Source organism: Taurulus bubalis (genome assembly GCF_910589615.1).
Source record: "Taurulus bubalis genome assembly, chromosome: 16".
Classification (NCBI taxonomy): domain Eukaryota; kingdom Metazoa; phylum Chordata; class Actinopteri; order Perciformes; family Cottidae; genus Taurulus; species Taurulus bubalis.
The window spans coordinates 13,165,871-13,303,864 of record NC_136604.1 but is presented as its reverse complement, the minus strand read 5'-3'; the positions used below and the strand labels follow the sequence as shown (position 1 = coordinate 13,303,864).

The 137,994-nt window shown below is 40.9% G+C and overlaps 8 protein-coding genes across 8 annotated transcripts in view; 5 read left to right on the top strand and 3 right to left on the bottom strand.

The window, feature by feature from the left end:
• cspg5b (chondroitin sulfate proteoglycan 5b) overlaps positions 1-4,064 on the top strand; it is a gene marked incomplete at both ends in the record, with an annotated part of 10,260 nt that extends 6,196 nt beyond the window's left edge. The window contains 3 exons of the mRNA XM_079232238.1: positions 563-751; positions 1,300-1,462; positions 3,870-4,064. Of these exons, the coding sequence (XP_079088364.1) occupies positions 563-751; positions 1,300-1,462; positions 3,870-4,064 (547 nt within the window). The remainder of the gene's footprint in view (positions 1-562; positions 752-1,299; positions 1,463-3,869) is intronic.
• An 11,856-nt stretch (positions 4,065-15,920) lies between these two features.
• Positions 15,921-27,004, bottom strand: mrpl3 (mitochondrial ribosomal protein L3). The gene is made up of 10 exons (XM_079232384.1): positions 26,827-27,004; positions 25,525-25,706; positions 25,344-25,435; positions 24,317-24,415; positions 18,319-18,418; positions 18,167-18,227; positions 17,864-17,975; positions 17,662-17,739; positions 17,498-17,575; positions 15,921-16,136 (listed from the first exon to the last, which is right to left on the bottom strand). The coding sequence occupies exons 1-10, from the start codon at positions 26,898-26,900 to the stop codon at positions 15,987-15,989; spliced, it is 1,026 nt and encodes a 341-aa protein (XP_079088510.1). The 5' UTR covers positions 26,901-27,004; the 3' UTR covers positions 15,921-15,986.
• Positions 27,005-30,760: 3,756 nt separating this feature from the next.
• Positions 30,761-42,405, bottom strand: LOC306748335 (copine-4; the record flags this gene model as incomplete). Its single annotated transcript, XM_079231494.1, has 14 exons — positions 42,370-42,405; positions 39,987-40,058; positions 39,674-39,748; positions 39,051-39,134; positions 38,883-38,972; positions 36,995-37,093; positions 36,684-36,770; positions 36,275-36,334; positions 36,027-36,160; positions 35,814-35,868; positions 35,546-35,597; positions 34,761-34,894; positions 34,109-34,345; positions 30,761-30,892 (listed from the first exon to the last, which is right to left on the bottom strand). Exons 1-14 carry the CDS (start codon positions 42,388-42,390, stop codon positions 30,761-30,763), a joined length of 1,332 nt encoding a protein of 443 aa, XP_079087620.1. The 5' UTR covers positions 42,391-42,405.
• Positions 42,406-50,802: 8,397 nt separating this feature from the next.
• On the top strand, positions 50,803-58,951 carry dync1li1 (dynein, cytoplasmic 1, light intermediate chain 1; the record flags this gene model as incomplete). The annotated part of the gene is made up of 13 exons (XM_079232314.1): positions 50,803-50,906; positions 51,129-51,202; positions 52,519-52,635; positions 52,747-52,977; positions 53,248-53,402; positions 53,613-53,706; positions 54,479-54,614; positions 54,740-54,851; positions 55,100-55,159; positions 55,298-55,342; positions 55,444-55,531; positions 55,607-55,729; positions 57,702-58,951. The coding sequence occupies 13 exons, from the start codon at positions 50,803-50,805 to the stop codon at positions 57,818-57,820; spliced, it is 1,458 nt and encodes a 485-aa protein (XP_079088440.1). The 3' UTR covers positions 57,821-58,951.
• Positions 58,952-61,658: 2,707 nt separating this feature from the next.
• Positions 61,659-69,591, top strand: LOC306749105 (catenin beta-1-like). Its single transcript, XM_079232354.1, has 17 exons — positions 61,659-61,784; positions 62,756-62,805; positions 63,295-63,504; positions 63,616-63,866; positions 64,021-64,259; positions 65,380-65,581; positions 65,689-65,833; positions 65,974-66,077; positions 66,410-66,544; positions 66,674-66,877; positions 67,020-67,178; positions 67,278-67,397; positions 67,610-67,760; positions 67,857-67,978; positions 68,151-68,211; positions 68,595-68,790; positions 68,883-69,591. Exons 2-16 carry the CDS (start codon positions 62,793-62,795, stop codon positions 68,783-68,785), a joined length of 2,307 nt encoding a protein of 768 aa, XP_079088480.1. The 5' UTR covers positions 61,659-61,784; positions 62,756-62,792; the 3' UTR covers positions 68,786-68,790; positions 68,883-69,591.
• Positions 69,592-88,983: 19,392 nt separating this feature from the next.
• ndrg1a (N-myc downstream regulated 1a) lies at positions 88,984-102,740 on the top strand. Its single transcript, XM_079231596.1, has 16 exons — positions 88,984-89,105; positions 93,005-93,079; positions 94,067-94,102; positions 96,470-96,575; positions 96,892-97,012; positions 97,417-97,479; positions 97,579-97,639; positions 98,199-98,285; positions 98,428-98,484; positions 98,583-98,686; positions 98,825-98,881; positions 98,968-99,019; positions 99,477-99,524; positions 100,010-100,045; positions 100,389-100,440; positions 101,132-102,740. Exons 2-16 carry the CDS (start codon positions 93,023-93,025, stop codon positions 101,377-101,379), a joined length of 1,185 nt encoding a protein of 394 aa, XP_079087722.1. The 5' UTR covers positions 88,984-89,105; positions 93,005-93,022; the 3' UTR covers positions 101,380-102,740.
• A 137-nt stretch (positions 102,741-102,877) lies between these two features.
• On the bottom strand, positions 102,878-108,963 carry ccn4a (cellular communication network factor 4a). Its single transcript, XM_079231597.1, has 5 exons — positions 108,809-108,963; positions 106,020-106,308; positions 104,916-105,170; positions 103,683-103,876; positions 102,878-103,570 (listed from the first exon to the last, which is right to left on the bottom strand). Exons 1-5 carry the CDS (start codon positions 108,854-108,856, stop codon positions 103,271-103,273), a joined length of 1,086 nt encoding a protein of 361 aa, XP_079087723.1. The 5' UTR covers positions 108,857-108,963; the 3' UTR covers positions 102,878-103,270.
• A 15,581-nt stretch (positions 108,964-124,544) lies between these two features.
• Positions 124,545-129,061, top strand: sla1a (Src like adaptor 1a; the record flags this gene model as incomplete). The annotated part of the gene is made up of 7 exons (XM_079232338.1): positions 124,545-124,608; positions 124,895-124,994; positions 125,192-125,278; positions 125,540-125,643; positions 126,547-126,678; positions 127,145-127,274; positions 127,993-129,061. The coding sequence occupies 7 exons, from the start codon at positions 124,545-124,547 to the stop codon at positions 128,189-128,191; spliced, it is 816 nt and encodes a 271-aa protein (XP_079088464.1). The 3' UTR covers positions 128,192-129,061.
• Positions 129,062-137,994: the final 8,933 nt, after the last annotated feature.

Below are 137,994 nucleotides of genomic sequence, written 5' to 3'. Positions count from 1 at the left end.
CACACACACACTCCTTGTGCACATACACACACATTCACAGACACACTTGAGCACATACACCTCGCCTCGATAGCACCATCTGTTCTCTCCAGTAGACTCAGTGTAAGCTCAAAGGTAGACTGTTGCTCATCTCAAATACCTGCTGAGTAACAGCACACACACGTTTACCCACACACACTCATGTGGGCACGCTTCAAACACACGTTCAAACACTTGCATGTATTTGCACAGAGAAAGACGGGAATATGGGAAAAATACACACACACACACGCACACACACACAAACACATATGCTGATCCTTTGATCTCATTAAGGGTTAGGCTGCAGAATCCCTGCTTTACTGGACAGACCCCAGGACACTATGTCATCAGCTCTGAGTACCATTTTACACTCTTTACTCAGGCTTGCATGCTGCAGCTATACATATGGTAAATACGGTATGCAGTGGGTTTAAAACTCTTGGCTTTTGCCTTTTTTTAGACAGTAAGCAGCGAGTGATGTTTTTTCTGATCATTTCATTGATCAAAAAGGCCAATATCCTTTGTGTCACTTTACCTGCAGGTGCAATGTGCAGGACTACATCTGGAACAAAGGCATGCGCTGTGATTGGGCGGTCACACAGTTCCAGGTGATGTGTGCGGTGGTGGGCGTGGCCTCACTGGTGCTCATCCTCCTTTTCATGATCATCGTGTTCTTCGCCAAGAGGCTGCACCGTCTCAAGAATGAGAACAAACGCCTTCGCAAACGCAGGTGTGTGTGTGTGTGTGTGTGTGTGTGTGTGTGTGTGTGTGTGTGTGTGTGTGTGTGTGTGTGTATGTGTGTGTGTGTGTGTGTGTGTGTGACTGGGAGGTGAGAATGTAAAAATATGTAATGTGAATTCCACTGTGACTGAGGCTGAGAGAGAGGTGGCTGATTGTTTCAGTCTAATTCCTGTAAGGCCTTAGAACCTAAGAAAGAATGTTGAAATAAAAAGATAAAGAGGGCATAGGAACAGTAGATGGGGAGAGAGGTGTGAATGGAGAGGAAGTCAATTGTCGATGAGCAGTGACCAGTGAGAAAAATCCATCTAATCCATCAAATTAGATTGTATAGTCAACAGCCACAATGTAGTCTTTAGATTTGATCTCAACATCGAGTAGCCACTGAATTATTTAAGTTCTTAGAATGAGATGATATGTCTTTGTGAATGACGGTTGTCTTTCAGAGGACGACCCCAGTTTCACACTGTGCAGAGCAACGTAGGAAAATATGAACCACAAATATGTCTGACACACATCTCTATCTTTGCCTTCCTGCAGTAAGTACCGCCCACAGAACAGCGAGCCACAGACAGACGGCCTCTCCGTTTCCACAACAGCCGACGGCTCGCAGCCAAACGTAAGGAAACTGTGTGACACCCCACCGATCGCTCCCCAAGCTCACACTCACAACCTGGCGTACTATGACAACATTATCTGTCAGGTACGCCCCAACTCTCCTCATGTTTATTCTGCTTTTTTTCGCCTTCCAGTCAATGCCTTTGTTCATCATCTTTGTCTGTTCAGTCCCATCGTCTGCATCTACAATTTATGTTCTCTTTGTCTGTCTGTTGTATTCTTCATCTGTTTTCCTTTTTGCTCTTGACACCCACTCCTGTGTTTTCTCTCTGCCAGCTTACATAGTGATAAGATTGTTTTGTATTTGTCTGGGACTGCCTTTCTGTCTCTATGCATGGCCATCTATCTGTTCCTACCCACAGTAGTCACACCAACTGACTTAAGCTCGTAGTGTTATGCACACATCTGTGTAAAGTGCCCTGTTAAATGGGATTTCCACCTCCAATTTCAATTGTATAGTATGTGTTTGTTTAATGCTATCCCCATCAGAGGCCGTCCACAGCCAGCTATAACTGGGAATATAAACCCAGAAACTCTTATAATCACTTCCAGGTAAGCACAGCGGACACGTTCACATTGTGTTACAGCAATTTCCCCTTCCTGGCTTTGCTTTGAACCCACTGTCCAACTGCTAGATGCCAGATTCGGCTCTCAATTAACTACAAACCTCACTTCCACAAACTCTTTCTGCATCTGATCTCGTATCAGCTGCATTCCGGCTACACTGTAGGTAGAAATGATGAATCACTTCCTCGCAAGAAGTTCTACAAATAGTTGTGAAGTTGTGTGATTAAATAGCTAGTTCCCACATTTGCTGCCTCTCTTGTCTTTACAGTTTCCTGAGAAACTGAATGAGAAAGCTTGGCCTCCATTTTGTTTTAACTGCTGGCTTCCCTCTTGTACAATTAAGTTCAGACAGCCATTTTAGGGTCCCTGTGTTGCAGGTTTCCCCTTTTCCTCTGACAAAGGTTGTGCATGTAGTGCTTCTATAAAGTGATTTCCATAGCAGCATGTGTGTGTGTCTATGAATATGTACGCATTGATGCACTGATTTCTATCTGTGATTGTCTGTTTGTGGGGTTTTGTGCCCCTGCTGAGGTATTCAATCACAACAACCGCTTACTGGGTTACTAAGCCAACACAATATATGGAGTTACATGCTTACATTTTCAATCTCGATAAACAATGACAAATCTTGTTAACAGAGGCATGAACTGAGATTAACCACAAACAGCACATAATACAGAACAAAGCCATTTTGCTCCCAGAATTGTAAGCTTTTTGAACATGTTGTCTCTGGTGTGAAAGGGCGTTTAGTAGTGTGACCGATCAATGGTGCCCTACTTACTGCCTGCTGTGCCTATATGACCTTCAGATGTCTGTGACATGCCAATCAATCGATGGCTCGGTAATTTACAAGCTGACACATGCAGACGTACACAATAGTTTGGTAGTAATAGACAAACATCGCTCTTCAAATGATTATTGCATGCAAACACAAGCACAGACAGATGGATTTTAAAAAGCATATATTAATTTGCAGTCCATTACCCATATCTACCTGGCTGGGCTAAATGAAGTGAACAAATTGTGACTTGCTGTTTTAATAAATCACTGCTCTCTGAGCTCCACTGGCATTTCAGTGCAGTGGTTATATATGTTATATATATAGGTTATATATGTGTGTCTGTGACCTCTGGATGTGACCTCTGGATGCTCTAAATGTCAGGTCTAGAAGTTAAAAAGCGCCTGCAAACACTTGGTCTGCAATGCCAGTTTTTAAAATGTCAGAGGTCCGATTCGTATGTTTTTTATATGCTGATGAATGATTGGTTAATTAAATAAAGGTCTAAGCGTACAGATGCATAATCAGCCCATGCAGTAGCCCGTATCAGCTCAAGAATGATCATCTCTAGCATAAATAAGAGCGAGCTTTCTGGGAGATTTCTTGCTTTGGATATTGCTGAATTACACATTCTAATCTGTAGTTCATTCAATTGTTTTGAGTAGTCAAAAGTGCTCAGAATACCCAGCATGACAAATGCACTTAGGATATAGTTATACTATTATTATGTGCTTCCTTCAATACACATGATGTAGCCAGCTTCTTATCTTCACTTTTGGGCTAGATGGTGTAATGCACCACAAAAGTTCATGCAATTATTCTATTTTGTGCATGTCTTGTTAGAACTACAACTATGGTTTCCTGTTAAATTATGTCAAGAAATGTTACTCCATCCATTCAAATGATTTGTAATACACATTTTAAATACAAGAGATTATACAAAAATGAATCATGGTGGGAAAGCTGAGTCTTCAGGAGACACAAGCAGAAAAGCATTTCGGGCTCCGCACAGACTCCCACAGGTGCACACACACCAAAACATACAAACACAAGGAGCTGATGCAGAACATCTACTTCCCGATGTCCAAGATGTGTTTGTACATGTAAGTGCGAGGCATGCATAAAAAGTATTAAACTCTCCCCACAGGATGATCCTCAGAAGCAGGAAGACCCAGCAAAGTGCCCACAAGCCAAGGAAGAAGGGTCAATGAATATCCTCAACTCTCATTCCCCCAAACACGAGAACAACCGTCCAACCTCTGTCGTCCAAGACCAGGGCCACACCCCTAACCACACCGAGGAAAATGCCGAGGTAAACTCGCCCCAGAACAACCTGGTATAATATCCCCATATGTCAAAGTGTGCTGCTGGAGAATCCGACCAAAATATTTAACGAGCACACAAACTACAGCAAAGTGTTATGTATTGTTGCAAAGTGCATACTGTGTAATTTTAACAGTCCAATCAGGCCTAATTTCAAAAGTAAGCACAACATGAATTCAAGGATACAACTTGAGAAGCACAATAGTCCCGTTTACAAGGCTGCCATTCCGATGCTGATCAGATAGTGGAGCCTCCTTTCTTTCCTCTATCGCCTCTTAAACTGGACTAAAATCTCTGGCTTGGACCAACTAATGACTTACTTTCCTCTCTACTGATGCCCCTGCCTTGGTCTTTGGCCAATGAACTCTCGCTCCTTCATTGTCTCCTCTCCTGTTTACCCCCCTCCCCTCTGCCTGCCCCGCCTTACTGTCTCTCTCTGCCCGCATGCATTGTTGTTATTGACGAAAGTGTCTGAAAACGTAATATTTGCAAAAAAAGTAAGTGGAAATGAAGTGAATCTGTATTCGCGAAATATTCATGTTTGACATTGTTAATAAGTGGATTCGTCTAGATTACATGAGGTCAAAATAATTGCTTGGAGTTGATATTTTAACCTATATACATATAATACACACGCGGTGTCTTGGTTTTCAATGTGATTTATAATACTTTAATGTACTTGAGGTTCTTTTGTACTTTTTTGGGTATGGAGGATTATAGTTCACAGTTGTTGGAATAAATCTTTTTAATTTTATCCAGCTTGTCCCTGTGTGTTGCTATGAGCTCTACTTTCCTTCTCTCTCTCTCTTTCTCTGCATGCTCATGGTGAAGCTAACTACTGCCCAAACTGCTCCCCTGCTAATAATTACTGACTGCACCGCTGACCCCGCTTTTGTGCTACAGTAGGCTGCTCACAGATTACACCACAAAAACAATAGTTACCGTGTGCCCATTCAGCACCACGGACAGCTCTCCAAAATGACTGGAAGCTACAAGAGGAGCTTGAAATATAACCCTTTTTTTGTAATTCTCCCTCTCAGAGCATTAATATTTCAAGCTGGCATTTTACTTAGAACCCCAGTGTTGTTGCTAGGAAAACATTGAGGAAATTGTGACATTTAGTGAAGACCGAAAAACTGAGCTAATTGGCAAGTGAGTGTTGGACTTACATTCACTCAAAGGCCACAAACATGACTGAATGCTACTGTGGCTCCATTTACTGGATGTGTAAAAAGGCAAGTATTCTCTTTTTTAACTTAAAAGGCGAGTGTTGTGTTCACAGCTTGTTTTCCCTACCCGCAAGTGTCTAAGAAATCAGTTGTTGCAGATTTAAGATAATGTGCCTGTGTCATGGGGTTTATTTTCTCAGAATTAATCCATGCCTGTATTTTTTTGTATATTTTATATTTATTCATTTTGGCCTGTGTGACTGTTCCTACATTCTTCCATCCTTCTCTGCTTGCCATATTTCCACATCAGGATGAAGTCACTATTGGCCTGGAAGTGCTCCTCCCCAAAGAGGCCAAGCTCCACTCAGAGACCAGCTCACCTCTTCAGTATGACGTCTTTCTATACAAGGTTGCCAACAATGGAGACTCCGCCTCTCCCAGCCAAGCCCCTCACACTCGCAGTGCCGGCTCTTTATCCTCTCACCCAATACCTAAATCGCCCAAAACGCCCAAGACGCCCAAGTCCGCCAAGGTGCATAAGTCGCCCAAATCCCCCAAACACACCAAGGAACACTCACCCAGTAACGATGAACCCTTGTCCGGGAGGCAGTCCTCACCTTGCCGTCACCCGTCACCTAGTCATCACTCTGCTCCTGGTGGCTTTTCTTCCCCCACCTGCTATCCATCTTCCCATCACTTTCCCTCTCAGTACAAATGCATGCCCACCTCCTCCTCCACCCCACCTCAGTTACGTAGGCCCAAAGGTCGCTCACTACGTCCCGGCTCAGAGTGCTCTGAGACTGGGAGAGAGTACCAGAGTGGACAAATTCGTCCATCACCCTCCTCCCCTCACCTCACCCAACCTTCTCCATCCCCATCCAGGGTGAAGTACAGCCCAGTCAGCACCCGATCTCTGCCACCACTCTCTTGACCTGGCCTCCACCCAGCCTCATACATTCACACGCACAAACATCTGTCTTGATCTAATCAGCGATATGTCCATCACGGCTCTAACTTTTTTATTAGTGATATATAGATTATCCATCTATCTATCATCCATCTTTGTACCCTGCCTCCTTACGTTTATACCTAGAGGAGGAGCATGCTACCATGGTTTTGGTCCATGGAGCCAGAAAACTAGAACTGGGACAACTCTGCATACACCACACTCTCTCAAACTCAGACATGGATGCACTAAAATACACACGTACAATACTGCGTAGTTGCTGCAGCCAAACGTTCACACCTTCTTGTAAATAATAATAACCTCTCAAAGCTCAGGATTCTGCTCACACAAGCACAAAATGAACCACTACATGTGAATATGCTCTCCTAGCATGGTGCCAACGTCAGCGACCGCTGAGGATATTGTTCATTAAGGTTTCATAGGTTTACGTCACTAGCCTTAGTATTATCAATGGTTTATATAAATATTTTGCTATTCACTGTGTAACATTATTTCATGTTTTCACAGGCTTTTTGGTATGTTTTTCATGTTTCTAATCCTCAATAAATAGATAATACAACAAAGTGTGCACTATTGTGTTCTAAGGATGGGGAAAGATAAGAGGAATGAGGAAAACAAAGACTAAAAGAGACACCAAGGCAAAGAGAAGAGACAGAAGGTTTTCCATTTGTGTTACTGAGCTGTATATTAAAGAGATATGACGGCCTCTGCCGCCCCCTCCTGTCTACAGCAAGCACTGAAGCTCCAGGTACATTTCAGGCTTCAAGCCATCAGTGGAATAATATATGAAAGCAGTAAATCACAGAAATCCCATGGGTTAACGGCCTGAGTCTGTGTACAGTATGAAGTACAGTGTATTGATTATGTAGCCTGCCTGTGCATAAGACTGTCAGTAGAGAATTACTGAACGTCTCCTCCATATTCCTGCAGTTTGAGATGTTATTCTAAAATGTTACTAAAAGCAAGATGCAGCTAACGTTAACCTTCCTGAATAACGGTCACTGGGGCCACAAGTGACATTTACTGACAATGCCACATGCTGAAACAGAGTGGAACAGTAAAAAAAAGCAAATACAGAAAGGAGTTATGAAGTCAGTGAGCTGACTTTAGCACACAAGGTCACCTAAAAGTCACTAACTAACTAACTAGCCCACATGTGTTTGAACATGTGGTCAGACACATGTTCATGTTCAAAGCAGACGACTGGAGGCAAAATAGCGAGTTACCTTCAGCAGAGGCATTGGAGAGTAAGAACCACCCCGGTATCTAAACTAACCATGATAACATTAGCCAACTTTTCTTTAGTTGTTCAATGAAGGCAATTAACGCTCACTAGCGTTTTCCCCATTGAACTTTCTTTTGGTTGCTCGTGTATTATTGTATTTATTGCATTTTTGTACAACACAAGAACAATAGCAGGCCAGTGCATTTCTTTTCTGTAAATAAAGACAATTTAAAGTAACATAGAGACAAATATAACCATTAATAAAACATTTGTAAATTTGGTTTACCTTGGATTAGGAAAAACAGAGGCAACTGGGGAACTCCGGTTTTAATATTTTTATTAATTAAGCCACACATTTTTTTACAGGCAGCAGACTGTTAAAAGAGTATTTAAACATTAAGAGTAACATTCAAAATGGTAGTACGTTTTGTTTAATTACCACGTGGGGCGCTATCACAAAACCAATTCTCCCTTTGCCGTTAGGATTTTGTCTCAAAGGAAACCCGGTGATTTATAGAGCAGATATGGATGCTGTCGCAGAAAAAAAACATTGAAACACTGAAACTGGAAACATGTCAGATAAAACTCACCGACCGATATAACAAAACAAGACTGCATGTATTCAATCTGGATCCAGTTCAAACACACACAGTTAATTGTATTCCCTTTGAATCCTTTTATAGTTTCTCCTACACTTGTTCCTCATGTTGTTACTGTATTATTTATAACGTGACGGGGTAGTGCTTCTTTCGTCTTTGGTGTTCAGAACGTGAATGTGCTATACCTCTTGCAGAAGGCACTTCTGTTTCTTAAGGCAATTCCAATTAAATATCTAGAGCCTATTTCACAGTGTGACCTCCTCTGGGTGGTTAACAGCTGTAGGCTGCAGTGGCTCAGCCAGCTTTTGTTCTCTGACTATTTCTTGGATGAAAAGCACCTTCTCATTCCAGAGGGATTAGGTGAAGGTGAAACTATCCTTACTGCTGGACTTCTTCATCAGAAATAGGCTGTGTTGACATGAAAAGAGTAATTGACAGGTTTTAAAGTGGAGTGTCCGTTTCCTTCAGTGACACTCAGGGCCTCTGAAGAGTCCTCCTGTCCGGCTCCACCTGCAAGGAGCTTACAGTGTGTCCTTCATATGTCCTCAGTTGTCATTTTTTAAAGCTGTTGAAGCATTGAGAAATGCCTACGAGGACATAGAAGAGCCCTGTGGTCCTAAAAAAAGTTTCATTTTGGAGTTCCATTGAAACTAAAATACTTACTTATTTGGAAATATTAAGTTGTTTTTCTGGGAATCGTTTTTCCTTATTGGTGCATGAAAGAATACACATTGTATTCAACATTGCAATAAAGGAAATGTCAATAGAAGACCTGTCTATCCTTTAAATTCATGTACACAATGCATCATAGCAACATTAAAAAGCAGATGCTTGTGGAACAATAACCAAATAAAGTGTCTGTCTCCAAACTCTGGTCCTATCATCTTAGCAGGGTACTTGTTTGTGGTTGCAAGTGATGGTCAGAGACAATTTTTCACGATCCAAGTTTTCTCCTGTAAAGAGGTCTGTTGTCGCAGATCACAACCATCAGCCTGCTCAAACAAAGTTTAAAACAACCTTTCAGGTTTGGTCTGTGTGTCTCGCAGTCAAATTCAAGAGAATATTTGAGGAAGGGTGAAACCATCTACGAAGAAATAGTGAAAAAAAGTATACAAAAATATACAACTTCTTTGTCCACATTTGTTCATTTGTACATTTTGTACATTTCAGATCTTTGCTGTCCTAAAGACCTACAATTAGCTTTCTGTATTTAGAAACTCAAAACACCGCTTTTCAGCGTATTGTTCACATTATGATGTGAAAAGTGTATTGTTATTACAAGGTATTTCCAACTTATGGCACTACATTATACATTATAAGATTGTAATATGTTACTATTTATCTTGTTGTAGCGTGTCATATTTCCAGTAAACATGAAACTCATGTTTCAAAGAGGAAACGGTGTGTGGAGAATGGATAAATTGAAGAGTAAGGCTCAATTACACGATTCATGCTTGGGTTGAGCCATGCCCTAGGCTGCCTAACTCCTCTGAGATGTCACCTTGCGCAACCTCCTTTCCATCCTGCCCCACGTGTGTGTGTGTGTGTGTGTGTGTGTGTGTGTGTGTGTGTGTGTGTGTGTGTGTGTGTGTGTGTGTGTGTGTGTGTGTGTGTGCGCATGCGTGTGTGCGTGCAGCTCCTGTATACACCACCGAGTGGCAGCGTTGCCCCGCAGTCCAACATGCACTGATACTTTAGATACAGATAAGACCCCCTGGCACTTTGAAACCGCTGATCTGCATCTTCATTTGCATTCACTTTGGGTCGACTGAGGGAATGCATGCTGATTCAACACGATACTCGAATAATTGATATTGTTATCATGCAGGTATCAGGGGAATCTCTGATGATCTTGGGTGCTGAAGCTCTGCAGGGGAGGAGATGAGAGCTGGGATAGTGCGCAGGTGTGTGTGTGTGTGTGTGTGTGTGTGTGTGTGTGTGTGTGTGTGTGTGTGTGTGTGTGTGTGTGTGTGTGTGAGTGTGTGTGTGTGTGTGTGTGTGTGTGTGTGTGTGTGTGTGTGTGTGTGTGTGTGTGTGTATGTGAGCATCTGCAGATGAGTGATCTGCAGTTAATGCTGAGCTGGGTTGATGAGATGCTATTTTTGCATACTGTATGTGTTGATTGTGCGTGTGTGTGAAAACTATAGGGCTTTAAGTGCATTGCCTGCTGGCAGCTACATTACTGCCTCTTTAAGTAAGGCTACAAAGTTTTTTTTGCTGACCCAAAACAGATGTAATTTATCTTTCTCTCTCTGCTCTCCCTTCTGTCTTACCCCCCTCATCACCCACCCACCCAGCCACACACACACACACACACACACACACACACACACACACACACACACACACACACACACACAAATGCCTTCTGAGATGCCTATAGCAGATGAAGGATTTTATAATTAGTGCAATTGCCTACCCACACAATGCCGTGAATTGACTATATTTTCATACAAAGCCCAATTTGATTTTCGATCAAAGCTTTGATTCATCTGTTTGTTTACTTTAGGACGAAACAGGAACGTCAAACATATTTTCTCTCTCTGCCAAAGATAAAATAAGGACTAAATTAATCAACTACATCTTGATAATCTAATAGACTTTATTTATCTGTTGTTCATCCTCAACAGAAACATTAACTATATTTCTGTTTATGGTTTTCAAGTTTTTAAAATATTTGTAATGCTTTCTAGTCTATATTACTCTCCACAATATTAGGTGTCTCCCTCCCACTCAGTGTCTCTCTCCTTTTGTTATTGCTTTTGTGTCAGGCTAAATAGCTTTCTATTCAGGAGTGAGAAATGTCATCACTTTGTGTGTGTGCAAAGGAAAAGTGTGTACTTTTTTGAGACACAACATTGTAAAGTCACTTTGTCCAAATCACAGAAAATACATTTCCCCTCTTACACATCCTGACATCTTGCCATGCAAATAGTTTGGGTTTTATTCATCTGGATTTGTTCAAATATAGTTTTTTAAGATTAGATTTTTTTTTATCTCTGCTGTGTTCCTTTGTGTTTATCTGCATACCTTGATAACACTATGTGTTGTATATATATATATATATATATATACATATGCATGTGTGTGATAGGTTTTGTGATGTTCTATAACTTTTTATTGTCAACTAATCTGATGAAATCACCAAAACTAACTTAATTGTCAGCCAAAATCTATTAACAACAATGAGCCAAACAACATGTTCTTTTATCACGATGAACATGGGGGCTGTCGTATTTTTTGAGTCAATGCCACACGCACCATCCTGCTTCTCTAAATACCCACTAACACACACCAAATGTCTATTAATCCGCCGCTGAAAATAGTTCCCAACAAATGCACATACATTTCTGTTTGAGTGACGTTTACTGAATATCTCCGTCAAATGCCAGGCAGGAGGAGCAGTTACTCCTCACAACGTCTTCTCTCTTCTCCTCCTTTTGCTAATGTCATTTAGGTTTTCTCCCGCGGTCCCATCCCTGTCTCTTTACCCCCCTCCTTCAATCTTCCCCCTAGCTTCCATATTGATTTGCTTGGTATCCCGTGGTCACATTCTTGCGGTGAAGGTTTCCGGCTGAAAACCGATGACATTTACCTCCCAGTCACCACACGGCTCATTTAAACCCCACAACACAAGTGCACTGGCTTCTACAGTTCATGCTGGTGATGTAAAATGTAAAGGATGATTGCAAACATTCATGAACCACTTCGCTATATCGGTGTGAGTCAAAGGCCTGAATGTTTATGGTAAACAACTATGAACATGTAGGTCTTTGTTCCCAAACTTGGTCTTTTCCTTGTTTCCCATATTTACGCCAACTCCACCTCCCCATTCCTCCATTGGCCCTTGTTACCATGGAGATGTCTCAGCTACAAGATGGGCTTTAATTGAGAGTAAAGAGTGAGACAATGAAAGGCAATGAGAAATAAGAAGACACACACACACACACACACACACACACACACACACACACACACACACACACACACACACACACAGATAACATATCTGAGGGCAGGATAGGAACACCTATGGAGAGGAAAGTGGGAACCCAAAGGCTGCACCCTGCTTTCACCCAGTGGTGCTGGAAGGAAGGAACCCAAATGTACTAACGAGGGTGGGGGGCATCACACACACACACACACACACACACACACACACACACACACACACACACACACACACACATGCTCCTGAGACGCAGGTGTGCACAATTGGGAGGGGCTCGCCACAGCAGGACCACCGGCAGAGAGGCTTAGAGGGATGTGAGGTGATCGTTGTGAATGTGAAAATAGAAGCAGGTTCGTCTCTTTTTTTCCCACGTCTGAAAAAAGCCTCTTATTAGATTAGATTATAACAAAGAACATTCGTTCTAATATCTGTACTTAGGATTCACTTCATCTCCATCGAGCTGTGGAAGCCTGAAGAACTGTGTAGCCAAAACTTAAGGATTTGAATCGATGATGCAGCTTCTGTGCCGTGATAGAAAGAAAACGTTGTGCAATATGATGCAGTGCAAGAGCTTGAGTTGGAACAATAAATTCACAAGTGATGCTGTTAGAAACTTCAAATGTCTCTCAGACAGACACCTCTGCTTGCAGACTGTTATTGTATTCAGTCTAATAAAAATAACTTCATATTCTCTTTCTAGTGAGAGGATTAATACTCATATTAATTGACTTGAGAGCTTATATAAATACGTTATAATTCCATTGCCTACTGATGCTGAAGTTGGTGTGAAATTGCATGAACATTCACTCCCTCTTCTCTCCTGTTTAGTGACTCGCTACAGTCACCACTGACTTACGAGTGGCTCTCTGACTGAGGGAGTTAATGTGTTCAAGAGCCAGCTGTCCCTCAAATAACACACTCAATAATTCATATTGCACAAACACACACATGCTGATGTGTGTGTGTGTGCATGTGTCTGTGCGTGTGTGTGTGTGTGTGTGTGTGTGTGTGTGTGTGTGTGTGTGTGTGTGTGTGTGTGTGTTTGTGTGTGTGAGATGAGATGCAGGTCACTTCAACTTTTTGTGTAAACTCTGCAAAGGAAGTAGCAACATAAGTGCTGACCACTCTTGGGCACAGAAGTGTTGCTTGCTAAGGAGAAAATAAAACAATGTTTGTGTGTGTGTGTGTGTGTGTGTGAGAGAGAGAGAGAGAGAGAGAGAGAGAGAGAGAGAGAGAGAGAGAGAGAGTCACAGAAGGGTGTGTGCAGAGCAATAGGCAGGGAGGCTGTGGTTGTCTGTACGTCCTCTTTACTAATGGAAATCAGATCTCTCACGTGTTGAGCCAGCAGAAGTGGAGAAGTAGATCCATCATGCCAGACGGTGGTCACAATCACATGGCGACCTTCACTAATACGCTCCAAGTAATTTCCCCAAAATGTTTACATTGAGCCAAAACCTGCCCTTTTCTTTAATTAACAAATGCAAATGCATTCAGGGGTCAGATATCAGACAGTTTGACAGACAAGAAAGTATTTCAATATCTAGATTTAATTATCTCGATTTGCAAAGTTGTGTTTGGTGGGATCAATTCTGGAATCTTGTCCTACAAGACAAAAGTCTTCATACATTGTAAGTCGTTCATGTCTCTGAAGGCTGACTATTAAAATGGCATACTATTTGGCAATTTGTATTCTTTTTGATACATTTTGTTCACGCTAAAGGTACAATTTGTAGTATTTCAGGCGATCTACGGGCAGAAATGGAATATAATGTCATAGCTATGTTTACTGTGGGAGGAGACCAATCCCGGTCTGGGCAGTCCTTCTGTGGGGAGTTTGCATGTTCTCCCTGTGGGTTCTCTCCAGGTTCTCCAGCTTCCTCCCACAGTCCAAATACATGCAGCTTAGATTAATTGGACTCTAGATTGCCCGTAGGTGTGAATTTGAGGGTGAATGGTTGTCTGTCTATATATGTGCCCTGCAATAGTATGGCGACCTGTCTAGGGTGAACCCTGCCTTCGCCCAATGTCAGCTAGGATCAATTCCAGTGCCCCGCGCCCCAAATAGGATAAGCGATTCGGATAATGGAATGGGAGACCAAGCATTCAATGCACAGGGTGTAAAATATGCAACGTGGCTGTAAAGTTCTGCTCAATTCTGTATTTTTTATTTTATATTGTTCTGGGGTTTATTTAGGTCACAACCTGAGACTACAATGTGTTTGTTCTCTAGCTTCAAGTCAAATCATGTCTTAAGATGTCGAGTCTCAAAAAACCTAAATTCACAAAACTTCTAAATCCCTCGTCACCAAAAAAATTATGTGTTAATTTAGGGAATGATTAGTCATATTAAGAGGCTAATAGGAAAAATGGCTTTTCAAAGTGATCTCAAGTCTCTCTCTTCTCTGACAGCTTACAGTGAGATTCATGCAGATAAAAGTGAAGCCAGGTCAAATGTTTTGGCCTTATGACCTTGACATTAGTGTTTGACAGCATTGTTGTGGGCAAACCAGCAATGACAGTGTAGCAACTGATATTAAGGCACATGTATTGCTCCCTCTAAATACATTATACACTATACATACTGGACTTGAATCCATCCATATTCCCAGTTTTTTCTTCTTCTTTTAATCAGGTCATTAGTTGATGTGGTAGCGTAGCCCAATGAAAAACAGACTAACCTGCTGGTCTTCTACCACATCCAAGCACACATGCACACCAGGCTGGAGTTCTTCTTCTTATCTTTCTGCTCTGCTGCTTTAACAGGCAGCGAACCCCAACCCTCCCTCACCCTCCCTCCTCTCTCTCCTCTCGTCCACCCCCACAAGAGCCTGATGATGTGCAGGCTCCACAGAGCAGGACTTTCAAACGATATCATTACCATTTCAAAGAACCTGCTGCTGCCTTATGGACCTACAAGCTGTGGCATGTTATATGGAGCGGGACGTTGTTTGCCACAAACTAAATCACCACCCTAAATATTTCTATCAAAATGACAACCAACTACAGTATGTTACGCATTTCTGGCCAGTTGTGTGCCGTTTCAATTAGGGAAAAGACATCAATGCAGCGTGTTTGTATCCGCAGTCGTTGCAGGGTATCCTGTGAGGCTTCGCTACCACTTGTTTTAAACAAAAGCCTTGTTTTTGCTGCTGTCAATGAAATGACAGATATAAAGCAACCAACAGCTGACATGCAGTCCTCTGAGGATACATATACGTGAAACAAGACTTCAACAATTTGGAGGACATGGTTCTCATTTTATTATTTATTGCCCATAACGGCGAGGAGAGGTCTCACACAGTGCAGGAGGAAATCCGTCAGCCCCACCACCTTGCGGCATTCTTATTTTAATACTGCTGAACACAAACACACAGACTTAAGCGCCCAGCAGTTCCTGCTGCAACATTAATGTCCTCATTTATCCTCTTATGCACAAATGTCAACCTTTGTCATGCAGCCTCCATCCCTGCCTCTCCTTTGCTCCCCTTTTAGGTCGCCCTCCACACCTTCACCAACCGCCTCTCCCACCCTTCCCTGTTTCTACTCCTTTGTATTTGCCTCCATAACTTCTAGCACATTCATTCCTCCACCCCATCACAGCACAGACCCTTTCCTTCCTCTGTCTGTATTCCTCTCACTCTGCTTTGTGCAACTCATTGTAACCCCCCCCCCCCCCCCCCCCCCGCCCCCTCCCCCCTGTCCTGCACAAATATTTCACATTTCTCCACCACATATGCCTCTCTTGTATTGTTTTACTGTCTTTTTTTTCTTTCTTCTTCTACTCTCTGTTTGGGGATCCTCCAGTGACATCATCATCCGACAGTTACCATGGTTTCGGGGGGAAAGGGAACGTAATACATTTTAAAATCAAACAGACAGTCTCTGTGCTGTTGCATCTCACACTTACAAAACTAGAGGGCACAAGATGTTCAAAGCAATTACTCTTTATTACAAGATCCAGACATGGTTTAGATGAAAACAAGATGTGTGTGTGTGTGTGTGTGTGTGTGTGTGGGGGGGGGGGGGGGTTTAGGCCAGTGTTAATGATGGGTCTGTGTGAACGAACAAGTCATCATCGTACAGGTCTTCATCCAGGTCGCCTTCCTCTTCTGTGAAATAAGTAGGGAAAGGAGGGCTGAGCAGGGTGGAGCTCCTGGTCGGCAGGATAGTATCTCGTATCTGGAACACACACAACACACACACACACACACACACACACACACACACACACACACACACACACACACACACACACACACACACACACAATGTAATAGCTGTGAGCACACTATTCTTTATTAGTACTGAACCAATTAAATGACAAATTTGCTTCTAGTTGCCAACGGTTTCTCAAAGTGAGGATGCATTGCTTTTCTCTGTTTTATTTCCTTCGAAATAGAATATCTCTGCGTTTTGGACAGTTGGCACTGTGATATGTTACCTCGGGGTCCGGAAAATGTTTTACAGGCATTTACCACTATTTTCAAAAATAAATTTCAAATCTAACCAGCAGTTCTCAAATTTGTTCTGTTATGCTTCCTTCAGAAGCAGGAACACCTTCAAGAAATCAAACCCATGTATTTTTTATTTCTGGTTGGCACATTTTACTACACGACATAGTCTGTTTATTGCAGTAGAGTCTGTCGTTCATGCCCTGCATGCAGATAAACACGAGGAGTTCTCAAGGAAACAAGGCATGCATGTACAGATGTCACCAAATCATCAAGGAATTAAATCTTCATAATATAATTATTTCTTACTGATAATCTTGTTTCAACTTTACATTTTAATCAATTATTAACAATACTGGGGAAAGATACGTGTTCATTCATATTCAATTAATCATATTAATTCACTTTCCCTGTGGTCGTACTGCAGTGGGTCTAAAAGCTTTTCTTAAAATAAAAAATAATCAATAATGAAAGTTATTATTTGTTGCGGCCTTTAGTCTTAATTTTAGTCACTAAAATAGCTATTCCTCATTTACATAGGGACATTAGAGCCTATTTGCGGTGGGACATTAGAGCCACACAGAACAATAAAATTAAACAAACATTATTAACCTTGAGTGCAATATAATATAAGTGAATCTAGGTGTGTGTGTGTGTGTGTGTGTGTGTGTGTGTGTGTGTGTGTGTGTGTGTGTGTGTGTGTGTGTGTGTGTGTCAGCTGAGCTGGGTGAAATGCAATGCACATTTGTATTCATTATCGCTTGTCTGCAAAACAAATAATAGGCTGAGTGTGTGTCCACGCACACACAAAAGGAGAACACAACATGCTGAGTATGGAGATGGATGCTGTGGATATTATTAACATCATTAAGGTGCACGCTCCCATTCCTTCACAGAACACACAAACAGATGCACACACACACACACACTGCTGATCCAGCAGTGTCAGGAAGATGGATCACACGGTCTTGCAGGTGTGAAGGTGTTTTACAGGTGCAAGGTCACTTGTCTCTGTCAGAACACTAAGCATGCTGGGATTGACCTCTGATTTCATACTTCACAAATGTGTCTGAATATGATTATTTTTACCTTCAAGACGCAGTTCTTGTGGCCGGGGACAGAGCCGTTAACATAGAGCACATTATACTTGGTATTGACCCTCCATATCTGGAAGAGGGAGGAGGCAGATGAGAGTCTTGTACTGACATAAAAAGTTAAAAACCATGACCTTGGGTGTGTGTCCTTGTGTGTACCTTCAGTCCATAAGCTGTGACGAAGATGTTGCCCATCATGCCAGGCATCTTTTTCCCTTTGAAGACTTTGGCTGGATCCTAGACGCAGATGATAAAACACACACAGCTCACATGACTGGATTATGGAAAGCCAACTGTTTGTATCTGGCATGGAGGAGCGTCTTAAACTGTGTGTGTGTGTGTGCGTGTGCGTGTCTCTTACCCCTCCAGGTCCAGAAGCTCCTGGTCTGCGATGAGTTTTGGTTTGGCCGTGGGTGGCTGGCTGACCTTTGAACCCATATCGCTTCATCACGCCTTGAAAACCCTTTCCAATGCTACAGACAAACAAACGAAAATCCATACTTTTTACATTCAAGTATTTTGACTAGGGATCAAAAAAAGAGAGGTTTGGACTTTCTTGTAAAGTAAAAAAAATGATACGGGAGCTGAAAGAGGGTAAGACGTAGGAGAGGAAGCAAAGAGGAAGTGCCAGCAAGGAGAAAAAGATGGCAGAAAAATAACTTACGATTTGGCTGTGACGTCCACATATTGCCCTGGACGGAAATGTGCCGCGTAAAGAGGAGTGCCTGAACACACAACAAACAAGATTAAAAGATTCTATCGCGTGACAAAAAGTATAGTAAATGAGTATTTATAAGATAAATCACATGTGTATACCTGGCTTGATGACGGCGTTGTCTGAGACTTTGAAGGTGGTGACTTTATGTTTCGGAGGCACGCCCGCATTCCTGAACATCTCCATTTGCTCGTCCGACCGCTGTTAGTCAGAGTGATGGAAAGAGAGATAATTGTGAGGAAGGAATGGAAGTGGAAAAAGAAGAACGAACAGCAGTTGGACTTTGGCTTATTAAAATTAACAGTGGGCCTGTTATGACTGTACAGGAGCCAAACACACATGCAGGCATACGCACGCACACTTGGCAGTGAGCATCTCTGACATTTGCTTTCACTCGGCTCGCTCTCATCTCAGCCCCTCCAGTCACTCTAAACTCTCTCTCTCCCTTTCAACAGAAGGGTGAAAATCAGCCTGCCAAAGCTTCTCACTCTGACAAACTCTGCCGCTGACTGAAAAGCGACGTGGCTGTGTGAGAGGGATTCAAAACAACTCCACATCAATATATCAAGACCCAATGACTACATTACACATGGATGTATACATCCTTGTTCATTTGGGTTTATTTTATTTATTTTTACCTTAAAAGGACAGATGCACATTACATTTTTTTGTTTAAAAAGCCACCCAATACATACTAAAAGGCGGAAAAAAAGAAAACTTCTTTAAAACCGTCTCCCCTTTTAGAGATAGATGTATTGGTTCATGGAGTAAACAGAAGACCAGTGTTGCCGTCTGTCATTTAATCTGCAGTGTTTGTTATAGGGGTCATTATACGCAGTCTGCTGCAGTGATGGGACCTCAGAGTTTATTGCGAGCATGAAAGACAATTTACAAATGTGTGTTTGTCAATGTTAACAAGGAATAGCAGCAAATATATCGTATGGATCAAGTTTATTCAGACGGCAGAGATTAGATATAGTCACTGATGGTTAGTGGGCGAGTATAATTTCCTGACTATAGATTTGTATTCATAAACAGTTTTAGAACAGGGAGGCCTGATATGAGCTCAATGCTACAGGGAAATAACAAAACTCAGTTATGCTGCCATAAAGCTGCCAAACTGATTAGATTTTATTTTTCATGATCATGAAATGTAGCCAAAACTAGGATGAGCAAACATGGACATTGTGAGGTGAGTATTTGGCACTGGATGCTCTGCTGGTGTGTGTGTATATATATATATATATATATATATATATATATATATATATATATATATAACCACCTGCGCCCGGACTGCATGGACATCCTAAAACAACATGGAATACTTGGCCGTATATCTACAACTTCACGTCCCAAAACATCCCTCTGGTCCTGTCGTAACCGTACTTCCTCGTTACGTCACCACAACAAACAACACGTGAATCTGTCTGATGGAGAAAAACTGATTCTCCTCTTAATATATAATGTTTCATGACCTGTGACGTATGAGTGAACTATACCCTAATTATGACTCCGGTGTGAACTTTGCCTTACACAAAGTTCAGTTTGGGAGTCGAGCGATCTGCTATATCTGTATGTTCTGAAGATAAAACACATCATTGTTGTTCTTATGGTTTAAAACATATTTGTACATCATGTTGTAATTCTGACTCTGCTCCTTCTTTAAAGAATAAATGTACTGATTGAATGATTTCACGACCGGTGTCAGGTAAGATTTTTCTGACACTGTCCACACTGTTCAATCTCCGTCCCCTTCCTCACAGCCTATCACAACGCAACGTCACCTGAAACTGGCCTTGCTCAACACCAGTCACTCAACAATAAAAGCCTCATTCTGAATGAATTCATAACAGACAAAAAGCTTGATTTCCTCTGCCTAACTGAAACATACATGGCATAAACCTCTGGACTATTTCTCACTGAACCAGACCACTCGCACAGGATTCACATACATAGATAAACCCCGTCCTGAGGGGCGGGGAGGTGGTGTTGCTGCTGTCTACAGGGAGGACATTAAAACAACCACCATTCCCATTCCTGCCATTCATTCTTTTGAACATCTTGCCTTCAAACTCTCTGGTCCCACTCCTCTGGTTATTGCTCTTATCTACCGCCCGCCAAAGCCAAACCCCTCCTTTCTCTTTGACTTCTCTGATTTTCTGACCCAGCTTTGTGCCATCTCACCTGCCGTTCTCCTCCTAGGTCAGGAGCCGCAAAAAATATTTGATATCACAGCTTCTGAAGTTTTATATATAGTCATATTATATATACACAAAGCTATAGTTTGTTGTATTTATGAAAATATAGAACAACAATAAATATTTTTTTTTTACATTGTATTGCTATTTTACCTGTCTATAACTATCAAACAAAGGTTAATAAGGTTAATTAAAAACACAACTATGCAGACCTTCAGGTCTATCTATATTTGTGGCTCATGTGGTAGAGTGTTTGCCTTGTAACTGCAAGGTAGCAGGTTCAATACCTGTCCTCTTTAGTGAGTTTTACATTTTGAACACATATCTTTTGCTACGTTTACACTGAGCGTCCTCCTCACTAGAGCACCGCAAACGGAGGACGGATCTGTGTTTACTAACGGACGCCTCACTGTCTCATGAGCTGACACAGAACCAGCAGCAGTAGTGGAGTTTGGAGACGTGATCCACTTCCTGAAAGTATATCTACTTTACTCAGTTTAGTTTGCTGCAGCAGTTGAGGAATCGCTCTTCTGCACTCATCTGCGCGCGAGGGCGGGGCTCTGAATCACGAGTAGCCAGCTGCAGGGGCGGAGGCTTGACAGCAACGTGACGCACATTTTAGTGAAAGAAATATTTAAACATTTATTTTTATTTTCAGTGACACAATATCACCTAAAACTCCAAGATAAGAGGACTTCCCTTTAAAAGTTTTTCTTTTTTTTTGTCAAAGCCTCAGGGAGCCGCAACAGACGGGCTAAAGAGCCGCAGGTTGCCAACCCCTGTCCTAGGTGATTTTAACTTCCACATTGATAACACTGACTGTAAATCTGCCACAGAATTCCTGAAACTGCTACAATGCTTCAACTTCACACAACATATCAACTTCCCCACTCACAGCCGAGGTCACATCCTGGATTTGGTCTGCTGCACTGGTCTCACAATACCTCAGCTCTCCAGCCTCAACCTCAATATCTCCGACCACCTGGCTATCACCATGGACATTGACATCCTTATCCCCATCCCAAAAGCCAAGCGCAATATATCCTTCAGAAATCTCAAAACTATCTCCCCCACAACTCTTTCAGCCTCTCTTGCCAGTACCATGTCTGCCTCCCCTTCCCCGCTGTCTGATAATCCCTCCGATCTTGTAAACTACTACAACAACACACTCTCCTCCTCTCTTGATCAGCTGGCTCCCATTAAAACCAAAACGGTCTCATTCACACACTCAGCTCCCTGCTATACTCCTGAACTCCACCACATGAAATCCTGTAGGCGCCAGCTTGAAAGACTCTGCAAGAAAACAGGTTTAACAGTCCATCTCCAAGCCCACTCTGACTACCTTCAACAATACAATGACGCTCTCATCTCAGCCCGGTCCACTACTACTCACACCTCATACACTCTGGCTCCTCTAACCCAAAGGCTCTCTTCTCTATAATAAACAAGCTTCTCAAACTTAGGGACAACGCCTCCAAATCCTTTACAGTGGACAAATGCAACTCTTTCCTTTCATTTTTTAAAACAAAAATTTACATAATTTACAGCAACCTGAACACCTCCCCCGTCCTTTCCATCTCTCCACCTGCTCCCCCCATATTCACCCCTCAGCCCTTTTCTAAGTTCTCCCCTGTTTCCCCATTGGAGCTCTTTTCCTTCACTACAGGAATGAGAAGCTCCACCTGGATCCCATCCCATCTACTCTCGTAAAGGACTGTCTCCCAGCCATCGCACCACTCATCATAGCAATAATTAACTCCTCCCTCAACTCCGACTCAGTCCCCGACACACTTAAACTGACTGCTGTCACCCCCATCCTCAAGAAACCTGGACTTGGCCCTGACTCCATGAGCAATTTCCAGCCCATCTCAAATCTTCCCTTCCTGTCAAAAATAGTGGAATGCGTCGTCACTGCACAACTCAAAACCCAACTTATTTCCAAAGATCTGTTCGAGCCATTTCAATCCGGTTTCCACTCACAGCACAGCACTGAAACAGCCCTTCTCAAAGTCACCAATGACCTCCTCTTCTCCTCAGACTCTGGCCACCTCAACATTCTCTCAACAGTATGCTTCTCTCCCGCCTCGAATCGTCCCTCAACATCACCGGAACTGCTCTCCTGGCTCAAATCATATCTAACAAACAGACAACAATTCATCAGCATTAACAACAGCACCTCCCCCAACGCTCCTCTGTCTCAAGGCGTCCCCCAGAGTTCGGTGCTTGGTCCTCTTCTGTTCATCCTCTACCTGCTCCCTCTTGGTAACATGATACGTCAACATGGTCTCCTCTTTCACTGGTACTCTGATGATGTCTAGCTCTACATCTCCACAAAGGCCATTACCACTGCTACTCACTCCACTCTGACCGAGTGCCTCACCGACATTAAATCATGGATGCAAACCAATTTTCTTAAACTCAACTGTGATAAATCTGACATGATCATCATCGGTCCCAAATCTCTCACCAAAACAAGTCACAACTTCTCCCTCACCATTGACAACTTCACTCTGTCTCCCTCCCCACACATCCGCAACCTCGGAGTCATGTTTGACAGCAACCTCTCTTTCGAACACCATGTCAAACAAATCACCAGAACTGCCTTTTTTCACTTAAAAAACATAGCCCGTCTCCACACATCACTCTCCTCATCTGCTGCCGAAACTCTGATCCACGCTTTCATCACCTCCAGAATTGATTACTGCAATAGCATTATGTATGGCTCATCATCCAAAATCCTAAATAAACTCCAGTACAACCACAACTCTGCGGCTCGCCGGCTCACCCACTCCCGCTCCCGTGATCACATCACCCCTGTTCTCCAGAACCTCCACTCCACATCCCACAACGGATCCAATACAATATCCTTCTCCTCACTCACAAAACCCTCCATAATCGGGCCCCCTCCTACCTCACCGACCTGCTCCACCACCACACTCCATCCCATCAGCTCCGCTCCTCTGATGCCAACCTCCTATCCATCCTCCATAGGACTAAGCACCGGACATGGGGTGACATAGCCTTCTCCATAGCGGCCCCATCCCTCTGGAACTCTCTCCAAACTCATCTGAGACCGCACTGACCTCTCCACATTCAAATCACAAATCAAAACTTACCTATTCAGAACTGCTATTGTTTCTATTTATTTGATTTGTTTTATTGCATAGCTTTTAGGATATTTAAAAAATGTTGTGTAAAGTGACTGAGTATTATGAAAAGCGCTATATAAATGAAATGCATTAGTATAATATATATATATATATATATATATATATATATATATATATATACATACATACATACATACATACATATACATCATTCAAACCAAAATTTTAATTAAAATTGTCAACTAGGTTTTTCTAAATTGAGTAATGATGCAATTTCTCAAGCTATTAGAAGAAAATAAATCCAAATAATATTTGTCATCCTAAATTTTACTTTTCATAAAACCTGCAATAACTACAGCCTCTATCAACTACTGAGGGAAATATCTGGCTCCACTAGCTTCCCCAGCTTGTACTGTTTTGTGTGTGTGAAAACCGCTTCCTGCTGCATCTGAAAACGACACCTTGAAAGCGGTGACTGTGAACCAAACGGGGAATTTGCAGACCAGACAGCTAAATAATGAGCTGAAATTCCCTATAAAGATCTGTAAAGTCCAGGGAAGCAGATTCAACTGATAACTTTCTATAGGTTCATCACTACGAGCAATCCTTCACATTCACACATTCTTGTTTGATTCGTTGCTTTTATAAAATATTGATTATAGTCTGAAAAACTTGACAAAATGACAGCTATAATAATTAACTCACCAGACATTTTCTAAGTAACATCATAATATGTCAGAACATCCAGTTTCAGAGCTAAAATTATGATATTAACAGCTATTTCTTACATGGAACGGTGATACGTTTTTCCCTCCTACCACGAGGGCAGCAGTGTGTCCATCAAATTCTTCCTTGGACAGGTGTTTTAGTACATGGCAGTCCTGCACCTGGAAAAAAGAACAGAGGCTGGATTAACAATAGTCATAGTCAGATTTCAGTTTTTCACTGTGCAACTTGTTTGCTTCTGACCTACAACAAACAAATATGCAATTAGCTGAAAGTCTCTGGTGTAAAACACTTAAATATGGGGCATCTGGCTAACTCACAAAACATCCCTATCAATACATTTTTGCAAAATACAACAATAGGATGATGCCACCAATTAGCAGTACATGATACATTGCAAGTAAATCAGAGGACGAGGAAAAAAAGAGAAAAATATACCCCACATGAATGTCATTTTACAAAGCAACAATCAAATCTGTACTTATTCACTGAATTATTACATATATTGCTTCAGATAAAACATGTACCACACTGCCAAAGTAGTGGGAGAACTTTCACCCTGAGAAAGTCAATCAAAATGCTCTACTTTTCATCGAGCACAGACTGTTCCCTTGTCAGTGAAGAAACAAATGACTAAATGTGAAAAGTGAATCAGCAAATGGGGATAGAAGTTTCTGTATGTCCTTGATTCTTATGCTAAGTGCAGGTGATGACAAAATGAACAATTCTGACTGCTAACATTGACATTTTGTTCAAATTGCAATAGGAGTTTGTTCTGCTACAGTATGTCATTGTCAATAAAGAGGAGAGTCAGCACACACGGCTGCAGTTTGCAGTCAATTCATTTCACTGACAGATTAGTCGATGAGATTGAAACATAATCTGTATAAACATCAAATATCTTCAAGGTGTTCAATATTTTCTATTGTTCCCGTACAGAACAATCCAATGGATTTGACTGTTTGCCTAACCTGCTGGTCATTTCATTATGGATCACAAACGGACACTATCATTCCTGAAGAACACCTGCGGTTGTTTTGATGTAAAGCTAAGGCACAACTGGTGTGTGTTTGTGTTTGTGTGGGCTACCTGTAACATGGTGACAACATGTCTTTCGCCTGCTTTTGTCCAGACAGGAGCCATCCCCAACTTCACGGCTACTAGCCCAACTCTTCGACTACCTGGGCGGAGGAACACATGTAAAGATTTATGTGAGCGGACAGAAAGGGGACTCATAGCGTACACAGCTCTCATCGATCATGACACCTACCCTTTGTCCACTCATGACGCTGCCAGGGCTCATCTTTGAGTGGGTTGAGCTTATCAGCGGTTTGTTTCCTGTATTCCTGAGCCATGCTCTTTCTCATGTACTCCTGGTTGTCCTCTGTGAGGTGTTCATCAAACCACGTTGTGGTGTTTACTGTCCTGATACAACTCACCGCGTGGGCAGGACTGCAAGGTAAAAATTAATCAGGGAATCAGGGGCAGTTATTACCCAGTAATGTCCAGCAGACATTACTGGGAAATAACTCTAGATCTGGACTAATAATGACCAGCTACATGCTCATACAACTGTGTCCAATCAATACAAGAGTAGCAGGTAGCATAAATGTGTGCTTATTATTTAAGGGCTGCAAATAAGTATTATTGTGCATTGTTTATTAATGTCACATTCGTTTTATCAATTCATTTTCAGTCAATTAAATGGCAGAAAATAGTTAGATATGCCCATTACCATTTAAAGAGTTCGAGGTGACTACTTTGGATTACTTATTTATTTGCCAAACAGCTCCAAACTCAAACATATGCAATTAACAATGGTACCAAACAAACCAATACATAATAAGCAGCACATTTTAGAAGCACACCTGACATTTTTCACAAACAAATGTAATAACCAATCATCAAAATTGTTGATCCTTCATTTTCTGGAGGACATTATTCAAGGATAATTTATGAATTCCCTGTATGACCTAAACTGAAAATGCCTTCCGATTCAGATCTCATACTACTCAGTCACTGCAGCGTCCTCACTGATGAATAACAAGCAGGTTCACACATTCACAAGGACAGTTTGTGCATTGAGAGTGCATACATGTCACTGCTTCGTGACGAGTCAATCAATATGCTTCATTTGCACGAGCTCGACAAAACTAGTTTCAAAGCACAAAGACAAGAATAAAACGGTACTGAATGAACCATGGGGACATTTTATCATATTAAAGTCCGCCCACGACTGCTTGCAGATGGCCACCAACACTTGACTTATGTGTTACTTTAGAGTGGTTCATCAGTTATGTTCTTTATAAGTCTCCATATTATTAATGTAGTATTCCGTGTAACATCAGAGCACAAAAGATAGTTACGTTAGTTATAAGAGACAATTAAACTAGCTTAGGTGGTATTTTGTAATGGGAACATTATAACGGTAGCTGATTTATTTGCAAATAAAAGGTTAAGATATAAACAAGCACATCATATAATTAAACTGTTAATTCACGACAGCAACCGTCGTGCAGAAGCTCACTTCAGTTCAGTTATATTAGCACAACTAGCCATTAGCATTAGCCACCTTTCAGTTGCTGCCCGGAGAGAAAGGACTCGAGTTGCCCGCTGAAGAAGAAACCGACAGCTCCACGTCGCCATTGCGCTCTTTAATGTGTCCACTTACATATACATATGAAAAACCTACACACAAACTAGAGAGGCATGACCTCTCACAACATACACACAACCATGCCTTCGTTTTCGTCCTGTTCTAAATGTCACCCTGGCTACTTCCGGTACGGGACAAAAACAGTCCCCCTGCACAGAGGGTCATGAAAATGGTTCCACACAACTCATTTGTTTCTTAATTTCTAATCTGATCTCCAAAACGCGATTTGACAGTTATATCAAATGTAATGCTGCTAAAGGTTTGATACAAATAACCCAACAGAAAGGAAACTTAATGTTGAATTTCAAAGTTAATTCTTGACCTTGGAAACTACAAGGTCAATTGAATAGTTTTGGAGCTTACAATCATATAAAGGATCTTCATCAACAAATTAATTTCGCTAACTTTTCTTAGAAATGTTGATGTTTACGTTTCCATTTGTGAGTTATATTCAAGGCATGCAATAATACAAGGACAATGATAAATACAGTAAATAAACAGGATAAATGTCTTTCATTTTGAAAGGTATCAAGTAAAGCAAGTCCCATTTGAGGCTTCTTGATGTATCCTTGATTTTAACTAGAAGCTGTGTAACATAAGACATACATAACATGCATTATTAGTATTATTGACTCATTGTCCCAGGTTATTGTGCTAAATATACAAAATATATAGTTTTTGATAATTATATTATATTTTATAATATACAGTGGCTTTCAAAAGTATTCATACCTCTTGAACGTTTCCACATTTTGTCACATTACACGCCACAAACATAAATATATTTTTATTAGAATTTTATGTGAAAGACCAACACAAAGTGTCACACAATTGTGAAGTACAAAGAAAATTATACATGATTTAAAAAAAAAATTCACAAATAAAAAACTGAAAAGTGCAGTGTGCAAAATTATTCAGCCCATTGCCTTCAGAAGTTGCCTGATAACTGCTGAATGATTGAATGTTGACCGAATGACTAAATAGAGTCTACCTGTGTGTAATCTTATCTCAGTACAAATACAGCTGTTCTGTGACGGCCTCAGAGGTTTGTTAAGAGAATATTGGGGAGCAAACAGGACCATGAAGTCAAAGGAACACACCAGACAGGTCAGAGATAAAGTTGTGGAGAAGTTTAAAGCAGGGTTAGGCTATAAAAAGATTTCCCAAGTTTTGAACATGTCACTGAGCACTGTTCAATCCATTATCCGGAAATAGAAAGAGTATGGCACAACTGCAAACCTACCAAGACCACCTAAACTTACAGGCCGAACAAGAAGAGCACTGACAAAAGATGCAGCCAAGAGGGTGACTCTGGACGAACTGCAGAGATCCACAGCTCAGGTGGGGGAATCTGTCCACAGGACAACTATTGGGTGTGCACTCCACAAATCTGGCCTTTATGGAAGAGTGGCAAGAAGAAAGCCATTGTTAAAAGAAAACCATAAGAATTCCCGTTTGCAGTTTGCCAGAAACCTTGTGGGGGACACAGCAAACATGTGGAAGAAGGTGCTCTGGTCAGATGAGACCAAAATTGAACTTTTTGGCCTAAATGCAATACGTTATGTGTGGTGGAAACCTAACACTACACATCACCCTGAACACATCATCCCCACTGTCAAACATGGTGGTGGTAGGATGTTGCTCTGGCGGTGCTTCTCGTCAGCAGGGACAGGGAAGTTGGTCAGAGTTGATGGGACGATGGATGTAGCCAAATACAGGGCAATCTTGGAAGTTGGAACCGTTGGAGTCTGCAAAAGACTTGAGACTGGGGCGGAGGTTCACCTTCCAGCAGGACAACAACCCTAAACATAAAGCCAGGGCTACAATGGAATGGTTTAAAACAAACCATATTCATGTGTTAGAATGGCCCAGTGAAAGTCCAGACCTAAACCCCATCGAGAATCTGTGGCAAGATCTGAAAACCGCCGTTCACAAATGCTCTCCATCTAATCTGACTGACCTTGAGCTGTTTTGCAAAGAAGAATGGGCAAAAACCTCAGTCTCTAGATGTGCAAAGCTGGTAGAGACATACCCCAAAAGACTTGCAGCTGTAATTACAGCAAAAGGCGGTTCCACAAAGTATTGACTCAGGGGGCTGAATAATTTTGCACACTGCACTTTTCAGTTTTTTATTTGTGAAAAAAAATTAAAAACATGTATAATTTTCTTTACACATATACAAAATGTGGGTATGAATACTTTTGCAAGCCACTGTACCAGAAAAGAATACTATTCAAGGCACAGTATTACATATTTTTGGTAGTTTCTCTCAGCCTTTATACATCCGACCCACTCACTCGATCTCTCAGTTTAACTCCTCTGATGCAGGTCTCTGAAAGAGATACCAAGAGGCTCTTCTGCTGAATGCTGATCTGACTGTCAGAGACCGAGGCACGTATGGAGTGTACTCTCAGGACAGCACAACTTTGGCTTGCCCTAATTAACTATATGGAGATTTGTGAGATAATTTATTCTTGTATTTTAATGGCTGTCTAGGAGACGTACAGAGTGTAAAAGAGATGTGTTGTGGATGAAGGTGTCATGAACCAGCACTCCACAAACTTGAAACTACCACTCACAGGGCTGTCCATTAGAGACAGAGAGAGTGGTGGTGGTATCTAAGTAGAGGTTTGCATATACAACTAGTCTGCATATTCAGAGACAAACTGAGTAGCTCAAAAATAAATCAACGAACAGACTGCCATCTGCTCTTTATTTGTTGTCTGTCTTTTACATTCTAGATTATATCTCCACCCTGAACGCACACAATGTTTTTTGATTTATGTCACTTGGGAGGAATTCAAATTGTTATACATGAATTCCTTTAAGACTTAACCTTACAATGAGCATACACAGTACATGTGTAGCCCCACTCCTTACACTCCTTTCCAAAAACCAAGTCTTAATCTAAAATTGAATGGCTCCCCAGGCTATTTATAGACATATTTCTGTACCCACAACATAATGAATACAAGAGGACACAAACATTGGAACACACTAAAATGAGAAAACCAAACTGTCTTTATTATAATCAACATGCAGAATACAGAAAAAAAAACAGTTTTCAGCTTACAGATGAGTGTCTACCACACACACTTTGCTAACCTCCCAAAACTCTTTACAATGTAAGAAGGTTATTAAGAAATTATTACAATTATTAAGTTGTTCATTTCCATTTAGCAAAATCTCAAACAAATCTGTATAAAAGAACCCCAAACACCCAAGACAACCCTGAATGTCGCTCAAATGACAGAGATACTTTATTTCATAACTAGCAAGCGGGTACTGGAGATTGGATATTAGCAGGGGCTAAATTATTCATGCATTTATGCAGTACACTAACAGGGACACTACCGGTCCCATAAATAACATTTGCAATGCTAATTCTAAGCATTTCGGGCTACGCAGTCACATATTTTTTAGTACCCACAGATCTTTTGGTTAACGTAGGCTACTTGCTAGTTATCTAAATAAGGTAGGAATGTCATTTCTTTGGGTGTGCTATGCTCTGAGTCTGCATGCTGGTTCCAAAGACTGCTCTTATTTCTATAAACATATTTTAGATATACAGTAGGTATTAATAATTTCCCAGCTGACACCATTGTGGCCAAACATGCAAGAGTCATCAACGGAATAGTTCAAATTGTTTCACCAGAACAAGCTAATTCTCTGAGCTATAGACTACTTTATGTATTATATGATATGGTTATGTGTCCTTGTTTGTTGGTGTGTGTATGTGTGCTTGTGCTTTTACATGTGTATATGTATTATACATTAAATACATACATTTGTATATATATGTATATATACATAATGTGTATTTTAGTGTTTGTTTGCATGTAGTCCATTGTCAGGGGCTGAAGGTTCTTGTGGACTCATAGTCTGACATACACTTGGGTTTGATGCCTTTTGCGTTGTAGTAATCCACCACCTGGTTAGGGACTTCTGCCAAAACACTCTTCGCCAGTGCGGCTGGGGAGGCCTGGAGACACAGAGATAGAAAGAGAGCGAGGAAGAGTGGGGTCACAAATACACACACATATCATCAGCCATGCATGATTCTAGCATGCTAAGATTTGCCGTTGTGCTGCTATCAGCCTGATGCTGTCAACGGCCTGGAGACTGATGTGATCTGACAAGCTCATTAACAACCTCAAGTATCATAGTTTGGTGGCTAGAGAGAAAAGCACATTAGATCCTGTCTATTCATTGGCATTAACAATGCATGAAAGCACACTCTTTCCACATTACAAAAGTAAATGATAATGCGTTAAACCTGGGTACAGATAATACTGGAAAGTAGTCCACGTGTGTTTGTTCCTATTTTGCAATTTATCAAAATAAATAAAAAGGCAATTCCAATATTGATGGGTCAGCATATGTTTATGGACCATTGCAGCCAATAAAATGACAGTTTATGTTTGTAACCTCCATACTGGATGACAAAAACACGCTCCATGACGACATTAATTGGAGCTATTTGTAGCGAGGATGCATGTCGTAAAAATGAGAACATTCTAGACTTGCAGATTTGTCCCCTCAGCTAAGTGTTTATTAATATGCATTGTATTCGGATCTATTATGTCCTATGTCTGTATATTACTTTATTAACTAATAAAAAACTGTTGGTCAAAAATAATCTATTTTCATGTTCAAATTTAGATATCTTATTTCATCAAAGGACGAGATTGATGATGAATTAAATGAAAGACTTTCAAATGTACAGTATAATATACTTACATTCAGGACTGAAAAAGAGAAACATAATCCTATGCGCACATGAATTCACACACATAACTTTGCACACGCACAGGTCACCTACTCACATGCTCCCACAGCGCACACACCTCCAAATCCTTTAAGTCAGAGAGTCTGTCGTACTCCGTCTCACATAATTCCCAGAGACAATGCACCATCAAAGTGCACCCACCCCAACCCCACTCCCTCTCCTTCCTCCTCTCATTTCCACCCTCCCTCCCTGCTCCTATCTACCTGTTATCCCCCACTCTGCCTGTCTCACAGCAGCTCCGTCCTGCTAATCCCTTATGAAAAGAAACGACAGAGCAGAAAATCACCTCTCCACCTCTGTCACACACTCCCTCGCTCCCTTTTGTCTTTAGCTCCGGTCTCCGGTTGACCCCTCCCTCCGCCACCACCAAAACCACCGGGCACTGTCTTTCTCCTTCACCTTGCTCTTCTGCTCCCCGAAATGTATTCTTCACCTCTCCTCTCTGACTGTCTCTCTGTGTACTTTTAGGGATATGTGTGTACTCCTTCGTGCATTCTCCCCCTGCTCTTTTCTGTTTAGCTGGATGTAATGTGTTGATGTCTCAACCTGTCACAGCTCAAACTCACCATAACAGACCGGGCCAAACAGACCCTGTCAAAGTCAGACAAAATTAATGCCACCAGAGAGACACACATGCACACAGACACACGCACACACACACAGACATTCATTGAGAAGATGGCTGATGGGTTTTGACGAGCACGCCGAGCATATTACGCCCACACATTCACACTCTTTACACCCTGAATACAACACTTCATGACACCCACTCATACACACACACGCACACGCACACACACACACACACACACACACACACACACACACACACACACAGAGCCGCTGCTGAGCAGAACGTTTTAAATGCCGTTGCTTGGTGTGCCCCCTCGGTATTGAACCTCGATACTTTTTGAGAAAAAATAAATAATGTTTACTCACATGTTCATCCCACGTTTCCACATATTCCCTCTCAACAATATTTCTCGACTGACTCCTGAAACTATCAGCTGCAACCTTGGGTAATGCTGACAAATTGTATCATCCCTCGAACACAAACTGTCCTTGGTGAAAGTGCTTTTAAAGCTGTGCGGCCACATCTTTGTGAGAGCTACAGTCACTTTAAACTAGACCATTTTAGAAACACAGAAGATTTAACAGGATTTAGTACTATATTTGAGCCTTGAATGTACATGTGCTGTTACTGAACGACGCTGCTAATTCGTTGTTTGATGTAAGACTGTACTTGTTTCTTTTATGTGAAATTTCTCATGTTAACATAACTGATATGCATTCCCATGATTGTATCCAATATCAGATGTCATTTTCCCTATTAGTAAGTACGGGCTAACCGCAAATTAAGCTGCTTGATTTAAGGTTGAATACAAATTGCTGTTGTTGTTGTTTTTGCCTTCAAGAAACTATTCAGCCTGCCATTACGGTTCAGGTGCCCCCAATTTGTGTTTGTAACACACACATCTGTCATGGTCAAATAGGTCACAGCCGTGGGATTAAAACTGTGTTTGAATTCAAACACAAAGCTATAAACATTCGATAAAGAGCAGCAAATGACCATTACAAGAAGAATAAGTACAGAAGTGTCAACAAGTGATCAAACTAAGTCGATAAAGTCAGCTACATAGCAATTTCTATCAAAGGTTACTGATCGTACCAGACTAAGAAAGGCCGTAATTTTCAAAACCCCTGATCATGAATTGAACAAGGGTGTTTCATTGCTTATAGTAGTGGTTTGTATGTTTCAATTCAATTCAGTTTATTTTATATAGCCCAACATCACAAATACAAATTTGCCTCGGAGGGCTTTACAATCTGTACACATAACATCCCTGTTTGTCTTCATGTGGGGGCATTGATCATCATAGAGGTTATGACACCATATTTACTGTGTTTTAAATTATCCTTGTGCATGCATTGTTATCTGCAGTAGATGTGTGAAAACCTAGTATTTTCAGTACAGAACCTCAGGTGTTGTTCTGGCAACCGTATTGAAAAAAACACTTAAGAGGATTTTTTTTTTAAGTCTTCGGCCTTGATGTGAAGTTCCTTAATGTTTCATGACTAGATACTCTTTTTCAACCTCACATTCTTATGCCCTTTAATGTTGTTATTCAGCTTGAGAAAGCTCTTGTGTTTTAAAGTAAGCAGCTTGGTATCCACTGTAGTTATGCTGGCTGTGAAGAAGTAACCACACAAAGTAGAAACATATAGTTGAAACACAGCATCTTGCTGCTTGATTATGTAGTGGCCTATTTGTATGTGTCTTGATGTTGCCTGACCTCCCTGGAGACGTAGTCACATTTTCTGCCTGGAAGGCATTTATCAAATTCTATGTTTTTTCCCTGAAATTCCAAACTTCTATCCCTCGCCCCCCCCCATTCAATCACCACCCACGTGTTTGAAGTCCTTGAAGGGGACAAACTGGACGATGTCGCGGAGGACAGGCTCGCCCTTTGGTGAACGCAGGATCCCATCGTCCCCGTCCAATATCTGCATGTCTGTGAAGTCAGCGTTGCCCACGCCGACGATGATGACTGACATGGGCAGGTGGGACGCGTGCACGATGGCCTCCCGCGTGTCCGCCATGTCGGTGATGACGCCGTCTGTCAGGATCAGCAGAATGAAGTATTCCTGATGGGAAGGGAGAAAGTCGTGGGTGGGTGTAGGAGGGGAGGAATAGATGTTCAATGACTTTTATGTTTAAAAAGTGGCTTCTTGTCAGGGGCTAATTTGAATTCAACTTGTTCTAATCCACTTGAGAGCCAGAAAGAAGTGGGAGGCGTTACGGCAGAGAGGAATTTGTGCTCTAAAATTTATGACTGGAATTAAATTAATATCAATCACTTCCTCCCTCTTTAAAGGCATCTCTTTCTGCCCTTCTTAGTCCCATCTTTTATCTGCTCTGATGTCTCAATTTCTGTCTTTTTATTGCTACTTGTCTCTCCCTTGTTCTCCCGCGTGTCAGGGCAAACACCAACAGTCACAACAACAGGAACAAAATAGTCCAGAGGTTCTTTTTTTAAACCGTTCTCATTATCTGGCTCACCATGGCCTCTTTGGTGTGCATCTCCTCGGAGGCAGACGAAGCAACTTTTTGGATGATTGGGGCGATGTTGGTGGGCCCATAGAGCTGGATCTTAGGGAGGCAATTTTGGTAGGCCTCCACCACACCTTGGATCCCTGCAACAGACACACACACACACACACACACACACACACACACACACACACACACACACACACACACACACACACACGTTATTTTGCCACTTCTATATTTGTCTTCACCTCTATTTGTGACCTCTCCAAGTCAAAGTTCTTGTACTTGCAAAAGTATCTCAGTCTGTATGATTACTCTCCAAAGTGACTGGGCATTTTTCTGAATAGTCCACACAAACTACGCTGACACACACACACACACACACACACACACACACACACACACACACACACACACACCTTCACGGCAGGAATGCAGCTATGTGGGGAGAAGAGCACAGAAGCCCATTTCACACATAGAGATTAGTGTTGTTTTTGTCTGTATCTTAGAGACCAAAATACTTCCTGCAGCATAGTGACAAATCTTCCAGCTGCATGTGTGTATGTGTGTGTTTAAGTGTGTGTATTTGTATATTTTGAGGGGGAGTAAACCGAGTGGGGGACAGATATAAAGGGAGAAATATGGGACTAACTCGGAGGGAGAGATGAGAGGCGTGCAGCAGTGCTACCGAAGGACTGCTTTGGTCCTGCGGTGCATACATAAAAGTTTCTGTGAGTCAAGAGGTCTGTGTAAATAGAGGGAAGTGTGCATATGTTTGTTTAATAGCTCACCAGCACATTCAGGATTGTCCTCATCGGAGTTCACAGCGAAATCATGTGAAACCTTCACGTGGGGCAGAGAGAGAACACAGAGTCATTAACCGCCACGTACAATTTTACTCTCGGTACATGTTCAGTCCAATTTACAGTTTGGCAGTGGCCTTCTCTTTTCATGTTGATCAAAAGCAAGCTGTGCCTCAGAAAGAAGTCTCAAATCTAAATCTAAAGTAACCAGAACTCCCCCTGCTACTGCAAACACACATACACACAAATGTCCTACCTTGAAGTCAGGTGGTATCAGTGCTCCAAAACCAAACGCAGGGAACATTTTATCACTAGAGAAAGAGAAGGGCATGTCACTCACTGAAAAGCATCCAGACAACTACAGAGGCAAGGACAAAAAAGGACAAAAGCCTTGAGAGGGAAAAGCTAGTGTGTATGTGTGTGTGTGCCATCAATATAGATAAATGATGATTGATGAAGTGGTTTCTACCTGTCGTAGTCTTGGCAGATCTCTCCGACAGCCACCAGCGCTTTGAGGTACTCGTTGGGCTGATAGGGATGGATGTAGTGGAGAGAGCAGCTGTTTCTGGGATCCCCGTTGGATGCTGTGAAGTCTATTGCCACCTGAGACAGAAACACACAGAAACACACACACACACCGCATGAGTGGGCATGGGCATGGACAGACAATGACATGCTGCTATAAATATTGAGAAGATTATATGTGACAAAACTTACTGTGAACTGAATTTGGCAGCCTCCCATGATGTAATCCAGGAAGGAATACATTTTGATGATCTGTCAGTGGGGATGTTGAGATGGATGTCATTGAGTCAAGGTAGCGTATAATAAAAGCTGAATGAGGTGGATGTAGCTTTGCTCACTCAGCACTAGTGCTGGAATAATTAATTGATTAGATAACACAAAATGAACTATTTCCTTTTTAATTGATCAATTAAGCGTAAAAATGAGGCCAATAAAGGCAGGGAAGAAGAAGACGACTGCGAGCATATAAACATTCAAATAGACACACAATGCTTCTTGACGATAAACACTGAAGGTAAATATAACTCCACAGGGCATTAATCAATAATGAAGACAATTATTGCTACTTGATCTATGAGACTCATACAGGGAGATACTTCACCTTGCAGTGGTTGAGAAGCACAACACCAGAGTTTCTGTAATTCTTCTTCTTCATCTGATATTTAGGGTTGATGCACTCCCACTGAAGCTGGTCAAACACAAACACACACACACACACACACACACACACACACACACACACACACAGATTTGTATCCTCCGGTGGGTTGAGTGTCCTCGTCATCAGCTTATTGGCATATATTGTATATATATATAAAGCTGTGACAAAGATCCAAATATTATCAAATGATTTACCTAAATGGTGAGTGGGCGTGCAGCCGTTACTCTTTCCGTCTCCTTGCGTGTGCTCACCTGTTTGCCCTCCTGCTCGGTTCTCAACTCCTTGTAGGTGGTCTGATACTCCCCAATAAAGTCGTGTTTTCCATTAGAGTCCCAGTCCCAGACTGTGCACTGGAACAGACACAAAGAGACACACACACACACACACACACACACACACACACACACACACACACACACACACACACACACACACACACACATTCATTCATTTAGAGCGCAGCTGCAACACTGTCATCTAAATGCACACACACAGACACACATGCACTCATAGCATGCAGGGAAATGCCATGCTGAATGATTGATAAGGGGGTGTTGGTGGGGGGGCAATGGAGCGGTGAAATATTAATCTCAGGATGCTGAGAGGGACGTGGCTTAAGAGTGTGCCTTATGTGTGTATGTGTGTGTGTTTCATCGTAATAGTTTGTTTCTCTCAAAGGAGCTCCCAGACAAGATAAATGGCCTCAATCACTAGAGGAATGTGCGGGTCAGCGGGCCATGGCTCTGCACATAATAAAGAAACAACCCTATAATTTGAAAAGGTTTAAAAATGGCACCAATATCTGGACTGTTCCGCAGAGGTTTTATAATCAATATTATTACAATATATTGGTCAATAGAGACACTACTTAATATCCAAGGGGGAGAAAAATGCTTCTGCCCTTCACAAAGGTTTAATGGCTAGAAATTGTGTCATTTTACTGTTGAGCTTTGTGACCTTCTAGCCTAAGGTCACTCCAATAACTAGCGTTCAGAAACAATCCAACAACGATTGATTAACTGCAACCACTGGCAGTAATCCCCTTATTTCCTATCTCCCACTTGAGTTGACAATTACCCAGACCTGAAGTGCGTGTCAGATCATTTGTGGACTGTATGCGTGTCTGTGTTTTCAGCAATAATTCTTGTGTGTGAGGGAGCGAGCCTTTCCTCCACTTCAAGTTGCTGAGAGCTATGAGAGTGAGTGATGAAAGCAAGAAGAATCCCCTTTCCATTCACTGAATACTAACAGTCGGCCGGAGAGAGAGCGAGACTAACAGAGGGATGGACGGAAAAGTAGAGAGGTGGAGGAAACGAATCAGGGGAAATTCAAAGTATGAGACAGACATATGCTATAGTGGAGGGTTATGCATTTATGCATTGGTCAGTCAAGAGCCCGGTGAAAAGGAAGCCCTGGTCTGAATAGAAATCTCTGCCCTGCCATTTCTCACTTTTGCTCTGATGCTTCAAACAGGTAGCCCTGGAAACCATAGCCGATGGCGTGCATGTGTGTGAGTGAGTGTGTGAGCCCTTTCTCCTGCTGTCAGAAACCATGCGGAGTTAAGACGCCTCTGAATATTTAATGAACAACTTCATGTTTATTCATGGTGAGAATAACTGTTTGGAGCCGATGTGCGGCCGCCACTTTCTCACATGCACAAACATACACACACAGATCTATTCTGGCAAGTAAAGGTGAGAGTTTAGGACGACCACTGGGCCCTTTCACACCTGCCCGGTTCTTTAAATAACACATCAGGACGAAAGGTAAGGCCACACATGACCTGAACACAACTCAGGACTCTGAAAGGAGATGATTGAGGCTGTTTTGTGACTTGTTCACATGGTTTGATTCATGTATAAAAACGTGTGGGTATGTGGCACTTTGTATATGTTTCACACATCTCATCATTTGTATGCAGCACAAAAGAAAACACCTCGCATAGAAACACCTGCATGCCTTCAGGTGCTGTTTGGCCTTTCCCTGTAAACGGGCATTGTGTCTCCCTCGGGTGGAACTTAAAAAAAATGAAGTGAGCTTAAGCCACGGGTCAGATCGTTGCAAATTATATTAAAGGTTAAATAAAATGAGTTTGTCATTCTAATGACCTGTGAGAAATAGTTACAGTTGCAGACTCACCTTTAGCTCCCTATCATGGTCACCACTGCAGAGTGTGTTCAAGGACACTTTGAATGATTTCCAAACTGGGCTCAGGTTGTTCATGATCGTCTGCAGAGCACAAAACATCACAGTTTTTGACAGAAAAATAATACTTCTATATGTGTGTTTGTGTGCACATGCAATTACCTCAGTTCTGTGTACGAGCGACTCTGTCCCGTCATCATTTATTCTAAAGATCTCCAAGAAAGGGTCTGACTTGCTGAAGAAATCCTTAAGAGGGAAAACATGCATGTAAGGCATTGCCTTTAGAACTGCCTTTGAATACCATAAATCATTCAAACACTAAGAGAATCATTATTTCAACCCTTATTTCTTCCTTTCTTCCACCCTTACCTTTCCTGTCTTCTCCAATTTAACCGCCCCTTCCCTGCTTTCTTACATCTTTCCCCTAAGGCACAACTTGTTTGGATTAGTCATCCGTGGCCATGCGTGTGTGTGTGTTGGAGGCTGAAAATTAATATAGTTATCTGTGTGTGTGGTGGTGTGGCTGAGATAGGAAGGGTTTATTGAGGAGAGGGGGGTGCTCACCTATCTCAGCAGGCCTCCTCTAATGCCAGATTGTACTTTTGTGTATTGTGTGTGGGTTGCTTCATCGGCAATTCCCACAGCCCTCCACCCACATACTTCCTCACACACACATACAGACACCTGCCTGCACAGCACACACTCAAACACACATCTTTGAATATGAATTCATCCCATATCTAAGGGAAAACCACAGGTTTTTAATCACACACAATCGCACAAACCTTGTCATCTAGCTTACGAGCGCTGAAGGAGAGTTCAACGTAATCGTCATTACCAGACAACTCCTCTGCTGTCACCTTTACGGGGGGGAGTGGAGAGAGGGGAAAAGGGGAAAAAGATAAAGAGGGGAAGGCGTAGAGAGAGAGAGGTGGAGGAAGGAGGTGAGAGGAAATGAGATGGAAATGACAAACAGAACCAATTGAACAGGCCAGATCAACAAATTAATTATCTTCAGAGTGTCTGAGTGCAAGAGTGATTGTGCATGCATGCGTGTGTGTAACTGTGGTGGGGCTGACTCTGTAAACAGTGCCATACCGTTATGGAGGACTTCCCAGAAGTGTTTCCCTGTTTGAGTAGAGATTTGCTGAGTTTCCTCTGAGAGACGATCTGAAACAAAATCCACAAAATCAGCTCACGTATTCCAGTGTTTCTCCTCAGTGGGACAAGCTTGCCCTGTTAGTGTCACCCTGTTGTTACCTCACACTTCTCCTTAATACGAGCATACAACTGCCTACATTGCACATCCAACGGACAGAAAACAGCATGGTGGAGTTCTCTTTCTCGCCACCTGTCAAATGTAATTTTCTCAGGTGTTGTATCGCTGGTTTGATCTGCCAGCTCCTGGGATCTTTTCACCAATGACTATTTTGGGTCCGGCCAGGTGTTACACAAGCTTTAAGTGATCAACTGGATAAGCGAACGAAAATAATGAACTTGATTCTGAGTGGGATCTGCAGTATGCTTTCAAATTAGAGAGTTACAGGGAGTCATTTGATTCATTAATCCAAAGAGCAAAAGTGTTTCTGTTTTGAGGGCTAATTACTGGAAATCTTCTTCTTTCATTTTGACTGAAAGCTTGTTTCTGAGTGTATCTTTATGCGTTTAGTTGTGATATACAAATATAAAAAGGCGATATGTTTTATTTCGAAATTTAAATTAAATGCCTCCAACTTCATAATTTATCAAACGGATTTTTGGCCACTTGGGTATTAAGTATAAGCTTGTAGACACAATGCTGACATATTCAATTTAAGTTCATATGGCTAACTTAGTAGCAAAATAAGCCTTTTTCATCATCAATATTCATTCAGAACAGTATTTCTGGCCAACTAATGAATCTATTCACCTTCTTTTTTACTCTGTTTTTGGTCTCTACCAATATGTGGCTTTTAAGATGCTAAATGCTCAATTATGTTCACAAGCAACAAAAAAGATTCTATAAAGAGACACACTGCTGAGTTGGGCGCTAATTCTCTGTAGTTTTATCACATTAGTAGTCATGTGATCCATTGGTCAAATATAAATATTGATTGAGATGCTTTACGGACCATATGTCTGTGGCGATATCACTGACACAATGACACTATGCATGTGACAACGCTTCTCCCTGGCTACATTTCCCAGTGATGAAACCAGCAACTATGGTGCTGCCATTGAACATGCAAACAATATACAAGTTAAACACAGTAAGGCAACGAACAGCATTATGTAACACTCACTTTTCTCAATTTTCAAAACTTGGATTTCTATAAACAGATCAGTTACTATCACTTCTGAAATCATCATGAGCCTCTGGTGCTTTCTTATTACACTTATTAAATACAGACGAACAATGCAGATGAACAACCCTTTGAATCGACCGCAGCATCCAGAATGTTGTTGTTTAGACCCAGACAAAATGTTGGCAGCATATTATTCTATTTCAATGAACCTCGCTAGCTCTCGCCTTCAAAATCTCTTTTGTCCATGTCAGTTGTCTCAGTTCTCCCAACTATTGTAATTCCAGCTTTATGTTGCTGACATCCTCTCTGACAATGGGAATTGAACACAAACACTTTAATACTTTTTGGAACTCGTGTCCTTTTTGCTATCTCTCTATTTAATTTTTCTCAGCATGACTCAGCTGGTGATATCCTGAAACTACATAATTAAGAGAGGAAACAACAACATATAAATTAGAGTATGCACATATAATGGTTATGAAATAATAGTTTAAAGCACAGTCAGGGCTTCATGTAACTCAGGACTCAAGGACATCAAGAGCTCAGTGTCAATGCAGATAGTGGCAGTAGCCAAAGTGACTTTCACCGAAGTGAAAAGATCACATTAGGATTCCATTCACATCCAAAGTTAGCCTTTCTAATCTTAAAGTTGCTCTCTCACACTTATTGAAGTACACATTACCTGATGCAGGCGTTTAAAATCCCAACGAGCTCAGTGAACTTTACAAAGGATTATAATATATGTGCCTGCATAGATGCCCATGCTCTGCACTGGTAAACATAACACCAATAATGTAAATGACATACTGGTTGGATGAAATTTGCAAGTCCATTCACTGATGCACATAAATGCACTCCTGTCATGCGTTCACCTGTAAAGGCATAATCTCATCGTTCGCTGTTTAGATGTGACCTCCACACTTGCCGCACCACTTAGCTTGTGCAGCGACCTAGCTAACATGCTGTTTCATATTAATATAAATAAGCCTGGCTTCTACGAGATGGTCCTTTTATTGAATAGTGTACAGTGGAGGGAGACAGTAACAGCAAATTGACATGGTGAAATTACAAGAAATTATTAGAACTCTGCTAAAGCTTCACTCACTCACCTTTGTGTGTACTTCTCTATCATCTTGTGCACTTCACATATGCTGCCCATCTAGTCAAGCACTGACCAGTCAAATACACAGACTGACCTGTCCTAAGGTGCATTCCATGGCTCCCAGGAAGTCAGCGTCACGGAGGCCATTGTTGCCAGAGCTGATGTCATGAAGTTCAAAGCGGAGCCTCTGGACCTCCTCAAAGTAGTAATCCACCAGCAAGATCTTTGAGAAGACTGGGATGCTACTACTGCGAATCACCTCTGTGCGGTCCACCTGCAAACACATACTGTATGTGCATGAATGTTCACAGAGACAGAGGAGCACAACTCCAGGTTAAGTCCAACGAATTATTGGAACTTTTCTCAAAAATCCCAGGGCTTTCCCGGCCAAACCCCAACAGTTAATACAATAATAAACTGTCAAATTGATTTATATTATTATTTCCAAATGAATCAATCTGTTTTATTGTTATATGTCCAATTAAACATAAATGAGTAAAGAGGTTTATAATGCAATGCATTTGACATGTCAACTCTACTATGTCAACTCTATTATTAATCACTAATTAAATATCAATGAACTACTTTCTAACCATTTTAAAGACCAATGACGTCTTTCATACAGAACCCCTAATGACAAACTAAATCTTTTATTATTATGCAGACTATTAACACAGTTTTTAATATTTTTCATAGAGTAAATGTCTTTGTGGAGTTTTTACAAAACTGTGCTACTTTATTGTTGGTAGTTTCACTTTAAATTGAGTTTTTCTAAAGTAGACTGGAGTATGAAGATTTCATTCAACACCCAACACACAGAGACTTTGCATTGATTGTGAACTTCAGCAGACATTTCTGCACTGAAGCAATTACCACAAATAGCTTTTACCACATTGTTTACACTTATCAACTTGAGGACTGGGAATATGGATTTTTTGTTTTTGATGGCTAACATCGCACACGCTGTTTGAAAACACAAAGAAGCAACTATCGTTGGAACATTAATCTCCCATTTTCTTCTCTCTAACTGCCTGATGCAGAGAGGAATAGAACAAAAGTCTGACTCAGTGCTGGCAACAAAACCTATCCAAAACTAGCAACAACATCTGGGTCTCTTTTATTTTTGATAACCCTTTGACACACACACACACACACCACACACCACACACACACACACACACACACACAGACACACACACACACACACACACACACACACACACACACACACACACACACACACACACAAAAGTGAATGGCAAACCAGCAGACTCAAAAAGCCCACACACACAGATTTGGCCTTTTTCTCACTAACCTCAATAGGCTGGCATCTTATCAAAGCAAAAAGAGTCATGAACACACACACAAACACACACACACACACACACACACACACACACACACACACACACACACACACACACAGGACAGTGGCTCGAACACTATCTCAACAATTATCTAATTACTGTAACAGACCCGGATTCTGATGGGCAGTGATAACATTTGTCCATTCCCACAGTCCCACTAAAGGGCTTATTGTAACACACACACACACACACACACACACACACACACACACACACACACACACACACACAAGCACACGCACACAAGCACACACACACACACACACACACAAACCAGTACGCTGCTCAAAGTAGCTTTTTGTGGAGTCTCCAAAGACAGAATAATGCTGCACTAGTTTTTAAAGCCATACATGGATTGAGTGGAAATCCATGTATGTGTTAGAGGTCAATAGAAGAGCATGTGCAAGGACGTGTGTGCATGTGTGGGTGCATGTAGCTACATTTTTTAAAAGGAAGCATACGTCTGTCTCTCCCAGACTTAAGGGAAAGAGAAGAAAGACGCACAAAGATCCACTTCTTCCTGAAATTCCTCTTGATTTATCTTTTCCCTCATGCTGTGTTCTTACCAAGTTCAGCTAAGACGGGTGCTACTGCCAGCGATGAGACTACAGTGAGAATAAGATGTTTCTTAAAGTATAAGATTCCATCTAAAGTCCCTAAAAGGGCAAGTTGGGTCTCAGTAATAAAAGGAAGGGGAACAATTACTTGCAAAAAGCACAGTCTTCCATTTCTTTTCCAATTTCAAGTGCTAAACATCTACGTTGTCTCCATCTATGTGAGACCTTTCACGTGTAAAGTGAGCCAAATACAATCGCCCATGATTCAAGGAAAAAGCAGTTTGGTACATTATCATATAAATCATTATTTTCAATATAAGAAATTATGTGATATGATATTTGTATTATCAGACAATTTGTTTGGAGAGCTAATACCAGGGGAGAAACAAAACCAGCGCACGTTTAATTTCAAGGTGGCTAGAAAGACATTTGTATCAATGAAAAAAGTTATGATTTATGTTGCCTTCTGTTAGAATCAGCATCCATGATATCAAACATACCCCGTAATTTAGTGTGAGAAGGTTAGCAACACAATCACAACACTCTGCATGAAAGCGTAGGTCCTTAATTGCACACGATAATTTAGTCAAACATGAATTCTATGATGTGCTTGAATAATTTCAAGTGTTGTCTTCAGAGAAATCTATAAGGAACATAACAATGAGCGCTGATGAAGATGCGTACAGTATAACTGGTACATCATGGTCATTGACGATGGTGTGAAAATCTTGAAAACATTTCTTTTCACTGAAGCCGACGCTAGAGGTTTGTAGTGGATGCAAAATGCCATACATAACTTAAAGATAAATTGTGTATGAAAAGCTTCAAAGGCAATACAATATCACTAGGGGATTGTTGGAAAGCTTTTCTATGGGCTCCATATGGACTCCGCAAAGCAAATGGCAGAATGAGTGTTACAAGCAAAGACACTTTAACTGATGTAACCATTTTACTTTCATTTGCTGTTTATGAAACTGTGTCATAAAAAAACAAGTGTGTCTCCAGTCTTTCTGGACTGGAGACACACTTAACCACACTTTATCCCACCCCATTACTGTACCTCAAACCACTGCCCGTGCGACTGCATCTTCAGCACCACGCAAGGGTCGGGTTTGGAGAGAGCGTCGCGGTCTGAGATCCCTCGGCAGCCTACTCTCAACTCCACTTTGGCCAGGCATGGGGAGCTGATGAAGCCCAGCGTGGCCTCTGCAGACTCATATATGTTACTCATGCTGAACACACAATCACACACTGAAAGGAGAGAGAGAGAATACAAGTCAGGGTTACTTTCTTAAAGATAGACAGACAGACAGACACACTGTTGTTTGCTTTCACATGAGCAGATGCAGTGGCCCTGACTAAGCACAAAGCACTCAAATTGTTCAAGGTCAGGACTCTGGAGCCACTGAATAGACAAGAATCAGACAAGGTCCCCAAATACTCACGAATGCACACATGCCCTACACGATAAACACCAACGCACACAATTAAGCATATGCATGTTAATGCAACCTCGCATTCGGATGTATGTAGACATTCTGTATATACATGCAGGCGCACACACACACACACACACACACACACACACACACACACACACATTCTGCTGAGTAACCAGGACAAATTGGCAGGGTTTCTCCTCAAGTTTCCGCACAGTGTATAATGCTCACAGTCCCCAAATAGAATACTGTCAGCATCTAATCGCCACAACAGACATTTGATAATGTGGAATGAACTGTTAGGAAATAAGTTTAAATCACATTTTACAGTAAAAGCTGCTAAAAAAAACATATTGGGGCTGAAATTATCTGTTGCTTTTTATTTGATGAGGAGACCGCTGTAGACCAATTCCAACACAAAATATCGCTCCTCATTCTTCCAGGTATTAGACTACACAACACATCTTAAAAGGAGTTGTTGTATACACCAGTGATGGTCAATACGACACACGTCAATACAGTTTCATGGGTTAGAAGGAACAACGCTCTTCATCTTAAAGACCCTGTACATCCATCAACCACCCACACAGGTGATTTCAATTATTCTGCTTAATTAGACATGTGTGGGCATGTGCAGTCTCCGCTTGGTTGATATCTTCCTCACTCTCCTTTTAGATTTGTTGCACCTGTTTGAGTGAAGCATAGGCCTTTATAGTTCTTAATAAATACATGGACTCTTGTGACTTGACGTAATTCCCAACATAATTCTACCCACCTGCAACCTGGATAGAGATATTAAGAAGTACTGAAAACACCTAAAGAGGAATATTTTCTAATTTTGGGAGATGCACTCATTCGCCTTCTTGCTGATAATTAGATGAGAAGATCGATACCATTCTTATGTAGGCTTTGCCTGACACTAAATCTAGGAGACGGTTAGCTTAGCTTAGCATAAAGACCTCATCATTCATCTTTTATGCGAAAACCTTTGAGTGAGCTTTAGGTGGATTTTGTTATCTTTAGACAAAGCCAGGCTATCTGGTTCCCAGCTTTCAGTCTTCATGCTTAGCTAAGCGATCTCCTGACTGTAGCTTCATATTTAATGTAAAGATAGAACACTGGTATCAATCAGTACAGTACAGAACACTTTGTACAGGACAGTATAGATATAGTACACTTGAAAAATGCATCAAAGCGCAATCAATAATACTTTAAATGACCTTCCAACATACACTCTTTACTCAAAAGCCTACAATATATACAGCATGATCCAATTGACACCACACATACATATATTACTAATGCATTGAAAACACATTATACATTGCATATATAATTAATCTCAAAATGCATGGATCCATTTTCCCTGCCCCATAAAGTACATGGAGAACTGGGCTGAAACCTTGGCCTCAAGTCCAGTTAGTCCAAATTAAAAGATAACCGCAGGTCTGATGTGCTAGATGGTACAAACTGAATATGAATGCAGCGGTCTAGTAGTATCATCCTTAGGGAGCAAAGCTCTTGGAACTGGGTCTGACTCTGACCTGAATGTCTCTCTCTCTCGCTCTCTCTCTCACTCTCTGTCTTCCATAATTCATGTTTCATGTGTGTGTTGGCTGTGTGATTATTTTTAGCGAGCTCACTGAATGGACTGTATACAGACAAACGGGTGTGGACAGAGCCAGGTGTGTGGAATACAGCAGAGACCTGAGTGTAGGTGGCAGCTAGTTTTTTGTTCTGTGTGTGTGTGTGTGTGTGTGTGTGTGTGTGTGTGTGTGTGTGTGTGTGCGTGTGTGCATGTATGTGTGTGTGTGCGTGCGTGCGTGCGTGCGTGTGTGTGCATGTATGTGTGCGTGTGCGCGTGCGTGTGTGTGCAAGAAGCAGCAGATGTCTGTCTGTTCCGGGTGACAGCAGATGACATTGATAAGTAACGGAGGATCTGGACAATTTATACAGCTACTGTATTCTGGGAGAGCTGTGTTCCGGATCTGCCATTACTCTACAGCAAAGCTGTCACATGTGTTGCACATTGCCAGAGATGACAATTAATTTATAAATCACACTCCGTCACAGGATCTTGCAATAGCTTTTTGGTGAGAAAAAGTGTTTTGGAAAGCTGACAACCGGTATATTTTGATATGTAGTGCAATCAAATACATTGGTGAGGAAGGATTAAGTATTCAGAGCTTTACAGACTCAATTTTGGTGTTTTTTCCTGATTTGTACAAATGTATAAACGTATTGAATAACAAGGCTTGTTTCAAACGTTTAACAATAAAAATGACTGCAGAAAATTGCAATTTGTCACTGTATCACTTGTGATAAAAGCTACAATCACCAGCATAAACATGCAAATTGCAGGTTGAGAGGCTGAACGATTTGTAACAAAGTGTTTTGTGTGCTTTGAAATTTGTGCGTAAATCAAATATAATAACCAAACAAAAACAGGAATAGTAATGATTGATTGCTGGGCGGTGTAAGATGTCGAAAAGTCATTCGAAGGATCCTCACTGTCAGCTTCTCCACTCTGTGACAATCAATCATGCCTTGGAGCTTGATTGCCATGACCCTGGCCTGGTGTGTTTGTTTAAATGTGTATATGTGTGTAACCATTCACCTTCATGTGTGCACGTGTTTAGAGTGACTGTGTCAAAAGTAACATGAATGATTCATCTAAAGAAAGGTCTATAACATTCAATTACTGTAATTGCTCTGTCACATATTAATTATCAGACAAAGGGAGTAACATCGCAATCAGACACAACACGGCAGCAAAAGCTAAATATATGTGGCATATTGTGCATAGCCTATATGGAATATGAATCATGCAGTCGACACTAACATGCACAGCTGAAAGAGTGCACATAAAAAAGGTAGCTGGGTGTGAGGAAAGAGTCGTATCAGAAGTGAAGCAGTGAGGTTGCGAACTCGCAACGTTATTAGAGCTGACAGAGAGAGAGAGAGAGAGAGAGAGAGAGAGAGAGAGAGAGAGAGAGAGAGAGAGAGAGAAGGGAGACAGAGGTTGTGAGGGGGGATTAGAGGGATGGAGTGAGAGAAGAAACTGGAGAAAGGCAAGTGAGAGTGAATGAAGCAGAGAGGCGAGAGGAAAAGATAGACAGAGAATGAAGCAAATCTTCCTCTCCCATAGGGCTTATCTTGTTTTGTATAGCTTTCCAGCCAAGACAAATTAAAGCAGAGGCTTTCCAAGAGTAGCCTACGAGGTATTTACTGTATCTTCTATTTTCACAAAGAAAGAACATCTCAAGCCACTGTGGAGTCTATGAGAATAATATGTTGCTGCCTGATACATTGTACAAATTATAGTTGTAAGGTCTATTTTTTTCTACAGAATCACCCCAAAAAAAGCCACAAAGTCTCACAAGCTGTTAAAGAATAAATATGATATATCGGGCAATATACGTCTGATGTCATAAAATGCACCTTTCTTATACTTATACTATAAGACAATTGCCCCCAAAAATGTCCAGGGCAAATGTTTGGAATAACCTCCACAAATCTCATGCAGTGGGTAAGACATGCATTATTGGGGCTGCCTGCTCCGATCTCATGCAGAGAGAAAACTCACCTCAACGACTTGGAGAAAAATATCCGAGCAGAGACGAAGAACTTCACTGCCGTTGAGCCGACTTGACAATCACGGATGCCTCGCCGCCTCCGGACCCATCTCCTTCTCCCCACTCTTTGTACTAGATGTTCTCCTCAGTCCCCTTACACTGCAGAGCTCGGCCGGTTTGGCGCTGACAGCCAAAGAGCTGCTTTCTAATTCCCACAGGGCGAGCACGGTGAGGAAGCACTCCGTGCGCCTGCTTCCACTGTGGTGAAAGATGAAGAAGAGGAGGAGGAGGAGGACGGTACGCCACTTAACTAGAGTTTGTAATCCGCTGGCTCCACCGGGGGCCGCAGGGAGCGCACCGTACCCAGGGACCAGCGGGCTCGGAGCACAGTGTATCAGCGCCATCTCGTGGTTGTTATGGTGAACTGACACGTGCAAAACTGATTTTCCGGTTCTCAGCTTTGATTGGCTGCGATGTGCTTCAGCGGTTTCATAATAAGCAATGACCGCACACCTGAGACCACTTGGTACTTATTAAAGTCCACGCTGTGCCCACCAGATTCAGTGGTTCAGATGAATTTAAATCGTCTGAACATCGTGAATGACGTTTTTTTGCTGCTGTGATTATAAAATATAGATTATCTCTTTTTTTTAATGTTTGGAATGGTATTTGTTAGTTTCATCATTACTATTTTCATGCATACTGATTTCAATTGTTTTGCAGATTACATTTGTTCGCTACTGTTTTATATTAAGATTATCACCAACCTATGAAAGGTTAGCTATAAATATATGTATTGATTGATGTGCTGAACGTGCACAGACTTCAGATATTCTCAAAACTATATACGCTACTTTAGTTTTACTTTAGGGCTGCATTACTTTGGATTTAATAACGTATTTTACTTGTGTTATTGTCTAAACCTCTTGTAAAATCACTGGGGCTCAAATTTTTAACTTTGAATATAGTCTATGCATAATAGTCAATTTGAAGTGCATCCAATTCACGGTATTACAGTTTTATCTCAATCTTGTAGGATTAGGCCCGTTGCCACAGTATTTACAAATCAAGGCATTGATTTATGAGGCAAAGATTTTAAGAGGATATTTAGCCTGAAACGGATTTGTGCGCGTCCTTTGAAAGCCCATTTATCCTGATTTATTCTGATAAATCGGCTGGGGCAAGCATAGGGCACCCCGTAGCAAAACGATATATATATTATAAACGCTTAAAATGTACATAATATCCTGGGCTTTATACCAGCGCACTGTTTGGTTTAATAGAATATGTATTTCCCAGTTAACCATTAATGAATATACATTAATTTCCCTATTGATTTAGCCTATTTATCACAGATTTATTTTTCGATGAATAAATAATATCCTTAGTTCTCTCTCTCCCTAGATAATTTTATGCGGATGGCCGGTCCTGTCACTTTTGGGGTGAGATCATGTAATGTCTGGAGCAGGACCTCCAGCTTTGTGCGGGCGGACCACGCCCCGGCCCCGGCGAGCGGTGCACCAGGCGAGGTTAGCTCACAACGGCTACATCCGGGCGCTCTGCTCGAGATACAACAAGCCTCTGCGAAGATGGCGACTTCAGGGAGGAGTGCATTATTACCCTCCACCTCAACTGGATCTAAGAGCGCACTGGACAACTCCAACCCGGAGGAGGATGACGGACAGGACTTATGGTGGGCGACACGTTATTTCAGACGGGTTATAGTGGAGGGGTTTGCGGGCGCAGAGGGTCCTTTGTGCCGAGGACGTGGATGGTTTGACAGCTAGCTCGCCAACGAGGCTAGCTAGCATCAGCACCAGACTAACTGGGGACACCTCAGCTGTCAGTCGTTGTTTGTTAATCAATGGAGACGCCTTGTTTTTGCCGTGTTGTAACGGGACTGTTGTGTCTGCAGGTCCACCATCCTGAGTGAAGTGTCAACCCATTCAAGATCTAAGCTACCGTCGGGGAAAAATGTCCTGGTCATGGGTGGGTATCAGTGAACGTCTCCTGGCTAGCGTGATGCTCATCTTACCCTGGTGCACTTAATACTGCTCTATGGCTAAGCTAGCTTGCGTTGGACTGGTGCTTTTGTGTACAAGCCTGGAAGAGAGAGCGAGAGAGAGACAGGTGTATCGCCTGGCAGAGAGAGAGACAGGTGTATCGCCTATCAGAGAGAGAATGTTTTTTCTGAGTGCCTGCACAGACGCACGGACACATGCGCGCGCGCACACACGCACGCGCGCCCATCATCTTAAGAGGGAGAGAATCGGGCCGCTTTGAAACGCTGCAAGTCATTCTAGCCGCCAGTGGAGCTATAGTAGCAGCTAGGTGGAGATGATGCTGAAGGGATCCGACAGCGTTTTGATCGTGGCCACGGGGCTTTCACGTGACCGAGGAGGACGAGAGGGCGCATCCCAGTCTCGCTCGGTCCTCGTGTCCCGCTGCTGTCCACACACTGACAAACGCTGCCTACACTACACATCCGCCCGGGATAATCCGCAGCCTGCTACCCATTCCAGCTAATCAGCGATTTGGTTCCCGTCGTTTGGCTTTCCGGCCATTCGTCTGTTTCGCTGTCCATGTCAACATCAGCAGGCTCTGCTTCATGATGCATCGACATGGTATGGCACAGTGCAAGAGTTGATGCAGCCTTGACCTTTAAGACATCCACAGTAACAATAACAATGTCATGCTGCCAGTGCTGAGGTTAGCAATGATGACGGGACGAATGCAGCTACAGTCCTTTGTCAATATATATTTACAGAGTACAAGATGGTAGGGCTGTTTGATCCTTCATGAAAACATAAAACTCTGAAGCTGTGTGGCTCTAGTCAAGTGGATTGTTTACAAATATGTATGCTACACATTAATGCACTTGATTAGTGCTCAAGTGATGAATTGATTAATCAAATAGGGTATTAATAATAATAACTTATTAATAACAAATAAAATGCGTTATTATTAATAATAATAAATAAAATGCGTTATTATTAATAATAATAACGCATTTTATTTGTAATGTACTTTTCATTCAAAAGAATCTCAGAGTGCCAGAAAATGTACCTGCAAATATGTTTGCTAATTAATTAATTGCTTGCATCATTTTACTTCCCAAAATAAGGATCTGATGACTTTGACTAAATTTGGATTCTCGCTCCTTCTCTTTTAAACAAAATACTTCATAGTATAAGTACATAATTACAATGTTATTATCACCATAGTAGTGGATGCTGCCACGGACGAGGCTACAACTCATAATTTGTACTACCATTACTCTTTTTTTTCACTGTGTTTGTGTTTAGGTGAGGTGGGTTCGGGGAAGACCGCCTTGGTTGCAAAGATGCAGGGGATTGAAGAGTTCATGAAAGGGCGTGGCCTGGAATACCTCTACTTTAGTGTCCATGACGACGACATTGATGGTAACCGACAGTTGCTTGCAGTTCATTGACCAATAAATGTCCACCACAGAGTACGTCTGAAGTAATGTATTTATCGTGTCTGTACGTGTGTGTGTGTGTGTGTGTGTCTAGACCAAACTAGGTGCAATGCCTGGGTGTTAGACGGAGACCTTTACCACAAAGGTCTGCAGGGAGTAGCCGTGCCAGTGGACTCGATCGGCAACACGTTGCTGCTGATAACGGTTGACATGTCGCGGCCGTGGAATGCACTGGACTCTCTCCAGAAGTGGGCAGCCGTTGCTAGGGAACACATCGACAAACTCCGAGTCGCCCCAGAAACACTGCGGGAGCTGGAGCACAGACGTGAGTCATATGGACAGCAGTCAGGCCGACAGATGCATTTGAAAACAAAGCATGTATCAGTGTTTCCTCACTGAAAGGCTCTTAGCAGAAAACACCTGCACGAGGAGCCTCTTTATCAAAAGTTTTTCATTGGACCACTTACAACTGGCCACTTGGCCTAGTTATGACAATGATATGCCGCATGTTTAAAATAATGACCCACATCGGGTCTTAATATTTACTTCATTGTGTAAGTTAATGTTGTTTTTGTCTCTGTGTGTGTCTGTGTAGTTGTAAAACAGTTCCAGGAGTACACAGAGCCCGGCAGTGGAGAGGATGGCAACCCACAGAGGAGGAGTGATGAGGAGGAGAGTGTGCTGCTGCCGTTAGGAGAAAACACACTCACACACAACCTGGGAATTCCAGTGGTGGTGGTTTGCACCAAGGTACACACTCACTTACTCACTGCTGGCTTATAAACATATTTAACTTTTACCTTGAAATCCTAATTGTACTCTGTGTGCTGGACATTATTCTGGGACTGATGAAACCTCTGTGGGCATGTTTAATAATTTCCAAATACAATGGCCCATCTATTTTGTTTGCATTGCATCTACGTACACACCTTCACCTGTCACCTACTTATCTGACCTCAGTGTGACGCCATCAGCACATTGGAGAAGGAGCACGACTACAGAGACGAACACCTGGACCTCATCCAGTCTCACATCAGACGTTTCTGTCTGCAGTGTATCCTTCACTGAACATTTCTGCTCTTAGCCAATATGTGCACAAACAAAAGTTTATAGTGTCGGGAACACAAAATGAAACTATTGGTCTTATAACAGTCCACGCAGAGGCTTTAATGGGGCTGTTGATCAATACCACTGACTTTCCCCGTCAGATGCTGAAATGCGAGGCATTCGTTCACATTTAGGCCTGAACTCTCCGAACGTCCAACTGCTGAGAGATGAAGGATGGCGATACAACTGAGTGACTTGCACTACAAGGTGTTTTGTTCTCTGGCCAAAGGCAAAGTTCCCAGCAATATTGGTGTTGCGGTATTTTGATCATTGTAAAATGTATTTGAACCGTAGTTCATATTGCTTTGTTGCAAAGAGAATTCCATAAAAGTCATTCTGTAGATTACCCAGTACTGCATGAAATGGTTTGTTTTTCAGAGTCTCCAGTCCATGCTGAATGAAAGCAGTATTAGATTATTAGATCAAGGGTTATTGTGTTTGAGCCAAGATTACACACTGCCTTAGTTCTTTAATTGTTTGTGTACTGGTCACAATTAGTCTAAAGTAGAACATCTATTTTTCTTGTGCTACTGTTATTAACCCTTGTGTTGTCTTGGGGTCAAAATGACCCGTGTACGAGTGTATATGTATGTGTGTTGATGGGTCATTTTGACCCCAAGACAACACAAGGGTTAAGAGATGTAGGTATTCTGTCTCTGTGCTGTTGCTCCTGAATTTAGAAATGGTGGTGTTCAACATATCCTTGACAGCCATGTCAGACGGGGCATCTCTGGTTTACACATCAGTGAAGGAGATGAAAAACCTGGACATCCTGTACAAATATCTGGTCCATCGACTCTACAGCTTTTCCTTCAACTGCCCAGCACAAGTGGTGGAAAGAGATGCCGTCTTCATGTAAGCGTGCCTGCCTGCCTGCCTGCCTGCCTGCCTGCCTGCCTGCCTGCCTGCCTGCATGCAAGACTGTGTGTGTGACTGTGGGGACACCTGTATTTGGTTTGTAACCCTTCCTCTGCTCTCAGTCCATCAGGTTGGGACAATGAGAAGAAGATTGCCATACTTCACGAGAACTTCCAGACAGTAAAAGCAGACGACAGCTTTGAGGAAGTAATAGTTAAACCACCAGTCAGAAAGGTACAGCTCCGACTAAAAACCGCTAACTTTGAAAGATCCTCTGAGGCAAGCTAAGCTTACAGCGAAATAGATTGACTACCGCTGTAATATTATGTATCATTTAACTTCTGCATAATTTTCACAGCCAATGCGCCAAGTTCCCTGCAAGAATCATGAAAGTTATATCCAATCTAATGTATTAGTTGTTATAGAGCTATAAGGAAGGACGGAAATGGATGTAAACTCTTTACATTTTTCTTCCTCACCAGATTGTACATGAAAAGGAGATTCAGGCAGAAGATGACCAAGTGTTTCTGGTAAAACTCCAGGTCCGAAAACATTTGGGTTGTGCTGATGCGAGTTGTTTAGCTGCTTTTCTGTACTCAAATTAAATCTGACTTGAGGGTCCTGATATGTTAATTAAATACTAATTGGAGTGAGTGTGCATATTGTGCTCCAATTTGCAGTCGCTGCTCGCCAAACAGCCTGCTGTGACAGCAGGGCGACCAGTGGTGAGTGCTCTTTATTTCTTTTCTTCTAGTTTTGGCTCATTAGATAAAGGTGGCTCCCTTCCGATGTTCATTTGTGTGAAACAAACTGTCGTCGTTCACAGGACACCACCAGTAGAGCACCCACCGGCTCACCCAGGACGAGTAATCGCTCCGCAGCGGCCAACGTAGCAAACGCAATGCCACAGTCGGGTACGTCAGGCGTTTCTTCGCTGCAGTGCGTGCGTGCGTGTGTTGTTTTTAAACTCTGTTTTTTGAATGCTGCAGGTCAGACGAGTGAAGGTGTGTTGGCCAACTTCTTCAACAGTCTACTGACAAAGAAAGCTGGTACAGGGGGGCCCGGGACGCCAGGTGGCGGTAACAACACTCCAGGAACAGTACGGAAGTCAGGTGAGAATACACACTAGGTGGGAGAGGCTGCTACAATGCTCTGGTTTTGATGGATAGAGAAAAAGTGCTGATTTATTCAATCGTTTATCATTCAGCATTATCCTATTAATGCCATTTTCAGTGACTTCTCATTACTTGACTTCTTTTTGGTTTCCATCTCCCGCCTCCCATCTGCCATCCTTGATTTATTTTATCCCTCCTTACTGTTCTGTCTTCTGCTCCAGACATGAACATAACACATGGTAAAGAAAATCATAAATCATAAAAAAAGTTCAAACAAACACCCATCACCTGTATGCATGTCTGTAGCTCTGAGTTCATTCTTAACTGTGTTGCACAATCTCACTGTTAACATCACTCATAATGTGTGTGCACTAGTCAGAGGATGTTGGCCACGTTAAGGTGTGTGTGAGAGAGATATTCCTCATTAATATTGCTTGTGTATGCCATTGTTCATTCTCAGAAGCATCCCTATATGCCGTTTGACCCTTTCGCTCCCCTGAGCCTCCAACTTTCTCCAGCAACCGAGGAGGAACATTGCCAGGCTCAAGCTTCCTGTATCACCCATGTATTTGTGGGCTGTAAATTATGTTAAAGCCAAACTTTTCAGATTTGTTTCATTACAATGTGGGTGGTATGTGCAAATGAACGATTCTCTGTGTTACCGGCGCCCGAAGATCGCCGCTCACCCACTGGCAATTGTCTGCAAAACGACAGCGAACATCATTCATTCAGACATACCACCCACATTGCAACGATACAAGGAAGGTTGAAAATCGCTAAGATTTGCCTTTTAACTTGTATAAAGTTATATAATTACCTTGTTTATTAAGATTACTAGATTATGTGAAAGTCAGAAACTTCTGAGAACTGACATTTTGAATTACTTTTGCACCACATGCCTGAATGGAATGGTTTTATCACTTGCAACATTTTAAAACCAACAAAACTAGTGCTTCAGTTCTTATTTGTAACAGAATCGGTGTATTCATTTCATATAAGTGGCAAGATCCAGAACTATGTTTAAAAAAAAAAATAATAAAATAAGAGCTGCACTCTTTTCTTTTCCCGGATTTGGTCGGGCGAGGAAAAGTACCAGTCATGCCAGGATCACTTTATTTGATTGACTGATGATTTAATGACCGTTGCACCCCTAATGTTTCCCCTCCTAGCACCCCGTCACAATTCTGCTCCTTGGCTTTTTTTTGGCACGCTGCATTGCATTTCTCATCACTAACATCTGCCAAAGACATTGCACATGATTCTAACAAGACTGGGCGATATGGGAAAATATATAGCTCGATACTAGCCATATATTGTATACACAATATTCAGTTATTCTCTGTGACATGTTTGGTATTAAGGTTTTCAGTTAAAAAACATATTTTAACAGATGCTCAATAATACAGTAACTATATCTTCAACTTTGGTCTGTTTCAAACTAGGTAGCTGCGTACAAGAAAAGACAGTATGAATGTTATGATGCCTATCATAACATTTGTCTCAAATAAGAACTATTGTTTGTACAAGATGAGCACAAAGATAATGTTGAATATAATCTCATTTGTATTATTATAAATATATTTTGCAATGAAATTGGATGTAAACAATATGTTTTATACGCTCTAAACAACGTAGGAATCACATTATTTACTACTTATAAAAACTAATCCAATCGACAAGTCAAACTATTTCACCACTATCACAGGAAGCAGTCCTCGCAGCGCTTCTTTCCTTCTCAAATGAGATGAGATTGCTGAAACCAGTCGAATCTTCTGAAATCTTTGAATTAGATTGAAAGAATAGCCTAATTAACAATACCAAATCAATATTTCACCCAGGTCTTATTTTAACCATGTGTAATTGCCTTTGTGCTTATTGCATTGTGCCTTACTGTGTAATGTGTTGCACTGTGAAAATGTTTGCTGTGATGTAGCACCAATTCGTATGTATCTACCCACATGTAATGCAGGTTCGAAGCTGGGCCTAAGCGACGTACAGGCAGAGCTGGACCGCATATCCAGCAGGGAGACTGACTCGGACTTGCCCAATGCCAACGACACCCCTGCCACTGACGGCCAGGACACATGAAGACCAACACACTTCACCCTGCTCTCCTTCTCCCCACCCCTCTCCACCTCAGTCACCTTCCACCTCCGTTGTTCTTCCTCCCTCCACTCCATTACAGAGATGCTGGGAGAAAGAGGGATGTGGGCACACAACTTTTCCTCTCCATCGTCTTTCACTTTCTCCTCAAGGAGAATAACTCCCTCTCTCTTCCCATACCGCTTTTCCAGCACCTTGTGTCCCCCCTCCTTGTCCCTCCACTCCCCCTGGCTGTTGCGCTGAGGGCGAGCATTTGTCACTGTTGCATACAAGACTATCTGTTACATGAGAGTAAATGGGTATGGGGGACCAGTTGGGGTGTGGAGGTCGGGACGAGAGGAAGTGAAAGGTGGGTTGAAAAAGATTGATTCCAAGAATGAATGAGCGGGAGTTTTATCCATCCATTTTATTTGTGATGGTACAGTTGGTGTTTTTACTGTAGGACCTGCTGAAGGGTGCATGTTGAAGAAACTGCACTTTGGTTTACTATAGGAATGATTGTGTGTTTAATGTATTTGGGGCAAGTCACACTTGGCCAGAGGAAGAGACTGAGAACAACAACAAAAAATGCCTGAAACTAAATTGCAAACAGTCATGTTTTTTAAGATGAAGGGACAAACATACCAGTATTTGTGTGTGTGTGTGTGTGTGTGTGTGTGTGTGTGTGTGTGTGTGTGTGTGTGTCTGTGTGTGTGAGTGAGAGAGAAATGGTGAGATGGAGAAAAGGATAGGAAGTTACGTCAACCGAGACCTGTATGTCGAGAGATTTTTGGCTTGTTTGCATTTCAACCAAAAGGCAAAAACATTACTATGCTCTTACACTACAAGCTCTTAAAACAGTGCATACACTATTATTACAGCAGCACCGTCTGGTAGACTACTCAAGCCAAACATGACAAAAAAATAAAAAAACACTTCAGATCACAGTCAAACGCAATGTAGAGGGCACCAGAGTTCCACCATGGCACCCAGTTCTACAATTGGCCAAACTTCCCCTTGTGGTAGATACTGCTCAAACCTTTAGATAACAGGCAGCGCACTGAAAGAGAGGGTGGTAGAGGGTAGGTGGGTAGCTGAGCTTTACTTGTCCAGAAAGCACTAGTGATTCAGTTTCACAGTTACTGCGGGTGGGGAGCTGGGTGGGTAAGAGATTCAGAACAACGGAGGGTCACACCAAGAATGTACAGTCATTGTCTCGCTGATTGGTCCTGTTATTTCAGAGCTCTGTGTTGGCGTTTGTATAATCGGTTCTGTTAATCAGTCAAATAAAAGGTGTATTTATTCGGATTCATCCACCTGGCTTCTCTTTGTTTTTTTTACCAGTCATTCCTCTTCTCCTCACTCTGACTGAAATGTTATATTTTGTGATGGGGAAGTGTTAGAAAGGAAAAAAACAGATTACAGTGCATGCTCCTCCAGTTCTATAATTGTGATTAAGACCGTGTTGGTAAGCATCCACCTGCTGTAGTGACCTTGTGCAAGATGCTGCATTTTCTTGTTTTCAAGGAGTTATTTAGAAAACATCCACGTGGCAGAAAATGAACATATGAATGGCTGGCTGAAATATAAGAAGCAAATAGTGTCACAGGCTCTAGATGTTGGAGTTGTATTTTTCCTCAAATAGAAACAAACCGGAAATGGACAACAAGACGTTGGGGACACAAATAAACAAACACCTTAAAATATAGTTATGCATACACAGTTGCTTTTGTTATTTATTGAGTCTTGGACATTTTTATCAATTACCTTTTTGATGCCATTACGTGTTTTTTCAATCTGTGTTGGTGCGGATTTACTAAACTCAAAGATAACTCTAATGTATGGGCCACACCACTAAGGGGATTCACTGTAGGCTTGTTGCATTGTAAGTGGTTCAACCTCTTTTGTCCAGGCACTATGGCTGCTGCTGTCTTTGAGATTCTGATCTCTATCTGCTCTGAAGGGGAGGGGAGGCTGGGCTGATTTATATTATTTATATACAGTATATGTAATCAATCCTCTAGTGTCTTGTATCAGAATATTTCCTCTTGATATCTTTTTAAGAATGATGTTTATGTACAGCACCCTTCAATGTGTCTGTGTGTATTTTCATGAGCTCTAAGCAGATAAATATGTTATTTCAGATTATTATCATTCAAAGACTGGAAATAAACTTGCATGACTGATTGCAAGGAATAACTAGGACTAATTTTGCCAGAGAGATAAAAACATGTGTTAGAATGTGTTTGCATTATCATGGTCAGGAAATAATCCTGATGGACTGTCTAATTTTGTGATGTATCTTGCAGACATACAATTGTGCTTTCTATTGTCTTTTGTATATACCATGCATCATTTGTTATTTCTTTGGTAAATTAAATAGACTTGCTCCTCTCTCTGCCACAGTTGGAGACAGTGGATGAGCTTGATTTAGTTTTATCCTGAGGGTTTAATGTTCGTCCCTCATACTGATAAAAGAAGCAGAAACTAATGAAAATCCATATGCAGCCGCTGAAATAAATGCCATTACGTCACACTTCCATTCGCTCTGATAGCATGTGGTCTGTGTTATTTCTCTTCCTCACTCTGATATTATTCATAGCCCTTGCAGGCATGTGTATTATTCCAACTGATTGTTGCACAACATAAATGACCTTACATTTCCTTTTCTATTTAATGCAGTATCACCAATATGCTTATGACTTTGACCATTTCTACTCCATGGCATGCATCAGACACATGAACATGCTCTCTACTATGTGTGACACTTTATTTTGTTCATTTTCATTTAATATAAACAAATTATCTTTTCATATAGCTATAATAATAGGTCAAAGAAGTTTTCCTATTGGTTCTGTTCTTCTGAAGCTGAAATATAGATGCACAAAATGCACACTATTCATTTAGGTGGACTGATGTTGCAATTTGATTACAGCTAGTCTATGAATAATTGCCCATAATGGAGATGCATACATAACCAATATTATACAATTTCAACAATACAAATAGGGCAATGTGTTTAACCCCTTTAAGGCCACTTGTAGCCTACATATAGCCAAGTATGTATGTTTTTCGGTCCATCTTCAATCAGTTAGTGATGGATTTAACTCATCAATTGTCACAGGTTTTGCAGTTCATGTCACCAGAAAAGTAATTATGGCAACAGGGGATTAAAGGTCATATAATCCACAGCAGAGTATCATGTTATTGTGGCAATTTATGTTTCCCCCCCCCTACAATCAATGTTTAGTTTTTCAGATGGGATTCAGATTATCGGTTTCTATTGAAAACTGAGATTCAATCATCATATGTTACAACTTCCTATATGGTTTAATGATATGGTCTATGTATGTGGTATATGTGTGATTGTTCCTCTCCATTTAACCACTGCAGTTTATCATTTGCTAAATAAGTCCTAGTTTAACTGTGAAGTAAAAGTATTAGAAACTTGGATGAGAGAGATATATGAATTGAATAAGCCATATGGGTGCACGATAAAGGCATGTTAGGGAACATTTGTGTGTGTCTGAGTTAACTGCATGTTAATTACCCCCCTCTATCATATCCCGGCAGCTCATGAATCACATTCCATTCCAATGAATGCTCCTTGTCCTCCCCTAACACACATCTTTCATTTACGTCATTCTAAAATATAAAACCTGAAAAGACCGACTTCCTCTCACACCAAACGAAATCAATATCTACCAACAGCTGTAAAATAACAGTTTATATGCTAAAACTTTATTTAAAATGGCGCTCTAGTTTTCTGAGTGCGGCAGAATACTGTATTTTTCCCCCTCGCCATCTTGATGTGCGTTCGCACAGGCGGAAGCAACATCTTCGGCGGAGCAACAGCGGGTGTGGTTCGGACTTCTACGGGTGGTTCACCTAGCAGCCCTTTTCCCATTTCCAGCCAAGAGAAAGGACACAACATCCTCGACAAGAACCACGGAGGAGCCGCTTGACTCTGGTAAAGATAGTATGTCCACTACAGCTGTTATTTACAGCGCGTCAATGTAAATGAAAACCATCTTTGGCTCGGGAGGGGGCTCCGGTGGGGTTTTCTGGTTTGGCTGGCAGCACGGCAGGTTTTGCACGGTGGCGCTTGGATCTACTTTTCATACGTCCTGGTTAGCTTAAGCTAATCAAACCACAATTTAAAAAAAATGGAGGGTTCGCTTGAAAGTCACAATTCGTACAACTAATCGATGTGTAGCGATGGCGACTTAGACTATTGGTTGCGTCTCGTGACAAGTCGCAGCAATTTAGCTCGTGCTTTGTGAGTGAAGCCCTAAACTGTGTTTGTTTATGTTAGCTAGGTAGCTAACCAGCGGAGGGGTTAGCCTAGCGAGCTCTCAAGGTAAACCAGCCAACCTGTTAGCTAGCAGTGGTGGCGCTTCGGTCTTTGATGTATATGCTCTTTTTTAACGTGTTTAGTGGGTGGTGTAACCTGTGCCGCTAGATGGGATTGTATTTGCTTAGGTAGCTTTCTAAGCTCCTACTCAGACACCCCACGAGAGGAGGAGTCATGGAAGTGATTGCGGGGCGTAGGGGTAGTTTCTCTCATTGGAAACCCAAGCTGCGAGGTCGGAACTTGGCCGTGGTGGGGGGAGGGGGAGAAATATTCCTTTGATGTTCTTTGCCGCTGAATGGTGAATTGTGTTCGTGCTGGCCTGGAAATACCCACCACTTTGCTCTCTCGGCTGGAGGTGGAGGCTCGGCATTTCCCCCTCCTCGCTACGTTAGCAAGACAAACAAGCTTCTGAACCACAGGCGGCGGGTACAGGTAACGTTAGCGCAGGAGACAAGCGGGTTTATTGTGAGACAGCGTCGGAGAAACGCGTAAACATTTCGATTAAGTTTGGCTCTAGCAAACACGAACTCAAGGTTGAGTACGAGTTTGTCTTATTTTTCCCTGTGCACTTGTTTCCTTTTACGCAGACATATCTGCTGTGCGGGCTGAGGGCAGACAAGAACAATGGCTACCCAGTGTAAGTATGAAAAACTTTCACATCAAGTATTTCCATGTTGATATGAACAGAGCTCGTCATATTTTACTTTTCACGTACATACGAGTTTACGTAAGAGTGTCTCTGTACATAATTGTATGAAATACCATAAACTTTGTGGCATTGTGGAAGTTGGGGGAAAATGGGAGCTAGGCGAGCACATGTCACAGTATCCTAAGACATGTATATGTCTTTTGTTACATCTGAGTTTCTTCAAGAAAAGGAGCACAGGCTTTGTATTTTCTTATTCCGTTCTTTTTTGTTTGTCAAAACATAAATTGCGTACACTAACCTTTTTTTAATTCTTACAACTCCCAGTTGCATTAACTCAAGATTACTAAAACCTTTTAACATTACTCTTAAAAGTATTTGCATATAATGGGAAACTAAGTAAAAAGTGAGGTAAATATTACCCCTACGCTCCTATTCTGTCATACCCAGTGTTTCACTTAATTTCTTGCTTTTGTGTAGCTGATCTGATGGAGTTGGACATGGCAATGGGAGACAGCAAGGCTGCAGTGAGCCAGTGGCAGCAGCAGTCCTACCTGGATTCAGGCATTCAGTCTGGAGTAACGACCTCAGCACCATCTTTGAGTGGCAAGGGAAATCCTGACGCTGAGGAGGATGATCCAAGTCTCTATGACTGGGAGTTCAACCAACCCTTCACTCCTGAGCCTACAGGTACACAAGATACTGCCTATATCATGATAATTGCAATATCAGAATAGCTACTACGGCATAAATGGTATTGACATTGTCATGGTATTAATCGCCATCTCTCATTACTTTCAGACATGGAGGGCTATGCCATGACCCGGGCCCAGCGTGTGCGTGCTGCCATGTTCCCAGAGACCTTGGAGGAGGGCATCCAGATTCCACCTACTCAGCTGGATGCTGCCCACCCCACCGCAGTGCAACGTCTGGCAGAGCCCTCTCAGATGCTGAAGCATGCTGTGGTCAACCTCATTAACTATCAAGATGATGCTGAGCTGGCCACTCGTGCTATCCCCGAGCTTACCAAACTGCTCAATGATGAGGACCAGGTATGTGTACTAAAAAGTGCATTATCACATGAAAACACTCAAATGGCGAAATGGTGCCTGCTGAGTAACATGTGGTGTCACGTAAGTTATTGGCAATGCATTTTAATTCCCGTTCTAAAACATGCATCACTAACATTAACCGCCTCTGTCTCAGGTTGTCGTGAATAAAGCTGCTGTAATGGTGCATCAGTTGTCAAAGAAGGAGGCATCGCGTCATGCCCTGATGCGTTCCCCACAAATGGTTTCGGCCGTTGTTCGTGCCATGCAGAACACCGGTGATGTGGAGACGGCTCGCTGCTCTGCTGGTACCTTGCACAATCTTTCCCACCATCGTGAGGGGCTCCTTGCAATCTTCAAGTCTGGAGGCATTCCTGCCCTGGTCAAGATGCTGGGGTAAGAAACTGGAAAAAATTTGGGTCTCTTCACAGAACAAAGTGGTTTGTGTTTCTTTTTTGCAACGTATCAATGAATGGCAGCTAATAATGTTTGATCAAATGCCATTTTACAGACTGTCTTTTGAGTTTGTCCCATTGGCCACTAATTGGGATGACTTGTTCGTTTTAGCATCAGATATAGCAAGCAGACTTCAGTGTTCTGTAATCACACACAAATAAGCAACGATTTGTTTATTTTCTTACTCTTACGCCGACTATGTTACTGGTGGAGGCTGGACAGTTAAAAAAGTACAACGATGTACTCTGCTGCAACAGCTAAGATCCTATCAATCATGATTAAACACATGAGTAGGTGCAAGAGAAGACAACCTGTGTTAAAAGTATAGCTTTTCACTAAGCATTGGTCTGATTCACTAACCATTAGCTCACCATAAACAAACTTAACTAACTAGCAAGTAGACTATTAATGTGAAGTCTAAACTGACTAATTGCTTTGCTTAGATGTGAGAAAATCACTGTCAAATAGTAGCTACACTCTAAAATAACCTGCTCAAAATCATCACCCACTAGCTACATTCTCAAAGAATACTCCACAATGCAACCCCTTTGAAAATGTTAAAATGTCCTCCCAGCTACCTTTTCTCTTTGTAATCCCCATGAAAAGCCTGAACATACAGCCAGAACACTACGTTGGCTGGCAAGTTTCAACCTGTTGGATATCACATGTGTGTGTTTGAATTTGCACCTGGAATCATATTTCCACACTTCAAATGGAGGATGGAACCGTTGCTTGAGAGCGGCTGACGGAAACCAATTTTTACAAGACCAACATCTGGTTTTGATCTAAAATTGTAACTTTAAGCTAGTTTTATTCCAATACTTAATGTGACTTCATCCTGACAGCACTGCTGCCTCTGCACCCACAGATGACTGCGATGAATTGAACCAGTTGTCATCAACATGTGCACTTTATAAATATATTATATGTGTTAATTGTGTGTATTTGCATCTGAAACTATAATTTGAAAAGGGGTTTTCGGCTGTGGTCTTATTTATTTATTTATTTATTTATTTATTTATATATATATATATATATATCTCTATCTCTTTTTCCTCAGCTCTCCAGTGGACAGTGTGTTGTTCTACGCCATCACCACGCTCCACAACCTGTTGTTGCATCAGGAAGGTGCAAAGATGGCGGTGCGCCTGGCAGGAGGACTCCAGAAGATGGTGGCCCTGTTGGCTAACACCAATGTCAAGTTTCTGGCAATCACTACTGACTGCCTGCAGATCCTTGCATATGGAAACCAAGAAAGCAAGGTATTGGAAGATAAACATATTCATTTATTCAGGTTCAGATTCTCCTGACAAGTCTGCTGATGCCACTTGGCTGCTTTGTAATAACAACATACCTGAATTTGTTTTAGCTGATCATTCTGGCCAGTGGTGGTCCTCAGGCCCTGGTCAACATCATGAGGACCTTCACATATGAGAAACTGCTGTGGACCACAAGCAGAGTGCTCAAGGTGCTCTCTGTTTGCTCAAGCAACAAACCTGCTATCGTCGAGGCTGGTATGTACAGAAATTGAAAACAACACAATGAAAAATACATGAATGTCCTGGGCTACAATTTCTAGTTGTGGTTTGCATCTATAGTGACATTTTCCTGATGTAATTAATTTGTTTGTTCTATGGCTTGTGTGTGTATGTAGGAGGCATGCAGGCCTTGGGGCTTCATCTGACAGACCCCAGCCAGCGTCTGGTCCAGAACTGCCTCTGGACTCTAAGGAATCTCTCAGATGCTGCCACTAAACAGGTACAATGCACTGTAGTCACAAACGCTAACTCCTCATGAGGGGTTACATGTTAAAAGGATGGTTCTGTTTTTTTAAGGGGGTTTATATGAGGTACTTATCCATAGTGTGTCCATATGGTAGGTGGTGGTGGGCGTGCCCCCAGTTTGGGGAAACGGACAGGAGTACATTCAGCATTTATGTACTGTACAGAATGACAGGAGCCTCTAGTTGGAATAACATTTCCTATAAACTATTAGATGAAACAAAATGCTACATTATTTAGAATGTATTCATTGCTCACCCCTCATTTGTTTTCTTTTGTCCCATCCAACCCATCCTCTGCTCTCTCCAGGAGGGAATGGAGGGTCTTCTAGGCACCCTGGTCCAGCTGCTGGGCAGTGATGACATCAATGTAGTGACATGTGCTGCTGGCATCCTCTCCAACCTGACCTGCAACAACTATAGTAACAAACTCATGGTCTGCCAGGTGCGTATTTTACACACAACCGTTGGCCATAACAATGCATCTCTGTGGGGTGTATATTTTAATACTGTCTGCTGTGTTATTTTTGTGTAATAACATGCATGCCACTGATTGATTCCAATGAAATGCTAGGTTGGAGGCATTGAGGCTCTGGTGCGAACCGTGCTTAGGGCCGGCGACAGAGAAGACATCACAGAGCCAGCCGTCTGTGCCCTGCGTCACCTGACCTCCCGCCACCAGGATGCTGAGATGGCCCAGAATGCTGTGCGCCTTCATTACGGCCTCCCTGTGGTGGTGAAACTACTGCACCCTCCGTCCCACTGGCCACTAATCAAGGTGATTAGCCATCTCAATTTCTCCACACCTCCACATTTTACCCAGAACATTCTGTTAGATAAACATTTCATATCCTGACGTCATTGATTGACATGACTTAATTCCAACTAAGTAAAATAAATGTAATTTCCCCTGTATCTAGGCTACAGTTGGTCTGATCCGCAACCTGGCTCTTTGCCCAGCCAACCATAGTGCTCTACGGGAGCAGGGAGCCATTCCCCGACTGGTCCAACTGCTCGTCAGGGCTCACCAGGACACCCAGAGGCGTACCAGCATGGGAGGCAACCAGCAGCAATTTGTGGTGTGTAACCAAGCCAACAACTCTTTAAGCTTACTTTATTTGAATATTTTAGAGTTTTTATGTATTTGACTTCCCTCTTTTCCACTCAAACACACACAGGAGGGTGTGCGTATGGAGGAAATAGTGGAAGGTTGCACAGGAGCTCTGCACATCCTGGCCCGGGACGTCCACAACAGAATTGTCATCAGAGGGCTCAACACCATTCCACTCTTTGTCCAGGTAAAACATTAAGCCCAATTGTACGACAGACAAAAACAAACTATTGCAACTATTTCCAACTTTTAACAATTAAACGGTTTAGTTTTTTAAAATACCAACTCTGTTCTTTAGTAACTGTAATTCTCCTTTTCTCTTGCTTTGATTTATTTTTGTCAACATCTCTCTTTGGCCTTTATCAAACGTCTAATCTTTCTCTCTGCTATTCACTCCAGTTGCTGTATTCTCCAGTGGAGAACATCCAGCGTGTGGCAGCAGGTGTGCTGTGTGAACTTGCTCAGGACAAGGAAGCTGCTGAGGCAATTGAAGCTGAAGGAGCCACTGCACCCCTCACTGAGCTGCTGCACTCCCGTAACGAGGGCGTCGGTGAGTACGCGGCACAAATATGGGTTCTGCACACATTTTGGATTGTCTGTGTACTTGTGTAGACTAAGTGTACTTGGCTTGTGTTGTCTCCTGTAGCAACCTATGCTGCAGCTGTCCTGTTCCGCATGTCTGAGGACAAGCCCCAGGACTACAAGAAACGTCTGTCAGTAGAGCTGACCAGCTCTTTGTTCAGAACTGAGCCCATGGCCTGGAACGAGGTACACGCATGTCTATAAATGTGCACAAACACACACACAATGTGATGTTGGCTATAAAATAGACTTCACACTGAAAATGTGGGCAAATATATATACTATAATATCAGCATTTTATAGTAAACGCTCCTCCTACATTGGCTGACATTACTTGTGACACTTTTGCCTTTTATAGACTGGAGATCTGGGACTGGATATGGGAGCTCAGGGAGACCCTCTGGCTTACAGGCAGGATGGTAAGTGTCTGTATTATCTTTAATGAAATCCCCACTCAGTTTCTTACCTTTTATCATTTTGGTTTATGCAATTTGATTTATTAAAAAGTATTGGATTTTGTGGCATCTTTTGATATTAATGGATTAATATGTAGTAACTGTATTGAATGTTGTGTGAGTTGCAACACAATTGTATTTCTGCATAGTAGCTTGAGTCTCTTTTCAACCCAAATTCATAAAATCCTAAATATTTCATGAAATCTGAAACTATCGTATCTTGCCTATAATATATTGTTTCGTGCCACCCAGCGAGGATGGCTGATTACTCTGTATTTGTTTAGGATACAGCCAAATGCATATTTTTCCCCAATTTATCTTTTTATTTTATTTATTTGTCTTTCCAGATGGAGCCTACCGGAACTACCCAGCAGCCTACGGCCAGGACTCTCTTTTGGACCCCATGATGGAAGGTGCTGACTACCATGCTGACACTCTGCCCGACCTGGGCCACCACACTGATCCATTGCCAGACCTTGGACACAGCCAAGACCTGATGGACAGCAACCAGCTGGCCTGGTTTGACACAGACCTGTAGGATTGGTAAGACGCAACTTGCAAGTTGACTGTAAAAGAAATATTTTATATAAATGGCAACACACTAATGAAATACCTTGTCTTGTGCTCTTTTACAGTTGTATTCGGCTAGAACCTCCATTGTGATTGGCCGTTATTGTCTGAAGCAGCATTATGATTGGCCTGTAGAGTGGTTGAAGGTGAAGGGAGGAATAAGAGGTCTTGGAAAGTGCCACACAAGAAAATATAGAAGATGGTTGCCATTGGAATGTTAAAGCAAGTTGAAGTGGGAGGAAAAGAAAGGGTTAAAGTATCAGATGTGGAATCACACAATGGAGCAGATTGCCTATATGGATGAGTGCACATGAGGTTGATCTTAAAAGTTTGAAACACATGTTTTAGCCTTGCCTGTATTCTTATCAGTTTTTTGTTTCTATTTTTCTTATTCTATTTTTTTATTTCTTTTTGTATTACTCATTCTCTGTTATGGTACTGACCCAGCTTGCCTTCGCACTAGCCATCTTCATTTTCTCTTCAATGCTAATCATTTGTAATTTTTTTTAAAAAAACGTATATTACATGTAGTGGGGATAAATCTAGAGACAAGTGTTTTATATACAGTATCACTGGTAGGTTAACAACTATTTTGTATGCTATCATTGGATGTCTGATAGAAAAGTCTTTAACGCTATCATTGGTGGTCTAATAAAACCCAGTTTTATGTGCTATCGAGGGTAGCTAGGTTGACGAACCAGTTGTAGTCCTGCTGTGCTTATTTTGGAGACGAGGTTATGACACGGCTGAAAAATAAAATGGCATTTTATTTCATATAGCCTCTGCCCTGTGTCTTCTGTCCTTCCACGTGATGTTGTTTACTTTTTTTGATAGGCAGGACTGTTCTTTTCAAGCTTTTACAAATATGAAGGAGAAATTAAGGAAGTGACTTGAGTGTCACTATCTTGACTACATGCAAGCAATGTGGTATTTCTTAATATGCCAAGTTAAAATGTATTTGTCCATGGTTACCATTCAATATAACGTCACCATCTTCTGAACTCAAATTTGAGCAAAGCAGAAATGGAGGGAACATCCAATAAATAGAGGATTTCCACCAAAAAATGTTGGAGCAGCTCGATAAGCTAAAAGAAAACTGCCTGAATTTAGAATACAACCTCTAAAATGCCTAAAGGCAAACTGGATGCTCGTTATGACATTTGATTTCATTATCGTTTCACCTCCGGTCCAGACCGTTGTAATTAGTCTGTTCTGGTTGTGAAGTGAGGACAATGGCATTGTTGCAAGTCAGAAAAATCTCTCTGCTGTGAGTCAAGGTTCCTGTAGTTTTTGCTGCTGGTGTGTATTTCAGAAACATTTAAGCAGCGTATGATTGAGACGAGCAGCCTGAAGGGTTTTAATAAGTTTCATGGAAGGAGCGCATTTTTTAAAAGCACTTCAAATTCTCATCTAATGGACAGGCACATAGCGTTCCCATACTCTAGGAGCTTTCACATTTATTCAAGGTAAAATATCAAGTGGGAAATTACAATAAAGTATCCAGACATTGTATGAGCTTGCATGTTAGATATTTAGCTCACACTAATACAAGTGAAGATGAGTATGGTAGAGAAGAATATAAAATATCTAGATTGCTACAACTCCAGACGGTAAAGAGCAAGAGTCATGGCTACACCGTTTCAACAATATTTGCAGTGTTTGTATAAGAGCCTGAGAAAAGGTTTGAGGTGGTTTATGAGAGCAACTCAAGAAGGTAATTTCCTGCTATCGTCGAAGCATCACTTTTTTCAAAAGCATGAAGGAGAGCTTTCTTTTCAATGAAATGATAATTATTTTTTTGCCCTGGAAACACACTTTAACCATTAACCTTTTAACCAAGTCAAATTGGGTAAAGTACAGAGAGAATTCAGGCGAGGTTTCCAAAATTTGCATTTCGGCACATTTGCGCATATTTTCGCGCATCTGTGACATTTGAATTTTTTCATGTAGCAAACCTTATATTTCACTTTCATATGACTTATGGTGTTAAATAAACTTGTATCAGTGTGGATTTACTGGGGGAAATGCATTTTTTCAACAAAAAAAAAAAAAGAAAGTTTCAAAATGTGCTGACTCAGCGATTTATGTTGCTGTGTTCTTTGGTTCGTATCTCGGTGATGCTTTGCAGCAGAGGGATTTGGTAAATAGATTTGGAATCTGTGTGGAATTGTCTTGCTGGTTGCTATTTGTCTTTTTCTGATAGCACCAAGCTACGGGCTGCTAGTTCCGGAAACATGCAGAGTGGGCTGACTCGTGACAAAATTATAACTATTTTATTTTAATAATTATTTTAGTTGTGTTGAAATGGCTGACTAATTATTGTAGCCCAGGTACTCTTGTTTAATTTGATGTGTAACATCAATATATTTGTTTATGATTACTGTAATGTTTTACACGGTTTAATTAAAATTTAAAAAAAGGACCTATATAGGTCCATGCGGGGCGAGTTCTCTGGTATGTTTGCACTAAACAAAAAGCTGGTTCAGTGACATGCCCAAATGGTTAAAGAACAATTATTCCATGTCCTGAAAAAGGTTTGAAACAGTGTAGATTCTCACAGCTTTTTTGGAAAGGATCCATCATTGCAGGCCTTTTAAGGTCAATTAGACATTAGAAGAAAAGTGTGGACTTCATGTTAATGAGGACTTTTCATGAGTGAATGAGGTCTGCATCCACAGGTTGTGTACATGACAACCGATCATTTTGTGTGATTGTAACTGTTTGTATTTGACTCATTTGACTCATATATCTACAGATTTAAATGACACATTGTGGCAAACCTTCATACCAGCAGAATGTAATAACTCATGACAGCACTCCATGGTCATGGAATTTCTAGTATCCTGTGATGATAGTCTGATGAGAGCATGACATGGGAACAACTATGTTTCTCTCTTTAGTCGTGTAATGCTAAGTCAAATTAGTTTGTATGTACTGAAATAAAACTGAATAGTTGTGTTAATATCAGAAAAAGTTTGGAACTTATACAGAAATCCAATTATTTAGATAATAGTTAAATTGGCCTCTAAAAAAAGTGGAAATTGCCTGTCGTCAGTGGTCCACTGGCCCTGCCCCAATATTTACACCTCATTAAAGGAACAAAAGGTCCCCATTAACCTGCAGTGCACACCCTCTAATGTCTGATTGCCCCAACAAGATGTATATCCAGAGCTGACCACTCCTCTGATTCTTCAACAAACAAGATGCAGAGCTTCTCCTCTGTCCATTTGTGCCGGTCAGAGTGGAGCAGCAGACTCGGCCCTCACACAGACTCGTTGGCACAAAGAGGAGCTTCAGATGGGACTCTGAGGAGCCTCTCCTCCTCCAAGCTTCAGCTGGAAGTTCCCCCATCTGTTCAACAGAGGGAAGCACACACCACAGAATCGCTGCTAATGGAGCCGCTCAGCCCATCAGCAGGGTACACTCGGTCCTCATTCCCTGTCTACACAAGAGCCAGTGCTGCTCCTTATTTCACCAGCCCCCAGAGCCATTACATCACTTACTCTGTACCCACATTTACCCACGATGCTCTCTGTTTCTGTCTGTAATGTGTTTGGTACCTGACACACCAGCTTTCTGCAGCACTTTAAAAAAAATAATATATTTTTGTGTTTTTCCCCTTTAATTGTGCAACGTAGCATGCAAACAAACCCATACTTGAATAAAAGACGCAAATTAATCATTCCGTACCAAGGAAAATAACGACAATGTTGACGACAACAATAGTTGATATATATTCCCTTTGTAAATATTGCAGTGAAATATGAGTGAGTCTACCTTTCCTGTTATTAGAAGGTTTATAACACTGGTCACATTTGCACAATTTTAAAGGCTGAATCAGTTCAAACTAAAATTGGTATATTTTATAGAACACAAAAGAACACTGTGGCAAGTATTTTATATCCCTTTATTACACCAAAACTATACACATTCAGAATGCCACATTCAGAATGCCAAAGCAATAGAATGTCAAAGTGGAAATGTTTGCACTTAATACATATTTAGTGGATGCAAAACCAGTGTGTCCCTTCACTAAGAAATTCCCATCAGAGACAACAACTATCATAAGGTGAAAAACACTGGAATGTGGGTGATTAAACAAGAACAATGCTGCTCTGAAGTGAAAAGCTTATGCCAACATTTGAGTGATTTTCACCTCATCTGAGCTCCACTGTGTTATTCAGTGGAGTGACCAGACACACAGTAAACATGAATGACAATATAATGTGTGGATTCATGTACTCAAGTACTGGCTTGAAAACATTCTGGAGGTATTTGTACTTAACTTCAGCTACATTTGAACTACTCAGATGGAAATATTGGACATTTTACCCAACGGCAGTTATCTGCATGCACACTGTCACAACTGACTGGAGCACTTAAATAGAACACACAGGTGTTACTAATAACATTAACGTTATTAGTAACACCTGTGCCTTTTCCAATATCACATGTCAAAAATGTGTGCTGTTAACCAGGGAGATCCTTTTGATGACTACTATTACTAATCTTATTGAAAAAAAACCAAAGGCTTCAATTGAGTTTGACGTTTTATTATAAAACAAATTTGAGCAAGTGCTGCAGAAAGCTGGTGTGTCAAGTACCAAATACATTACAGCCAGAAACAGTGAGCATCGTGGGTAAATGTGGGTACAGAGTAAGTGATGTAACGGCTCTGGGAGCTGGTGAAATAAGGAGCAGCAGTAGCTCTTGTGTAGACAGGGAATAAGGACTGAGTGCACACATTCATCCTGCTGATGGGCTGAGCGGCTCCAGTAGCAGCGATTCTGTGGTGTGTGCTTCCCTCTGTTGAACAGATGGGGGAACTTCCAGCTGAAGCTTGGAGGAGGAGAGGCTCCTCAGAGTCCCATCTGAAGCTCCTCTTTGTGCCAACGAGTCTGTGTGTGGGCACACTGGACAGAGGAGAAGCTCTGGAGGCCCGAGCAGAGGGACTGTCTCTCTTCAGGAGGGATTCAATGGAGAAAGGACTGCTGAACTTCACCTCACATCTGATCTGAACAGGTCTGCTGGCCTCAGCCTCCGGAGAGTGGAGAGCCGAGCAGAGCCCTGATGGTCTGCTCGTGTTCTCCGTTTCCACTCTGGAGGCCAACTCAGGGAAGAGCTGCAGGATTCCTTTGAAGTGACGACGCGCCATCTTTGCTGTGATCGGACTGAGGTCCAGTTTCCAGTAGTTTCTCTTACTGTCCAGAGAGTCAGGAATCACTGGAATCTGAAATATACAAAACAAGGTTATAGAGACAGGAAACATTGTTAAATGAAATAATAAAAAGTACATTTCAAATATCAAAAGTCTTTGAATGAAAACTTACCTTGACAAAACATTTGTTGGTTGATAAACAAACTCGGATGTGTTTCTCAACAGATTTTCTTTCTTCATAGATTAATGGTGCCAGTTTGTCCATCAACTAAAAAACATAAAAGGTGTACATTTTTTTAAAGGTTTTTGAAATGCCAATCTGTGTTTCATTCGATAGCATTTTTCAACAGTCATTAATTTTAACACGTCTTGACTCTTTCTCACCTGAGTAAAAGTGAGCATCTTGCCTGGAGCGTCTTGGAGGACGAGAGCGATCTTAGCCAGGTAGGTGGTGCTCTTCCTGAACAGACCTCGCTGAGAGCTGCTGGCTGGACCAACGAGAGGCAGCTGAGCTCCAAACGTGTCAGTCTTTTTCTGCATCTTGTTTGTTGGAGAATCAGAGGAGTCAGGTCCCACACCAATTGATCACGACCTCACTGAGAGCAGATGTGGACCTGAAGTGGTCAGCTCTGGATATAAGTCCTGTTGGGACAATAAGACATTAGAGGGTGTGCACTGCAGGTTAATGGGGACCATTTGATAAGTAGATGAGCTGTTATTGCTGGAGGTGGAGCCTGTGATCACAAAAAAAATCGTGCATCATGCACTGTGTTCACAATATCAATTGCCCACTAAAAATATCAAAGTTCATATACGTTTGTCATATAATCTATTTAAAAATAAGTCATAAATTATCTTGCAGTTTGTTCAAACAGAAAACATTGAATTTGTAAAAAAATTGTATAATTTAGTGATATTCAATCTGTTTTTGATTCAGTCCATTACAGTGACATGGTCAGTCAGTGCTGTACTCATCTTGAGGAGGAGGTTGTTGCCCATTGACTTGTTGTAAAAAGGTCTCACTCCCATTCTCTCATTCTATAACGTATATGTATGTATACATTTGTGTGGTCTTTTATCTTTTTTCCCTCATCTTTATTTGATGATGTTTCACTTTCTAGTTTTGGACCAATAGGCTTGCTCAATGATAGATAACCACCCTCCCACTCTACTGATTAGTGTAACACATAAAGGTGTGCAAGCTACTGTTGACATCACCCCGATGAGGACCTTTGTAGGTCATTTTAAATACATTTTGCCATGTACAAAAAAGGCATTTTAACTTTGCACAAAATGTAGTGTTTTGAAGGAGACAATATTCCACCCATGCGTTGAGCCCTTTAGAATATTAATTAAGCACAGGTACCCCTGAAGCATCCAAAGAGCAAAAGTATATGATTACGAGAAAGGCAACTGCTGCGCTGTCTTCACCATACAGATAGATTTCGAAGTGGAATTAATGCACTCCAAGAATTTGTCAAGAAAAACGTATATATCCCAAAATGTGGACAGTTTTTTTAAACAATCTGGGGGTCCGATGAGTTGTAAAAGCTAACCAATATGTTTATTAGGATTGTGAAGACTTAAAGCAGACTCATCGCAGACAGACTCTGCTTCAATATCCCCACACTTTTGTAGGTTTTTCAAAGTTAAGCTGACTGGTTTTGGTCTTTGATTGGATTCTTACATGCTGTTTTTTAATAAACCAAAACACCCCACTACAATCCTTAAAAGCTTTTATTCACAGACTACGTTTTTAATTCATCAAACAACATTTGGTCTTACTCTTATGTTTTGTACGGAAAGAACACACATTTAGTGGATCAAACTACTGTGCCCCTTCACAAAGAAGTGCATTGCTCTCACAGACAAAGGCTGTCATAAGTACTGGAATGTAACAGTTTAAATGGCTGATGGTTGTGAGTGGGTTGTGAGTCTTTGGTCATTTTCCAGTAGTTTACACCTCATCTGTGCGTCATTCACATTCAGTTCAACTGACTGAACAGACGACTGAAGAATGTTACTAACACACACAGTAAACACCTTTTAAAGTACACAGTGTGAGTTTCAAGACATAAAGTGATCATCTGTATTGATAAAAAAAACACTGACTTTATTGCTCTGGAAAGAACATTTCACTGGCTAAAGAAAATACAAATTACTACACCAATAAATTCCTCTTAAAACTGAATAATCATAATAGAGCTATGGAGGGATTAGCATCTCTTCAATTTATATAAGGCCTTTGGTGATTTCTGAGGGGAATAGCTACTCTGCACATTGGGTCTTCTTTTGGAAGAACAGGACCACACTTCACTCTTGTCATACGCCTATAACGCCTTCCTGTCCTGCACACCCGTGCGTTCTTGTTTTCTGTGCCCCGCCTTCTTTGTCTCACCTCATATCATCTCTCACTGGTCCCCTAAGTGGCTACATTTTCATTCAGCTGACAACATTTATGAGTAAAACCTGAAATCCCCTAAAATCTGGAATGGCCCGGGTTCAGCAATGCAATTCAGACCCCAGAGCAGCTTTTGTAACACAGCTTCAATCAAAGACAAGTGAAGTCAGCTAGTCCTGTGTTTGGCAAAAAAAAATGGAAACCTGCAGACTCAACCCTCCATCAAAGCCAACCTCTAAACTTGTTTTTAAAGCTTTCAGCATGGGTCATGTGTGGACGCATCTGAATGAGGATCACTGATGTAAATGACCTGTGTCATTATGTGGGACAAAGGGCAACAGGTTTACTTTAAAGCAGTGATGAGGGATGTGGTGCAAATTGCTGGAATCTGATTAGATTGCTCATTGGAATGTCAGTCACTCCGCTGTGTATTGTGGATTATCAGCCTTTGAAATGCTGAAAAAACACAATTTGATGATGTCTCTTATAAAAATGTAAGACAAAATGTGAGATTGAACCGTGCAGTTACACGTTTTCTTATAATAACTGGTGTTTAAAAAAGCCACAGCATCACAGGTACAGAACAACACACACCTGAAGATTGAATCAATTTGCTAAAGTGTGTTTGTTGCTCCACTGAAAACAACTCCAATGTGAGTACTGCACATCTCACAAAACACATTAGTGAGTTCACTTTTAGGATTATTGAAAAGTTAACTGGCAAAATATATTTTAAAGCTAATACGTTATCAATGTTTTTAGAATGTGTTTATATATTGTCTTCCAAAATGGACGATACTGTATATTTCTTGTAGATTTAGAGTTGCAAAGATTTTTCCTCACTTGTACATTGCATTGGACAAAACATATATTAAATGTATATTTTAGTATATGGTCTTCTAATAGATACATGTTTCAAATATTAGTTTGTAATGTTAGACTTCTAAAATGGACATCTAATCACAGGCTCCACCTCCAGCAATAACAGCTCATCTACTTATCAAATGGTCCCCATTAACCTGCAGTGCACACCCTCTAATGTCTTATTGTCCCAACAGGACTTATATCCAGAGCTGACCACTTCAGGTCCACATCTGCTCTCAGTGAGGTCGTGATCACTTGGTGTGGGACCTGACTCCTCTGATTCTCCAACAAACAAGATGCAGAAAAAGACTGACACGTTTGGAGCTCAGCTGCCTCTCGTTGGTCCAGCCAGCAGCTCTCAGCGAGGTCTGTTCAGGAAGAGCACCACCTACCTGGCTAAGATCGCTCTCGTCCTCCAAGACGCTCCAGGCAAGATGTTCACTTTTACTCAGGTGAGAAAGAGTCAAGACGTGTTACAATTAATGACTGTTGAAGAATGCTATCGTATGAAACACAGATTGTCATTTCAAAAACCTTTAATTTTAATTTACACCTTTTTATGTTTTTTAGTTGATGGACAAACTGGCACCATTAATCTATGAAGAAAGAAAATCTGTTGAGAACAACATCAGAGTTTGTTTATCAACCAACAAATGTTTTGTCAAGGTAAGTTTTTATTTGAAAAACTTTTGATATTTTAATTATTTTTTTTAACGCTATTTCCCGTCTATAACCTTGTTCTGTATATTTCAGATTCCAGTGATTCCTGACTCTCTGGACAGTAAGAGAAACTACTGGAAACTGGACTCCGATCAGATTACAGCAAAAATGGCTCGTCGTCACTTCAAAGGAATCCTGCAGCTCTTCCCTGAGTTGGCCTCCAGAGTGGAAACGGAGAACACGAGCAGACCATCAGGGCTCTGCTCGGCTCTCCACTCTCCGGAGGCTGAGGCCAGCAGACCTGTTCAGATCAGATGTGAGGTGAAGTTCAGCAGTCCTTTCTCCATTGAATCCCTCCTGAAGAGAGACAGTCCCTCTGCTCGGGCCTCCAGAGCTTCTCCTCTGTCCAGTGTGCCCACACACAGACTCGTTGGCACAAAGAGGAGCTTCAGATGGGACTCTGAGGAGCCTCTCCTCCTCCAAGCTTCAGCTGGAAGTTCCCCCATCTGTTCAACAGAGGGAAGCACACACCACAGAATCGCTGCTACTGCAGCCGCTCAGCCCATCAGCAGGATGAATGTGTGCACTCAGTCCTTATTCCCTGTCTACACAAGAGCTACTGCTGCTCCTTATTTCACCAGCTCCCAGAGCCGTTACATCACTTACTCTGTACCCACATTTACCCACGATGCTCTTCGGTTCTGTATGTAAAAGTATTCTTCCTACTTTTGAGTTGCACTTTTATATGTTCTACGTTTTTGAGAGGACCGTACACTCCAGATACATTTCTCCTTCACATCAGACACACTTTTAAATTGCATACGGTCAATTAATGATATCATGTGTGTCAAATGTTTTTTATTTGTGGTTGTATTTTGTTGGAAGGAAAATCCCCTGAAGCTCTACTTGATAAGTTGTGTCTAATATGGCTTCTGAGGTATTTTATACTTTTTTTCACATTTCTTTTGCGTTTGATGTCGGCATCTGACCAAAGGAGGGCAGCATAGTATTTCAAAGTTTGAAAGTTTTTGAAATACAATAATGTCAACGCACAGACCCTTGTATCAAACAGAGGATTAAAGGTTTTTCTACTACATCCTGGTATTTTGTTTTTATTGAGCATGAATGTAATTAGGTTGTTTTACTTCTGTATTCCTCCTAAACTCACCTGAAAGTCTACCCCATGCCAAGTTTAGGGTGTTAAGACACTACAACATACAATGCATGCCATAAGAAACCATACTATATACTACAGACCATGCAAATTGCTGAAGTTGTTAAATTTGAACTTCAAACCCGGTTTCCTGAGGCTGCGGCATAGGGCTGCAGTCCCTATTTAGTCCTTGTCATTATACTGAGTTGACTGACCACCGTGGCAAGGTTACAGTGAGCAAATATGTAATGGATGAAAGCTGTTTGCTTTTCTATTTGCAGTTTATCTGCGCTACGATGTACATCGTCTGAACCATAACCTACTTAGTCTGTCTGAACTTCTCTTACAATTCACATTGAGAAATCCTGCACTAGAAGTTGCATGAAGGCAAGTAGAATTTTAAGCCATATTGGATTTAGTCAGGATATAAATGCCATAGTCAGGGTTGATTAAGAAAGCTATATTCATTTGTTTGCACTGTGGCTCTTTTACTCTACTGACCCATTTTCAAACACAAAAGAATGTGAGGCCATTCTCCATCACCACACCTTGCTGTCGGGTCACTGGGAAGTCATGAACACAGGCAAGACGGGTATTCATTTACGACCCACTGAGTCAACATTGGAACTTCACAAACAGGCTTTGTAGCAAGTGGTCTGCAAGAATGTAAAGGGGTTACCTGAGATGTTTAAAGCCAGAAACGCTAGAATAAAACTCAGACTGAAGAATTTACAGAGTCACCAAACATTCAATAATTATGTTGTCCAGCACATCAAACACATCAAACACACTGAGGAAATTCACAAATATTCATATTCTAGGAATATAAATCAAACATTAGATTTAAGGTTGGTAGTCTCAGGCTCAACTTCAATAGATTTGAATCATAAACCCACACAATCTAGAGAATAATGTGTACAAGATGATAAACATTGCCAACTCTCCACCATTTTGAATATCGTCGGCACAGCGCATTGGTGGTAAAAAGGTTGTAACTCATATGGTTTATTTACAAATGTGAGACCCTAAGTGTCTCTGTTTGAGTTATTAAGCAAATAACTCAAAAGATCTGAAGTCAAGTTTAGATATGAATTCTTATTCTTTTCATCTCCCTACTTGACGGCCCTTATCAAGGTAAAAAATGTCTGGCGGATAACATCAAAGCATGTGATTCTTGCAGTCCAGGTCCATCATGAGGCGGGAACTTGGCTGGGCAGAGGGCAAGGAAGAGAAGTTTGTGAGCTCAGCATTTGGCGTTGTGTGCCCACAACATAGTTCCACTCGGTGGGATTACTGGTGGACGACCTAGATTGCAACGCAACCCTCTTGCCTTCCATCTTTTTTTCCCTCCCTCCGCTGACTAGTCAGGGAGTAGAGTCTGGCAGTCAGACAGAGCGGCTGAGCATGTGATTGACTGAGTGACACACTGAGTCACAGGAGACAAACAAACGTTTTCATTTTCTTCGCTGCTTGTCATATTCCTCTAATTTATTCCTGCTGTTTTTTTGTCATTCACTTATTGTCATTCATCCTCCAGGGAAGCCTCTTTGGGGATATCTTATTAAGTCATATCCTAGGGTTAAAAGGGCTGAGCCCGGCACCAAAACTGCTTTGTTTTCAATGAAACATTCACAGATTTAACATAGAAAGTGTTGAGAAAGTAATGGAAGTTTTCCATTAATAGCAGAATCAGAGAAACTGTAGCTTGTCTGTCTCACCACTGTTAAGGATTATTGTCAGTTGCTGCTTTGTGTTTACTGATTGTGTAAACTGGTTCAAGCAGTAATCCCCCTGAATGCTGCATTGTGCTGTACAAGCCAGTATCGCTCAGGATGTATCAGATTGCTTGACCTCACCCTGTGTATGAGGGTCTCTGTCTGTATGTCTGTTTTTATTTTAGGCTGTTTGCAAATTGGTCTCACAAATCCTAAACCCAAAGTTAGACCTTAACTACAGTTAGATGTTAGACTTCATCCCTGAACCAAAATATGAATCGACCATATTGTGTACTGACCCAATGCATGAGCGCGTGTGTTTGTGAGTGTGTGTGTGTGTAGGTTTCAGACTAATCTCTAAACAGTCCTACAGCAGCTTGTTTACACAGAGACCGGAGACACCATAGGGACCTGCTTCACTGAGGAAAAATGCATTAATATTAGCACTGGACCTTTCATTTCCAGTCTCCAGAGTAATGAAAAAACTCTGAATGTCTCATACTTTTTAATATATATATATATATATATATATATATATATATATATATATATATATATATATGTATATATATATATATATATATATATGTATATATATATATACATATATATATATATATATATATATATATATGTATATATATGTGTATATATATATGTATATATATACATATATATATATATATATATATATATATAAATATATATATATATATATATATATATACATATATAATATATATGTACATCAGTAAGATAATATTTCCCTTATGATTATTAATTAACGCATAATTAGAATAAATTAAGAAGTACCTCAAAATAGAAGGCTCCTTCTAACATATGTAGCTACTTGACCAAGAGAAATAAAAAAAAAAGTAAAACCAGGTATCACTGAAATACTATACAGCGAGTGGCTGCCATCATGAAATATAATTGTACTCTGTGTACTCATGCCGTAATGTCCTGAGTAAGTACTGGAGCTGTCCTGGAAGTGTGATACTCTGACGTCATAGGATAAACAGGCACCAGTCGACATCCGTTCACAACAAACAACAATCGGTCACGTCGCGCTCGTCTTCCTCGTGCCGGCCCCGCCCTGCACCGCCCACAGCAAGCTGCAGTCATCCTGAAACCACCGTATCGCCTTTACAGCCGCTTCATTCAGCCTGCGGGACTCTGCGGCGTTCAAGTACCGTGCATGAAAACGACACGTCAAACATACGAGTCTCTACGGGTTGAGGCTGTTTTAGGCGTGGCTGTTGTATTATTTTGGAAGTTGCACGAAGCTACTTTGTCCACTCCATGAATATACAAATACACATTTCATTGGGTTAATACATGCATGTGTTTTAAAACTGAATCAGTATCGGCTATATATGGCTATGTTCTTTATGTTTAGTATTATAATCTACATTCCCTTTATTCTCCATTATATCTGGCACATTACATCGCATTTTTCCATCAAAAATGTCCTTTTTTCCGATGGTGAAATGTAGCCTAAATACTTTTACCGGTACTGTAAAAAGCTTTTTGAGGATTTACCACTGAGATCAACAGTGCCACATTAATGTTGTCTTACATGACCTAACGGCACTTTTCATGTCATGTGTTTCTGAATCACAGGTTCCTGTTACAGGCCTGTTGCATCACTGTGGTTGGCATATCTCAGAGGAGGGCCACACATAGACCCTGGCATGGGTGTGTGTATTTAATAACGTAGGTAACATCCCATACCAATTTCTGTTAGTATTTCTGATTCTGTGAGGTGAGGAGTAAGCAGATGTCAGTAAACAGCACATATTAATATTTTATTAAATGTAAATACGTCTGATGTACAGGATTCAGCAGTAGTCAGTGAAATTGATGAGCTTTGACTTTCTTGTGTCTTTTATTAAGCCTCTGCAATAACAATATAATATGTTATAGTATAACATTCTCATGTCTCATTTTATAAATTGAGCAGTCATACTTTTTCTATTTGAAATACATTGACTTTTAAATATTTGAATGAAGGCCTTTGACTTATAATGGATGCTTTTTACAGTGTTGTTTTGGTTACTTTTTCTTTTGTGAAACATTTGAATAATTCCTCCACCACTGTCCTTTTCCTACCTCATTCATTTTCACAGGAGTAGTATTTACAACAGTTCCTGAAGGCAGCATTACACACAATGAAAAGGCCCTTGTGGTGTTTACTTTGTACATGCTCTGTAAAGTGTTAGGGAGTTGACCTAAGGGGTTTCAAGGGTTAGGCCAAGTTATCATCAAGGAATCATCAAGGAAGAACTTTAAAACCTAATTATACAAAATACCATATTCAGTCTGTTATCTTCATATAACATATGATTTTACTTAGATGTATCAACTTTAAGAAGAGCAGACTGATTACGTATAGTCTCCTATAAAATATGCCTATCATAATTTACAACCCTATTTACTTTATAGTATTTTATAACTTGTATCAACATTACTGAGACATGTGTTATGCGCAGGTGGCGAGGCAGTAACCTTTGATTTATAACAGCGATTGTCGGATTATATTATCTTCTTTTGAAGAGTGTATTGTTTGATTATCCTCACTATAATAATAATAAAAAGGAATAATTAACAACTGGGCTATCTGGGTCACCAACTAATGATCTATTAACGATTAACAACAACTCAGACAGTGAAGTAGGCCATGCTTTTCCCCAAAACAAACTGTCAATCATTGAAATAACACCACAGTATTCACTCCTTCAAGCAGTGCAGCATGGTTAAGCCGTACTGAGTTAATCAACTGTAAATCTTCATTGACCGTGACAGAATGTGTAACTTTGAGGACATGTGGTCAGTCAAAACATCCCACACACACACACACACACACACACACACACACACACACACACACACACACACACACACACACACACACACACACACACACACACACACACACACACACACACACACTCGCCCCTCAGATATCCTTTTAAGAAGTAGTTACACATTTTGGGAAATAGGTTAATTTGTTTTCAAGGTGTTCTTATGCCCCAAGTCCTGAATCCCGTCTTATTGCCACTGTGTGAATCAATTGTCCCTACCTCCTGGACAATTCATATTTCTATCAATGAGCTCTTATTCACAACATACCTCTTTCCTTTAGCAGTATCTATTTCATCAAACTCCCCCTCACCACTACCTCATCGATTCAAACAGCTGTGTTCACTGTTTATATATAAACCCTGTTGTTCCACAGTTTATCAACTCCTTTTCCTGTGTGGAGGGGGAGTGAAAACACAGTCTGACTTGCGACACAGCAGGGGCTCACCGTTTCCCCTCATATGTCACAGGACACAGTACACCCATTTAATATGTCCAGACGGAGGCACGTTTTTGCTTTGACTTTCATGCTCAAATGATTCCAATCAACTTGATAGGAACTGAATCAAGGTGAGTGTTGAATATCAATCCAAGTTTGTGCTGAGTTCATAAATCCGTAGGTAAGTTTGAATCTAGCACGGTGCAGTCGTAGACCCACCAGCTAACGTCCTGTCATCCTGACCTCACATATTTTCCTCAGGAATCAAAACAGCGGCTGGTTAGGTGTAGCTTCCATATTAGTAACTGATCCAACTTTCTTTATCTGCGCAGGCCAACCTACTGCTGCTGGAATGTGTTGCTCCTGCCAAATGCAGAAAAATAACTTCTGAATAAGTCTGGATTACTACATGCATGGAAAAATAAACAATATGAACGGTTGTTAGCATTACAGGCACAATGCAACAATGTAATAAATCTGTTACCAGTGTAACCAAATTACATTTTTACTTCATCAGCATTCATAAGGCATGTTTACTATGTCTACAATTGGTGCTGGTGATAAAGATATTAGAGATATGAACAGTGACAGTGGCCACGGCAGGATTAGGTTAGCGCACTGTTTGTTTATCTTCAATTCAAAATGAGTTTATTTTATATAGCCCAACATCACAAATGCAAGTTTGCCTCAGAGGGCTTTACAATCTGTACACATGACATCCCTGTCCCGGGACCTCACATCGGATCAGGAAAAACTCCCCCAATAAAGATAGTAAAAACCCTTTCACAGGGAAAAAAGGGGAAGAAACCTGAGGGAGAGCAACAGAGGAGGATCCCTCTCCCCGGATGGACAGAAGCAATAGATGTCATGTGGCCAGAATGAATAACGTAACAGAGTTACAGCACATTCAATGAATATGACAGAAATTATTCACATAATGAGTAGTAGTGATCCAGATAGCCACGATCCATTAAGCAGAAGGAGGTAGAGAGGAGGGGCATCAGCAGGGCCAATCTTCTTTTCTTATACAAAACATAATGTGTTCAGTCAGATGCATGCTGGTCATTTATGCAACCACAATCCCCTCTGTACTGCATAGCAAGATGGTGCCTCATCCTCATGATTTCCTGGATTTTGGAGGAGCATTTAAGGCAAATATCAGATTGTCACTTGACTGCATTGTAGATAATTATTTGCACTTAAGCAGTTAGACAGTGTTATTACACAAATTAATACACATTAATTAATCACTATGTCTTGTGCATTTCCTTTTTCCTTTTTTGGAACAGGCAGAAGGTTGTTCAGGTCTTTTGAGAATACAGTAATAATTACACACTTGTTTGTCTCACTGCTTTGCGAATATGTCAGCTGACTATCCCTGTGGTAATGTGAATAAACTGTCTTCAAAACAACACGTCTGATTTCATTTCTTTATCATGGTTTACATGTTTTCCGAGATTATATAATGTGCATTAGATCAAAGTGAATGAGAATGAGAGCGTTCACATTTTGTTTCCTGTCTGGTTAGTTTCACCTTTGACCCCAGGTGAAAGACCACACAGACCAAACAAGCAATGTTAGTAAGGCATTACTGTTTAATGACAACCGTTACACATCGGTAACCACAGCCTGGTTAGTCACTCAGTAATGCCCTTATCAACATGAAGAGAAAACAGGACAGTCTTATCATAGCAGTTACTGCCCCTTATAAAGATAATCAATATTGAATATAGGCCAGGCTGGGAAAACCTCCCATTAGAACTGTGCTGGAGCTGTCACCACCACTGTTGGTGAAATCACTTTACAGCCAAATAAAAATCCACAGGTTCTGTTTGTCTGGTGGCCGACAATAAGGTGGAATAATTACATGCTGTATAAATTCATAAAAGGCCTGGGTGCTGGCTGAAAAAAGATCTCTTTCTAAGATAGAAAACCACAAAATTTCAGTACACCCAGCTGTGGTTGACAGTAATCATGATGTGTTAGTTACGTCTGCTAAGTTAAGCATTAATAAATTAGACGTGATAGAAAATGTGATTTACATTTATTTAAAAAAATCTTTAGTTTAGAAAGAAAAAGTTTGACTTTTTGGGACACAAGATTCTTTACTCTCCTGCTGAAGGTTGGATGAGAAGTTTAGTACCGGTGGTTAATTGTGAGTCTTAGGACTTTGTTTTTGTACATATAAGAACAAATGAGATACGACGTGTTAATTAATGAGCTTGATATGTGTGGGTTTGTGGATTTTGTTACTTTCATAGACAGCAATGCTAGCCGTTTCCCCCTGTTGACAGTATTGATGCTAAGCTAAGCTGACTTGTTTACCAGACTGCCATGAGCGCGGCTGGCTAACAAGAACACACAAACTGCATGTAATGATTTATCACAGGTAGCTTTGGAAAGTTGAACTTTTCAACTTCTATGTCAATTTTACAAAAGGTTTGTAAAGATTTACCACTCAGGTCAACAGAGACTGTCGTCTTGCTTCTCACTGAAAACACAATGCGGGCATACCTCTCTGCATTGATCATATATTCTCAAACCATTTACTACGTGACCGACAGAGGCATTTCAAGTCATGTGTGTCTGAATCATATGTTTCTGTTACTGGCCTGTTGCATCACTCTGGGTGTCATGACTGGTTTAATCTACCACACAAAGACTCTGCGATGAGTGTGTGTATTGAATAAAGGAGAAGTCAGGAAACAGCCCATAATAGTATTTTATTACATGTAAATAGATTTGTAAATTTGCTTTGCAGGATTCAGCAGTAGTCAGTGGAATAGATGAGCTTTGAACTTCAGTGCTTCATAATCTGTCAGTTTTTTTTGTATTTGCTCTGTTTGCAGTGAACATTGTGGTTATGCACTTAGAGAACAAACACGCTTCAACTGGGTGACCCCTGAATGGCAGGGAAGAGATATGGAGGGCAGGAGACAGTTTCAGCTAGTGCTCTCTGGATGTACTGTATGGGTCTACTGTATCAGAGGGTGAAGCAGACGGAGAGGACAAAAAGAGACAAATTAACGACAAAAAATACACAATCCCATTTGCTGTAATGTCACTTGAAGATTTTCATGTTCAAAAGTTATGCTTTTGTTATTCTGTTTACATGGTACATCATGACCTTACACCTTCAAATCTATTGATTTGTGTATCTTTACATAACACATAGCTCCCAGAACTCACTATGCCTAATATTACTAAGAATATTACTAGCTTTATTTGCTTTGTTCTGTAAAAAAATGTATGTCAACAAAATTGTTTCACAAGATTAAAATAAGAGAACACAGTAAATCAATGAGAGGTTACAAAACAATAAGAGCATACAATCAATACAGAAATAAAGTAGGATTACAATGGTAAAGAGAGGGAATGAAAAATAGCATATATATTAAAACATGTTATTTTAATTCAGAATGGACAAGTATTTTGAACAGAACAGGAGCTGTAAAGTATCATGTGTGAAGTGATGACGAACTGAGGAGTTTGGGCTTTATTTAGTATGCCTTGTAAAGGCTGCCATCTGCTCACTGCAATCAGCCAGGTGAAAGTCCACAGGTTTTTATCAGGTATTGAGACATTCTGTGACCCACATATGCTGCACTACATCTTTCACAGTTGGCAGCCAAATGCTATCTTTGTTTCACAATGATAGCTGGAAAGGAGCTGTAGAGTCAGATGCACAAACTTGTGCATGCACACACAGATGTCACTATGTAGTGTTTTTAGTAATGGTCAGATATCTAAGAATATTGTTGACTTCTATCCATTAGCGTTGCTCCCCATGTTGTGCAAAGTACAAAGTGACTGAGTGTTAAACTAGTGGAGTGGTTATATGTTTCCCCTCAAACGTGCCTATTGTCCGATGTGTTCCTATCGTGGGCCTCACATTACAAGCCCACAGTGCGGCTATTGTATCTCGACAAGGACCTTTCATGCACTCATTGCCAATACAAGCACGCATTGGCAGATCCACAGTGTAACAGTCAGCCTCATGCAGGTGTGGAAATTTCCACTGCACTGTAGCACAAGAGTTGCAAGTGAAAATAATGGATCTGGGATCACAAACAACCTGCTTAGAAAATGCTGAGCCCAACATTGATACACACACACACACACGCACACACAGTCTGTCACTTGTAGAGGGGATTGTTGCAGATAACATCTTCACCTCAAACTAACATCTGTCCAGCAACACACACAATAGCTAACCATCTCTGTGGAGTTTTTTGATTATTGCTATTGTCGTAAGAGCTAACTTTGATGAGACAATAGAAGAGTGCTATCAAGGATAGGCGGCTTGATCTAAGGAGAGGGAAGGGCTTCCCTTTGTACAGACTTATCTTCTCTTGGCCTTAAATCAAGGTTGCAGACCTAGCTGCATTCCTAAGCCCTCATACAACAGCCGACAATGGCTCAACCCCATCCTAAAAAATGTCAGCTGTGTGGATTGCCAGAGGGTAGAAATATCATTAAGACTTCTAGTCATTCCCAGTTAGTGTGGTGAGTTATAGTTTACAGTTGGCCCTACACTAATACAAAAGAGACACGCAGCCATGCCAAGATTCCCATCGTCCACGCCCTGTCCGCTCATGGAGAGAAGAAGCTCTGTTAAACCAAACTAATTACCACCTTGAAAGTACTTATGTGACAATTTGTCCCATAAGACAGTTTGGTAATGCTGTGAGGGTTGATGCAGCGGGGATCGGCCTTCGAGTATTTTCCCCCATGAGTCGCTGTCATCAGCTTCCTCATCATGCAACCGCTGGAAAGAGTCAAGCTGCTATCAATGCCTTAGCTGCTGTTGCCCAATAGAGAGAGCAGGGGGGAAAGTGGGCCGGGCTGCACGCCCCCAAGGCTTTATAACATTCCCTCATACATCCGCCTTGCGCCGCACGTTATAAACAAAGCAACGCTTCTTGTCTCTGCAACAATTTGCGCAGTTTGAAAAGAGAGAGAAAAAAAGTTTTTGGGGACTTTTTTTGTCATCTTCGGAGTGTTCATTTCAGGACAATCACACATTTAATCCAGAGGTACGTTTCTGCTCCAAATTATGACCTTATTTGCATGTTTTTGTTGTTTTCTAAGGGGCTGGGTGCTTACTCCTCAGTGTGTTAGTTTCGCAGCATGTCTGAGCACGTTGTTAGTCCCGTTTCGCAGTGCAACTCCTCTGAAATGCAGTTTTAAAAAATGATGCTGTTTTAGTTCACATGCGCCAATTTCCTTCGTCCAGAAGTAGCAGAAAATGAAAACGCACAGAGCTAAATGTGTATTTCTGAATGTATTTAGATGTTTGTGCATATTAAGAAAATGCAAAAGATAAGTTATTATCTGTGGAAAAACTTTTTGGGAGGGCATATTTATATATGTTTTAATACTTACTAAAATATAAACACAAATGATGTGGCATGCAGTTGTACAATAAGTCAGAGCACGCTTATGTGTCGAATATGAGCAGGTGCAGGAACTTAAGATCAACATGCTTTTCACACAGTGACACTGGACACGCATTAGGGTGTGGGCAGGGGGGGGAGGGGATAGTGCTGAGGTCAACATATATGAAAAGTATGTTTTTTAACTTAAGCCAACTTAATTTCAGTCTGCTAAAAATAGAAAGTATCTCCTCTATTGGTTGTCACCAAAACAACATCGTATCCTGACCTGCTTTAGTTTTCCAGCTAATTCTAATGTCCCCTCTAAGAGATTATGAACCTGATCTCAGAAGGACTGCTGGTTTCTAGTGATGCAGGACATCTCACAATAAACAGCTGCTTGAACTGGTGACTGTGTACTCCCCTCAAACCAGCCTGACCCCACTCACCAACTTACTGTAGCAATGGAGATACACACATTTTGATATCTTTTACAATCTGAAAATGTAGGTCTGTGACAGCTTAGTCCGGCAGGCCTGCTGCCGCCATGCTGATATTTCACAACCAGGGATTTGACAGATTAAGCGAGTTCCCAAAGATTAGGGAAGCAATCATTGTTTCTGCAGATGGAAGCCACAGGCTTGTGGATTTAAAACTATATGGAGGAAGGATGGCCTTGATTCTGGTTCCCTAATATTGAGACTTGCTGTCCAAATCTAATCAGTGCATATGTTTCTCTCCCAAGCGAGCAGAGAAAGAGTTTACGCTCATGCGGTTTTGTTACTTGGATGTTCTGGTTTAAAGTAATGTGCCATATTTCTGGATTTACTGCGGCAAAACAAGCACTAATGTGTTATGTAGAGGCCCCGCACCAGTGTTGTTGTTTTACTCTAAAGCTCAAGCCACTTTATCTCACTTTCAAGTGAAAACATTGGATTTTCAACAAGTATGCTTTTCAGGAATCAACATATACAACCTAATCCTGAGAGTTATGGTTATTACCAATGCTTTGAATAGTAATGGGTTATCAATTGGCTGTTAAGAGCATGAGGTCAATAATAATATATAATTCTTTATTATAGTGCATGCTGCCATGGGACTTCATGTTTTTTTCAAAATCTTGTTTCAGAAATAGTGAAACCTTGCCAGCCAGTATTTCACAGAAGTTTGTATTCCTTATGCAGCTGATCTTGGTTACGCATTGGATCGTCCTGGGCCTATATCCTCCCACTGTTTCCTGTTCACGATTGCGTAACACAGTCTCACTTCTGCCAGGCCAAAGCTGTGTCAGTGAATAGTTAGTTTTCTTCCCCACAGCCCAACATTTTACGCACACACACATGCACACATGCACACACACAGTTTCAATAGAGAATATGCATGCAAGAACTGGTTTGACTCGGTTGAAGACAATGTGTGACTGTTGCCAATGACACCAAGCCAATTTTGGAGTAAAGCCAGTTTAAAGAGAGAGCCCCCTGCTGCAGCAGCAACATAAAATCCCTGTGAGAAAAAGATGCACTGCAAAAACCTCAAATCCCTTTTGATATATTGTATCGAGGTAGTTTGCATCTCACTGATGATCTGAGAAACAACATGCACATCTTCGTCATTTATATGTATATTTTGAATGGAGCAAGGTTTTTTTCATGCCAATCATTTGGTATTGTATAACTCTTAATTTGACCAATCAATACATAAGAATAGTCTCAGTACTCATATTGTAGTGCTTGGGATTAGGATCCTGTGGGGTTCAAAACTAAAACACTTACCTTCCTTCCCTCATCTTGGCCAGGTGAGGCATTAGCTCAGCAAGGCAAACAATAGGAGGAACACCACTGATGTAAACAGCAGATGACCTAGTTGTCTCAGCCTGCTGCCCAGCCATCTCTCTGTGCTGCCAATCTGCTAACAGGTGGTGATGGTGTTTGCAAATAGGCTTGAAAATAGGCTTAGAGGATTCCCCCATGTTGATGCATGCGCTGATTTCCCCCCTCCTCCTCACCCCAAGACCCCCTCCCCCACATTTCCTAATCTGAAACGGCCTGAGTAGTTTCATTTTTCAACTTCATTAACATGACTTCTCTCACATGGCTGTGGAATCTCAACGGGGGCTGATCTCTTGCCCTCTTCAACAAAGCTCCTGCAGTTCGATGGCGGCCATGTTTCTGAAGGCCTCAGCAGCTAAATGAACCTGTTGTTTGATACTCCTCTTCCTCCGTGCTATTGTGAGATCCGGCTGGCTCCGGGCTATGTCCTCCCAGTCAGAGGAGTGTGTGTATTTATGTGTGTGTGTATTTATGTGTGTGTGTATTTATGTGTGTGTGTGTGTGTGTGTGTGTGTGTGTGTGTGTGTGTGTGTGTGTGTGTGTGTGTGTGTGTGTGTGTGTGTCCAAAGCGAGTTCTGTCAGACATCAACAACGAAAAACTTCCTTTAAAAGACCAACTCCCCCCGACAGCAAGATTGCAGTCCAGTAGGTCGGTGTTGATTAGTTGTCTATTGTGGATGTAGACAAAGACCAACGGAAAAAAACAGAGAGCACAAAACAGATGCAATGTGTGGAAAGAGCAAACATGGCAACTGCAACCAAGCAGAAACCAAGACGAACACAAAAAAGTGACAGAATACTCAGTATTCTGTCACTTTTTTGTGTTCGTCTTGGTTCTTGGTGAGCTAGAGAGCCAGCGGAGGGCTGAAAGAGTATGGATGTATTGATGGAAACGAGGGTGTCTGTTGCTTCCTGGTTGTGTGTGGGTCAGTGAGGAAGAGAGGAGGGCAGGCCCCTGGCTCTCAGGAGCCACCAGAGCCAGTGGACAAAGAGGCCTTTTAACTGGCTAATTTGATTTGCATGCAGAGCCTCAGCCGGCGTCCAACACAGCATCATGACCCACAGCACAGTCGGACGCCTGGCTTCTCTTCACACCTTTCCTTTCTTTATTTGTCTCTCTGCCCTTTTCAGTCTACGTATTCCTGTTTGTCTATCGCTGTTCTTTCTTTTTTGAAATATCCCATCTCTTGAAGCTGTTATCAGGGAGGGATTGCTTTAGTCTTTTATAAAGCATAGACGGCTTGGTCCACAGCACTGTATTTTATGTTTAGAAGGGGGATAATTACCCAGAAGTCACCTTTCTTTTACCCCCCCTCTACTAGACCATCCTGCTTGTTCCCCTGTGTGTCCTCGTCAGAAATCTGTTTGCGTGTCTCTGTTGTGGGCGGTTCACAGGTGTGTCCGTTATGTGGTCGGCATGTCAGTGCAGATCACCCCGCCAGTTTCTGCATGCTCCTTTGTCTGTTCACCTGTGTGGGTCTGTGTCTACGTGTGTGCAGTCACGTCCATAAAAGTGTCGTTTTGAGAGCTTTGTTGTCGAACACGCCCAAAAGTTCAAGCAACCTATCAATGTCTGCAAGTCAGCCTACTATAGCCTACAACCTTTGCCACACCTTTTTTGAAAAGAGGCTTGAGAAAGATCCATTATCCATTATAACCTGAAGCGTCTTAAGGCTCTAACACCGGTTGAACCAGTCTCTCACAAACTACTCTGATCTCTCTCACACCCAGGCTCTGCAGCTCTTTGAAATGGATGACATCCAGGTTGTTGAGTCCAAACCCCTGCTGGTTGACAGGGAACTGCCGGTATGTATTTTGAACAGAGCCAAGGCAAACAGTGTGTGAAAAAAGTTCTCAGAAAAAATGCTTTAGTACTCTATCTCTCAGCTTTGCATGATTTGTACCTGACAAGGTTGCTTGTATTGTTAATTAGTAAATCTGTGGTTCAATCAGATTTAGCAAGTAATAATTTGTGCACATTTTATACTGCAGGTTCTGTTCACAAACAAATGTGATTTGTAATGTATATCTATATCCCTCCTTTAATGGCTGTCAAAAGAAATGTGAGCCACCAAAGTAACATATTTTGTGGATTAATTATTTTTGTGAAAAGGGTTTTCTTTGAAGGAGAATACACTAGGAAGAACTCGGAGAGCTCTCAGTAACATACATGTTAAATCTTCATCTGTAGTTGCATTAAGAAACCGTGACATGCAATCATGTCTGCCAAGTTCTTTTTGTTTGAGTAAATGTAGCAGTTCATTAGAAAATAGTAAAAACCTTAACGATCTCACAATTAGCAATTCATATTTGAGGACATGGATTTGGATCTGCACCAAAAAAATATTGATACTATTAACTATCACACTCATTAAACAACAGATAAATAAATGGCACTCAAACCCTAATGTCCCTGTCAAAAGTGAAAAAATTAATCACGGCCAGCCACAGGGTGAAGAAATGAAGCTTGCTGATGGCTGTAAAATGCAAAAATCTCACATTTCTTATTTTCTTCACAAGATTAGATTTCACTCTAATAAGTAGATTTAGTCATGAGTAGGTTTGTGTGAAAGTGTCTGTGCTGCACAAGTTCTGAAGGTAGTTTGCTGACCTTTGTTCACCACTACAAAGTTGTGTAGTTGAAATTGAACTCAGTTCCTCATATGACAGAGGTCATATGGATGAGAAAATACATTCAGTGACAGGATGGCGCCCTCAGGATATTAGATTATAGCATGTTACAATGTAATTGCATTAGTTTTATATTTTCATCACTCTGTTCTTTCCTTGCAGGGCTTGAGAGAGGCTGTGCTGCAGCTCGTTATCAAGGTATGTTTGCAGACACAAGAAATAAGATCCAGCATGTATCATTCTCACCAGCTGTAAACCCAGCTATATTGTTTGAAGCTTGTGTCGACTAAAATTACTGATTGTATATACATACCGTTTTATCTTATTATTTTAGCTTGTTTGATACCATCTAGTGGTGGATACAAATAAATACGTTGCAACTAATCAACATAGTTTTCTCAGTGGTTCATCCATCATGGCGGTGACCTTTTCATCTGCTATGATTTTATCAGGACTGAAATCTTATTGGGCCTTTCGCTAATTCAGTCAGGTACTGAGAGTGATGAGATCTACAGTGCATCAACCCTTTCTCGTGCCTCTCCAGCACATTGACAAACACAGTTTGAATGGTATATGGGTGGTGCTGAGTCTGGGGGCCTCTCAGCACATTGGACAGCGCTCAGACCCTCACAGTCAGATAAGATGTAGAGGAAGTTGTTGATCTTAAAGGTGCAGTTTCAGTATGAAGTACATTTACAAAAATTACTTCGACCCTTACCTCAAACATAGTGGCAGAGGTTATGGTAAATGGACCTGTACCTGCGCTTTTCCAGTCTTCCGACTACTCAAAGCGCTTTAACACTACATGACATCATTCACCCATTCACACCCTGTAGGCACAACTACTGTAGGCAGTAGGCACAGCTATGGGAGCAATTTTGGGTTACATGGGCTAGCGGAGCCGGGGATCGAACCGCCGATCCTCTGATTGAAGGACGACCCTACTCACCACGGAGTCACTGGTTGGACCGAGATCTTTCGCCAAGTTTTTCAAGAACTAATTTACCTATAAAGCCATCTGACTCACTTTGGTGTCACAGACAGGTTAGATGTTCTAAACTAAAGTATCCAGTGCAAGTGTTATGATATCTCTGGGGTGGCCAATTTTTCAACAATTATTCATGCAGGATTAGTTAAAGGGGACAATATTGCGAGTTTACTCCTGACATTCACAGTACTTACATATGCACTTGTTGTGTTGCAGGATTATTTTGCCTGTGTAGCCCACGTGTTTGACTGTAGAGGGGAGGGTGGGTGGAGCGAGGTCCGGTGAATCCTTAGATGTTTTTATGTCCTCTAAATAGGTTATATGGCTCCTTGGATGTTCTTCTAGGGCAGTCCAAACTGGTTTGAAAACAACGCAATAGGTCATCATGTAGACCTAGAGGTCAGGTCACGATAGGGCAGACTTTATTTAGGATTTTATCTGCTCAAAAAAAAGATATATGTATGTATGTATGTATGATTTTTTTATTTTTATTTTTTTTTTATTTTTTTTATCAGGCTTTTTGACCCATTATGACTTACCTTAAAAGTCTTTGTTAAGTTCTTTCTACCCTTTAATGCTGGGTTAAATTTGAGGATTTTAGTTAAAAGTTCTTCAGTTTAGCCATTATTTTGGAAATGCTTTTCCAAATGTGTTCCCCTCCCCAATTAATTCTGCATGTTTGCCCACTGAACACGCACTCGTATGTACTCATCATGTCAACACAGTAGCCAATGCCCCTCTGTCTGACATTGGTTGATCCAATTTAGGGATCTCTCCATCTCGAGTTAGCTTGTTTTGACCAGCCTGCAGGGCGTCATGGGAGGCCAGGAGCTTAGGCCAACTGGTAAGTAGGGGGGGTATAAAGCGCAGCTCCCAGAGGAGGGCTAAAAACTACAGAGGCTTCCCAACGTTTGCATCCTTCAGAGGCTTACTAACGTTTGGATCTATAGCTCAGGGAGCCATTGCAACTATTTTTTTCCAGTAGCGAGCAGAGCTTTACTCCTGCAAACATGGTTCTAGAGGATTCTGACGTGGAAATGATTGTTGCTGAGATAGAAGTCTGTGTGAGTAGAAAATGTTTGCACTGAGTAGTTTCCAGTGCATTGGCGGATTATGCTCCCTGCTGGAGTTATAGAACAGGTGTCAGCACTGAATAGAAAATAGTTTTATATTTCTGATATTTGGCTTATTAGGAACGGACTGGATTTAATAAGTGGAAAATCGTTTAAATGGTTTGGCAGTTTTGTAGTATGTTTGGTGACTTGATTTAAGAATTGAAAAAAAAAAAATTAAGAATATTTTTAAACTAAATGAGGCAATACTAAATTTTGTGAATGCATCATTAAATATGAAGTTCTTGTGTCGTTAATTGGTCATTTATTTGTGTTTAACTTTTAAATGCAATGTGGTGGTAAATGTATTCAGCTTTGACATATCCTTCTTTTGCTGGATATAATGTTGAGGTGTAACAGTTGTAGCTTCAAGCTGAATCTTCTGATGTGTCTACTTGGAATGTTGTTGAATGGTTTTTAGTCACATTTTATGCTAAATATGTTAATTGTTCTTTGCATCTGTAGGAGACTGATGTGGAGACTCCTTATGGAAGAATCCACTGTACAATGAAGGGGGTTCCCAAGGGTGACAGACCAGTCATCCTCACCTTCCATGACATTGGACTGAACCGTAAGCCTGGCAACCCATTGAGCTCGATCTACGTCTGTTGTTGTGCCTAAAGTCTTGGATGTTTTGTATTACCGTACCATGTAGGACCAGATTAGGTTCACCAACCTAACTTTATATTGTTATGTCTATTACATTACAGTATCTAAACTCTTATTGATAGATTTTTGTGATAATGTCCAATATTGTAAGATGACGAGGCACAACATCTGCATGTTATACAAAACAAGTCTTACAAGTCACTTATTCTCCAGTTACTGGAGATCATTTCTACTTAAGTATCACTTATCCACCTCCTTTTCCTTGGACTGTTTTTCAGAAAAAACCTGCTGGAACACGCTCTTCAACCACGAGGACATGTCAGAGATCATGCAGCACTTTGCCGTGTGTCATGTTGAGGCCCCCGGGCAGCATGAGGGAGCTAACACCTTTTCCACTGGGTGAGCCAGACAAACACACACACACACACACACACACACACACACACACACACACACACACACACACACACACACACACACACACACACACACCAGCACTTAATGTATGTCAAGCAGGCTGTATACTTTGACTCGACAGGTAGATCATTGCGAATGAACTTAAGACGATCTAATTTTACAAATGTGTTGCAAGACCGGGTGTTTATCTCTTTTAATCTAATCTCTGCTTTGATGGTGGGACTTTGCTTCATGTTAAAGCTACCTTAGCTGAACGTGATATGAAAACAGATGTCTATTACAGGCTGATATCAACAATACAGAGCAATATAGACCAGGGGATTAGCTAGTGGTTATTATGAAATTGTTAATCATTAATTTGTAACAATATGCTTTTTGTTTTCCAGATACGAGTACCCTTCTATGGACCAAATCTCTGAGATCATCCCACTGGTGTTGAAGCACTTTGGGTAAATTGAGCTGCAGTTTTCACACTCACTCTTCACACTCAGATTTAAGATTTTTTCTAACCTCTTGTTCTAACAGTATCCGTGTATGTTTGATCGCAGGCTGAAGACTGTTTTAGGAATGGGCATTGGAGCCGGGGCATATATTCTGACCAGATTCGCTGTAAGTTTGCCCCTTCCCCTCTCAGTCACACTCAATAATTATGAGTTTTAATCATTTTAGGATTAACAGAGCCAGCTAATGTTTTTTTTCGATATGCTGAGTTTGGCAATATAATTCTGCTTATGGCTTGAGCCTGCTGAGCCATAGAAGCCTCAGGAATGTTCCAGCTCAAAACTTACATTGTGCACACTAGAAAGTCTTACTCTGTGGATACAAAGCTGACAGAGATACAACTTAACTTCACTCCTTGCTGCAGCCTTCTCTGTAAATATGTTAAGTGTCCATCATAGGGCTATATATATAGTTTTTTTATTTAAAATGTATTTAACCAGAAAAGTTTCTGTGTAGCACAAAATACATCACAACATTTTAATTAAACAGAAATTTTATTAAAAACTCATCGGGGAAAATAACAGATTTACTAAATAAAAACAACCCAAGAGCTGTCTTACGCCACACAAATAACTAAAACTAATCCAAAGCACATATATTTATCTAAATGCACCATGTGTGTGATACAGTAATAAATCACTAATATCATGTTGTGTGTGTGTTTTAGCTGGACTACCCGGACATGGTGGAGGGATTGTTGCTCATCAACATCAACCCATGTGCTGAGGGATGGATGGACTGGGCTGCACATAAGGTAACACACATTAATTGCTCAAACCTACAGACACAAAGATGAAAACATCGCCAGATGCTAACTAAAAACTGAAGATGTTGGACTGACCAACACATATATAGATGCTGCATTAAAAGCTAAATATGTTCATGTCTGATTTCAGATCAGCGGCTGGACCCATGCCATGCCTGACATGCTCATCACCCACCTCTTTGGAAAGGTACAAATTCACATTTTCTTTTTTTTGTGTGACAGGGCAGTGTGATGAAGTCTTTAGGTCTCAGTGATCTCAACAGATTTTGTGTTTGGTTTCTTCAGGAGGAGATCCACAACAACCATGACCTGATCGGAACATACCGCCACCACATCACAAATGACATGAACCAGTTTAACCTGCATCTCTTTGTCAAGTCCTACGAAAGGTGAATAAAATGCATCAAAGTCAGTCGACTATAACAACATTAAGTAAAGTACAACCTGAGGTGCAACAGGTGGCAGAATCTTAACTTTTAATAAACAGAAATAGGAAGATTTTCTATAATATATGTCTGTCTCTACAGTCGGAGGGATCTGGAAATTGAGAGACCGATCCCAGGAGGCATTTTCAAAACCCTCAAGTAAGTCATCATTTAAATCCCGATGTTATATAAAATATTACATTTCACCAATGCTGATTTGTCATGTATGGGTCTCCCTTATCCAGGTGCCCTTCACTGCTGGTGGTTGGCGACAGCTCTCCTGCTGTGGAGGCTGTGGTGAGTGGACACAGCCGTTAAAAACAAAGCTCCAATAATGACTTGATTTCCCACCATCGTTACCCAGCAAACTTGTGCTGGACATGTTTTTCCATTCCCTCCAGTCATCTGTTAAAGCCCAAGATGTAAGATTAAATGCTTATGGACAACTATTTCACACAACTTAGTTTGGAACTGAAATCAAGTGACGGAGAGTAGTTCAATCTGTTCAAGGTGAAATATTTGTGTGACTGTTACTGCTTTTAGCTCAGGGTGACGCCCCAAATCCCCCAAACAGCATTAGATGTCCTAGCATTTATAAGTGATGCATTAAAACCAGATTTGTTAGTTCAAATACAATTTCACACTTTATCTCACATTATTTTCCCATAACAATTTATAAATTCAACCTGCAAAATATGATTACTAATCCTATCAGATACTGTACTGAATAGATGTGTTTTATTTGTACTCACAGGTTGAGTGCAACACCAAGCTGGACCCAACAAAGACGACCCTGCTTAAGGTAAGCAAACCTGTTTCTCCGCCTTGCCGCCTCCTCCAGCACCTGTCCCATATTATCATTCCTATTCTAATAGCCTTGATGGAAACGCATCGGCTGACATATATTCCAGTGGCTCAGCATTGACCTGGTGACATATTAACCAGGGGTAGGAAAGCTGAGCGTGTCCTCAGAGGCGACGTGCGTGGCGTATAGCCTCTGAGGACACAATTTGCTGAACTGACCTACTTGTGTTGGCCCAAGGCAACCTTTTATGATCCACAGCTGAAACCAAATGGCTGTTAACCCCGATAAATGGCACCCATTTTAGCTTTAACTGTTCAGGGTCTAGAAAATCACTGATTGGAGGTAGCAGGGACAAGGTGTTTGACGTGTTCAAATGGGACATGTCGAGTGTAATGGTTGTAATGGCGTGTGCACACTGCTGTGCAAATATACAACAAGCTAAATGCTAATGGTCTCTTTTGTGTTTTCCCTCCTCTCTCCAGATGTCTGACTGTGGAGGCATGCCTCAGGTTGACCAGGTGTGTACGTCTGTGTTTGTGTGACAGAGAAAAGCTTTGCGAGACACTGTTAATGTTGTCAAACAGGCTGTGCAGGGCTGGATAATCGCTGCAGAAGGGTCAGGTGGACGGGTGGATGACATAAGAATGTACCACTTAAGAGCATTAGCAAGTGGCTGAAATGAACCACAGTTGTCAGGTTGTAATCCTCCACCATGCGCAGCACCTGCTCGTAGCAGCTGTCATATCTCCGGCTCTTAGCAGTGAGCTGCTGGATGAGCGATTGAATGTGTCACTTGTAAACAAGTGTGATAATTAATGACTAATCATCTCCTTACTTGTGTTTTTTTTTCTCTCTCTGCAGCCTGCCAAACTGACAGAAGCTTTCAAGTACTTCATTCAGGGCATGGGATACAGTAAGTATTCAATACATGTAATAGTTTGCCTTAATTGACATGCATTTCACAGTAAACAATTAAAATAAAGAATTGTACTCAACATTTCTGGTACCATGAGTGTGCAGAGTTCAACCACGTTCTGCTCTTCAACCCTGTGTTGGGTTAATAAATGACCTATGTACTCACGTTATCACTTCAACCTAAGGTCAACTCCAGATGTTTGTTGTACTGAAGAGTGTGCAATGAACAGCACTGGAAGAAGTTAGCAGATTAAAAGTAGCACCACTCGAGTACAAATGTTGCATTCAAAACTTAACTTAAAAAAAGCATTTGAATATTATCAGTCAAATTTCATTATGGCATGGAAGTATAAAATACAGTTATGGTGTTAATGTGAAATAATATTATACTATTGGATATTCATTACTGATACATACACATATAAATAACATTTGAATGTGTTATTGCTCGAAGTTACATTTTATATACGGTTGGGTGGTTTGTATTTTCTTAGCTCATTACATTTTTTTTTTTTACGTCATAATCTGCACAGTAACAAGTAACTATTGTGTTCAGAAGTATGTACTGGAGTAAAAGGTACAAGTACCTCAGAAATGTTCTTAAATGTACTTGGTTAACTCCCAGTAACACTAGAATAATCTTTAGTCAAAACGGTGCGTTTACTAAAGCATCCTCCTTCTCCCCTCAGTGCCCTCTGCCAGCATGACCCGCCTGGTCCGCTCCCGCACCGCCTCCGGCTCCAGCGTCACCTCCTTTGAGGGCAATCGCTCCCGCTCCCACACCAGTGAGGGAAACCGCTCTCGCTCACACACCAACGAGGGCAACCGCAGCCGCAGCCACACGACCGAGAACCAGCGCGGCCGCTCACACACGGGCGGCTCCATGGACGGCAACGTGGACCAAGCTGTGCCCAAGTCCACCGAAGTGTCCTGCTAAGTGAACCGTCACTCTCCAGGCACCAAAACAGCTCATGGTCCCTTCGGCTTGTGCTGCGCTGCCTCTAACTGACACACACATTCCTCCGCACATAAACACCAATGTGGAGGAGGACACATAAGTTAGCATACCTGGTATTGTAAAAACGCACAATGGACACTCACCTGTAGACTATTCAGTGCAGGTGAGATGCCCAAATTTGAAAATATGATGCTCTCAGAGGTCAGGGTCAGCTATATGCCTGGTTTGTCATTCTGAGGGACTCACACATATTTGAGCAGAAAATGCTCCTGAGCTCCTCTGTGTGTGTGTGTGTGTGTGTGTGTGTGTGTGTGTGTGTGTGTGTGTGTGTGTGTGTGTGTGTGTGTGTGTGTGTGTGTGTGTGTGTGTGTGTGTGTGTGTGTGTATAATTAGGGGCACCGCAGCATCTTGGGACACCGAAGCAGAGAATGTCGGAGAAAGCTGTGGCAAAGAGTACACCAGCTTGTACATGTATCTCTCATGCATATTAAAACATGTTTTAATTTCCATTTCTGCATTCCCGCATCCCATTTTCACCATATTAATACAGCTTTCTAAAAAATACCTGACTGTAAATGACTGTATTCTGTTTTTGTTTGATCATTTATTCTTTATATTTCATGTTTGAAGCGTTGTCGTTTGTACGTGGGAGCAGATTTGTGGATGGAGAGAGGCACTTGGATTAATAAAAAAGGTGTTTTGTTTTTTTTTTCCCACAAATTGTTATGTAACTTTTAAAATTAAGGGACAGAATTCAAGTATATCATATTCGTACAGCAAATAGTATTATTTCACCTTGCCAATATCTATTAACCATAAGTTTTTTTCCCAAACATAATTTTTTTTATCAACTATACATCTGTTATACTCCTTACAGGAATAACACAATCATTTATAGTACATTCCAATGAGGCTGTATGCTTTGTCATGAATCAAAACACAAAACTTTTACATTGTATGCTTTATTAATGGGTCATGGCTTTAGACATGAGTGGGTTTTTTTCTTCTCTTTTTATGATGATTTCTATGCAATCAAGCAAGATGGAACAAAGATGTGCCATGGAAATGTTCTTTTTTTAGACGTGATGCTCCTATGTGGTTGTGGATTTTTGGGTGAGTGAAGTGAAGGTCCACATTTTAACATGAGGATAGCCATAGAACTTACCCAACACCTTATTCTCCCATATTATACTTGCACTACAGCAACATTTAGCTTTGTAGAACACATAAACAGCTTTGTAAAGATGTGACATACAACCGTCTAATGCTCTAGAAAAGCATTAAAGTGACATAACAGTTTGTATTTATTAAAAAAATTACAATAAAAAACTTGTAACTGATCTTCCCTGATTCTGTCATTATTTGTAACTATTTGGACATGCTTATTTTATGTCCTAAAATAAGGTTTTGTCTTTGGAACCTTAGTCCATGTCTTTTTTACCATTTCTTATAAAGTACATTTTAGTAAAATAGTAAAGCCTTATCATCTAAATTGACTTGTGAGTTTAAGGACAGACAATGTCGACTGTTCTTGAAAGCACATCAAGAACATTACACATGTTATTTCATATGCAAAAAGCTACATAAATAAATTAAGCCCTCACTATTTCACACACTCACTGGCTGAATATTTTATTCAATTGCAAAGCAGTGCTTCAAATATTCTTCAAAAGCACATCATGCTTTATGAATCCAATCTGGAGGCACATATATATTTCATATTTACAGATTTTTCCAATAGGAAAAAAAGACCGTAAGAAAATCCCTTGTACATAATCATACGCATTGCAAATATAAAACCTTGCGTAATAAAAAGAAGCCAGGAGTAAGGCAGGATCCTCCCACAGGCAGAGAGTGTGATTGCCACCCGTTAGTTCATGACTTCTGGGTGACCATAGTAACTCTCCAGCTCGGCAAAGATGTCGTTGGGGTTTTTGCAGCTGAGGTTGCAAAAGCAGGCTTGGACCCACAGCATCTTCCAGGTGAACCCTGTCCCGTTAGGACACTCAAACTCCACGTCGATGGTTTTGGACTTGTAGGGGATGCAGCAGCGCTCGTCTGTGCAGACGCCGCAGTATTTGGGCCTGTACTGCTTCCTGCTGGTGCAGCCAGAGATGGTGAGGTTTGAAGACAGCTCTTCCCTGTAGATGTTCAGACACTTCTTTCCCGGCTGATGGAGGAAGGTAGTAGAAAAGGGGTAAAGTCTGGGAACCTTTTTAACATCCAGATTTTATCACGTACATCATCTTTTGACTGCTTAAGATATTAAATGGAAGTACTACCTTGATGTGTTTGGTGATGTCGACCTCACAGGGCCGCAGGTTGCATAGGCGAGACTCTTTGACCAGCTCACACTCGTCGTTAGCATTGGAGATCCTCAGGGACAGGCCGCGACCACAGCTCCTCGAACAGGGGCTCCATGAGGTAGTCTGGGTAATGCAGTTATTGTGCCAGCTCCTGGTCTCAGCTGGGGAAGCTGGAAGTGAGGTAAATAGATCATGTCTACAAACTGCTACACTTAGTTTTTCATACACACTGATACATCTTAGTTCTATTTAGATAAAGAGCTAATGAATACAATAATGTTAAAGGATAAATATATCAACATAAAGGTTTAAAGTTACAAGAAAGAAAAGTCAAAGGTCCTGAAAACTGTTTAAAAGGATTTGAGAATAAGGACAGTTTCTATATTTGTAATATTTTCCCAAGAGAAGTATAGGATCCTTCTAGTGTCTCTGCTTTTAATCTAAATTGCCACGTAATCTAGATCTGATCTATACAATTATGCAACACACAGATTTCTTGTACAATGATCCTTCACAGGACTGCTGCAATAATGAGACACTAAACTTGACATGATACAAACACTGGGTGAGGGCTTCCACAGGAAAGGATTGGCCTGCTCCTGCACACACACACACCCAAACCTCATGATCCTCCTGGACTACAAACTGTACTTGCATAACAAAAGAAGTTTGTACTGCCAATTTCAAACACAGCTGCTACTACAAACCCAATCCATTCATATCCATCCATGAAAAACAATAATTATTCTTTCTTCTACTAAATGTAAATTAAATATATATTATAAGAAATGTCCAAAGAGTTGAAGCTATACTTTGCATTCCATGTACAATATATCCAACTGTACATGTAATGACATCCTCCAGATCCGAGTCCTTTAAAAAGCCAGCTGGACCTATTAATTAGTTTACATAACAACCATAATTATAAAGCAATGACAATGCTTGTTTTTAAACAACCCACTAGTTTATTCCCCACTAGCATAACCTAGTTGTTGTGTTACCATACTTGAAGCATTCCCTTTGATTTAGATTTCCTGAATGTTTTCAGACTCAACTGTGAACTGTGATACATTTCCGTGGGCTGAAAGGAAATTAGGGGATAAAGCCCAACTTTACCAAGTAACAGACTACCTCCTTGTGTGTTTGTGTGTGTGTGTGTGTGTGTGTGTGTGTGTGTGTGTGTTTATATATATATCTGAAGTGTCCTACCCTCTACTGCGTGTCGTGGTGCCGTCTTGCGCCCTCTTTTGGGTTCATCACAGATCCATTGCTCACAGCATTGTCCCCTGACTTTGACCCGGCGTGAGCTTTGGCACCACACCCGCGGAGGCTGGGACTCTGTGCACACCCCCACACAGCCGATGGCACCGTTCACACACACACACTGGTATTTACAGCTGGGCTTGAAGCTCTGCCCGTTACGGTAGATCACGCCATCATGTTCGCAGCCTGTTCCCACCATATCTGGCAGAGATAAATGACAAGCAGTCACATATTATACGGACATGCAAGGCATGCTGCAAACCCTTGGAAGCTAAATTAATGTCATAGCTTTTATGATCCAAATAGTTATGAATTTGTTTATTCTTAGAGGTAAAACTGTGTGACATAAGACAAATTACTTTGTGGTTTGACACTTTCTGTTGCAGGCCGATATCACACAATAGCTGAAAATAATGAAATGGTAAATGTCACATTAATTTTGAAAGTGACACTATTTTAATGCAAAACCCAACATTCTCTATGTTAGTGTGAAAAATCCGATGTCTAAATAAAGTGTTTTGCATGTCATCATTTCTCATGTGTAAACATCCCTAAAACATATTGAATGCAGGCTTATGATGTCAACAAGTCCCTTCCATATTTGGTTTGTAATACAAACCACTTCACATTTGTGGATATGCAACTGTTGTTATTCTATTTTAAGTGATTTAATTCAGGATATCCCACTGTCAGCAGCAAACATAGCTCTGCACATAAATATATGCTTTCAAAATGCCTCATGCAACTATGAACTACTAACACTGAAAACCAAAACCAGAGGAGGTGAACAACTGCCTTGTATGCTGCAGCCCGTGGTGCCGGGCAGACAACTTTAAACCACATCAGTATTCTGGTCAAGTGGCATCTGTGTTGTTGCTACGACAACCAGCATTGACATGGTAGCAAACAGCTGCTCTACCCAAAAAGTCTTGTTACTTGCAATCTGTGCTGCGGTGTGGACAGTGAACCTAAAATACATCAGAAAATAAACTAGAACCAGCTGTGTAAAATCAGTTGTTTGTTTTGTTGGTTTTGGTGAGTGACACTTACATGCACACACTCCTTTTTCGTACCTAGGCTTGTCCGAGCTGTAGTCGCAGTACAGTCCCTTGTGGTAGTCGCATGTGTCGGCCTCGTTGCACACCTCGCCCACCTGGCGGGCGCAGGCCTTGCAGCAGTCACAGCCGTCCATGAGGAGGCTCACGCCCGGAGGACAGGCGGGGGCGACCTTGGGACAATCGCAGGGCCACTTGCAGTACTCTGTGCGATTGTACAGGTCCGCAACTGGGGATGTGACGGCTGTCGCAGGCGGCATGGCAGTGGAATTCTGGGAGTAGGCCTGGAGAGAGTAAAGTGGGCAAATTAAGCCTTAAGACTTTCTTAAAAATGAATGCAGTTCAACCATTCAATTTCACTAAAAATCATGTTTTTGTGCAGAGTATGACCATCAATTAATCTCTGTACCATCATGAGTGAACCCTCAAATACAGTATTATCTTTGGTCACACAAATTGCAAAATGAAAATGCCATCTTTTATTACAAGAAAGGTATTTGAGTTCATGTGGCAAGACATTATTCTTAATATCCTTGATCCTGAATTCTTTCATATCCTGCCCGAACAAACTCTTCTGTTTCACTGCCTACACGGGGAAACACACAGCGGCCTGCTAACATCATACTGTGCAATAAATCAATTAAGCCGATACAAATGAATTAAAAACCCAGTGGAGAAAATCTCATAAAAGCAGTTACATAGTAAAGTCTTGTTTGTACTTAACACTCTGGAAGTGTAACATAATCATATTTAAACTGTGCTGAGCTGTTACAAAATCCTGCCAATGAAACACCCCCTCCCCCCCACAGTTTTGACTCTTACAAGCTGCTCTGTGAAGCCAAGATCACACAGTAAACAGCTCTGCGGTTCTTAAAAGCAGATGTTCTCACTAAAGCAGGCCACATGAACTCACATTAACATCCTGGCAATTGGACCTAAGTTTTGGACAGTGGATGCACGAGTCACAGGAGAAGAAGCCTGTCTTTTGTTTAATTTGAATGTGTTATGATAATAGATATCCCTTTTCAAAGGTCAAATTCAATTCTGCTTGTTTTGAGAACACAGCGTGCTTAAGAAGAATGTCAGAAGATGGTCTCTGCGTCATCGTCTAGGGAGAGAGACTGAGGAATGCTTCCTAGGTAAAGAAAAGTTCACCAAACTATACATCCTTAAAACTAATATGGAACTTTTTGGGGCAAAACTCAGAGTATGCCAATTTCACTCAACTCACATGAGGTACAATAACAGTTTGAATTATTAAGACATATTGCAACTGTCTCGACAAGTGAGGTCCTATACTCACAAAACATAATATCATCCTTATGATCAGAGCACTTCACTTCACTAGTAAGGAGCTGATCCATGAAAGAAACGTGTCTCACCAACTGACTCACTCACTCACTCACTCACTCACTCACTGACTCAAATAAATCCAGCACTAAATGAATGAATGAATTAGAGAAACAGATATTTCATCAAACTTGAGCAAGACTACAAGCAAAGAAAGACGCTCAAATAATTGGATGATCTCAAAATATTCAAATTTAAATATGTATAACACAACCATTTAATATCATCATCTCTTTGAACGTTTTTCTACAATACAATCATATTTTGGTGATGGCCAGTTAATGATTATGGTCTTTTTTTTCTGAAAAGTGAAAAGGCTGGATGACCCTCCTTCCTCTGCTAGGTTGATATTTTTCCTCCTGTCAGACCAGATGACCTTTGACCTCTGCACCGGCATGGACGAACCCTTCCGGAAGTGGGAAAACGTTTAAAAAAGGACACTTTTATTCCCAAAAAGGCCATGGGGAAATAGACAAACTTTCACTGCGGTATTGTTTTCACAAAATCCTTCCACAAAGGCGTGTGGCATTTAAAGAAGGAAACATGGCATTAAAAAGTTCAAGAAATACAAAATAAAAAGACTACATTACATTTCACTATCAGCTAAAAGGATAACACTACTACTATATGAAATAATGTATAAGCATGGACTCATTTTTAAATAAAGTAATTCAAACATAAATTACTTCCCTTTGCTAAATGGCTTAACACGGGCAAAACAGAGAAAACGGCATTTTGTTGTAATAAGTCACAGATTTTATTTATTGTACCAGCATCCAGTATTTAAAAGCTGAGCCACAGACTGATACAGATAATAGGGGAATGTGGAAAACATTAATAAAGCCGTTAATGAAGCCACAAATAAATAGTTTCATACATAACCACAAGGTGGCACCAAAGGGAAACAAACGAGAGGGAGTGAAGCTGCAGTTTGGCCACTGGCTTCATCTCAAGTTTAACTCCGAGATGAAGATGACAAAACGACGTCTCTTCAAAACCATCTAGAGGGAATGATGAGTTCATTTTAGTCAGACCATTCAATCAAGCTTACTTTACAACCAAAAATGGGTTTGAACGACGTGGTTACCATAAACTCGCCACCGTGCTCCCACAAAAGTCCCTATATGGATTCAACAAATACGTCATGTTCTTTAGTGCAATCGCTTTAAAATTAAACTGTCAAAGGTCAATACAACTTACTGTGAAGTACTATAAACACACTAGGTGTCATTATAGTTAATTTAAAGCTTCTTATGGTGTAACGTAAATCTGAACACTGACACTAAGCTATGAATGGACATTATGCACATTTTCAGAATAATGTTAATCCCACAACTCTTCTGCATCCTGGATGTGAGCTCAGTATGCAGATACAAATATATATATATAGATATTTACAACAACAACAACAAAAAACTCTATCCTCCATCCCACCTGTTGAATCCCGGCTGCAGTTAGAATCCACACCAGGAGCCAACTCATCACTGGTGAGGAACTCCAAATGCATTGACTCCTGAATAAGTCCTGTCTTGAACGCACGACACGCGGCTCTCCGCAGGTGAGCTACATCCTCCTCGTCCCGTCGCTGCTCGGCCGTGCACCTCTGTCTGCGTCCGCGCCGGGGCTGGAGCCTGTTAAAGCGTGGGGGATGACGTCAGAGCCCCGCATACCTCTGACAGGGGACGGACGGTTCCTGCTTCCCTCCGCTCCACTTTCCCCCGATCCTCCTCCTCAGCCCCGGTGGTTAACGGGCGTGTCAGACACTCAGGGCTCGGCAGAGGTCCCACGTGTTGCTCACATGTCACATGTCAGCTACATTAAAAGAGTTATAAATTGCTTTCATTTCTTCTTCCCATGCTGGCCGTGAGAGATCCTGATTAAGCGAAATGGTGGGTGACCAAATCCACAGTTCTCATTCGGTGCAAAAACACATTAAAAATTTTTTTTTAAACTTTATAGTGCCTAATTCCAGCTTCCCTCCACAACAAGTCTACATGGGCGTGGGAATGTTTTAAGACTAACCAGAATGAATTAAATGTGTACACTAAACATCTCAACAGCTCACATTGTCCCAGTGGGCTTGGTTGTCTTGCACATGGTGTATACTTGCATGGTGTAACTGTAAAATCGAAGCCAAAGATGACACTTTTTCATCTTTGTGTACTTTATTGTTTATTATATGTATTGCCCTGGATTGCAATCTACATATTGAATATTTGGAATTGCTTCACTCAAATCAAGCCCCAAAGTGTCACTAAGGGTTCATTAGCATCTCGTCTCATCTGAGCTCATCTGTATGTTTCTTAAGGCCACTCAGCTGTAGCCTTAACATGAATAATGTGCACTGCACACACATTATTTATACAAAGCGAATAAATATACTCTGCAGGTGGCCTACTTACAACCAACAGTACCTATTTTAAGGCTGGGTCTGGTCTGCAGATGTTCAGTTTGAATCAATGATGTCGTCTATCTCAAAGTCTGCTTCTTTGCTTTCCTTTCCTTTCCCTGGAAATGTGAATGTTTCTCTTTGAGATGACGCAGATGATTGCCATAAGAATTCCACTTTACCCTGCTGTTAAAACATATGGAAAATGTCTGTTGTCCCAGTATTGCTGCATGTCTCGTGTCAGTGGTCTGCTGATGCAAATATCACTGAAAATGATCTAAACTCTGTGACAATTATAGGCATCGTTGGCAACACACACAGAGAGTGATAGATGATAAATGAGCACTTTGTCAAGGAGCAAGGTGCCCCAGGTCTGAACCCCTATTATTTACAGGCATTTTTCTAAATCCCTGTCAGGAAGCTGTCAGCCTCTGAGCTGATCTGAGCAGCGCTTCTCTCTCTGCTGTGACCGAGACGACCCGATCCGACTACACAGCACAATGTACCCACTCTCTCTGTCTATGGTGCTCTCTCTCTATCTCACGCTCAATTTCTCTCCATCTTTACTTTTCCATCGCTGTCACTTTCTATTGCTTTCTATCTTTCTCCAACTTCATTCAGTTCAGTTCAGTTCACTGGTGTATGTGCAACATTTGGTATTATCTATATTGTATTCTTTTGTTTCTGTAGTAACATTTTTTTTTATTATTATTATTCCTACAGTATTGTAATGTTTTTTAGAATTTCAAATTCATGCAAACTATGAACCCTCTGTCACTAAATGTAGAAGTTTGAAGTCTTCTTAAGACGGTGTCAGTTTTCACATTTTATTCTACTCTGTGTTGTCTCAGGAATACATTAACCCTATATGTGATTCCCCTCTCCATGAAAAAAATTCTATTGGTCAAATAGATAACCAACTAACAAATCAATTCAAAGGTCAGTGAGCTCTTTTTTGAGACAACCAGAAATTGACAAAAAATCTTGTAAAGTAAAGCAGTTCTGTCATTAATTAATGGGGACTAAAAACAAATCTTCATTCAAAATCCAAAGACTGCTGTGCATAACTCAATTCCTCAGTCTAATCTGAGGAAATCTCTCTACTTGTCTGTTTGAAACTGTGTCTCTCACACACTAAAGGAAATGACCATCCTCCACTGAAACAATACAGAGATAGAAAAGAAAAGTTTCAAACCACAGGTGGTATCATTCACACTCATGCCAGCATCTGTCCTCTATTTGTCTGATACGATAGTGGTAGTTAGTGTTAACTGCAGGGCTTCACGTGGACCTTTATGCATCATTAGGTGACGTCAATCAAAGCAGCATTGCGTGCCAACTTGTCTGTGTTATCCACGTCTCTGTTGTGGTGCGTTTGGCAAAAATATGTCATAATGAAAGCCAGATCTGAGGCGACCACTGCTTTGTTCTCACATGAAGTGGATATAGGGCTCAGTTTGTCAGCTGACTTGAATTCCGAGTCTTTAATGATTTAGTCGAAGTTTAAAGGTGAAGGTTGTTTAAGGGAAAGGCTTAACGGGGAGTGAGAGCAGAAACAAAGAGCTCATTTATTGTCTTACAGCAATAGTTGGACACATTTATGAAAAACGTTCATTTGCTTTTTTACCAAAAGTAAAATGAAAAGATTTATACCACTCTCATATGTCTGCAAAATACAAAGCTAACCCTGGCAGGAGATTATCTTATTTTAGCATAAAGTAAAGAAATTGCTAGCTTGGCGCAGTTGAAAGGTCACAAATCTGACTACAGGACTGTGATTTACATGGTACATCGTGTTTGTTTAAGCCATAACCAAACTATTTCCTGAAGTCTTGTCATCACTGTGAGGTTATCAGGCAACCAGATGCTCCCTCCCATAAAGAGTTCTTGCATATTGGTATGTTAACATTTTGGTTGATGTGTTAATTTGAAACATTAAAGAGGTGCTGGTAGGCAGATTCTTCTACTTGAATTATTTTGTTTGCATCATACAGAGCCAGGCTAGTTGTTTTCCCCAGGAACCAGTCTCTCAGCTAAGCTAACAGGCTGCTGGTTGTAGCTTCATATTCAGTGGAGCTTATATGAGAGTGGTTGAGTGACATATTTTATATTTTAGAACAAAATCTCTTAAGCTTGTGTAAACCATAGACATGATTTAAGGCATCGAAGAAAAAAAAGACATTCAAGAGGCCCATTGACTTTAAGATGAGGGAACCGGATACGCAAAAATGCTAACTCATTTCCGGGTTTTAGGACTCATTCCTGCAGATTTATTTCGGCCTTCAGGTATATCCCTGCATTTATTGGTTGGAGAGCTGGACACACTGTAGAGATGTTTCTGTCACTCATTCATTCTTATCAATGGTGAGCGCAAAGTCTCCACTTGATTTGCATAAGCTGCCGGGGTAGAAACATGCAATCTTCATGATCCAATGGGATCACCTTATGTTGGCCTGTGCACCACTAGACTCTTTGGGTGCATCACATTCCTGTATGTGAGGCAGAATTAACCCCCCAAGCACTGTGCAGTATATCTGTGAGGGTAAAGGAGCCAGTAAAGCACTATAGGCACACAAGTGTGATGGATGGCCTGATTACGGGAGCCGATCAGCTATGACTGGAGTCAAAATCCCCTCATTAAAATCCCCTCAACTCCGAGAGAAGCCTTGAAGTCAAACCTTGTTTTGGAAATCTTTGGAGCTTCAAAGTCGGTAATCCTCCTTAGAATGGGAGACTGAATTTACAACACCTAGAGGCGACCAAAAACTGCTGAGGTGACACATAAAAAAAAGTTCCTTCACAGCACACCACTAGTGTGGGAAAACTCTCAGTTTTTCTTTTTCCTCTGCAGCTAGCTGCCCCAAATTAGACTGTTAACGTCTTAAAACAGAAGAGTGAGTTTTCTTGGCTTGAAATAGTTCAAGATTAGAACAATCAGTCTTGCTGCCAAAACATACTGACTGTATTTACAGTTAAATGGAAGTTTGAAAGTTGATTAAGTGCAATACGTTGAAATCATTTAAATATTTCCAAATTAGCAAGAATAACTAAAACAAAAATAGGGGAAATAAGATGATTTATATTATTGCTGACTTTTAGAAGAGAGTGGCTCGAGTGTCAAAACAGGGCTGTTTGTTACCTCGAACAGAGCCACCAACGTGCCTGTTCAGCTATATTTACAGTACAGACATGAGCATCTCCACCTTATTCTCTGACTCTCAGCAAGAAAGTGTAGTTGCGTGTTTTCCAAAATGTCAAACTTGATCGAACTTTGTGAGCCATATAGACCTACGTGCTTAAACTATATGAGTGGCTTGTTTGTTTCTGTGTGTGTGTGTGTTAGTGTGTGTGTGTGTGTGTGTCTGTGTGTGTGTGTGTGTGTGTGTGTGTGTGTGTGTGTGACACAGAGAAAGGGCATGGCAGGCTGTGCTCAGACCAGTCCAGTAATTATACTGTCTGTATATAGCTGTGGTCTGAGAATCATGGACTGAGGAAAACATCTGCTGGGCTTCACAGATATGAGAAACCTACATGAACTTAAAGCGATCTAATAGCGAGCAATTCCTCATGCAGCTTGCTGTAGCTATTTGTTAACGCAGTTTACCATCTAACACTGTATTAATTATATATATATATATATATATATATATATATATATATATATATATATATATATATATATATATATATATACCCATACAATTGTACAATTGTTGGGACAGGCTCAAAGGTACACAGGTACAGTTCAAACAAAGATAAGGTCAACATTATGCCACTCAGTCAGCTATTTAAAGCTTATTTATGACATGAAAGGCTCCCAGCATCTTTTATATGAGTACAGTTGGGTACATGTTAATAATTGATGTATTAGTCCATATTGCCTCACTGTAGATGATTATCCAACTTTGATAACTAACAGTTCTAGAACAGAGATATTTGTATAAAAAAACAAGTTTCCATGCATGCCTGTGTTTGTTGTTAAGTGGAAAATCCTGACACGTCCTGCAAACATTTAGTAAGTCCCGAACCTGCCAAAAACAACTTTTATTTTATTTTTTCCCAACGCTGTCGGCTCTGTATAATAGGCTATAATGTCTATCATTAGACATTGCTAGATTCTCCTAGCAGCTGATTTCCACTGGCTGACCCAACGATGCTGGACTCATTTCTTTGATGAAACATTTTTGTCTGACATTTCCTTTTCCTTTCAAATACCTGCTTTAATATATCTTCTGTCTGCAGCTACACACCTAGCCAATAACAGATCAATCAGGATAGTGCTCGTCTGACTAAAAGGAAATAGGACGTTCAAGGAGGCCATCTTTACAGTTGTATTTCTGGCTGGTTTGGCCTGGATTACATTTTTTTTTCACTCATTTTTTTTGTGATCATGATCGGATAAAACCTAAGAAAAAAATAATTCAGAAACTAACACCAGCTGACAAAGCACGATGCATGTTATGCAAACAGGATGGAGTTTAAAGAATATGTCAGTGATATCAAATGATATCAAAACATCAACATCTGTGTCGTCCAGGTAACTTGAGCTGAAATTCCTCACCTCACATCAGCCTTGTCTGTGATTTAAGTCCAGGCTCAGGCATGCCTGATGTGAATGTATTGCACATGTTGGTATATGCACAAGCGCTATACAGTAATACAGTGTGTGCGTGTGAGATAATGTCAGAAGGGACTCCTATGTGTACTGTATATATGAACATAATGTGCCTTGAACACACACTTCTGCGAAGGTTGTGGTTCACAACTCACAATTTAAGGGCCAGTTTCGTGGAGCTTCTTGTTGAGCCTCTAACACACTGTGTCTGCATCAAGCTTTTGTGCTGCTTTGTTTAGCTTTGGCAGGCGAGAGGTGACATGTAGACAAAGCGAGGGACTTAGGATACTGCGGGATCTCAACGGCTCTGAAGATCTTGACTTTAAACCAAAGCTGTCTTATAGTGGGTCTGTGTCTGTGGGTCAACAATAAGCAGCCCAGTGAGGCGTGTACGTTTCAGCTCAGTATGGCTTTGGCTGTAATTCAAACCAAACACAGTTCCTCTAAACTTTGTGTTGACACTGACTTTTTTTTAAACACAATGTCTTGGTTATAAATGGCTGATTTGTTGAGGTCCTGGCATTTCTTGATTGCATGAGCCCAGCCCACTGAAGGAATGCTTTGTCTTAGAGTGTTTACCCAGGTTGACCTGCTATCTCTAAAGGCCTTGCCTCAGGATGTGTGATTTTGAAAAGCTTCCATTTGCAGCCAAGAACAAGCACAAGGTGCTATCTGATATGCAGATGGGTACACAGATGGGTACACAGCAAAGATATCAGGTCTCTGCTGAGGCTTTTCACCAGCTGTTTATCACAACCCCTCTGGATCCTGTGCATATCCAAATGACTGACAGGGCTAAATGACTTTGAGGCATTCTTAGGCTCTAATGCCAGATCTCTTACATCAGCAACTAATCCCCTCAGCATTCATGGAATCAATCATTGGCACTTTTGCAGGTATTTACCTTCACTCTGATACGATCAAGTTGATGGTTTGAAATGACAACTTTTGAAAAGATGGAAGAATAACATGCACCATTAGTTGCACAAGGAAAAGTAGAAGAGAAAAATAAATATATATAATCTGTGTGAGAGTCTAGGATTACTTATCTGCTCCATGTGTTGAGAAATTCAAAAGTTTAAGGGAAATTTTGGAGCCATCGTGGCTGAACCGATTTTCTGAAAGGGAAGTCAAGCCATAAACGAGATTTAGAGTTTCGCACATCCCTGGAGAACCTTCTACAGCAAAAAAAAAATGCATTTTAAACATCTGTCTGGTTTTATGCAATCACAACTCCAAATCAGCAGGGACCAGTTGAAAGTGAGACTGTATAACAGGGCGTCCTTTTATGTCTTGCTCCATCTTCATAGAACTGTATAAATAAGAAGACTACAAAGCTGTCAGCAATTATTCCAGATAGCTCCAGTCTTGATCCTTTGACCTTTCCTGCTTTGTAAAGTTGGAAATGGGAGTGAATGAAGGCCAATTACACAGTGGGATGAAAAACAGCATGCACACAGTGGAAGTCTCTTGGGTAGTGTCTGCGCTCGACCATGGAATATATCTCGACACAAAGTCAGTATATTTTTGGGATCAAATGCTCCTCAAGGCATGTGGCTGCTGACAGGTAATGCATGGAATCAAAGTTTGAATTTGTTTTTGATTTATCATCTTGGAGACTAAATAAAGTACTTGAGTGAAGCACAATATCCTTGACTTTGATGAAGGAAGTTGAGTGATTGCTGGTCAGTTCGGGCTTGATACCTGAACACAGATGACAAGGTGAATTCCAAAGTTAAAAACATCAGACAGGAATGTCAGGAACGAGGGAAATGACAGGAATCACGTTACACATATTCGGAGGCGGTTAACTAAGTGGAATGAACACCGGGACGCTCCCTCACAGGAGTACAGAAATGGAATATTGGTATCATCATCTGTTAAATCCTAAAAAAAATATTAATAAGAAGGAAATTACTTCTACTAATAGTAATACTACTAATAATACATGGTCAAATTTGTTGAACTTCAGTTTTAGGAGAATAGTCATTTGAAGTTTTCGAAAGTGTTTTCTTTAGCGTTGAAGGTCAAAGGTCATGCAGAGAATAACATCATTGCACTTCCAGAAGGCCACTCCTCTTTTTAACTTAAAATAAATAAATATCCTGCACATTAAACCTGCATTTTGAGCCTCTATACAGAATATTTCACATTTCGGTCAATTCCGATTTTATTACAGTTGCATAAAAAAAAAGGTCTCTATGTTATGAGGGATGATTATTTGACAATCTGATATTCAGACACCAACTACGAGGTCAACTCATAGGGTAGTTGAAGCTTTGGCTACCTTGGTCACAAGAGACAATAACCAGAAAGCAGAAAGTGCGAACCTAAAGTTTGCTAACATTAGCCACCATGACTGATCCTACCAGACCAGGTAAGGAAGGCCTAAATCAAACCCTTTGGTGTTAAATTAAACAAGGATGGGTTTCATTGCTCATGAATTCAACTTGTAATTTGCAAGAGGGTGATTTTGTTATTCATATTTAGAAAGTTACGTCACTATAAAGAAAACAGGAAATGTGCTTTATGTCAAGTTGTGCCTTCAAACTCTAAAATAGGACGTTTATATTACATATAAAAGACCTTTCAGTTTGGCCAGTCGCATGACCGAGATCACGGTCTCCATTTCAACCTTTTCTGTCTTACATCAAACACACCAGGTGAAATTAAGCTTTCCTCTACAGAAAGCCTGCATCCATGACAGGATATATATATATATATATATATATATATATATATATATATATATATATATATATATATATATATATATATATATATATATATTATTCTAGCTAACAATCTTAGACAATCATGGTTACAGTTCAGCTGGCAATTCATTTTCATCGTTCTGTTGTGGGTTGTTTCCCAGAAAGCAATAAAGCAAAAGAGCTGCCTGGAGTGCAAGCACGAGCCAACCAGTGGAAAAATATGTTTCCTTTATTATGCAACAGCTTGGATTTATGTTTAAGTGATACATCAGCATCAGCTAGTCAGGGCCCAGCTAGGGAAATCATTTTGGCGTAAATTCTTTTCTTTAAGTAAACTAACTTTTTGTTGATTTAATGTGAAATCAACTAACCTGACTCTACATAACATTATCTGCCCAGGACTGTGAATTATTACATTCCACCAGTTATATGTAAGGTCACTCATTAACATTACATGGTTCCAGAGAGCAAACATATGCTTACACCAAAGCCGACAACAGCATTAAAGTCTTTTTAAGATCTGGCTCGAGGTCTTTTCTTGGATCTTAAAAACAGCAGTGTGCCTATGTGTGTGTAGGGGGGTGAATGCACTTTCACAGGTGCACAGTGAAAACATACATCATGAAAATAGCTTGCTGGCATATAATGACTGGGTAATAGATGATGACACAGCGATAAGTGGTAAACTCCCATCTGGATTGCTGAAGAGAGATTGACTGCGTCCACTGATGCAGACTCTCATTATGGGCTTGGCAGGGCTGGCTGGCAAGGTAACCGATCGTTACCCTGCCCTGTAGGGGAAGGCTGGCATTATCCTTGATGTGTATGCGTGTAAGAAAGCATGTGGAGGTGGAGGGCGGAGCTTCCAGAATACACAGGTGGCCCACTTGAAATCCTTGATAACAGAGCTTGAATGATGCTCTGACATTAGGAACACTTTCCCTCTTTGCAGAGCACACCTTTGGGGATCTCACTGCAGAGAGACTTGTTAGTTTAATGACACAATTAGTGCAAGTCTGCACCTCCTCCACTAATTGATGCATGATGTCAAATCTGTCCTGGAATAACCTATGGTAACCTTCTTGGCTTTGAAAATTGAAGGGGCTCCCCAGAGATTTGACACATCAAAGTCAGTTTACTCGTCATAGGGAGTACTCAGCCAGTGAAAACAGTTGTATAATGTCTCCTATGGCTCCGGGGAGCTTTCTTCTGAGAAAATAACCCTGACAAAGTCATCAGGTACAGAGAGTCTAGCAAAATATGCTGTTGAGTTGCTTTATGGGAAATGTAGTATTTGTGTTTTTTTAACCCATACTCAAGGCTGAATGATATTTCGGCATCTACTGTATTAATAGTGTCCATTCTTCTTTAAATGTGTTACTTGCAATCCTCCAACTTATGGAACCACACAACTAAAGTTCTGGAGTAGCCATTTAAGGCATGTTTCCCTTGTATCTTCACAAATATCTGTCTTTGCTGTCTGTCCTACTGTTGTAATACGTTGAAGTTGTAATAATTTAATTCCTGGTTGACCTGTGACTGCATCACAATAAAAGCCACACCTGATTTGCTTGTTGAATGCTTTTAATATGAAGCAGCAAATGTTGAGTTTGAAAACTCTGATATGGCTTTATTCGAGTGAAAATAAAAACAGTTACACTGGATTACATGCTGTATCGCTTTTGGTGAATCCCTCATGCATGTAAAGCCAAATTAAATCCAGTTTAGAAATGACAATCTCTGCCACAAACAATGAAAATCACTATATAATGAGTTAATTACAGAGTGTATATACATTAAAGGGCTATTGCTGAAAAAAGGCTGACCATAATAGTAACAAAATGGGTTTGATTATTTGATTTCAGACAAGTATATGAATGAGAAGGAATAGCCGCAGGTCTTTTTTTTGCCATGATGGTCCAGCCACAGTTCTCCTTAGTACCTCTACTTAACTAAGTGCCATCACATGGCCCAGTCTTGGATTCTTTTAATGGTGGTCGTGGTTCACAGTAATGTCAGTGATGTAATTCTTCTGAGTAATAATTTCCAATACATCGCAGAAAAAAGACATTAAGTCAGGTCTCATTATTGCAGCAGACTGGAATGAATGTTGCATGTCTGGAAAAGTTTTCAAGTCTAAACATTGTTGTTGTTCTTGATTGACAAACTTGAATTAAGGTTTCCTGCCAGAAAAGACCAAACCGAGGACAACTTTACAGCCCTGTGCTCTCTTCCCTCACAAACTCTGCTATAATGACGTGGTTTGCAAGTGCAGGCTCTGATTTCTTAATGCAATTTCATCCAATTATGTTCCCATTAAAATAACCCAAATTATTCAGCTGAAGTGCATGTGCTCGTGGATATGATGCTATGTTATTATAGTCATTAAATCTCTAAATAACCAAACAGAAATAATGCTGCTGACAAAATTCACCTGAGGATTATTCTCGAGAAATATTTTTGAAAGCTGGGAGGAATGCATTAATGGATGTGGGAAGCAAGGAGGGCTGATTACTTGTGCAAATGGTTTGGTGGATAAGATGCTCCAGATGCCTGAATGACCCACATGCAGTCATGACCACATTACATTAATGATTACAGGCTAACTGGTGGAGGGTTTGGGGTTTTATATGTATGCAATTTTGGCTCTAAGTCTGTGGCTAAAAAAGCAGCAGATACATCAATGTTCACATATAGCAACACGCCCTTTTCCTGTCAATCATGTGGTTTGGAGTCCAGTGGGGTCAGTCTTGCTACTGTATTTAGACACTACTCATTACAGTGAGACAACACAACAACCGCATAAGGACTAACTACCGGTGTCCGAACATGTGGAATGTGTATTGTTTTTTAGGAAAAGAGGAACAGTTGAAAGATTCATAATAACAACACTCACCTTTCTTGCTTCCACTCCCAGCCAAACAGCCTTAAAGGCATATGAACACGCCTTGATTTAGATTCCTAGAAGAAGAAAAAAATGATGAGGGGAATTCTTTACAGTCAGTAATTTTGTAATTTCAGGCACAGGGCGTGGAAGTCACTTCTCCTTGAAATGTTCAAACACATCCAGTCTTCCACACAGCAGCCACTGGCAACTGTTGCCAACGTCAGCCACAGGCGGAGAGCATCTGTCTTTACAAGAGGCAGAGAAAGACTGTATTGCCGAGAAAAAGTGCATCTTCAGAGTTGGAGATCAGACTTCCCCCAACATGTGTTAGAAACGGGCACTGGGACATCAATCATGCAGCCCTCTTTTACAATTATCCACATAAGGAAAGTCTCTGACAGCTTTACTGCCAGCGTAACATCTGCAAACACCGGCTGCAGTGTTTTTATGAACATTTCATGAAGTGTATTTTTGTATTCACTCAAGAAGGGTTGTGGATCTATACAAAAATAATATTTAAGTTCCATTTTATTTGCCATGGTAATGGTGTGTGGCAGCTTAACTCCTATTTAGGATTTAATCTCTTCCTGTTTCTTAGCTGTATAGCCTATAAAATGCCATTCATGTCATTTTCCAAATGAACACCAGTCTAATCCAATTATATACAAACATTATTAATACAGGCAATCAAAATGGGAGGGAGTCTCAATCCATTACCTTAACTAATTGGGTAATACGTTTCTTATCCCAATGGAACAAAGAGTCCATTGAGCTGAAGGTCAATGTGAACGGCCTCACTGGTTTAGTTTCACCTGTGTTATTTCTGCTAGTGACTCATTTAAAGAAACACATGGCTCCCTGCTCTGTCAGTGACACGAGCCAGGAGCTGAATAAGAAAACTGAAAATAAAAAGCTGTGTCATCAAGGAGTAAAAGGATCTAGAGTGAAGTCATAGCCTTGTATGCCTAAATACTGCATATTTAAATATGTATTCATCTTTTTCCGACACAATGTCTTTTGCATATGTTGAATTTGTACTTTTTCAATTTCTTTTTTACCTTTGGGATCCTTGTTATTGTTTTTCGTTTAACCATGAGATATATTTTGATAAATTTACTAAAGTACTGTACTTCAATACAACTTTGGTTCTTACCCTTTTATTGAAATGCAAGATCTGAATACGTAATATACACTTACTTCTTCACTGTCATTTAGATATATTGATCCTGAACTTTGCTGCACCTCCCCATGAGACGTATTCTTCTCTTTGTGTAGTGCAATGGTAAATGACACACATAGTAAATAAAAGAAGAAGTTGAAGTGAGACGGTATGATTCATTTTTCACTTGTTTTGTAATGTGGCTGAACCAAGAGTTCCCAAAAGATTACAAAATAAGATGGAGACATTTGCCTCGAAGACACCAATAATTACAATTCTACTTTAAAAACATTCTAAAAATGAATAAAACTGGCCACAGGAAATGTGGCAAATTCTTTTCTGTGAGCTCTTTACACCATCACACATTGACCTTGTATTTATTTTCATCGACGAGGAAGACTTCCTTCTCCCTTGCAGCCACAACATTCAAGAGTCCTGGCATCTCACACCAACCACCACCCACCGAGGTACAGCAGCTGCTTTTTTTCTACAGCCGGCAGAAAAACTCTTTGGCACAGCCTATAATGAAAAGGTGTTGCAGTTCAGTTTAGAAAATGATGAGGCGGATTATTCTTGTGTTCTTCCTATGAGGAATATTTATCTCTCAGAACTGACTCGCTCAATCTCTTTCACGCACACACACACACACACACGCGCACACACGCACGCACGCATGCACACACACTCACACACACACAGCAGGAAGCCAACAAAAGGAACTGACACCTCAGTGTCTTCTCACTACAACTGATATCTGCCAAGACTTTAAAAACGATATGATAGCCCGATTAATCTACTTTTACATCCCCAAAGAAAGTTTACTTTAATAATGAGACTGATCGCTTGCTTGGTCTCAGCTTTTGTTTTATTGCATCACTGTCTTGCATACAGAAAGGAAAGGTGGCCGGAGATATAGTATAGAGGCCTAATGGTCTGGAGCAGACGGATCCAAATTTTAATATGGAAAATACATGACCTAAGTTTTCCTGAGAATAGTTAAGTGTGGCAGGAACATTCTTATGTACCCAGGGATCTGAGGTAGAATACTGTGATTCAAATAAAGAAAAACACATTTGTGGAGCTGAGATGAGAAATAAGTGTGTGCTAAAAAGAAGAAAAAGATAAATGAATGAGATAATGAATCACAGGGCACGCAGGAGGGAGACAGGGAGTGAAAGGGTTTGTCATTCATCATGTGTGAAGGTGGAAAGGAAAGTCTGGATTCAACTTAAGACAGTTTTTTCATCCTGAGAGAAAATCTCCAGTGAACATTTTTGTGAAATCAGCAGCAGTGTGTCAAAAATCTACGTTTATATTACATCATGCAAATACCGTAGGTTCCTGACACACAGAACATGAACATTTAAAGATTTACAGACTGTGATGTACTGTCTCAGAAGGCCATACATCTGAAACTGAATGGTTATAGGTTCCTGAATTTGAACTAAAGCATTATTATTCTGGGATTTTTTCAGACACCGAACACAACAGCTGAAGGTAAAACCAACACATGTGTATTCGTAGATATCACTAAGAAGAATTTATCACATATATGTTCATACCATCAAATTACCACTATGCCCTCCCTGACCTTTGGCAGGACACATTTCTAGATAACCACAGTGGCAGCATGTCAAATACAATGTCTGGGTGCCTGAGCATGAAAGCTGGTAAAAGCTAGTTCACAGACTAAAAATAACTACTAATTATCCACATATCCTTATTTTATTTCACTTTGTTGCTGCAAATAATACTTATTTTTATTTCAAATTGATCTGCTTATTATCGTTTGAGTATAGTAGGAATAGTTTGCCATTTTGGGGAATTTGATGAGAAAACTGATAACACTCGGTGAATAGGAAGCTACTATTAGCCAGAGGCCCGTTAGCTTAGCATAGCACAACGCCTAGAGACTTAAGTTGTAAGTTCCTGTAAGTAGTCATTATCTTTCAGGAAACAACTTCCTGTGGTCTCTGCTGGTTACCAAACAACTGGTCTCAGACAAGATATAGTCTTACACATAACGCATCGTAGAACCAAAGAAATATGTTTTTGGTGGTAATTAGTACGTTTTTCAAAGTGCTGTGGGATAGATACTGTTACTTTTGGATAGAGCTCGCTGTCGAGAGTTTTACTTTTAAGATAAGCTAACCATCTGCCGGCTGGAACCTAATATTTAACGTAGAAACATGAAAGTAGTATCAATCTTCTCATCTAACTCTGGCAAGAAAAAAATATTACACAAATGTTTTCCTTTAACTGTTTGATTTATAGAATGTCAGAAGGTAATGAAAGATGTCTGTTAAACCCAAGGTGACGTCTTCAGATATTGTGCTCTGTCCAACCAACAGTCCAAAACCCAACAATATTTAATTTACTATCACATACAACAATGAAAAGCATTAGAGAAGCTGGAACACAGCAATGCTTGGTATGATACAAATAACTCAAATCACGAATTTTCCTTTCAATCAACTGACTGATTAATCATGAAAACTCTAATATATATTTTTAATATTTCTCTGCTCTCCATAACAACAGAAATGTTTGGAAACAACAGCTTATTGGGCAAACATAAAATAAGGTTGATCGAGACATTACCAAACATTTAACCTAAAGAATTTGAAGATTAATTACAAAAAAATAGCCTAGAGTATTGCTTTCAGTTACTCCAAACACCATTAGAGGGCTGTTACGTGTTTCATGATCTGTTGTGTGTGTCTCAGCAACACTTTTGCGTGCCCTCTTCCTCATTTCAATACAGGAAGTGAGTTTGCAGTCAGATGCAGCGCTGTCACCACTCTGTGACAGGTCATTGCTGTTCACTCTTATGAACATGGTACTCCTCTGGTTCCGGACTCAACGGCTGCCACAATGCCTCGTTTGGACCATCATCTCCCTCACCACACTTGATGCCATCACAGCAGGCCAGCAATAGATTCCACAGGTCGGTGTCTACCTTTCCTCACATCAACTTCTTCTGCTTCGTATGAACTCATAGTTTCTGTATTGACGGGACTGTTATTTTTCCATCCCGGCCAACTGAACACTGTGTAATGTAACGTAAGAGTGTTGACACATGCGGCAGGATCTGTTGAAATGCATCAACATGGAAATGATGTAATGTGAATTGTGCTTTGCAACTTGATAAGAGTATTTTCGCAATATATGAATTCCAGATCACTATTCACTGTGAGTTGTCAGTACACAGAGCTATGGTGTTGCAATGGAAAATTTATTGATAGCCGATTTAGTCGCTTCCCCGTTCTGCAAAGAGTGGGTCAATTGAGATCGGTCGATGGTAAGCTTATAGGAAGTTACAAATTTGGTGGTACAGCAGCAAAGAGAAGTTTAGTGGTGTAGTACATTCACAGTACACTTGTCTGAATTCAGGCTGGAGTCTGGGATGGGGAACCTCATGCGAGGCGGGAGTTCCACGGACAAAGTCAACACCGACAGCTCTTTAAAAGGTATGAGCTCCCGAAGTGTCTTTCTTATTTTTTAAATAACATAATAGCATTTTGCATAGTGCATAGTGAAATAATATATAATATCTCAGCAATGTTGAGAGCAGTGATGAGATGTCGTGGTCTTAAGCTACATTCAAAAATAATTTCACACAAAAACCACAAAGAAATGAAATGGCAATCATTTCCAAGGTTTGGTCTTAGACATCTTTGGACTTTTCCAAATCATGATGTCTGCGCATCAGCATGTGGCTGTTTTTGTAAACGTTATAATTATTGTGCTTGGCAGGTTCAGAGGATGACATGGTGGTGGTGCTTCAGGACTACCCGTTGCCTGAAATCAGCGAGCCCATCTACAGGATGGGGGAGAAGCTCAGACTCATCGCTCAGTACGATCATGTTTTTGCATTCTTGATTAAAAAATAAATAATCCCATCGAGATGTACATTTGGTAAACGGAAGATCTCAAATAACTATAAGGGAAAGAAGTCTAATTTGTAACTTGAGGCTTTGAGTTTACAGAATAGAGAAGTGCTCACACAAAAAGGTCAGTTGTTGATTCCTCTTTGCTTCTCATGGTGGTTAGGGAGGCGTACTGGTGGAGAGTACGCTCTATCCAAACACAAAAGGAGAACTACATACCTAACAGCCATGTGGCAAAGGTATTCCATGGGTAAGTCAAAATATACTGACAGTATTCTCTAAAATCAGCCTTGTTGATCTCTTTGAATTTGCTTCAGATTGATAACAGCAAAATACCATACTTTTTCCACTACAATAATCTAAGCTCTCAGGAAGCGGGAGATGTTAGTAACTCGAGATTGTTGTGTAGATTTTAAGGTTTTGTCATTAATACGAATTATATTTTACTGCTAATGTGTAAAATGTGCATGTTATGTGATCTTTTACTCATAGCATGTTTTTGTTTGGTTAGTTGGCTGTTTGAGTCGGTCGAGAGGCAGAAGGCCGAAGAGCTGCTCTGTCTACCCGGCAACAGAGTGGGCTCCTTCCTGGTGCGGGAGAGCGCCAGAGAGAGAGGTGAGTACAGCAGAGTCCGCAATCAGCTGTGCTGCTCCAGTTTCATGAGTCAAGAAAATGGTATTCACTGTAATTTCCACCTGAATACATACAGTCTTAGGGGAATTGAGGATTTGGAATGGAAAAATATTTTTGCCGTAATTTAATACAGTTGAGATGTTATCGCAATGGCTCAAATGTACAGAATTTCAGACCTGGGTCAACCACATTGTTCAAGGCTCATGTATCTAATTTCTGAAAGTGGATCTTTGATGCACGTCATCACAACTTGCTCAAACCCCATAATTTCCGTCTCAAAAATAGTCTAAAAAAACGAACAACAGAAAAGGACATGCAAAAAGAATGACATTTTCGGAAATATGTTTCTTCACTTTGTTGCTGAGGGTTAGTTAGAAATAGTTAGAAGTCAAGAATCAAAGCAGCCAAAAAATTAGCTGCCATCCTAAACGTTTGTAAAACCACAAATTGAAATGCTTAAAAAAAAATTGCACGGATTAAACAGACAAATAATACATTAATTATTGAGCTTTACAGATAAGCCGATTTTTTACCTTTGGACTGTCCTGGCTAACTTTTTCCACTTTTCTAGTCTTTATGTTAAACTAAGCTGACCATCTCTTGGCTGCAGCTTTACATCCACCAAACCTTCTCATTTAATTCTCTGGAAGATATTGTGGTCATATTTTGCAAAAAATCCACATTGACCATGCATGAAAGAGATGTGATCGGCGGTAAAGGGTTGACATTCACAATACTTCTGCTTTTACATTAAATAGTTATTGACGTTTTTGGGGTTCTGGAAAAATTGCCTTGACCTGATACCATTGTGTGTTTGTTTTCTAAAAGCTTGGTGCCATGATTGAAATATTTTTGTTAAGTGCATGGTTTGTGTCATACCCTCAGGTCTGTATTCGCTCTCAGTGAAGCACAGGATCGTAAAGCACTATCGTATCTTCAGACTGGACAACAGCTGGTACTACATCTCCCCTCGCCTCACTTTCCAGTGCCTTGAAGATATGATCAACCACTACTCTGGTGGGTGGATGCACATGCAGATAAATAACTATACAGAGTGACACAGTTCTAAAAGCAACAAAAAGGAAACGAGCACTACAACATGTGGAACCATACAAACACACAAAGTCAATCAATCACACGCACTGAAGCAATGACAAATTCATCATGTTCTTAATTTAGCACTCTTTCTTATCAGCGACTTCCAGTATATTTCTTGCTCTGACAGGAGATTTTTGGTAGCAAACCCGAAAATGAGATACAGATATGAATGCTTTATAATGACTGGTACGTAATTATAGAACATTGTTATCGTTATTTGTTGTAATAGTGAACCTATTCTTGGCCAATGTGGATGAAGTTTGGTTTGTGTTTTTACCTGAGCAGTAGAGTGTGAAGGTAGGAAAGGCAAATTATGCAAAATATCATCTGTTTGTTTGTAAGCTTTTGAACAGTTTTTAACTTCCTCTATCCCCGCCTTTTTCAGACTTCGCAGATGGCCTGTGTTGTGCATTAACCTCCCCGTGTCTGTCAGGAATGACCCCGCCATCAGATGCATCTCCTGGAGCTCCACCTGTAGTCATGCGACGAAACTTTGACTGGAAGAAGATAGACAGGTACATTAGAAGCTCTGTGATGATCTGTACCAGCGTTAACCTTTCAGAATACTGACTTATATAGCTTATTACTGTAAGTCCAAGTAGCAAAGATCAGATGTTATATTGAGTTATCTGCTGATAACATTCTCAAATAATTAATCAAATAATAACCAATTAATTGCTTTGCATATTAAATGAAGGATAACTGTGAAAATGTACTATTACAATTTCCTAGAGTCCAACATTACTTTTTTTAGATTGCTTGTTTTGTCGAACCAGCTATAAAGAGAAAGAAAAGCAGTAAATGCGCAAGCTGTTTGCCATTTTCTATTGAAAGATGTCTGAAATAATTAAGCGATGATCAAAATGTATTTTCTTTTAATTGGTTAATTGATTAATGAACTACTTGTTATTTAATACAGATATTCAAGTGGGATCTGTAGTGGGTGGATTTGGAAATCCAGGAGACGATACACATTATTTTCATACTTTTTCACAAGTGAACAAGTAAATGTAAACATTAAGATGCTATGTTGTCATGTATTTGTTCCTCTTCTCCTTTTTTCCCTGTGAAAGGGTTTTTACTATCTTTATTGGGGGAGTTTTTCCTGATCCGATGTGAGGTCCCGGGATAGGGATGTCATGTGTACAGATTGTAAAGCCCTCCGAGGCAAACTTGTATTTGTGATGTTGGGCTATATAAAATAAACTGAATTGAATTGAATTGAATTAACAGGAGACAGCTGGTCAGCACAGACAGCCCCGGTGACAACATGGTGAGCTACGGAGTCAGAAACAGCATCGCCGCCTACTTGTCCTTTTCTGGGAATGACTCTGCACAGACACGAGCAGAAAGCCGGAAGAAAAAGAGGAAATCTGTTTACGCTCTCCCTGAAAATGGCCTCGGAAACATTGACTATGATGATGACTTCTAGAGAGAGCAGCGAAGCTCAAGAGACTGGAAGAACTTCAAGTGGAAAGCAGCACATGGCGCCCTTCTCTCAAATCCACCACCTTTCTAATGTGGGCTGTGAAATAACATTTAAACATTCCAAACATCGCAGTGTGTTAGTTTCTAATGTGAGCACTTAAATACTTTAAAGATAACACACATTGCATGACCACTTACACTTTGACTCAGCCAATAAGACGGATCTTTATGGAGTTGAACTGATCGACGGTGCAATTTAACTCTGATGTGCATTCTGCTTATGAATTATGATGGCAAGGAAACCTGAATGCTATGGATAGTGTTTGGTATTATTATTTGTATGAGTATTCGTGGCTTTCAAACTTTTTTCCTGTGTTCTTAATAAATGTTATACAGTATGGTTAAATGGTTGTGACATCAACTTAATCATGCATTTTTATACATGGTCAAGTTGATGTGGAAAACGTGTTAGCAAACAGTATTTATAAATGCGGTATAGATATGAAGCAGCGTTAGCAATGTTTTGGTCTCCACCAACTCCAGAGGGAAATATTTCAGTCGGAAATATTTGGTGTCGGAGAAGCATAATAAATAATCATTTGGAAAAAGATCAACTTCACTGAGGGATTCACAAATTGTTCCGAAGTGGAACAAACTGTTTACGGAAACAAGCCAAACTTTTGATGTTTGTTGAACTTCCTCTGTCCAGCTATGTCTATTCTTGTCAGTGTGACATTTTCACCAAATGACTTAACACCTGCCATTTCATAAGAGAACAGATAACAGCACATATTTGATAAAGGAATGCAAACAGAAAACATGCATCACTCCCCTTTGACACTTTCTTGTTTGTGCCTGAACAACTTCCTCTTCTGTTTCTAAGAGCTTGACCTAAACATTTTTAACCGCTAACCCCAAAGAGCAGACTCTATGTGAAAACATCAACTTGGGTATAAATAAAGAGAGCAGCATTTGTTGCTATCTATAGTTTTCTGCTCCTTGCTGGTACATCTAAGTCAGACAGTTTAGCATGATACAAAGTCAGAGAATATCAGCAGAAGCAGAGTCAGTTAGATACATTTATGTTCCACAACACAAACTTGTTTCTTCATGCCTTTGAGACTACTCAAATACAGTCTAAGATGGAAGAAAATCACTTGCATCACTTTGCAATATGTTAGGAGGCACTGGTTTAGACAGCCTTTGACTTTTTTTAATCAACACCAGTTACCATCAGTGGATGTGAAACATGGCTGCTGTGTTCACTTGTCTTTGTTGGCCACTTGGCAAACCTATTTTTCTTGTTTTCATTCATTCATTTGCCAACTGTGTGTGACTAGTTAAGATGAGGTCAGCACTTTCATCTCAGTTAAAAAGTTGGATCATTTAATACGTGTTTCCTGGTTTTAAAGTCTCGTAAAATACCAGTAACAGATTGGGAGAGAAGTCAAGCAATGTATGTGTGTGTGTGTGTGTGTGTGTGTGTGTGTGTGTATGTGTGTGTGTGTGTGTGTGTGTGTGTGTGTGTGTGTGTGTGTGTGTGTGTGTGTGTGTGTGTGTGTGTGTGTGTGTGTTGAGTGGAACAATCAGTGATGCAGACACACACACACACACACACACACATCACGTAGCCTACTGCTGCACCATGCAGAGACTGCTGTCCAGTCAGCATTACTCACTCCTCACATCAGGCTGCCTCTCCAGAGTCCAGACCACGTGGAACCAGTCTAAAAAAGACCCTTGGGTGGATACATTCTGTTGATGTAATTCATTGACAGTTTGAGAGTTCATCTTTGGATCAGAATGAAAGCAAAGTGGTGGGAAATATGTTTTCTTCAAAAGGTCACTTGTGTATTCAAAATAAACTTCCTTTGACCGATCTGCTTATCAGGAAACATTCAACAAAAAAAAACAATTCTTCCCTGAAATCATGTAAGCATTTACTGTAATACCAATGCAGATAAGAAAGACAATACTCCATCACCCTGCCAATCATCACACATCTGGTGAAAACTCACTCAGTGGGATAGAGAGCGGAAGAACTACAGCTTGAACTTAACAAAACCAGACACCCACACAGTGCATGCTGTCTTACGAGAAATCACTGGGTTCAACACAACTTTATGATGAGACAAAAGGGATTCCAAGTTTAGTCCCTTGTTCTCTATGTGCATTTTGTTTGATGTTACAGTGGATGTAAGCACCAACGAAAACACTTGAACAATGCCCTCTGGCCCTAGATTGTTTCCCACTGAACTAAAACAAGAAAAGGAAGAAGAGTTGAGGCCCATCCATGTCTCTGTCTCTCGGAATGGGATCAAGGCATGGAGAGAAGAGCGGGATAAGCGAAGGAAATTAAGAGAAGGAGGGATATTCTTCTTCCTCAATCTGTTTTCTGTTAATCAAGCTCTTCTAATCTTGCCACATCCTAGCTTTTATCCCGAGGCCCAGCTGTACAAACCTCTGACTTCACCACTTCGGCACTGTATACTCACTGAAGCCAAACAATATCCAGATAAATGTTTGCTTTGTTCATTCGAAAACGCATTCTGTACTTTCCCTTCTTCTTAATTAAAACTGATGTTCTGAAACTATGTGCTAAAGTGGAGCTGTCTTGGTGATCATCTTGCAGGGGTTTCGGACCAGCTGTTATATAAAACACGAGTCGTTTTTCTCTTCTGCTCTATTTTCAGCAATCACATATATAGTTGGAGTGTTTCCTGTCAGAAAACCTCCATCTGAGCTGTTGTTGCTTTCAGCCTAATTTTGGTGCAAAACATGACTCTAACTTTATCTCTTACCACTTCCTGCAGGTTTAGAATAGAAATCATTCGAGCTTACTGTCTAGCTCTCAGCCCCAAGATGGACACAAATATGGCAGCTGCAGATTTAAAAATAATTATGACTATGAGAAAATGCATACAATAGTGCGAAAATAGTGAAGGTCAGTGAGAAAATCAACCCATTAAAAGAGCAAAGAGCACTGTCAACAACATTGAGTGTTTGCTTCAGACACAGCACATGTTCTCATGTGCTTTAATGTTGAACCAAGAGCCTCAGCCAGTACACACAACCAGTCTGTCCAGAGAGACGGGGGAAAACAAACAAAAACCCAACGCTACAAAAAAAAGCTCCAAACGTCCACATCTTTGCCAAAGACTGAGTGTTCTTATGTGACCTGCTGAATCGGTCTCTGCTATCATTCCTCAAACCATTTATTGCGCAAGATACTGTGGAATGAGGCGGTGACGTTCATTGAGCTCATGAAGTCCTGTCTTCAATTATTCGGTGTCATAAACAAAGACTTAGGCAAGGAATATTTTAGTGACAATACAAAACTATAACATGGGTATTAGCTGTGTTTGTGTGTGCTTTCATTGACATGTTACAGGTTTGTGCAATGACCATTGTAATTTCTGCAAAAAAACAACTTTTACTTAGCTTGCTGCTTTATAGAGTGACCATGATTTGACAATACCGGAACATTATAACACCTCAATGAAAGGCCTTGAAGCCTATTTAAATGGGAAAAAACTGAAAGAATATTTTTTAAAGAAAACAACCGTTTAGATCTGGAAAAGCTTCAGGCAGGCAGAGCAGAGGCATTTTTTTTTTTTTTAAAGGAAGCAGTTGAAAGGTGGACATTTGGATAAAAAGGGACAACTTGGCTGCGCTGTCAGTCAACCGCCAGCTGTGTTAGAGCTCAGCACATCCTGCCTGCTGCTACGCTACAAGCGCAAACAAGAGGTGGAGAGTTCCTCTTGGAGAAAACTTTACTTTCCATGAGGATCCAATATGTTTGCCACGTGGCTTCTTACACATAATTAACACAAGCACTGTGCAGGCACTTTCTAATTAGAAATTGTTGGTAAACCTAAATAAGCCCAGTTGGTGACTTATTATATATGCATATGTCCCTTTTCAGTGTCTCATAAAAACATCCTGTTAAATTTGACTGCTTTTGCCACCGAAAGCATGTGGTAAGAATCAAAAGCTGAAACCTCTTAATACCTGTAAATTATTCCTTGTGTGTGCACGTGGATTTGGCATGTTGAATGGGGTTCAACAGGAGCTGAGAGCAATGGAAAGAACATGCACACTGTTCTTTCCATTGCTCTCAGCTCCTGTCGAACCCCATTCGTCTCTGGAGAATGACAAGCAGGATGACAGCTATGAACAAATTAGCATGAGGAATGAGTCTAAAGCACTTCGTCAGATGAAAGAAGACGGATAAAGAAACAGATATTGTGATTGATGTAACCAGATCTGTTAAACCAGTGACTCTTAATTATTGGACAATTATTTTTTAACTAACCTCTGACCACTAAGATTGGACATAAAATTATTTAAAAATACAGATTGCCTTTACCAAGTTCAAAATGAAAGTGCAGTGTCCCAAACTGACAGGTCGCAGTTGAAACAAACCAGTTTAGACCACTTCCTCTTGTTTACACACTTCAGATGTCGGGTGATAAATATCATCTGAAATGGTAACTTTTAAGGGAACCATGAGAGACTTATTTGGCGTGCACGCATTTTTGTATCATAATAGTTTCACATAACACAGGAATATGAGAGCATGGTTGGTCTGGGAGGAGAGTTCTGCAGCCAGGGACACTGAATCCCTTTCACTCACACAGTTCCTGTAAACGCACATCAATATGTACGATACTGATAGCTTTATTATCCTTTATCAGAGGCAGATGTCGACTTTACTGGTCATGCTCTCTTTCAATCCCTGTGTTGCTCATGCAAACCACTGTATTGTTACTAGCCGAGGCTGTGTGTGGCTATTGTTTCCACCCTGTGAGTCTATGTGTGTGTTATCATAGAAAAATGTGTTCCGGGAGACACCTACTGTAGCGGGAACTACCACAGAGCCAGTTTTGAGTACTTTGCCAGGTGTTTATATTCCTGTCTGTCTGTGGACAAATTGTATCACCACAATAGTGACACAATCGTGCAAGATACAGTCACGAAGCTTTACAGGTGTAGGTCAGAAGAAAATAAAGGACACATTTATTAATTTAATAATTGTATTCGTCAGCAGAACATAGGAGCAAAAAGTTAAAGGAAAGATAAAGACAGCTGTTTTGTTTCTATGGTAACAATAAATCCATTGGTAGTATAAGCAATGCAAGTCAAATGTTGTGATCACTTGCTCAACATTCAGTCTGCTCTTCAGTTGCATTCAATGTATTTATTGTTACCACTGTGAAGGGAAGATGAACCACTTAATGTTAACAGTTGTGTGATGATATTTATCATGAATTTTTGACACACACACACACACACACACACACACACACACACACACACACACACACACACACACATTTTCAGAGCCCCAGGCTTCACTGCCTTTGGAGAGAGGCCAGAAATAACAAAGGCACATGATTGATTGCACCTTTGATCCCCAGAGATATCTAATAATAACTTAACCTGGGACCAGCTTATCGGAGTGATACCACTCCTCAGTAGTCATAAAATTAAGAAAAAGCTGTAAATTAATAATTTGCCTGACAGCCTGATCACTTGATGAGTCCCAATCTAAACTTTTAAAGAGAGAAAACAGATCACGGCGACATTGTATTTATTGATCAGTCCACCCGGGTCTTAATCACAGTCTGACTCAAATCTAATTATTGCCCTGTGACATAAAATCACAATTGATAACCCTTCAAAAACATTACCCAAAAATTACAGTGTTTACACCTGCTATATACTCCAGTGACTCAAACAGTATTTTAAATGTGCCGTTCGGCAGAATGACCTAATCTGTTAAATGGCAACTGCAGGCATGTGCGCCTCGATGCTTTCCAGGAAAAAGATGGGCAGCATCTCTAACTGCAGCATACCCCTCTCTATTTTCCTAACATTATCAAATGATGAGACATTGTGGGCGATCCTGGATTGCATGCAAATCTCCCCCTATAAACAATGACTATCTGAAAGTGTTACTGATAGCTTGTCTGCATGAACCACTTAAGAAAAAGAAATCCCCTTTTCACGCAATAATTCTCTCCATCTGCATAAAGATCTTGTCTGTCTCTCTATCTTAAAACCGAGCTAACTATGCGCCACGAACCAGGAAATCCTCAATTTTCTGGTCTGGTATGAATAATAAAAATAGACCACTGACTTCTCAAAGCCACGCAAGCATCATCCCCTTGGTTAGAGCTTCTCTCTTCCCTTATCAGGCTCTCCTCTGGCACTGAAGACCAGCTAGGGGAATACGCTGGACAACTTCAATGTGGAGGGAGAGACTGCTGAAGCCAAAAAGACAAACAGCAGGTCAGACAAGAAGGGCTGCTCGCTTCAACAGCTGACGTGGAGCTACGCTTGCATCACACACACGCGCACACACACACACACACACACACACACACACACACACACACACACACACACACACACACACACACACACACACACACACACACACACACACACACACACACACACACACACACACACACAGAAACCTGTGCAGCTGTAGGCACTCAAAGTGCCTCTCTGAGAACCAGCCAGTGAAACTCAAAGTTAAGTCTTGAAGAGGAGGAGATGGAGCAGTGTTTCATTCCAACAAAGTGTAGTTAAGGCTCGGGAATGTACACAGACTGACAGATACATGTAGGCAATGGACAGACTGATAAACACATATGCACATACATACACTCTTGCAAATACAAATATCCATGGAGGTCACTAGTTATCAGGACATACGGGGCCCTTTTGCCTCTCACACAACAATTTAAAATGAAAAGCTGTGAAACTTTCTCATGAACTTTCACAGAATCCATTTTGAAAATCAAATGATAAATCCTAACTTTTGGTATCCAGCATCTACATGTTGTTTTAATAGCAGCAGCTGTATATCTTGCTGTTGTTTGTTTGGAAAAAGTTGAATCCCAGCTAAAGTTGTTGATTCATATTAGTGATGACAATGTTCATTGGAAATGCCTAGTGCAAAATAGCATATCCATGAGATACTCCCTTAGTGTCCACTGTTTCCACAATGGTTTTGTGTTTCATCTCTGAATTAAATACAGACTATGACCTACCACAGACAGAGGAGTAATGGAAAAACTCATTACGATGGGTCTTGACAGCAAACCTTTCCAAGTCTTGGTCGTGGTGAGCATGGAAAACTCATTGTGCCCCCAAATATCAGATCTCTCTCTCTCTCTCTCTCTCTCTCTCTCTCTCTCTCTCTCTCTCTCTCTCTCTCCATCTTGTGATCTTTTTCTCTCAATCATGTGACCAGGATGAAGTCATTGTGCAACCCTGTCTCCTAAAAATTATGTTCCCCCAGAACTAATATGCATTCCCAATTACATTCGATCAGAAACGTATCTCCTCCCTGATTATGTTTGTGTTTGACGTATTACACATACGTTTATAATCGTGTGTTTGTGTTATTGTTTTTATGTTTGTGTTTGACGTATTACAAATACGTTTATAATCGTGTGTTTGTGTTATTGTTTTTATGTTTGTGTTTGACGTATTACAAATACGTTTATAATCGTGTGTTTGTGTTATTGTTTTGTTGCTTTATTTAAGCATATTTTAATTTTTAAACTCTGCGAGAAAAAAGAAAAGAGGGGCAGGGTGAGGCCAGTGACAGCCGGCCAGTGACAGCCGGTCGGGCCGGGCGCCGGCCGCACCGGGAGCCCGAGAGTCGGCCGCACCGGGAGGCGAAGACCGTTTGCCCGCCGTTGTTAGGGCGGTAATGGGCCGGTGTTCAGACTGCTTGCACCGGGGCTCGGTCTTCAGACGCTTGGCGTCGCCGTCAGGCCGGCGGTAACAGCCTCCTTCGCGCCGGCTACGGTCTTCTCTGAGTCGGGTTGTTTGTGAATGCAGCCCAAAGTGTGTGATAAACTCCATCTAGTGCAGTAAACCACTGCGATCATCAGCAGACACTCGGATCTCTGAGGTCACATCAAGTGCAGAATCTGACGTAAAAAATATTCAAACGGGCGGAAAGAGTCACGGGACCCAACATCCGGTTTTCAAAATACTAACTGATAAGAATGTGTTCAGAACATTTCTGACCACATCCAAACATCTTAACTGTACTGGTCTTACAAAAATATAGTAATAAGTCAAACACAACGTAGTGTTACAGTTAAGATGTTTGGATGTGGTCAGAAATGTTCTGAACACATTCATAATGCGTATTAGTTCTGGGGGAACGTAATTTTTAGGAGACAGGGTTGCATTGTGCCAATGCCAATCCCTGAAAAATGTTCACTAAGCAATCAATATGCTCAGTATGTGATTGGTCTGGGTCGGAGAGGGGCGATTTCACTAGTCCAGTCCCTCAACGCTTACTTTCTCTCTCAGACCTCTTCATTAGTAATCCACTCGGATGCACACGCAACATACTAAAATATCTATCGGGCTTCTAGGAGAATCAAGAGAGCTAAGTGAAAGAAAAAAACACTTACAGTTGATTACAGACACCATGCGATCACATATAACAACTATATTATATTGTTTAACTAGTTTACATATACACAAATGCATCTTAATCAAAGATGAAAATGTTTAGCTGGAAATATTATTATATTATTATACATAGTTTAAAAATATTGAGATGTGCCCACATCATGCAGATGATTCACATTCGAATAAACTTGTATGTTGTCTGAGGAGTTTGCAAGTGTATATAGTCAACGCATTGACGATAGAGTTTAATGCCGTTGTTAGCAGTAGTCTGACATCTAGTGGGCAATGTGAAAATTGCTCTCACAGTGTGTCCCAGATAGCAACCCAGTTTATGCAACAGCTTGAACATGACCCTGCTACACTGCCCACAAACATGCTAATGGTAAACCAGTTGCTGTATGCAGTTATTGACTTCTTTGTGTGGTTATTTGTTCAAACACTTATTCATTTTAACAAGATTTTTTAACACAGCCATTCAAATGTCCTCAAGGCAGGTGTGATTTCGTCAGCAGATCGAGATTCAACCCTGTTCAGATTAAATCATTCATTGGGTGGCTCTAGTTCTATGACATAATAATAATGTCTATCCAGTGGACTCTATTAAAATGTTAATTCAAATTTGAAAATTAAATTGCAGTATTAACACTGAATCACAATGTTCCATTGATGCATATATTTAAAACAAAAATGCATTTTCCAACAATTGAACTATATAGTAAATTTAGAGAATCTCAAGATTATAAATAAATAAATGTCTTATTGTTGCCAAATAAATTACATGATTCTTGCCATTTTTGTTTGTATCCATATTCTTCCAAATTTGCTTGAGGAAAACACTTACATCCTCAAAACTTTGGATTAAGAATACACACATCAAACGTTACTTCATAATTGTGCAAGAGAGTTACATAGTTTAATTTCTTCAAGAAATGATATTTCTCTATTTTTTTTTCTCCAAACAAATCATCCATATACAATCCTACAAAAGAAGCTACAACAATACAGACATCCCATTTGATTTTTTTTATAACTGTTATTAAATCAACACTGGACTGCTACTGATGAAATGAAAGGAACTGCATTCAGAGATCATTGCTTCATTTTTTGATTCATTTTGGACCAATCCAGCTGCTGAAGAGTGTATTGTCTCTCATTAACGTAATTTATCGTTATTTGTCACTTGTTTGTTTACTGGTAGGACGGAAAGTAGTTGCAAGAAATGGTCAGTCATGCGTAACGGAGCCACTTGCCTATTCGCTCGTGCGCTATTACTCACAGCCAGTCTTACTTACAGAAACCACAAATTTACAATTTACAACTATTCAATTGATTGTTGCTAGTATCACACACCTATAG

Excerpts from the sequence above, each read along its gene's own strand:
- mrpl3 (XM_079232384.1), bottom strand. The coding sequence starts at position 26,900 with ATGGCGACGTGGAGCTGTCGGTTTCTTCTTCAGCGGGCAACTCGAGTC. Across the intron at positions 25,707-26,826 it reads CTCCGGGCAGCAACTGAAAG|TCCTGCCCACGCGGTGAGTT; the intron begins GTGGCTAATGCT and ends TTTACCTTGCAG. Across the intron at positions 16,137-17,497 it reads ACAAGAACTGCGTCTTGAAG|ATACGAGATACTATCCTGCC; the intron begins GTAAAAATAATC and ends TGTGTGTTCCAG.
- LOC306749105 (XM_079232354.1), top strand. Across the intron at positions 65,582-65,688 it reads ATGGAAACCAAGAAAGCAAG|CTGATCATTCTGGCCAGTGG; the intron begins GTATTGGAAGAT and ends AATTTGTTTTAG. Across the intron at positions 67,398-67,609 it reads CCATTCCACTCTTTGTCCAG|TTGCTGTATTCTCCAGTGGA; the intron begins GTAAAACATTAA and ends TATTCACTCCAG.
- ndrg1a (XM_079231596.1), top strand. The coding sequence starts at position 93,023 with ATGGATGACATCCAGGTTGTTGAGTCCAAACCCCTGCTGGTTGACAGG. Across the intron at positions 96,576-96,891 it reads CCATGACATTGGACTGAACC|AAAAAACCTGCTGGAACACG; the intron begins GTAAGCCTGGCA and ends ACTGTTTTTCAG. Across the intron at positions 98,687-98,824 it reads TTTGTCAAGTCCTACGAAAG|TCGGAGGGATCTGGAAATTG; the intron begins GTGAATAAAATG and ends CTGTCTCTACAG.
- ccn4a (XM_079231597.1), bottom strand. The coding sequence starts at position 108,856 with ATGAGTTGGCTCCTGGTGTGGATTCTAACTGCAGCCGGGATTCAACAG. Across the intron at positions 106,309-108,808 it reads CTGCAGCCGGGATTCAACAG|GCCTACTCCCAGAATTCCAC; the intron begins GTGGGATGGAGG and ends TACTCTCTCCAG. Across the intron at positions 105,171-106,019 it reads CGAAAAAGGAGTGTGTGCAT|ATATGGTGGGAACAGGCTGC; the intron begins GTAAGTGTCACT and ends TATCTCTGCCAG.